Below are 121,896 nucleotides of genomic sequence, written 5' to 3'. Positions count from 1 at the left end.
GCTAAACAGTGTTTTGGTTTAAGGGGAGTCACAAAACAGAAGGGATTACTGCCACATACACACAAATGACACACGTTTCTCTTTTATGTGTGCACACCCTTTCGTATGCACATACACGCATATACTATACAAACACACACATGCAATACTTGGGCACCACAGAGGTAATCAGTGGGGATTTAAAAGTCAGAACACTCAGGGTGGAAGGGGCTTGGGTTGCTTAGCGACGGGCCTGTTGATGTCCAAACAATGTTAGCGTCATCAGAGCGGTGTTCTGCTGAGTGCAACAATGTCACTTGTGTTATCTGTCCCCCGTCTGCAGCTAGTCAGTGGAATGCTCCAACCCAACAGCCGTCGGGCAGACAGACATGACTTAGCCTACATCTCTGAGACACATTAACATTGACACACTCTCTCTAAAACACACACTATAGGCTAGGAATGCACTCAAACAAACACATGCAAACTCATGCACATCCAGTTGCAGTACACAAGCAATCTCACAGATGATTGTAAAGTATTCAACTAGTATACAATGTTGTACACACACACAGACAGACAGACACCCACCAAACACACACCAATTAATTATGTTTGAATTAGTTTGAGGATGATCTCTCATTGCTGTCTCTCACCTCACACATTTGTGCAAAACGTCATGAAGAGAAAAAACATTTCCATGAAGGAAAATTAGGAATAGGGTCATGTCCACAAAGCGCTGTGCTACTCCATAGGAGCAGGATGCATTCTCCAGGGGAAGGGGATAGGGATGCTGGAGGATTATGAAAACTCTTGAAGGAATAATTGCTTTTCAGATGAATGAAAAACAAGGTGAAATGTCTATTTTGTTTTCTAATGGTAGCTTCTTTGAATATCAATTCCATTAGTGAGACTTTTAAAACTAATTATTCTAATTGCAACACAATGATATTTTAAGTGGATTTCTGCCAGTTTTAGACCTTAATAAACAAGGACATAAAATGGATCAAATCTCACGAGTATCCATATTTCTGTGGTGCACAATTTCAGTGAAGGATCAAATACTTTGCGCTCTGGGACATTGTTGATTCGGGTTAGATAAGATTTTACATAGCAGAACTTTGACAACCTATTGCCAATACAGTCTTTATGTTTGGCTATTAGAAACCGTTCCATCCGCACGGTTGGTTTTTGGCGCGCTAGGACCCAGACGCGTGAAAGCGCAGCGCTTGGCCGCGAGCAGCAGCACTGGCGGCAGCGGGGCTCGGATCGCTTCCCCTGATTCCAAGCTTAACTTCCCGAGCTGCTGACGTCACTTGGCAGCCTGGGCTGTACTCGCCGCTCCATACATAGCGCGGAGAAAAATGCTGCTCTCCGTACCGCCAAGGACAGGAATCAATCCATACAACGGCTATAACAGCAGAAACGGCAAAAAGGTAAACCCTTTTCTGTTTTTTGTGCGCTCCCGGTCGACCAGTGGGACAACACGCCCGTGTCAGTGGCGACAGAAATCTGTGTAGTGCGCGACAGCAATCTGCAGTGTCCTTGAAAAGCGAATCGTACCAAACCAACTTCGTTCTCCGTGGAGAAAATTTCTGCTCACTATTCTGCACCCCCACTGTGGTATGTGTAAAAACTGCTATTCGGTGGTCCGGGCATCGATGCAGCCTATATATTTAGTTTTTATTCACGATTTGGGAATTCAACCGTAGAGAGCAATACACGAACCATATACTTCTGTTCAGTCATTAGAAAAAGTCAGTAATGGATACAAACTTTTATGGGCAACTGTACAGTATTGGGTCAGTGTACGTCTGTGCGTAAATGTGAATCCGAAAAGGTGGGGGTGGGGTGCAGATGAGGGAGACAGGGAATGTGTTATTCAATGTAGCCTTAATTGATTTCAGTCTCCTTTTCGGGATGGTGAACAATGAACAGTGATATCAAGTGTCAAATCAAGTATCCATTGTCTACGCAGCCGCGTAAGTTTGGCAAAGTTTTTTTTTTTTAAGGCAAAGATGCCCCACCCCTTGAAAGAACCCACCATTGTGACGATACCTACTTTCCCCAAATTATGAATAACAAAATAACAGTTACATTCAAAATACTGTAATGTTGTAGCCAGCAACAATCAATCTGCAACTGAAACGTTACAATTAACGTCGGGGATTGGACATTATTAAACATTGTAATATAACACATCTACAATGTAGCCTACCGCTTATGTAACAGTAATAATATTTTTTTTTGGTTTAAATTGTTTTTATGGCCTTACTATTAACGAGATGTTACAATGTTATTACAACATATATTTTGTTATTATATTGATTAAGATTATTCGATTTTCTGTTGCATTAATGTTGAGTTCAAAATAAACACAATACAAGATCAAAGCCAAAGCTATTGGTATCTACTAATGCAACACCTGACATATTTGATCAGTTATGCTGTAGCCATAATAGTTTTGCCACAAAGAGAAATGCAATCGTGTTTTCATAGTTGTTCTGATGAAGTGAGGTTGCCATAATTAACAGCATTTCAGTCTCTCTCTGGAATATGAACATAGGCTAGAACTTTACATTTTAATTAAGGTGTTTTACTTAACTGTCATCAACTAAATGACTATATACCAAATGAAGATATATCTCATCAGCCTTTCAAATTCGGCACATTTCAGGGTTGGTTAGGTGGCTCTTGGATGCATTTACACAACAGGAAAAACTCACATTGTTGAAACAATGCTTTTATATGAATATATTTGCATGTAAAATGTGGCCTGTCTTTTATTATGTTGCTTGCCTGCCAAAGAGGCCTTTGAATAGTGTTTGGTATCCCTTCAAAGCCTCGGTCCTGTTGTGTAGGCCTGCCTGTGGCTGCTTGTGTTTACCTTTCCTCTACAAGAGCCTGATGTCATTTGTATTGCTTGAAGGAGGAGGAGGGTGTGGTCCTTTTCTCTGTTGCATCAGAGAGGGAGAGATAGACAGAGAGTGAGAAAGAGAGAGCGAGACAGAGAGCGAGAGATACAGGACAAAATTAATACCACAGACCTACACCAATCTGTGACGATGCTCATTTTAGAAGTACATTGTCTTGTTGTGACATATTACTATCATGTCTAGACAATCATGCCTGCTACATCACTGAATTGAAACTGAAACAACAGACATCTTCAGTTATCATACAATTGGCCTAATTTTATTACTGTATTACTGGGGTAAGATTATTGTGATTTAGGGATTGGGGGAAACTAGGGGAATCAGGTTCCAGGAGTAAAATCATTAGCCGGTTAGAGTTCTAGGATTTTGTTTCTATAGGTGATTTCCCAAAGTGATTTTTCTTTCTGAAATGCCACTTCTTCCAATGGGTGATCTCAGTGTACTCTATTTCCTCTGTTTTCCTTGATGAGATATGTTACAAAATGTATAATGTGACTGGTTGAATCAAAGGAAGAGGATGTGTTCCTATTTCACAAGCTTTGGCCTGATTTCCCCTGTATTCTTGACTTTACTGCCATCATTCTGGCATGATGTCACTCCATGAAACTCAACTGACTCCTTAGGGATAAACATTAAGAATGCTCCATAGAAATGTGCACTCCTAAGAAGACGTTCAACCTACACCGAGTGTACAAAAAATTAAGAACACCTTCATAATGTACACCTTCCTAATACTATCATACCCTGTTCAAAGGCATGTCAATATTTTGTCTTGCCCATTCACCCTCTGAATGGCACACGCATTCCATGTCTCAATTGTGTCAATGCTTGAAATTCATTCTTTAAACGGTCTCCTCCCCTTCATCTGCACTGATTTGAAGTGGATTTAACAAGTGACATCAATAAGGGATCATAGCTTTCACCTTTATCCACCTGATCAGTCTATGTCATGGAAAGACCAGGTGTTCTTAATGTTTTGTACACTCAGTGTATATACTATAGTATTCTAAGTAGCCTGTGTTACACTGTAGGGCTTAGGAGTAAGGACATAACAGTCACAGTCCATATGAAACAGTGTATATCAAATATATTATGATTCATTTATTGAGAGCTGAAATGTAATGACGACAACAAGCATAATATTTCTTCAGTGACAGTTTGAGTTCTGGTTCATAAGGTTAAGGTTTGATGATTGAGTAGCTTAAGCTACCGCTGTGAACTAATGTTTATTGATATCGAGAGAGAGAGAAAGAATTAAAAGGTTTCTTTCCTAAGGATAGACTTTTTGAGTTATAATTTTACACACACACATATTCTCAGCACAGACAGATTTAAACAAGTTGCTGTTCCCTCTGTATTTCAGTAATACAAATATTTCTACATTAAAGGGAAGGGAGATAGCCAGCATGTTGGTGCATTGCAGGCAATGGTCAAATATCTACGCTAATCCTGTTTTTGTTTATGTTTAGAAATTGGTCTGTGTGGTGGAGTCCACTAAGATGTCATATGCACTAAGATGTGTGGAGAGATTCCTCAAATATCTCTCTCCCCCTCTCTGTTTCTCTGTCTTTCCCCATCAACTTGTCTCTCTCCCAAACTCCCTCTCCCACCCTCTCTGTCTCTCTCGCTCTCCCTCACTCTCGCTCTCTCTTTCTCTCTCCCTCTCTCTTTCTCTCTCCCTCTGTCTTTCTCTCTCCCTCCCTCTCTCTCTCCCTCCCTCCCTCTCCCTCTCTCTTTCTCCGTCTCCTTCTGTCAAGCGTTCCCGTATACCTGAGCGGCTGGCAGGAGTAAATAAGAGACAGAACACAAAATATACAGCGTGCTGAGCTGAGGGCTGAAAAAAGAGCCCTTTGTGTGTGGGAGGTGATTAGCAACCAGATGGCACCAGGGGTTTGGTTACTGTGGTGCCTCCAGAGTCACCTGCTCATCCTCCTCTGCCTGCCCCACTATCTCAGTTTCTCTCCTTTCCTGATTTTCCTGGTAGAAAATATAAAACGAGGAGGCAGGTTAATCCAAACCAAAGACTGAATGTTTCTATACAGTATTGTGCTCTTTTGTATGTGCACATTTGTTTTTTTTTGCAATCAAATTTAGTACTCAATTAATGTGAATGAATGATGATTGAATGGCAGATGTCATTTGCAAGGTTTATCATTGTTTTATTGAGTGTTAATATATTCTGATGTTTAGTGCTAAAACCCATGATAAAATAAATTATACAAAAGGCATGGTGCCTTGTCTTTGTAAGAGGATACCCTTCAATTTATAAAGATGGAAAATGTTTATTGAATGGCAATAACATACAGCGGTCTCTCTCTTTAATACTTATGACTAAGTATTAAAATGCAACATGAAAAAAACTTAAGCGACCACAACAAGTACCTGTTTATGAGGGAAAGATCTGTGAGTGCTCCACAAAAAGGCTATTCACTGTAAGATCCCCTGAGGAGGCCTGGTGGAAGTGAGGCCCTACATGCCTTTCCTTTGAGTTAAACCATTTCATACTTTCACTTTCAACCCCCAAAAACCTTTGAAATATCACCAACATTGTAGGATGCTAGCCCTAATGTAAACCAGGGAGCTTACTTTCAGTCCTCTTTTGGCTTTCATGTTCCTTTCTTTGGTGCTGAGAGATCTGAGTAGGGTAGATGACAGCTCTGGAATTTTTTGAATCTAAAAAAATATGCGCCACACAACAATGGGTGTTTGTTTGTATGTCTGAAATGCTCAGAAGATGTCTGACATGCTCACCAAGTTGTGTATCTTGTCATGACCAGGCTTGCCTTCATCCATAAATGTATTTTATTTTACTGCATGCACATAGAATTTTATCGAATGTAGCCGCCTAACCAACTTAAGAAAATATATTTAAGCTTAGTAAATTCAATCTTCTCATGAATAGACCATTTCAGTATGTCCTTTTTTAGAAAAGGTATGAAATTCAAATCGAGAAATAACATGTCTATTCCATGAAATCGGTCGTCACTAGTTAACACAGCCACAAAGTCATAATTATGGTTCAACATCGCCATTTCTAAAATGTATCTTAAAATCCGATTTTAAACCTAACCCTAACATTTAACCTAACCTTAACCACAAATCTAACCGAATGCCTAATTCTAACCTTAAATGAATGCCAAAAATAAATGTATTTTAGTCGACTATAGTCGATTGACGCGCCGGTACGTCTATCTAAGTAACAAAATAACATAATCTACATCAAAATCCGTCAGTCTAAACTAGAGATACCTGTGTTTTTGCTTTGGATGCATCTCAATCCACCATATCTGCCTATTGTCGCACTTCCGCATCTGCGGTGAAAGGTGACAGAGCTAGAGCGGTATATGTCAGACCATGAGACATCCTGAAAATTGGTCTTCTAACGAAATGTCTGTAGTGTCCGAATGGTTCAACCTATTATTACCATGCTATGGAAAGGGGGTATTCTCAAAAACACGATGCTGTTCTTCGTTTTGCTCTATGACGCCCAGAAGTGTCACGGGACTCTTCTGAAGATAATCAGTACCGGTTAAAAAAAACATTATGAAAGTAGTTTTATGCCTACCCCCAAAATGGGTTAAATATGTGTAAAAATAAAAGTTTCCTGAGCTTTCATATCCTACATATAGGACAGACACTTCAAAACCTTGTTTCTTATTATGTACCTTTTTAAAATATATTTTCCATTTATGGATGTGTTATTCAATGCGTTTCTCTGGGCTATAGTAGTAAAGGCCAAATTCAATATTTTACAAATATATATATATATTTTTTATACCTAAAGGGGTCCTAAAATTCAAAATCAAATAGCTAAAAGATCCATAGTATGACCATCCTTTAACAATTCCATATTTCAGAGTAGAACCCCCCCCACTCAGTTTTTCACAATTCCAGACATTTAATCCTAGTAAACATTCCCTGTCTTAGGTCAGTTAGGATCCCCCTTTATTTTAAGAATGTGAAATGTCAGAATAATAGTAGAGAGAATGATTTATTTCAGCTTTTATTTCTTTCATCACATTCCCAGTGGGTTAGAAGTTTACATACACTCAATTAGTATTTGTTAGCATTGCCTTTAAATTGTTTAACTTGGGTCAAACGTTTCGGGTAGCCTTTCACAAGCTTCCCACAGTAAGTTGGGTGAATTTTGGCCCATTCTTCCTGACAGAGCTGGTGTAACTGAGTCAGGTTTGTAGGCCTCATTGATCGCACACGCTTTTTCAGTTCTGCCCACAAATTTTCTATAGGATTGAGGTCAGGGCTTTGTGATGGCCACTCCCATACCTTGATTTTGCTCTCCTTAGGCCATTTTGCCACAACTTTGGAAGTATGCTTGTGGTCATTCTCCATTTGGAAGTCCCATTTGCGACCAAGCTTTAACTTGATGTCTGATGTCTGAAATGTTGCTTCAATATATCCACATAATTTCCCCTGCCTCATGATGCCATCTATTTTGTGAAGTGCACCAGTCCCTCCTGCAGCAAAGCACCCCCACTTCATGATGCTGCCACCCCCGTGCTTCACGGTTGGGATGGTTTTCTTCTAAACATAACGATGGTCATTATGGCCAAACAGTTCTACTATTGTTTCATCAGACCAGAGGACATTTCTCCAAAAAGTATGATCTTTGTCCCCATGTGCAGTTGCAAACCTTAGTCTGGCTTTTTTATGGCGGTTTTGGAGCAGTGGATTCTTCCTTGCTGAGCGGCCTTTCAGGTTATGTCGATATAGGACTTGTTTTACTGTGGATATAGATACTTTTGTACCTGTTACCTCCAGCATCTTCACAAGGTCCTTTGCTGTTCTTCTGGGATTGATTTGCACTTTTCTCACCAAAGTACGTTAATCTCTAGGAGGCAGAATGCTCAATCCTTCTTGAGCGGTATGACGACTGAGTGGTCCCATGGTGTTTAAACTTGCATACTATTGTTTGTACAGATGAAAATGGTACCTTCTGGCGTTTGGACTTGTGGAGATCTACAAATTTTTTTCTGAGATCTTGGTTAATGTCTTTTGATTTTCCCATGATGTCAAGCAATGAGGCACTGAGTTTGTTGGCAGGCCTTGAAATACATCCACAGGTACACCTCCAATTGACTCAAATGAAATCAGTTAGCCTATCAGAAGCTGCTAAAGCCATGACATCATTTTTTGGAGTTTTCCAATCATTTTAAAGGCACAGCCAACTTAGTGTATGTAAACATCTGACTAACTGGAATTGTGATACAGTGAATTATAAGTGAAATAATCTGTCTGTAAACAATTGTTGGAAAAATGACTTGTGTCATGCACAAAATAGATGTCCTAACCGACTTGCCAAAACTATAGTTTGTTAACAAGAAATTTGTGGAGTGGTTGAAAAACGAGTTTCAATGACTCCAACCTAAGTGTATGTAAACTTCCGACTTCAACTGTATATTTAGTATCTCTACCAGTAAGTCTTCTGTTGGGTGTCTGTGCTTTGTTACAGACTTGGTATATCTGGCCGTTGTTATATTGTCTCCTTTGTATTGTCTCCTTTGTAGACTATGTCATGGATAATACTCTGTGTAAGAGCCAGTTAAAATAAGTCTGGGCTTTTAAGTCCCGTATAGAAACATGCACAAACCTTTTGTCCCCCGGGGGAATATCAAAGAGGCCTTCTCAAACATGAACACATTGTTCTTTTCAGCAACATCAACTACCAGGGGGATGTATTATCAGACACTACACATTTATGCATTTTAAGCTGGGCTGGTGTAGTGGATAGGTGGAATAGTTGCAGTCGGTGGCTTCATTCCAGGCTGACTGCATTGCAGACGCCTGCCAGATCTGACAACGCCTGGATAGGTGTTTACCATATCAGCTAAGCATATCATATGACATACCAATCTGATGCCCAACCTTGCAGTCGATGGGAAGGTACATGTGTTAGTTGATGCAAAGCAACAACTGCAATGTAGTTGGCCTGGAATGCGACCACTGGTGTAGTGGATGGGTGGGGTAGGTTCAGTATGTTATACTGGTGTAGTGGAGGGTTGGGATTGGTGCAGTCCGTGAGTAAGGTTTACTGATGTAGTGGCTTGACACTGGATCAACTTTGCCGGGGTAAGTCGCCTTTGTCCCGCTGGCCCCGCTCCAGCTGTATGTTTATCTAAGTCTCTGTCATTGTTTAATGCATCAGACGTTTGAAAGTGGTCTCTCCTTCCATTGCCAACCACGTGAGTAGTACAAGGTGAGCAGGTATAGAGAGCGAGAAACAGGGGGAGAGAGAGAGAAACAGAGGGCGGGAGAGTCCTTGGAGAAAGCACAGCTGTCTGAAATATGATGCCAAGCACTGCAGTGATGCCAGGTACTGACACGAACATTACGCCTGAATGTGAGCAAGAAAGACAAAGAAAAGGATGAAAGAGTTAGAGAGAGAAAAGGGCATGGAAGAGGGATGCAAGAGAGGGAGAAAGAGGAAGGCAAGAACAGTAGGAGAGAGTGAGAGAGCAAGAGAGGGTACTAGGGGGAGAAGCAGGGGGGGTCAGAAGAGAGAACGACTGGAGCCTGTTGTCCTTTGTCACCTGGTAGGAATGCAGAGTGGCTGTCTGGCTGGCTGATGAAAATGACTGATCAGGAGCAAAAATAAAGGGATGTCCTGTCTGCCTCTGTGTGCTCTATCAGCCTGCCAACTATAACCCACAGCACCGGAACGTTCAGCCTATGTTCAGAGTAACGTTTGCCAGTCACCTGAGGCCAAGGCCGAGAATAATGACTTTCTTTTACTGTAAGCAACCAAGCCCATTGCTTTGTGGTTGTACCGTGTTGGCTGGAGAACAGGATAAGGAAAAGTAACTATTTGGTGGATCTGAGAGCACAGTTGTGGAATAGATGGATTTCGTTATCAGATACGTTATACATAGATTCAAATGTTGAATGATCTACTGTAGTTTTAATATCAAATTGACTCATTGGGTTTAATGTTGCAAAAACGTTAAGCATTTTACGACAAGTCTTTAGTCTAAATGTACTCAAATGTGGGCTATTTTTTTTGCTCTGAAAGAGTATTTCTAGTTTATCAAATATTTTCTCAACTAACCGAATTACGTATCATAAAGATGATGTAATTTGGACCAACTGGAGGCTGCTTCTCAGACAGTTCACAAATTTGTATGTCACCGTCCTCTCCTTTTGGTGGTGGGAACAAATGTTCCAGCTATAGGATACAGGAAACCAGCTATAAACAGACAAGCCCAACAGGAAGAAAAAGATAGAAACAGAGAGCAAAACCGACAGAGTTATATCTAAGGGAGAATGGGTTTGTGCGCTCAGATTTCCTGAAACTATTAAACAACAGTGTGGCCTATAAAATGGTCAGTGAACAGCAGTGTCTTCTATCCCAGGCCATTCTTCTGCCCATCATGGAGGAAGTGGGGAATATATTAAAGTTTGTCTGATATATGGACAGGGAAACTGGAAGCATTTCAGTGTAATGCAGATTGGGTAGCCTAGTCTGAGTGGAAATTGTCAGGTTGGTAGCAGAGGGACTGCTGAAGGAAAACGAGTTGAGGTTTTAGTGTTATCCTGTGTGTGTGTGTGTGTGTGTGTGTGTGTGTGTGTGTGTGTGTGTGTGTGTGTGTGTGTGTGCGTACGTGCGTGCGTGTGTGCGTGTGCCCTGGAAACGAGAGTGGTCACAGGAGAAGGTAACTATTATGTGTTAGTCTGAGGTGGCTGCATGGTCAGAGAGACAGGTTGGAAACCCAGACCCACTTCCCTACAGACAAAGATAGCCAAGCTAGACTGTGTGAATGTAACAAGTACCTTTGTGAATGAGTTCATTACAAGCAGAAAGCTACAGGCTATTTAGCCACTAGGTTTGGTATGATGGAATTACAGGCTCTGTAGCCACTAAGTTTGGTATGATGGAATTACAGGCTCTGTAGCCACTAGGTTTGGTGTGACGGAAGCAGCTCCAGTCTACTCAACATCACACATACTTGCTGTGGTCATAATCCCTCATTTTGTGAAATGGAGAGCAATTAGATTGCTTTGATCGTCCACAGTAACTGTGTGTGTAGCCCTAGTTAAAGGTTACTGTAGAAATCATGTTCCTATAAAGATGTGGGCACACCATTTCTGCAGGTTTTCTATTCTACATAGGACACACACAAACGCACCGACATTCATTTCTAGAGTTACGAATATATAATGATCAGTATTCATGTGTTCATTACAAAAAAAGAGTGAGAAAGGTATTTGCTGGAAAATGACTGCACACCGTTAACACCAAGTGGGTGCACTGGTGTGTGTGGTGTAGTGTGCAATGTTCCCTCTAAACTGCATGCGTGCTGGGGCGCGCAGCTCCCCGGGACTGCTGCACAGAAGAAATATCAGCTTGCGTAGAGAAGCACGAGATTGAACTTCACTCAACTTTCTAGTTCCCCGTTCGTTTTCCCCTTTAGTTTCCCTCTACAGTGAGAATTGTGATCGAATCAACGCAATATACTGATTGCAACATATCGAAACAAAACAAACTATGCAAGAGATTTTCTTGTAGGCAGCGTGCATTGGAGTAGGATTCTATTACATTGACAGGCACGACCCATACTCTACCAAACTGGTGCGCCATAACCAATCAGAGCTGCAGTCTCCCTATATGCAAATAGACCATTGCCATATATGGATCTGTGCCATTCACTTTGAACAGGACTGTGTTCACAGTATGAGTGGTCGTGAGCTGTGCCTGTTTTGAGATCAAAGCGAGAGCTGCATGTAGCCAGTGTGCACATTTGTTCATATTCTTTGCTATTAAGTGAGTTATTAGCCCAGTTATAGCTAATTTCTAGTCAGCAATGGGGGGAGTGGTTTCTTCCTCCGAGAGCACAAAACATATGCATTTCTAGCCATCCTTGAAAAACGAGTCAGGTTAACAGCTTTTTTATGTCTTAAAGGTAAGCTAAGTAGCCATTAGGCAGAGGTTAGCACAATTTGTCTGATTCTCGGTAATAATGTTATGGGATATAAATGAATTTTATTTTGTAAAGTGGTTTCTTGCATCAAGCAACACAATATTTTCGGTCACCTCCTTATCTGAAGGACAAGTTGATAAACAGGTTAATGTCAAGCCATGCATGTTTTTTTTCCCAAAAGTCTCATGAAATGTAGGCCTATGTTGAACACCGCACATTGGCTGCTACTGTTGGCTGAATGATAGAACAGCTATTTCCATGTTAATATATTATGGGATGCATTTTCTCCCATTGTTTTTGATGTTAGTTCACTCTGATAGGTCTACATCATGAACAAATAGCCACAGTAGCCTACTTGGCCACTGTTATAACTAAAGTGGGTACAGCCTCAATAATCACAGTAAACGCACACCAAAGGTTGCACAGAATTTTCAAATCTGCTCTGTGGTTGTATAGTGTGTGTGTGTGTGTGTGTGTGTGTGTGTGTGTGTGTGTGTGTGTGTGTGTGTGTGTGTGTGTGTGTGTGTGTGTGTGTGTGTGTGTGTGTGTGTGTGTGTGTGTGTGTGTGTGAGGGAAAGAGAGAGAGAGAGGGGGGGGGGGGGGGGGGGGGGGGGGAGTGAAGGGGAGATTAAAACTCCCCCATCTTTTTGTGTTTTAATTTGACCAGGCATGCCCACATGTCATCTAACATGAGCAAATACAGAGAATCTTTTCAGGTTGAATCAGCATTGGAGGACCTGGAGAAATGAGCCTGCGCCTGGGCTTCAGGGGGTTCAGTGGCGGCTCATATGGGGGGGATATCTTCTTTTTTTTGTTCAGGGGACACAAAGGGGGACATTGTGTCCCTGTGGATGAGGTGTAATTAGCGAGATTCGGCCCCTGCTCTTGACTCGCCCCTCTGTGTCTCGACCCCCCCCCACTGAGGTATTCCTAAACATGGGGAGTTTGATCTGTAGACAAATTGACCCATTGTCCCCCTGGTGCAGTTCGTCCACTGAGCCTGGCCTAATTAGAACCCCTTCAGGAGACAAGCAGGGAACAGGAGAGGGCCTCTATAGGAGAGCAATACTATAGGCAGTATTCTACAAAACACCTTGGAATAGGCTATTGCAGAGGCGCTGGCACGGATGAAGAATATTTGTTATTTTTCATTAGTCAAACGACACGTGGCGGTTCGATTGGGAAGGTGAATGGAATGCTTCAGTTGTCTTCAGAAATGGCATTAAACACCGCAACAGATCTCAAGGAACTACACTGGACTTTGTGCAAACTGGAAACCGCATATCCTGACTCTGCATTTATTGTAGCTGGGGACTTTAATAAAGCAAATCTATGGAAAACGCTATTGAAGTTCTATCAACACATCGCCTGCACTACTCGCTCATCAAGAATTTTTGACCATTGCTACTCCCCCTTCCGGGATGGCTACAATGCCCTCCCCCACCCGCCCTTCAGCAAATCAGATCACTCCTCCATTCTGCTCCTCCCTTCCTATAGACAGAAACTTAAACAGGAAGTACCCGTGGTAAATACTGTTCAACTTTGGTCTGACCAATCAGAATCTATGCTTCAAGATTGTTTTGATCACACATCTTGGGATATGTTCCAGGTTGCCCCTGAGAATAATATTGACATATACACTGGCTCTGTGATTGAGTTAATCGGGAAGTGTATAATGGACGTTGTTCCCACTGTGACGATTAGAACTTATCCAAACCAAAAACAGTGGATATATGGCAGCATTTACGCAAAACTGAAAGCGGGAACTATCGCATTTAACCACAGCAAGGTGACTGGGAACATGGATGAGTACAAACAGTCCAGCTATGCCCTCTGTAAGGCAATTATACAAGCAAAAAGTCAGTAAAGAGACAAAGTGGAGTCACAATTCAACGGCTCAGACACAAGACATACGTTTTAGGGACTCCAGACAATCATGGATTATAAAGGGAAAACCAGCCATGTTGTAGACATCGATGCCTTGCTCCCGGAGAAGCTAAACACCTTCTTCGCACACTTTGAGGAAAACACAATGACCACCGCTGCTCACGAGGACTGTGAGCTCCTGTTCTCCGTGGCTGTGGCCAATGTGAGTAAGACATTTGAGGGTGTTAACCCTTGCAAGGCTGCCAGCCCAGACGGAATCCCTAGCCGCGTCCTCAGAGTATGTGCCAACCAGCTGGCTGGAGTGTTTATGCACATATTTAATCTCTCTCTATCCAGTCTATTGTCCCCACTTGCTTCAAGATGTCCACCATTGTTCCTGTACCCAAGAAAGCAAAGTTAACTAAACTAAATGACTATCGCCCTGTAGCACTCACTTCTGTCATCAGGAAGTGCTTTGAGAGGCTAGTTAAGGATCATATCACCTCCATCTTACCCGACACCCTAGACCCACTATAGTTTCCATATCTCCACAACAGATCCACGGATGACGCAATCACATTCGCCTTTGCACTGCACACTGCCCTATCCCATCTGGACAAGAGGAATACCTATGTAAGAATGCTGTTCATCGACTACAGCTCAGCCTTCAACACCATAGTGCCCTCCAAGTTCATCACTAAGCCTGGGGTCCTGGGTCTGAACTAGAGGCCGACCGATTAATCAGCATGGCCGATTAATTAGGGCCGATTTCAAGTTTTCATAACAATCGGTATTCTGCATTTTTGGACGCCGATTATGACCGATTACATTGCATTCCACGAGGAAACTGCGTGGCAGGCAGACCACCTGTTACGTGAGTGCAGCAAGAAGCCAAGGTAAGTTGCTAGCTAGCATTAAACTTATCTTATAAAAAACAATCAATCTTCACAAAGTCACTAGTTAACTACACATGGTTGATGATATTACTAGGTTAACTAGCTTGTCCTGCGTTGGATATAATCAATGCGGTGCCTGTTAATTTATCATCGAATCAGCCTCATTTGCCAAAAGGGGGATGATTTAACAAATGCGCATTCGCAAACAAATCACAATCGTTGCACAAATGTACCTAACCATAAACACCAATGCCTTTCTTAAAATCAATACACAGAAGTATATTTTTTTAAACCTGCATATTTAGTTAAACTAAATTCATGTTAGCAGGCAATATTAACTAGGGAAATTGTGTCACTTCTCTTGCGTTCATTGCACGCAGAGTCAGGGTATATGCAACAGTTTGGGCCACCTGGCTCGTTGTGAACAAATTTGTCAGTATTTTACATAATTATGACATAACATTGAAGGTTGTGCAATGTAGCAGCAATATTTAGACTCAGGTTTGCCACCCATTCAATAAAATATGGAATGGTTCCGTATTTCACTGAAAGAATAAACGTTTTGTTTTCGAAATGATCGTTTCCTGATTTGACCATATTAATGACCAAAGGCTCGTATTTCTGTGTTCATTAAATTATAATTAAGTCTATGATTTGATATTTTATAGAGCAGTCTGACTGAGCGGTGGTAGGCTGCAGCAGGCTTGTAAGCATTCATTCAAACTTTACTACGTTTGCCAGCAGCGCTTAGCAATGCTTGATTCACAGCTCTGTTTATGACTTCAAGACTATCAACTCCTGAGATTAGTATGGCAATAATAAAGTGCCTATTAGAACATCCAATAGTCAAAGGTATATGAAATACAAATAGTATAGAGAGAAATAGTCAACGCGTTAATAATTCCGATAGTAACTACAACCTAAAACTTCTTAACTGGGAATATTGAAGAACTTGGAATATTGAACCACCAGCTTTCATATGTTCTCATGTTCTGAGCAAGGAATTTAAACGTTAGCTTTTTTACATGGCACATATTGCACTTTTACTTTCTTCTCCAACACTGTGTTTTTGCATTATTTAAACCAAATTGAGCATGTTTCATTACTTATTTGAGACTAAATAGATGTTATTTATGTATTATATTAAGTTAAAATAAAAGTGTTAATTCAGTATTGTTGTAATTGTCATTATTACAAAAATATATACAAATCGGCCAATTAATCGGTATCTGCTTTTTTGGTCCTCCAATAATCAGTATCGGTATCGGCGTTGAAAAATCATAATCCGTCGACCTCTAGTCTGAACCCTGCCCTGTGCAACTGGGTCCTGGACATCCTGATGGGCCGACCCCAGGTGTTGAAGGTAGGCAAAAACACCTCCACTGTTCACCCATGACTACATGGCCACACACATCTCCAACTCAATCATCAAGTTTGCAGACGACACAACAGTGGTAGGCTTGATTACCAACAACGACGAGACAGCCTACAGGGTGGAGGTGAGGACCCTGGCAGAGTGGTGCCAGGAAAATAACCTTTCCCTCAATGTCAACAAAATGAAGGAGCTGATCGTGGACTTCAGGAAATAGCAGAGGGAGCAATCCTCCATCCACATCAATAGGGCCGCTGTGGAGAGTGTAAAAAGCTTCAAGTTCCTCAGCGTGCACATCACTAACAACCAGAAATGGTCCATCCACACAGGCAGTCTGGTGACGTAGGCGCAACAGCGCCTCTTCAACCTCAGGAGGCTGAAGGAATTTGGCTTGGCCCCTAAGACCCTCATGAACTTCTACAAATGCACCATTGAGAGCATCCTGTCAGACTGTATCACCACCTGGTATGGCAACTGTACAGTCCGCAACTGCAGGGCTCTCTAGAGGAAGGTGCGGTCAGCCCAACGCATCCCTGGGGACACACTGCCTGCCCCACAGGACATCTACTGCAACCGGTGTCACAGGAACGCCAAGAAGATCATTAAGGACCTTGGGCACCGGAACCACATCCTGTTCAAAGTGATACCATGAAGAAGGCAGAGACAGTACAAGTGCACCAAAGCTGGGACCGAGAGACTGAAAAACAGCTTCTATCTCCAGGCCATCAGACTTAAATTGTCACCACTAGCCAGCCTCCGCCCAGTACTCTGCCTTGAACTTTAGTCACTGGTAGTCCATCCTGCACCTTAGAGACTGCTTCCCTATGTACATAGTCATTGAACACTGGTCACTTTAATAATGTTTACATACTGTTTTTCCCACTTCATACAGATCCTTCAGGAACTATTCATACCTCTTGACTTATTCAACATTGTGTTGTGTTACAGCCTGAAATTAAAATGGATGACATATATATTTTTCTCATCCATCTACAGACAATACCCCATAATTACAAAGTAAAAACGTTTTTAGACATTTTTGCAAATGTATTGAACATGAAATACAGAAATATCTAATTTACATACTGCAAGTATTCACACCCCTGAGTCAATACTTTGTAGAAGCACCTTTGTCAGTGATTACAGCTGTGAGTCTTTCTGGGTAAGTCTCTAGGAGATTTCCACACCTGTGCAACATTTGTCAATTAGTCTTTTTTTAAATTCTTTAACTTCTCTAGAGTAGGGGGCAACATTTGGAATTTTGGATGAAAAGCGTGCCCAAATTAAACTGCCTTCCACTCAGGCCCAGAAGATAGGATATGCATGTAATTGGTAGATTTGGATAGGAAACACTCTACACTTTCCAAAACTGTTCAAATAGTGTCTGTGAGTATAACAGAACTGATTTGGCAGGTGAAAACCTGAGAAAAATCCATTCAGGAAGTATAATTTTTTGTTGTTGTAGTTTTCTATTCAATGCCTTTACAGTATCCATTGACTTAGGATTCAAATTGCAGTTCCTATGCATTCCACTAGATGTCAACAGTCTTTAGAAATTGCTTTAGGCTGAGGGAGTAAGAGCAGTCTGAATGAGTGGACCCTGCCGTGTCACAGAGATTTTTCATGCGCACGACCGATAGAGTGTCTTTCTTGTTTACCTTTTATATTGACGACGTTATTGTCCGGTTGAACTATTATCGATTATTTAGGCTAAAAACAACCTGAGGATTGAATATAAACATCGTTTGACATGTTTCTATGAACTTTACGGATACAATTTGGATTTTTTTGTCTGCCTGTTGTGACTGCGTTTGAGCCTGTGGATTACTGAAGAAAAAACGCAAAGAAATTGAGGTTTTCGGATATAATGAGAGACTTTATCGAACAAAAGGAGCATTTATTGAATAAATGAATGTCTTCTGAGTGCAACCATATGAAGATCATCAAAGGTAAGTGATTAATTGTATCTCTATTTCTGACTTGTGTAACTCTTCTACTTGGCTGGTTACTGTTTGTAATGATTTGTCTGCTGGGCTATGTTCTCAAATAATTGTAAGGTATGCTTTTGCCGTAAATCATTTTTTAAATTGGACACCGTGGTTGGATTCACAAGAAGTTCATCTTTAAACCTATGTAAAATAGTTGTATATTTTCTGAATTTTTATAATGAGTATTTCTGTATTTGAATTTGGCGCTCTGCAATCTCACTGAATGTTGGCCAGGTGGGACGCTAGCGTCCCACATACCCTAGAGATGTTTTAAGCTCTGTCAAATTGGTTGTTGATCATTGCTAAACAACGATTTTCAGGTCTTGCCATTAATTTTCTATTAGATTTAAGTCAAAACTGTAACTCAGCCTCTCAGGAACATTCACTATCTTCTTGGTAAGCAACTCCCATGTAGATTTGGCCTTGTATTTGAGGTTATTTACCTGCTGAAAGGTGAATTAATATCCCAGTGTCTGGTAAAAAGCATAGTGAACCAGGTTTTCCTCTAGGATTTTGCCTGTGCATAGCTCCATTCCATAAAAAAAATTCCTGAAAAACTCCCCAGTCCTTGACGATTACAAGCATACCCATACCAAGATGCAGCCACCACTATGCTTGAAAATATGGAGAGTGGTACACTATGTGTTTTATTGGGTTTGCCTTAAACATAACACTTTGTATTCAGGACAAAAAGTGAATTGCTTTGCCACATTATTTGCATAATTACTTTAGTGCCTTGTTGCAAACAGGATACATGTTTTAGAATATTTGTATTCTGTACAAGCTTCCTTCTTTTCCCTCTGTCAGTTAAGTTAGTATTGTGGAGTAACTACAATGTTGTTGATCCATCCTTTGTTTTCTCCTATCACAGCCATTAAACTGTTTTAAAGTCACCATGATGAAATCCCTGAGTGGTTTCCTTCCTTTCCGGAAACTGGAAGGACACCTGTATCTTTGTATTGATACACCACCCAAAGTGTATCAATACAAAGATACAGGCGGGGGGGTACAGCGATGAAGAAGTTAATCCAAAATCATGTTAAACACTATTATTATTGAGTCCATGCAACTTATTTTGCGACTTGTTAATTAACATTTTACTCCTGAACTTATTTAGGCGTGCCATAAATAAAAGGATTGAATACTTATTGATTCAAAATATTTCATTTTTTCATTTTTTATGAATTAGCAAAAATGTCTTAAAACATAATTCCACTTTGACATTATGGGGTCTTTTGTGTAGGCCAGTGACAGGAAAACATCTACATTTGATCCATTTTAAATGCAGGCTGACAACTTTCTGAAAGCAATGTATGTACAGTATATACTGTTTTCTAGTCAAGTCTCATCCTATATAACTACTGCTGTACCCACATTTTGTATTCATATACTGTGAATATACACTACCGGTCAAAAGTTTTAGAACACCTACTCATTCAATGGTTTGTGTTTATTCTTACAATTTTCTACATTGTAGAATAATAGTGAAGACATCAAAACTAGGAAATAACACATATAGAATCATGTAGTAACTAAAAAAGTGTTAAACAAATGCACTTATATTTTATATTGCTGCAGAGAAACCACTACTAAAGGACACCAATAAGAAGAAGAGACTTGCTTAGGCCAAGAAACACAAGCAATGGACATTAGACCGGTGGAATTTTGTCCTTTGGTCTGGAGTCCAAATTGGAGATTCTTGGTTCCAACTGCATGGAGGAGGAGTTGTTATGGTATGGGGTGCTTTGCTGTGACACTGTCTGTGATTTATTTATAATTCTTGGCACACTTAACCAGCACGGCTACCACAGCATTCAGCTGCGATACGCCATCCCATCTTGTTTGGGCTTTGTTTTTCAACAGGACAATGACCCAACACACCTACAGGCTGTGTAAGGGCTATTTTACTAAGAAGGAGAGTGATGGAGTGCTGCATCAAATGACCTGGCCTCCACAATCCCCCGACCTCAACCAAATTTATATGGTTTGGGGTGAGTGAAGGAAAAGCAGCCAACAAGTGCTCAGCATATGTGGGAACTCCTTCAAGACTGTTGGAAAAGCATTCCAGGTGAAGCTGGTTGAGAGAATGCCAAGAGTTTGCAAAGCAGTCATCAAGGCAATAGGTGGCTTTTTGAAGCTTTTTGATTTGTTTAACACTTTTTTGGTTACTTCATTATTCCATATGTGTTATTTCATAGTTTTGATGTCTTCACTATTATTCTACAACATAGAAAATAGTAAAAATAAAGAAAAACCCTTGAATGAGTAGGTGTTCGAAGACTTTTGACCGGTAGTGTATAGGAGACTAATGTCTATAGACACACCATCATGTCCATACATATTTACTGTATATTCCGGACTCTGACATTGCTCGTTGTAATATTTCTTAATTATTTTATTTTTTGGGGCTTTGTGTGTATTGTTTTGTATTTTTAGGTAGTTGGAGCTAGGGACAAACTGTATGCATTTTGCTACACCCATGATAACATCTTCAAAATATGTGTATGTGACCAATAAAATTAGATTTTTAAAACACGAGTTGATACATACACATACACGAATGAGCACACACACACACACACACACACACACACACACACTCTCATTAAATCTTCCACAATAACAAACGGTCACAGCCTCTAGCCACTGGTGTTTATGTACTTTTGAAGGAATGTTTATTTGAGATTGTTAAAAGCATCGTGTAACGTTGTTGTGCTAAAATGGTATTATTGCGTCAATATACTTGTTTTGGAAACGGCTCTTTCCTGGGAAGCAACTTCAGTCAATCTCCAACTTAATGAAAGAACACAACGCTACTCAAACCATTATTACTGCCATATCAAAACGATTTCACTTAACAGTTGTGAAATAAAAAATAGTGGATTCAAGTGAAGCTAAAACATTTACTTTTGAATCCAACTATTCCAGACTCATTCATGGGAAACTGTGATGCTTTGCCTATTGGGCAAGAGCTCTTCAAATCAAATCAAATTGTATTTGTCACATACACATGTTTAGCAGATGTTAGCAGATGTTATTGTGGCTGTAGTTTGTGTGTAGTGACTCAGTGTGTTGAATAACTGATCCTCCCCATAGGCTATTTTAGCACCACTCAGAATGCTGCTAAAGTGCTATAGGGAGAGTTGTTTATAGGCTGCATTAAGCAGCTTGTTATAAACAGTTATAGCGGGTCAGAGAAGGCTGCTCTTCTGTGCTAGGCTCAGCTGACAGGAAACTCTTCCCAAAAGAGTGTTTTGTTAATCATCGCTGGGAGCTCTCCTGTCTCCTCGTTTCCCCTTTGCTGTGACATATTTAAGTAACCACGGTGCTCTTGACTGTATGGACCTTGGACCTATTGTGGACTGAGCTGACCTCACAGTTCTAATTGTTTACTATTTTGGCACCTTTTTAGGGAGTCGAGCAAAGGTTAGCTATGCTGTATTGTTGAGGACACAATTGTCTTAGGGGGGCATGAGAGGGAAATGTCTAAACAACTGAGTTGAACCTGTGGGTGTTGTGGAATAGGTCCGACCGGATGTTTGTGTTGTGTTTTGAAGCACTCCCTTTATACAGAGAGTGTGGTATGGGAGAAAAGACAGCCCATGACTTCTCACGAAGAGCGAAAGATAGAAAGTGTTTACACACGTCACAGAATTCAGCGCCATCAAACTAAGCAAATATTGGTGTATGTTGTTCTTTGACTCATTGGGTTTCGCTGTGCAAAGCCAAGGAATTTTCCGCGGTTTGGAAATTGATAGAGAAAAAAGGAGCAGTTGCCCAATATGGAGTAAGCAGAAAGAGGCCCGTTTTCCCAATATGCCCTAGGCAGAAAGAGGCCCCACGTTCACTTCAGAATGCAGTATTGGTGAATTTTGACATGAAGGCTGTGTGCTATCGTTTTACACTGCTCTCACACAATTGCCTGTCTCTTGACCCACCATTTGTATTTGTTAAAAACCGTCCTTTTGAACGGTAACAGCTATAACAATTAAAAGCATGCTATGAATAATTTATGAAAATATAAAGTTCCTGAACTGGTCTCCCGAGTGGCACGATGGTCTGTCACTGCATCTCAGTACTAGCTGTGCCACTAGAGATTCTGGGTTCGAAATTCTGACTATGCTGCATTCTGGTTGGCGATACAACCTTACAGCCTACACGTGTTGCGACAAGGATCTGTTCGGTGTACAATTGGCCCAGCTTCGACCGGTTTAGGGGAGGGTTTCGCCAGCAGGGATGTCCTTGTCCCATCGCGCACTAGTGTCTCCTGTGGTGAGCCGGGCGCAGTGCACGCTGACAATGTCTCCAGGTGCACGGTGTTTCCTCCAACGCATTTGTGCTGCTGGCTTTCGGGTTAAGTGGGTGTTGTGACAGGAAGCAGTGCGGCATGGTTGGGTTGTGTTTCAGAGAACGCACGGCTCTCGACCTTTGATTCTCCCGAGTCCGTACGGGAGTTGCAGCGGTGAGGCAAGACTGTAACTACCCATTGTAACCACGAAATTGGGGAGAAAAAGGGGTAAAAGTAACAAAAGGTTAAATAAAAAGTACCTGAACTGAATACACACCCCCACATATTCTTAACCACCTAGAAAGAGAGGAATCTACCAACTCCCACTCCCACCCTTTTATTAGATTCTCCAATTCCACAATCACGACTTTAAATTGTTTATTATCTTTGTGGTCCAGCAGAAGACCTGAGGAGCGTTAGTGCCTGGGCCTCAAAGCCAGTTCCATTGCTGATTCTCATTCTTCCCCACTAATTAAGGATCGATTTAGACCTGGGACACCAGGTGGGTGCAATTATCAGGTAGAACAGTAGTTCCTCTAACCTCCAGGCTCGGATTTGAATAGCCCTGACTTATAACCGTCTCTCTCTCCCTCTCACGCTCTCTTGTTTTCAGCATACGTTGTCCTATATAACCGTCTCTCTCTCCCTCTCTGTGTTCTCAGCATGCGTATGTGTCCTATATCATTGTCTCTCTCTGTTTCCAGCAGGCCTATGTGTCCTCCGGCCACCAGATGGCACCCCCCAGTCCCAACACCAACAGCAACAACAGTGGCGGGGGAGGGGAACAACTGAGTAAAACTAACCTGTACATCCGTGGTCTTCACCCCGGGACCACAGACCAGGACCTGGTCAAGCTATGCCAGCCGTAAGTCTTCTTCTCCTCCTCATTGTCTGCCTTCGTTTACACGGGTAGGGTGAAGTTTCCCCTAGACCACATTTGTCAGACCCATTCCACAGAGGGCTGAGTGTATGTGGGGTTTCACTCCTCCCTTGCACTTGATCGATGAATTAAAGTCACTTATTAGTAAGGAACTCCTCTCACCTCGTTGTCTAGGTCTTAATTGAAAGGAAAAACCAAAAACCAGCAGACATCAGGCCCTCCATATAATTAGTTTGACACCCCTGCCCTAGGCGCTGATGTAGAAGAAGAGTACTTTATTAATCCTTACAAAATGGGAAAGTGTCTTCTTCTGTACCTAACCCCCTGATAGACCCACACACAAACACACATTTAGGTTAGGAGTATGGTGAAATAGCCCCTTAGACACATCTAAGATCATTTTTGTATTTTCATCATGGTAGTTAGGGTTAGGATGGGAGCAGGAAGCTGATCCTAGATCTGTGTCCACGGGTGACTTCTACCTGGAGCTTTTCAACAAGTGCTGCTTTGCCACAAAGTGGCGACAGTTATTACTATCAGGCTACCACCATATTCAGTAAGCCTACCCTCAGATCAGAACTTGTTGACTTTGCTGCATTATGGTTGGCGATACAACCTACACGTGTTGCAACAAGGATTGTGGCTGGATATTGCTTACTCTCAGGGCTGCCATGTCACATTTGGCGAAGGTTGCCCCTGACGCATGCACTGACCAAGGCCGTCAATTGTTTCAGGTACAATGCACATTACAGACTCACAATATAAGTGCTGAAAGTAAAAGGCTTGTGTCAGCAGCAGTGCTACAGTTTGGGTGGTGCTGCTCAGCCTTTGGCAGAGTTGGAAGGGCATGGATGTTAACTTCATAACAAGCTATTCTTTAGAATCACATCATTTACATAATGACACTATGAACATCAAATGTAATCAAGTGGGTGTTTCATAGAATTGATACCTAGGTTACTTTCTGAATGTAATCCGTTACTAGTTACCTATGAAATTGTAATCAGTAACGTAACTTTTGGATTACCCAAACTCAGTAACGTAATCTGATTACAGTTACTTTTGGATTACTTTCCCCTTTAGAGGCATTAAAATAAGACTAAAAGGATCCATCAAATGCATTTTTGTGTAATCATAGTAGTCTCTGACTTGTGGTCAGACTCGCTCAGGTGGAACAAACTTAAACTTGAATTGAATGTCATTGAGAAAACAGAAAGATGTCAATGTACATCCTTTCTGAATTTAAAAGTAATTATATCGTTTTTTCAAAAATATCAAATCTGATTACAATATATTTGCTGGTAACGTAACTGATTAGTTCGTTTTTTTAACTGATTACATGTAATCAGTTTCTCCCCAACCCTGCCCCCAGAAAACAACTGTATTCACCCCAGTCCAAATGAAGAATTTGAATCAGTTTTTAGCAAGTGTGTATCTGTCCATTTGAAATGTGTGTGAAGAAAAAAACAGGGGATTAAACACAGATAGAAACAGAGAAGAAAATAAATAGAGGTCAACGGGAAGGAGAGAAGGAGGGAAGAGGAAAACTAGATCACACACCCAACAAGTCACCGCCTACAAACAACACACACACTTATACTGCTCTCTCTCTCTCTCTCTCTCTCTCTCTCTCTAATCCTAGAAGCGTTTCCCTATAGTTCCTCACTCCAGCAGTAGTGTAACAGTCACACTCTCCTGTAGAAGAAACCAGTGGAGTATTGCAGATAGATAACGAACTGGTTTGGCTCATGCAAGTCAGGGCTGATCATTGTGTTCCAGGAATGATTTATTTCTGTAAACATATACTTAAGCTTCTGTGGAGTGGGAGAGAGGTTAGAGGACATCATATTTGCTATATCAGGCCTTTAATTTCCCAGCGGCATGTACTACCTTGACCGTCACTGCCCCCTGGCCGTAATGCCCCCTAAAAAAATCCATGCCTTGCGGCCAAAGTGTCCGTTGTGCCCTTCGGCTGAATATAATAATTAAAATTCCCTCTCTCACTCACATGGCTCTCTCAGATACCTCAATTCTTATTAGCCAATGCCCGTTACGTGATTGGGTCCTTCTCACGGGCATCGCAGCCCTGAAGTAGGCTACTTACTAGTGAAAACAAACCCATCGGGGATGCAATGGCGTGCGTCCTTCTTATCGAATTCCAAGGCGCATTTTGAAGATGTTAGAATAACTGTCCACGTTTACTTTTCCTCAGCCAACAAGATGAGTAACAAACAGCAAAGGGAGCTAGCTTTAGTCAATCTACTATCCCCCATAGTACAAACGGTGACCTATTCTATTGGTCAAGCTGGTCATTCTGTCCGAGGAATAAGTATTCCAAACAGACTCTGGGACAGTTGTAGGACAATAGATCCCAAATTAATACATCCACTGTACATTAAAAAAACAAAATTTAAAGGCAATGAGACTGATATAACAGAACAGAACGTTTAGCTTAAAATGTTGATAAAGTATTAGGCTTTCTTCACATTATACGTGCAGCAATACGCACACGGCAGTAAGCTTTAAGCTTGAATGTTCCAAAATGAAAGGAACGCAGAAAAACACCGTTCCACAAAGCACAACGCAAATGCGAGTGGTTTCATATGACAGAGATTAAAATATCCTTTATAAAGAGGGAAGATCTAACGAAGCAACAACTTGCATGGGTTGTAAATATGACTAGGATTGTGTATTTTGGCTGCTGAACAATGAAAGGAAGTTGAGAACATGAGAGAAATAACCCTACTTGTTTCAATGGTATATGAGGAAATGTTCAGAAAAGAATCCCCTTAACATTCCTATGGTCGGCATGCCTCAAATTGGCCAAAATAAAATGTCCAGGTTTTAAACAATTTTGTTTCTGGTTAAATAGTAAACTGACTGCCACCGTTCAGAGGCAAGGTGGCTGATTGTTGTGGTGCGCTACAGACACTGGCCTTTCTCTCTTATCTGAATGACAGAATCAAGCCTTTAGACATTAATATGAATTATCCTACATTATATTTGTCATACATGACTGGAGTTTATCAGATACAGTACCAGTCAACAGTTTGGACACACCTACTCATTCAAAGGGTTTCTTTATTTTTGCTATTTTCTACATTGTAGAATAATAGTGAAGACATTAAAACTATGAAATAACACAAATGAAATCATGTAGTTACCAAAAAAGGGTTAAACAAATCAAAATATATTTTAGATTCTTCAAAGTAGCCACCCTTTGCCTTGATGACAGCTTTGCACACTCTTGGCATTCTCTCAACCAGCTTCACCTGGAATTATTTTACAACAGTCTTGAAGGAGTTCCCACATACACTACCGGTCAAAAGTTTTAAAACACATACTCATTCAAGGGTTTTTCTTTATTTTACAATTTTCTACATTGTCGAATAATAGTGTAGACATCAAAACTATGAAATAACACATATGGAATAATGTAGTAACCAAAAAAGTGTTAAACAAATCTAAATATATTTTAGATTCTTCAAAGTAGCTACCCTTTGCTTTGATGAAAGCTTCTCATAAAGATAAGTTAGTCTAGCTGTGTCCAGTCCAGGTGGTGCTTGTACAGGCAGACCATCTATGGGAGGAAGGATGTCAGCCTTGCGCAGGAGCTGAAACCTGGTCCCAACTGAGTCCGAACGCTCCTTGGCGACAACAATACCAGGCTCCGGAGAATCGAAGCTGTAAAACAGGAAATACTTGCATAACGTCAATTATCCTCCCAAGTTTAGATAAGAAGAATAACCTCATCCAATGCAATGAAAATGATGTTCGCCTGAAGTGCTGATACTGCTTGATCTGTGGCAGTGGCCTAAAGTACGTAGTCAGGTGTTGTTGCCAGCCATAGCTTTCCACCAGCACCGTACCATCCTCCAGTCCAACCAGCTGTGGGATGTTGATCCCTATCACAGTGCTGTCCTTCACAACACCAGAAATCTCAGACAAAGTGTTCACACTGGTCTTTGTGAAGCGGGGGCAAACTTGATGTGGCCTGTGATCAGGAAGTGAAGGTCCAGACTGTGGTGGAGCAACACAATCTTGTTCTGGTCACTGCAGTTATCACAATTCAGGCCCCCACATGTTTCCCAAGAAGGATAGTGCATCTGCAAACAACAACAAAAGAACATTAAGATAAATAAACATTTGTGCTTGAGATGTGGGGCAGCAATTTTCTCCACAGATTCCTGAAGGAAGACAGCACGACTACACGTAAAAGTAGTGCCAATCATGTTGGAGGTAAATTAAATAATCAAAACATGTTGTTTATGCTTCACATACCAAGTGGTGTCATCGATTCCACATTGCTGCTTTTGTCACATGACAGCAGCTTTCCACCAAAGTTTGTGTGTCCTCCGTGGCATCCTGGTAATACTATTAATACAATATCCTCTGTGTAGTTTTGATGAAGTTCACAACTCGCTGTAAGTCCTCATGATTCAGGTGCAACCTGTGCTTGCTTGGGGCAGCTCTCTTTTTGATGGGAGGCATTCGACCATTCTCCTTGTATGACTGGTGGAGGACAGTCAGCCATGTTCTACTGATGCTGAAAGACAAATTCCAGATAAAAATATTTTTGCATTATTATGGCTGTAATCTCCGTCAGACACACCTGGCTAACTTGATGTGTCATGTGTGTGTCGAAGTGGAGTCTTTGTTTAGCTATATAACTAAAGATTAACCATAATCCTAATCCATAGAGTTCTAGCAATACAAACTGATTGTCATAGCTAGCTAAAGTTAACCAAAATTGGTTCAATGTTAGCTAGTTAGCTAGCTTTAGCTTGCAATGAAAACAACTTTCTGCTAAAATTAGTCAAGAATAACATATGAAACTGTAGCTAGACTCTTATCCGTATACATGGATGAACGCTTCACGGCGGACTACAACCCCTTTCATTAAATAAGACATCCTGTGTCGTTTCCATTTTGTTTGTACAGCTTGCTTGGCCTGTTGTGTCAAGTCACTCTGGTTCATACTGACAATGCCATAAGAATCAGATCTTTCTCCCTCTCGTCACGGATGCCACCGTCGGCCGAAAAAAACTGCAGTAGAAAGGATTATCTACACATAACGAGCAGCTCATTTTAGTCAGAAGATGCTACACGGCAGACCAATCCGAAACTCATCTCTCGGCATGTCCAATCTATTCATTATCTCAGCCAATCATGGCTAGCTGTCTTTTTTTTGTGGCTAAACCAACTAGGTTTGTAATTTAACAACTTTATTGGTATTTACAGTTTGCGTACAAGTTTGTTATTAAGGCACATGAAAGTTCAAATGTTCCAAAAGGCATTTCTGCCAAATAAACACTTTTTTATTTTATTATAAAATGCCTCTCCTGTGAAGTTGTGACTTGCGACATACGACTAGTTTCCTGAAACTAGTCACATATATGTATTTGTGTGTAATTAAAAGTCGCATTAAAGTTTGGCTACATTTTCTGGTGCCTTCCTTCCGTCAGCATTGGTCTGGATAAGACAGACTGTAGCCAATCCTAGACTTTGACATGTAGGCTAATTATTTATCTAAATTTACATACACTTGTGTTTTTCTTAACAGAATAGCTAGTGTTTTTAATTTGTTCAAATAAATTTAATTGGCTATTTTGGTTAATGGCCTCCCCTAGCAGGTGGCCTTGGCAGATTGGGCACCTCTTGAAGGCCAAATGGCCTTGCCCCTAAAATCACGTAATGCCAGGCCTGCCCTATATAGTGCTATAAGGGCACAAGGCGAGACCCAAATGCAGACACAGGAGGCAGATGGTTGAGCTATGATATTTATTACACCAAAAGGGGTAGGAAAAAAGCAGGTCGGGGACTGGCGAGAGTTCATAAACCAGGTCAGAGTCCAAACAGTACCAGGGGATAGGCTGGCTCGAGGTCAGGACAGGCAGGGGTTCAGTGATCTGGTCCGAGTCCAAACGGTACAAGGGGATAGGCAGGATCGAGGTCAGATCAGGCAGAGTGGTCAGGCAGGCGGATTCGGCGTCAGGACAGGCAAGGGTCAAAACCAGGAGGGCTAGGAAAAAACAGAAACTGGGAAAAAATAGCACACTAGCGACTCCTTTGGCAACCCAGGCGCAGTGCACGCTGACACGGTCGCCAGGTGCATGGTGTTTCCTCCGACGCATTGGTGCTGCTGGCTTCCGGGTTAAGTGGGTATTGTGACAAGAAGCAGTGCGGCTTGGTTGGGTTGTGTTTTGGATCTTCTTCTCTCCCGAGTCTGTACGGGAGTTGCAGTGATGAGACAAGACTAACTACCAATTGGGGAGAAAAAGGGGTAAAATAAATTATCATTGTTTTTTTGAAAGACTGTTACATTCAGAAAGCCTGGAGATGAATGTGTTGAATGAACAATCAGGAAAGATGGATACATTAGGAACCACGGCCAGAAGCATCAAGGGCATGCATAATGGACGCACACACCATAACATCCAGCCCAAGCACCAGCAAACCACTCCATTCTACTATTATCCCATACCTTCTGAGGAAGTAGTGGGGGCTAATGGACTGGGGTTTACAGGAGGTAGGGGGTCAGGCACGGGAGACTGGGACACCGAAACAACAATGTGGACACACACTGGGTGCATGCCAATTATTTATATTTTATCATAAAAGCGTTGTATTGGTGGAGGCATGGGCTAGTGAGAGTTTCCACCATATTTCCTTTCAAATTATTGAATGGAAGTAGACAAGTGCACACTTTGGAAGAAGAGGTCATTTGGACATAGACACATCCTCTGTTAGTAGGGACCAGTTTGGATGCATCCTGATCTCATTGTTTGGATAAGTGCACAGTGAGTGACCTAGAAATGATTAAGACTTTTTTTACTGCTATTTAAAACAGAATCAGGGACTTAACAGGGAAAGACTGGAGATTGACATCAAGTTGGAGAGGGATGGGTGGATTTGTGTAATATGGGTTGGAGAATGGGATGTTTGTGGGGGTGGGCGGGTGGGTGCAGGGGGGGGGGGGGGGGGGTTGACTGAGGAGAAGGCCATCCAGTGAGGGGAAACATAATTGACTTGGAAAAGAATACCATGGCATGCTGGGAAAAGAATGCCACAGGCCTGTAAGTGGGTCAGAGTTGACGTCTAAGACTTTCTTCCCCCCTATCGTCCCCTCCCTACCAACTACTCACACCCTTTACAACAACTGTTGATGAAGTGGAGGTAGGAGGAAGGTCAGAGAGTTACCACCTCACAACCTTTGAACTGTTCGATAGAATGTCTGACTTTGTCAACAACAACACAAGCCATTTCTCTCTCTCTCACACACACAAACTGTCTCTTTATATAACACTCTTGTAATTCTCTAATTCAAATGTCAGTTATGTTTGTTTTACAGTTTGATACGTGCTTATTGCAGCAGTGTATGGGATGAGGCACTCCAAGTACATTCATGTAATATGAGGATATCAAAGGAGGAATGGAATTAATGTATCCCCAAAAAATCAGAGCCTTTAACCATGCAATATAATTAATAGTAATAGGATTTTCTTTACTTGCAGTAATGGCTATGTGTTTGATCAACATATAGTTTTCCTATCAACAGTTGAGCCATGCTGCCTGTCACGTACAGTATACAGTAGGGTGTAAAAAGATAAATATATATACAATATTTATTTAACCCTTATTTAACTAGACAAATCTTATTTTACAATGACGGCCTACCCCGGTCAAATTCTCCCCTAACCCAGAAGACGCTGGGCAAATTGAGCGCTGCCCTATGGGAATAGGATCTGGAAATAATAGCATATTGCACACCTTGAACTGTCCTCCACTGGCTTATCCACACTCATATGGTGGAGAGCCTACAGATAGAGATGTAGGATCTTAATTTGATCACCCTGTTGCAGGTTAACTTTCCTGCAATGCAGGACATTTAAAACTTGTAGTCTACTTGATTTTTCCTTACCAAAAATATATCAACCCCTACAAAAATGTCCATTGCTGCTGCAAGATTGCTGTAACAAACTGGCTCAAATTAAGATCCTACAGCTGTCTGTTCACCAAGAAATCGGTATTGGGTGTTTTTGTATGGTTGTGGACATATGGCTGAAGGTAAAAATTGCTCCCTATTCACAGATCTAGGATCAGATTACTTCAACTCCCAATCCTTACCTTAACCAACAGAGGAATGAAAGAAAATCTGCCTCTGTGTCAGTGCTTAGGGGCAACAATCTTACTCCATGTGTGGATGTTAATGCTAACAGCCAGGCTTTAGTGGAGCAGGAGAGAGTGAGAAGAGAGAAGAGAGAGAGAGATAGATCAGGTTACAGTGTACACTCAGCCCTGGTACTCTGTCAGGGTCAGCCAATAGAACACCAGCCCCCCTTGCTGACTGCATTACACAGAGACAGTGGAGGGCAGGGCCTCTCTCTCTCCCTAGCAGAAGTCAGGATGGCCAAGCAGTCTAAGGCGCTGCGTTCAGGTCGAAGTCTCCCCTGGAGGCATGGGTTCCAATCCCACTTCTGACATTAATTTGATTTCTTATACCATGTATACCGTTGTGCTTTAAAGTTACTCCGCATACTACAACTCTACTAGATCTCCCAGATCAAGGGAGATCATCAGTGGTCTTGTATGTCTTCCATTTCCTAATAATTGCTCCCACAGTTGATTTCTTCAAACCAAGCTGTTTACCTATTGCAGATTCAGTCTTCCCAGCCTGGTGCAGGTCTACAATTTTGTTTCTGGTGTCCTTTGACAGCTCTTTGGTCTTGGCCATAGTGGAGTTTGGAGTGTGACTGTTTGAGGTTGTGGACAGGTATCTTTTATACTGATAACAAGTTCAAACAGGTGCCATTAATACAGGTAACGAGTGGAGGACAGAGGAGCCTCTTAAAGAAGAAGTTACAGGTCTGTGAGAGCCAGAAATTTTGCTTGTTTGTAGGTGACAAAATACTTATTTTCCACCATAATTTGCAAATAAATTCATTAAAAATCCTACAATGTGATTTTCTGAATTTTTTTTCTCATTTTGTCTGTTATAGTTGAAGTGTACCTATGATGAAACTTACAGGCCTCTCTCATCTTTTTAAGTGGGAGAACTTGCACAATTGATGGCTGACTAAATACTTTTCTGCCCCACTGTATATATATATAAAGACCAACCGTCCTGCCCAGCTCCACAGTACGTTGAAATGAAATTGTACTTAACTTCTGGTTTCCCACTGACTGTTTTTGTGCAACCCAATACACTTGAAAGCAACTGCATTTCTAAAAGCACCCGTGTGTGTGTATTTTGAGAAATCAGAGCGAACAGGCAGGGATAAAGACAAGCCCAGAACAAATTGTTTTTGGCCCTGGGGCTCTTTCTCCTGCCAGCTGAAAACAACACCAGGGAACACAGTTACTGTACACCCCCTCCATCAACACTCCACCTCTCAACCCCACAGACAAAGAGGAGGAGAGGTGAGATAACAGACGAGTGTGTTTCTGCACCAGTAGTGATCACACTAAAGAAGCACAATTGAGTCGAAGAGCGTGTATGGTTCAGGTTTACACCTAAACCACAGCCTTGGGAATGGGTGTGTGCGTGCATGTATGTGTGTGCGTGATTACTCAGCCGAAGGAAGTCTTTGTGTCTAAATGTTTGAGAGCTTCCACGAAATGTCCGATAGTCACCTCCTCCGCACATGGTCTGATGTCATGTTTTTGTGTTTTGAAGATATGGGAAGATTGTGTCCACGAAGGCAATCTTGGACAAAACCACCAACAAGTGCAAAGGTGAGAGTTCAGAGTTCAACAAGTTCTTTGGTTCATGACACAGATGCAACTGACATTTAACCTGGAAAGATCATAGTGTTGTGTTGTCTCCTTAAACAAGATCATGGACTTATGGACTTCAAAAGTTGATCACAGCGGCATTGTACAATATTAGACTGTATTAGGCTATATTAAATATTTTTTTAGTATTAGTCTGGTGACAGGTCTATTGCTACACTGTATAAGTTCATGAAGCCGCATCCACAGAGTGGCGTTGGTTAGACATGTTGTGGAAGCACACGGTCAGTAGGACAAATAACAACAGCCGTAGAAGGCCATAAATATGTCATACTGGGACTGGTGGGCTTTAGTGGCCTGCACCAAGCTCTTGTAATTTCACGGAATGCCTTTAGACTTCAAGCACCTGTAGTTCATCTAACAACCGTTTTGAATGCCAACTTCACTCATCAATCATGAAAACGATGTACACCTTCGTGACCGTAAGGAAATGTGTTGTGTAGGCTATGGCTTCGTGGACTTCGACAGTCCGGCAGCGGCCCAGAAAGCGGTGAGCGCCCTGAAGTCCAGTGGGGTCCAGGCTCAGATGGCCAAGGTAAGACTCTCATTTAAGTCAACTCCACACACTCTTCATATTCACAGTAACACCCAATCTATTATTATATTATTTTGTATTGTGAGTTCAATCACATCTACTTGAATGTGACTCTTTACAATTCTGCGAGACTCCTTCCTGCCTCACTTTCTTTATTTTATTGCCAAATGTTCCCAGAAACTCGACTTTCAAAGAATTAATCTCAGACTGGATGATGGATCTCCTTTGATTTGATGGTGAATTGACAGCCAGTCCAGCCAAGTTGGTGTCTATATTGAACAACAAAAAGCATCGACATTCCTATAACGCAGTGTACATGCAAACACACTCCCTCCCACATTCTCAGTTTTATCAAATATGAGCTCTTTTACTGTATGTTGTTATGGCCTGATTGGCAGTAAGTGCCCTCTTGGCACTGTCTCAAGACAAACTGCCATAGGTTATGGAGAGATGTGTTTACCTTCGTTAGCTGGCAGTTGACTGGCAGGCAGAGAGGGAGGGTGAAGAGGTCACAGGATTAGACAGGCAGTCTATCAGATGACATGGAACTGGTCGTCTCTCCTCCTCTTCACCTCTATTCTCCCATCTCCCTCTGCCCCTTTTCATCTCCCATACCCTTCCTCTCCCTCTCTCTCACCTATCCTTCTCCCTCCTTCTCTCTCCCCTTCCTTCTTTTAGTATCTCAACCTCCTTTTCCTCAACCTCTTCACTACCCCGCCCATCTATCCCTCTCTCCTTACTCCTCTCTCTTCCTCCTTTACCTGCCCCACCCACCCATCCCTTTCTCTCCCTCCTCCTTTGTCTGTCTGGCTGCATGCTTGTCCTGCTAAGCGGCCCCTGCTGTGGGCCTTGTTATGAGCTCTTTGTGTGGGTGTCTGTAGTCAAAGGGGCTGTTGTGGGCCCATTAAGCTGATCCCTCTATGCCTCTCAGGCCCCCCATTGAGAGGGCCCTGGGGAGTGTGCCACCGCACCCGCCGTCAATGGGCCAGGGACAATGAGCTGCCCTGTGCCTGCATGGGTTAGTGTCTGGGCACGGGGCATTCGCTATATGGCTTCATTCACTCCACTCCAACCCTGCTCTCAGTCCACACCCAAACAACGGGGCCCAAGTCACTTCACTACTACAGCTGGAATGAATTCACTCACTTCAGAATTAAGACAGACTGATTGCAACTGAACATCAGGGTCCACCAAATCACTCCTGCTACCCAGATATTGTATCCAAATACGCACTGTATTAGAACACAAGGGCCTAATTTACCCAAACAGTATAACTGAGGAGTTGGTAGTGGACAAAACAGAGGAGAGTGCCCTATTAAAAGACAATTTGGACCAGTGAGCTATGGTGAGCTTTTCTGCATCATGGCCTGGCCTTCTGATCTGGGCTTAGGTCATCAGGTTATCCAGGTATAACTCTAGGGCACTGGCGACAACAGGATTTGTGCATTCCTGATTTAAAACTGTGTTTTTTTTTAATCAGAAACTGAAATCAAATACTATGGCATTAGGTTAGGTTCTTTCAAGTTTTTATTTTTACATTTTACATTTTGGTCATTTAGCTGGCAGTCTTGTCCTTAGCAACTTACAGTCAGTGCATTCAACCAAGGTTGATTAGAAAAACACATCGCAGTCATAGCAGGTTAAATGCTTCTGTAACCGTTGCTGAAAATGTCGTTGTAGTTATGGTCATACATAAAAAAAATTAAAAAAGGGAACAAAATATCTTATGATATATCTCTGACTATCTCTGGGTAGTGCCAATACATTACTGAGATATTCAAGGGTTGTGTGTTACCAGGGGAAAGAGAGAGCATGAGAGGAAGCAATGAAGAGATTCAATTTAATTTGGGGTTGGGTGTGGTCCCAACATCATTTGAGTATCTGCGTCAGAGGAGCCTTTTAAGAAATGTTGGCCCCGCATGCAGAACAGGATTAGATGGACAAATTGAGTTCAAAACAAAGGGTCAAACAAAGCCTTGTTCTGTTCTGATCCTTTATCACAGAAGGTTGCCTCAGTCAGTCATATCTATACGACTGCTCACAGTGCCACTAAGTTGCATAACAAGGAAGTGTCTCCTTAACCACCCATGTGGTTTAAATCCCAGAAGTTTCCCTCTTGACACGTTGAATCCTGGTTAAGGAGCTAAATCACGTGGGAGGCCAGGCTAATCAGAGTGGCAATGAGACATGTTTCAGGCTGCTGTGTGTTCCCAGACGAAGGGAAAAAAACTACATTCCAATATGTTTAATGTCACGTAAAAAGTTTTTAAAATACATGTAGATACATTTGCATATTAAGCATGTAAGCATGTAATGCCTTAAAATGTGTACGAACTGTCAAAATGCTGAATTTTTGCACTTTAGCAAGCCTCTGTGTAAAAACAGATTTATTGAAAATTAGATTTTTTGAATTATCCATGTGTTCTATATTAAAGGATACATCATTTTAAAAATTTGATTTAACCTTTATTTAACTAGGCAAGTCAGTTAAGAACAAATTCTTATTTACAATGACGGTCTACCAAAAGAAAAAAGGCAAAAGAAATCTGCCTACCAAAAGGCAAGAGAAATCCAGACCCAAAGGACAGATTTTGACCGGTCTAATGTCCATTGCTTGTGTTTCTTGCCCAAGCAAGTCTCTTATTATTGGTGTCCTTTAGTAGTGTTTTTTTCTCCCAGCAATTCGACCATGAAAGCTTGATTTATGCAGTCTCCTCTGAACAGTTGATGTTGAGATGTGTCAGTTACTTTATTTATTTGGGCTGCAATTTCTAAGGTTGGAAACTCTAATGAACTTATCCACTGCAGCAGAGGTAACTCTGGGTCTTCCTTTCCTGTGGCGGTCCTCATGAGAGACAGTTTCATCATAGCACTTGATGGTTTTTGCAACTGCACTTGAAGAAACTTTCAAAGTTCTTGAAATGTTCAATACTGACTGGCCTTCATGTCTTAAAGTAATGATGGACTGTCGTTTCTCTTTGCTTATTTGAGCTGTTCTTGCCATAATATGGAATTGGTCTTTTACCAAATAGGGCTTTCTTCTGTATACCACCCTTACCTTGTCACAACACAACTGATTGGCTCAGACGCATTAAGGAAAGAAAACAAGGAACACCTGTTAATTGAAATACATTCCAGGTGAAGCTGGTTGAGCGAATGCCAAGCGAGTGCAAAGCTGTCATCAAGGCAAAGGTTGGCTACTTTGAAGAAACTCAAGAGCAGCTAACCGATCGCTGCAGCTGTACATAGTCCATCTGTAAATTGCCCACCCAATCTACCTACCTCATCCCCATATTGTTTTTATATACTTTTCTGCTCTTTTGCACACCAGTATCTCTACTTGCACATCATCATCTGCTCATTTATCACTCCATTGTTAATCTGCTGAAATATAATTACTTCGCTACTATGGCCTATTTATTGCCTTACCTCCTCATGCCATTTGCACACACTGTATATAGACTTTCTTTTTTTCTATTGTGTTATTGACTGTACGCTTGTTTATTCCATGTAACTCTGTGTTGTTGTTTGTGTCGCACTGCTTTGCTTTATCTTGGCCAGGTCGCAGTTGTAAATGAGACCTTGTTCTCAACTAGCTTACCAGGTTAAATAAAGGTGAAATAATACAATTAAAATAATTAATAATAAAAAAAATATTTTGATTTGTTTAACACTTTTGGCTACTACATATGTGTTATTTCATTGTTTTGATGTCTTCACTACTATTCTACAATGTAGAAAATAGTCAAAATAAGGAAAATCCCTTGAATGAGTAGGTGTGTCCAAACATTTGACTGGTACTGTATTTAAAATGTATTTTTTCCCCGTATGGCTTGACACGCTTCAGTGCCATGAATCCACCCAGGAATTCCTTATTGTCAGATCAACAGAGTGACATCGTCACCTAGCTCAACTCCTGCTCAATCCCCTGTGAAAACTGAGTGTTCATCCCAAATAGCACCCTAATTCCCTATATAGTGCCAGGGCCCTGGTCAAAAGTAGTGCACTATATAGGGAATAGGGTGCCATTTGGGATGCATATTGAAGCTCCAGTAGGCAGCTCCCTGTGTCCTACCACTCTCCTGTCTGACTTGGTATCAAGCTGACTCTTTGCTTATGGTTCAACAGAGATAAGTGTGGAATTACAGGTCTGTTGCTTGAACCTGTATATTTGGAGGGAGATGGAGTGAACAGTGGTATGTAGTGTAGTCATACAGTTTGGTGTCACTGGTGTGGGTGGTGTTTTTGACTGGTGATGACGATGGTGCGTGAAAGTAGAATTTAGACTTGACTTGACTGAAACACTAGCTTTAAACACTATATCTAAAAAATAAGCCTTAATCCTCTCTATTACTCCCTACCTGGGGCATGGACCTGGTAACTTGGTATTCACTATCACATTTCATAACAAGTTGTTCTTCCCTTGTGGTCTCTCAAACGTTGCATAAAAACGATTTGTGATAGTGAAAGAGACTGTGGGATAGACTGTATCAGGAGAGAGAGAGACTAATGAATGAGATGGAGAAAAAAGGGAGGACTCCCATGGGAGGGAGTTCAACCCGTGATGGAAGCACAACTCCTATGAACAAACACACTTCTCTTCCCCATCATCCACTCCTCCCCCTTTGTCTTTCCTTCCTCCTGAGTGCTCCTTCCCTTTCCCCTCTCCCCTATGTTTGTTGAAGCTCCCTCTTCCGCCCCCCTCCTCCCTCTCTTTGGCCCAGCCCCTACTTGCCTGGTTGCCAAGCTCCTGTTGCTGTGCGAACTCTTAACTTCACGCCTGGTTTCCTGCCTGTTTCTACACAGTCACACAAGGTTTCACTTTTGAGCCCTGGAATCAGAATCGTCTCGCATTCCTCTTCCTTTTATTCATTCTTCTGCTTTGGGCTGTTTCTCAGTCATTCCACATTTCTACATACTTTTCCTCCATTATAACGCATACATTTTCCAGCAGTTGTATGTGTTTTTAAGAGGTGAAAAGCACTCACATACAACCCACATTCAGTCAAAAAAACATTGTCAATGCATACTGTATGAACTTGTTATATCTTATATCTTTCATAACCATTACATCACAAAAATGTCAACTACATTTTTAACAGTGAATGTAAACCCTCTTTGTTTGTGATTACGCGAGTCTGATTTATGTGTGTTTCTCTTATGCAGCAACAGGAGCAGGACCCCACCAACCTGTACATCTCCAACCTGCCTGTGTCCATGGATGAGCAGGAACTGGAGAGCATGCTCAAGTCCTTCGGCCAAGTCATCTCCACACGCATCCTCCGCGACGCCATCGGGACCAGCCGTGGCGTGGGTTTCGCCAGGTACTTTATAGCAATAGCATGCTACACACTACTGGCCCTATTCCCATTTAGGAAATTATGCTTTTTTTTTTTCCTATGCACTTCTCAGTAGTTGGTATTCAGACTTACCTGATGAAGGTGCGTAACGGGCTTTGCAGGCGTGGTTCCCTTGCGCAGGCTGAATAAATGTCATTCAACTGCTGAAAACCCTCCCACTTGCTGGCCAACAAATTTTCTTGTGAAATTTTCATTCAGTAGGGTTTTCAGAACATTGATCTTAAGACATCCCTTTAAATACGGTGTACCTTTTAGTTCGATTCTTTCGACAGACTCAATAGAATATATCAAGAGAAAAGGTTCAGAATATTAGGGATTAATGATAGAAAGCCATGTAAATATATGCATATTCGACTCCGTTTCATCTCCCTTTGGTAGATAAAAAAATATTGTAGATTATGTAGGGTTAGGAAAGTATTTATGAATCATGAAAAAAAAACGGTTGGAGAGCCTTTACGCACGAAAGAAAACAGCGGTTTGAATCATTCTGAAAACGACCACATTCAGTTCTTTAACCCATGGTAATGTTGGAAGATTAGTGTATTTAGAATTATAACAGGGAGAATAGTGTACAATAAATAGTACAATAGTAGGCTATACCATAATACACTAACCATTGAACTGTGTGACGCAGCCAAGTATTGCTCCATGCGTCGGGTTCAAACTGTTATGGCTTGGTCTGCGCTCTGCTCCATTACAATTGAATAAGCCTACATATCTTTTTTTATATTATCAACTGTTACTAATGATCATCCGCAACTAGGGCTTTGGTGGTCACGAAATATCGTCAGCTGGTGATTGTCAAGCAAATAACTGTCGGTCTCACTGTAATTCACCGTTAAATAACATAAACACATTTAGCATCTCCTTGCTTCCACACATGCAGACCTTTGGAACATCTACATTTTAAAAGTCTAATAAATCCATGTAATATAGCCTACACCTTCACAATAAATCCATGATTTATTTTAGACAGGTCTAAAGAAACATGATATGAAGAAAATGTAGTCTATTTCAGAAGAACAGAATAGCATACTCTGAGTTGTCCTTATGTTAGGTCCTAATCTGGCTATGCCAAATGGCTATGGGCTACAATAGTTCAGTTAGCAGACAAGATTGCTTCGAATTCCGTGGTAATATTTTATATTATTTTATAGTATGAAGAATACGATTAAACTAACTTGCTGACCAGACCGCATGCGTCCGTGTGCGCCATCGTGCACATGTTGATTTTGTCCCTACACACCAGACAGATCAGGACACACAGGTTGAAATATCAAAACAAACTCTTAACCAACTATATTAATTTGGGACAGGTTGAAAAGCATTAAACATTTATGTTGCTAGCTAATTTGTCCTGGGATATAAACTAGAGGTCGACCGATTAATTGGAATGGCCGATTAATTAGGACCGATTTCAAGTTTTCATAACAATCGGAAATCTGTATTTTTGGACACAGATTTGGCCGATTTTTTATTATTATTATTATGATTATTTTTTTACACCTTTATTTATCCTTTATTTAACTAGGCAAGTCAGTTAACCTCTCTGGGATATGTGGGACGCTAGCAACCCACCTGGCCAAAAGCCAGGGAAAATGCAGAGCGCCAAATTCAAAGAAATTACTATAAAATCAAACTTTTATTAAATCACACATGTAAGATAGCTAATTAAAACTACACGTATTGTGAATCCAGCCAACATGTTAGATTTCAAAAAAGCTTTTCGGCAAAAGGAAACGATGCTATTATCTGAGGATAGTACCTCCGTAAACAAAGAGAGAAAAGCATATTTCAACCCTGCAGGCGTGAAACAAAACGCAGAAATAAAAATATAATTCATGCCTTACCTTTGACAAGCTTCTTTTGTTGGCACTCCAATATGTCCCATAAACATCACAAATGGTCCTTTTGTTCAATTAATTCCGTCGATATATATCCAAAATGTCCATTTATTTGGCGTCTTTCATCCAGAAAAACACCGGTTCCAACTTGCGCAACGTGACTACAGAATATCTCAAAAGTTACCTGTAAACTTTGCCAAAACATTTCAAACTACTTTTGTAATATAACTTTAGGGATTTTTTTAATGTAAATTATCGATAAAATTGGAGACGGGATGATCTGTGTTCAATACAGGAGGAAAACAAACTGTAGCTAGCTTTCTGATCACGCACCTCTACCTAACAGTACACTTCAAGTGACCCTCGTTCAAGATGGCCGTACTTCTTCATTACACAAAGGAAAAACCTCAACCAATTTCTAAAGACTGGTGACATCCAGTGGAAGCGGTAGGAACTGCAAGAAGGTCCCTTAGAATTCTTGATTCCCAATGAAAGCTCATTGAAAAGAGAGTGACCTCAAAAAATAAATCTGAATGGTTTGTCCTCGGGGTTTCGTCTGCTAAATAGTTGTTATACTCACCGACATGATTCAAACAGTTTTAGAAACTTTAAAGTGTTTTCTATCCAAATCTACTAATAATATGCATATCTTTGGGCATGCATTTCATCCGGACGTGAAAATACTGCCCCCTGTTACCAAGAAGTTAAGAACGCATTCTTATTTTCAATGACGGCCTAGGAACGGTGGGTTAACTGTCTTATTCAGGGGCAGAATGACAGATTTTTACCTTGTCAGCTCGGGGATTCAATCTTGCAACCTTACAGTTAACTAGTCCAACGCTCTAACCACTTGACTACATTGCACTCCATGAGGAGACTGCCTGTTACGCGAATGCAGTAAGAAGCCAAGGTCAGTTGCTAGCTAGCATTAAAATGATCTTATAAAAAACAATAAATCAATCATAATCACTAGTTAACTACACACGGTTGATGATATTATTAGTTTATCTAGCGTGTCCTGCATTGCATATAATCGATGCGGTGCACATTTGCGAAAAAGGACTGTCTTGCTCCAATGTGTACCTAACCATAAACATCAATGCCTTTCTTAAAATCAATACACAAGTATATATTTTTAAACCTGCACATTTAGTTAATATTGCCTGCTAACCTGGCTCGTTGCAAACTCTGTGAAGACCATTTCTTCCTAACCAAGACAGCCAACAGGGGATGATTTAACAAAAGCGCATTTGCGAAAAAAGCACAATCGTTGCACGACTGTACCTAACCATGAACATCAATGCTTTTCTTAAAATCAATAAACAGAAGTATATATTTTTAAACCTGCATATTTAGCTAAAAGAAATCCAGGTTAGCAGGCAATATTAACCAGGTAAAACTGTGTCACTTCTCTTGCGTTCATTGCACGCAGAGTCAGTGTATATGCAACAGTTTAATAAAAGGGTAAAAGTTTGTTTTCTAGTAATCTCTCCTCCTTCAGGCTTCTTCTTCTTCTTTGGATTTTATATGGCGGTTGGCAACCAACCACGTTTAAGGTGCATTACCACTACCGACTAAACTGGAGTGTGGACCTCAGTTCATCTTTCAATCACCCACGTGGGAAAATGTTCCTAATAACCAATGAGGAGATGAACCAAGTTCTATTTTAGCGCCTGACTACGCAGATGCTCGTTGTTGTGCGCGATTTTTCAACACTCGCGCACGCGACCTGAGCGGTATAGTCAGCATGTAAGCTGAATAAAATAGAAAGGATATTTTCTCCAAAAGGATTTGAGAGAGTACGCACCTGCGGTTGATCCTCCTCTTTTCAGTAGAGGCCATCACTCTGTTTTCTCCGCAATTGCATAGCCTATTGAAATGTTGTGCAACATGAGCGCATGGGCTCTCATAAAGTGTTTGATTAGATTTTCAAAAACATTTGCATTGATGTCAGAGTGATTAGAGGGACAATAGAGTGCTGAGTACCAGGCAGTTAGCAAGTTTGGTAGGCTACTAATGACAGCAGCATCAGCAGCATCAGAGCTTGGAGAAGCCTAATTACCGTGACTAAACGGTAATGTGGAATTTGACTGCCTCCATGACGCATGACCGCCAGGACTGCAACAGCCCTATCCGCAACAACCACATGGCCGTGACTACGTTTACAGAGCAAGCAAATGAAGGTAATCGAAACAATAGCTTTAAATTTAATGCTATTTTAGGCTATACCAACTGAAGGGAACCAGCAGTAAATTGGCAGTTGAATATGTGTGGTTATTAGGCCTACTGACGGTCGATACTGATAGTGGCTAATATTTAACATGATAGAAATAGGAAACAGAGGGAGTCGGGGAGCCTTTAATAATAAGACCTTTGAGACTGCCCATCCCTGCAATTAAAACGCAATACAATTTAAATTCTGCATAATCCCAAAGCATTTCATATAGTTTACCTTGCGAAGGTTGATCCGTTGATATGCCTCAGTGTAGAGGGCTGCGGGTCATGGCAGATCATTGCGAAGCGGTCTTCATTGTTCATGCTGCAGATGGGAGCGGATGGTCAGACAGAGGACTTTGGGATGCTTTGCTGTCCCCCAGATGATCTGAAAACGGTCGTCTTTCTGCTTTGCGTGCGTTAGCCTGGGCCTACCTATTGTATTAAAAGAACAACTTTGTCGCATTATTCACATTCCGAATTCGCTGCTTCAACTTCAGTAGCTTTCCTCTCCTGGTTGGGGTGTGTGAGATCAAGTGCACCTAGTATACAGTATTTGTGGTCTCATTAGAAATAGAGTAAGTTGCCTATGCATGGGTGGAGAATCACTGGCAGTTATCTTTACAAGGAAATGTACTTCCTAAATATGATTAGGCTGTAGTTTACTACATTGCCTAGAAATAAATATTGATCATCGTTATTTGTCTCCGTCTGAAAATCATCCCACTCCTTAAAGGTAGGTTAGAAAAATATCTCAAGAGAAAGTTCAAGTTTCCAACTCTGCTCTCTTCAAACTACACCTAGCATATTGGTTGATATAGCCCAGTAATACCGATAGCTTAATATAATGAGCCATGTGAGAATCTCTGGTGATTTACCCTAAGCTATTTGGGCGGATGTGGTATGAAAAGCTGCGGGAGTGGGGTGAAGAAATCTGTCCCGTGCAGACATATTCATGGTTTCCTGGCACGTAAAGGTGATGGAATAATTAGGGAATTAAGAATTAAGGTCAGAATACGACGTATTTATAGACACACCTCCGTCACACCTTCATTTATTCAATCTCCACCCAAAACGAATAGCAAGTGAATGGCACGCAACCACATTTGTTATTTTAATTTGTTATTTGACCTTTATTTATTCAGGGTTTTTCTCATTGAGATAACATCTATTTTCCAAGAGAGACCTGGTCCAATGGCAGCAGAGGGAACAACGTTTCAGACAGAACAACTTACATACACTAACACAACATTAAACAAAACTATAAACACACATGCAGTACAACAAAAACATTTGACATTAAAAACACACGTCTTGACAAAAAGCAGCTGGCCTAAAAACAATTACACTCTTCTATGATACAGTGCCTTGCGAAAGTATTCGGCCCCCTTGAACTTTGCGACCTTTTGCCACATTTCAGGCTTCAAACATAAAGATATAAAACTGTATTTTTTTGTGAAGAATCAAGAACAAGTGGGACACAATCATGAAGTGGAACGACATTTATTGGATATTTCAAACTTTTTTAACAAATCAAAAACTGAAAAATTGGGCGTGCAAAATTATTCAGCCCCTTTACTTTCAGTGCAGCAAACTCTCTCCAGAAGTTCAGTGAGGATCTCTGAATGATCCAATGTTGACCTAAATGACTAATGATGATAAATACAATCCACCTGTGTGTAATCAAGTCTCCGTATAAATGCACCTGCACTGTGATAGTCTCAGAGGTCCGTTAAAAGCGCAGAGAGCATCATGAAGAACAAGGAACACACCAGGCAGGTCCGAGATACTGTTGTGAAGAAGTTTAAAGCCGGATTTGGATACAAAAAGATTTCCCAAGCTTTAAACATCCCAAGGAGCACTGTGCAAGCGATAATATTGAAATGGAAGGAGTATCAGACCACTGCAAATCTACCAAGACCTGGCCGTCCCTCTAAACTTTCAGCTCATACAAGGAGAAGACTGATCAGAGATGCAGCCAAGAGGCCCATGATCACTCTGGATGAACTGCAGAGATCTACAGCTGAGGTGGGAGACTCTGTCCATAGGACAACAATCAGTCGTATATTGCACAAATCTGGCCTTTATGGAAGAGTGGCAAGAAGAAAGCCATTTCTTAAAGATATCCATAAAAAGTGTTGTTTAAAGTTTGCCACAAGCCACCTGGGAGACACACCAAACATGTGGAAGAAGGTGCTCTGGTCAGATGAAACCAAAATTGAACTTTTTGGCAACAATGCAAGACGTTATGTTTGGCGTAAAAGCAACACAGCTCATCACCCTGAACACACCATCCCCACTGTCTTACATGGTGGTGGCAGTATCATGGTTTGGGCCTGCTTTTCTTCAGCAGGGACAGGGAAGATGGTTAAAATTGATGGGAAGATGGATGGAGCCAAATACAGGACCATTCTGGAAGAAAACCTGATGGAGTCTGCAAAAGACCTGAGACTGGGACGGAGATTTGTCTTCCAACAAGACAATGATCCAAAACATAAAGCAAAATCTACAATGGAATGGTTCAAAAATAAACATATCCAGGTGTTAGAATGGCCAAGTCAAAGTCCAGACCTGAATCCAATCGAGAATCTGTGAAAAGAACTGAAAACTGCTGTTCACAAATGCTCTCCATCCAACCTCACTGAGCTCGAGCTGTTTTGCAAGGAGGAATGGGAAAAAATGTCAGTCTCTCGATGTGCAAAACTGATAGAGACATACCGACTTACAGCTGTAATCGCAGCAAAAGGTGGCGCTACAAAGTATTAACTTAAGGGGGCTGAATCATTTTGCACGCCCAATTTTTCAGTTTTTGATTTGTTAAAAAAGTTTGAAATATCCAATAAATGTCGTTCCACTTCATGATTGTGATGATGATTGATTGTGTCCCACTTGTTGTTGATTCTTCACAAAAAAATACAGTTTTATATCTTTATGTTTGAAGCCTGAAATGTGGCAAAAGGTCGCAAAGTTCAAGGGGGCCGAATACTTTCGCAAGGCACTGTATATACATGGATCAAGTGTTTAAACTCCACCAACGAAACTAGATCATCACATTTTAAAATGTTCATGACAGAATTCCAGGACCACGGAGCTAAGTAACCAAAACTATTTCTACAATGTCCTGTTTTAATTTTTGGTACTGTTAGAAGCAAATCAGAATGGGACCGTAATTGATATTTATTTACTGACCGGACTAAAAAAGAACAGAGATAAAATGTCATTTTACCCAATATGGCCTTATAAATCAGTGTATACCAGTGTTTAAGCGTACGCAAGGTCAATGACGACCAGCCAACAGCTCTGTCGAGATCACAATGATGTGTTAGACGTTTCTGATTTGAAATGAACCTGAGGGCTGCATGATACACTGAATCAAGTGCACTCAGGGTAGTGGCTGAGGCCAGCATATATATATAAAACATCACTAAAATCTAAAACCGACAGTAATGTACATCGTACCAGCTCCTTCCTGGCATCAAAAGAAAAACAAGCCTTATGCCGGTAATAAAATCCTATTTTCAGCTTGAGCTTCCTTATCAAGTTCTCTACATGCACAGTGAAGCTCAGCTTATCATCAACCCACACACACAAATATTTGTACACTTGAACTTGCTCTATAGTATGTCCAGCCAATGTAGCAATGACATGATTTGTAACATGCCTGGCATTTGAAAATAACAAGCCTAAATCAGTTCAGTAGTAATAATTTGATTAACAAGTCCCATACTACGTTGCATGGATTTACTCTGTGTGCGATAATAGTGTTTACATTTTTTTTATTTTAATGACTACCTCATCTCTGTACTCCACACATACAATTATCTGTAAAGACCCTCAGTCGGGCAGATTCAACCACAAAGACCAAACACAGATTCAACCACAAAGACCAGGGAGGTTTTCCAATGCCTCGCAAAGAAGGGCACATATTGGTAGATCGGTAAAAAAAACAAAAGACATTGAATATTCCTTTGAGCATGGTGAAGTCATTAATTACACTTTGGATGTTATAGCAATACACCATGTCACTACAAAGATACAGGTTTCATTCCTAACTCAGTTGCCGGAGAGGAAGGACACCGCTTGGGGAATTCAACATGAAGCCAATGGTGACTTTAAACAGCTACAGACAGTGGCAGGAGAAAACTGAGGATGGATCAACAACATTGTAGTTACTCCACAATACCAACCTAAATAACAGAGAGAAAAGAAGGAAGCCTGAACAGAATAAAAAATATTCCAAAACATGCATCCTGTTTGCAATAAGGCACTAAAGTAAAACTGCAAAAAAAACATTTGCAAGAAATTAACTTTATGTACTAAATCCAAAGCGCTATGTTTGAGGCAAATCCAACACAACACATCACTGAGTACCGCTCTTCATATTTTTAAGCATGTTGGTAGCTGCATCACATTATGGTTATGCTTGTCATTGGCAAGGACTAGTGAGTTTTTTTAAGATAAAAAGAAAGGGAATGGAGCAAAGCGCAGGCAAAATCCTTGAAGAAAACCTGGTTCAGTCACTGGGAGACAAATTCACCTTTCTGCAGGACAATAATCTAAATCCCAAGGTCAAATATACACTGGATTTTATTGTTCCTGAGTGGCCTAATTACAGGTTTGACTTAAATCGTCTTGAAAATCTATGGCAATACTTTAAAATGGATGTCTGGCAATGATCAACAACCAACTTGACAGAGATAAAAAAACATTTTTTTGAGAATAATGTGCAAATATTGTACAATCCAGGTGTGCAAAGCTCTTAAAGACTTAGCCAGAAAGACTTACAACTGTAATCGCTGCCAAAGGTGATTCTAACATGTATTGACTCAGGGGGTTGAAAACTCTAATCAAGAGATATTAGTGCTTTTTTGTAGTTCGTTGACAATGAAATCCCTTTGAATCCCTCTTTGTAACACAACAAAATGCGGGAAAAGTTGAGTGCGCATACTTTCTGAAGACACTGTACGCATGGAGAGAAAAGTGCATAAAAAGGAAATTACGTTTGATTTATGCATGCTTAACTCGTGTCGGAATTGGGCCCTACATGCTACACCAGCAGCAGATTTAGCAACATGCTACATGCTACACCAATAGCTACATGCTACACCAGCAGCTAAACTAAAGCTACATGCTACATTAGGGTCATTCAATGAAATGAGTAAACAAATATAGCGTTTTAAAAACCTGTTATCTTAAATGAAGTGCCCTTTAGTATAGACCACATGGAAAATTCTATACATTTTTCTTATATGAAAAAAGACTCGCTAGTGCTAATGACCCTCGGTGACTTCTAGGAAGACTTAAGCCTATTTAACCCCAACAGTCCTCCAAGTTTTCAGCATAATTGTAAAGCCCTAGTTATGTTGTTGCTTTGACAAAGTCATTTCTGAAGATAATTATTTATTTAATGTGATAAGTGATTCATTTTAAGGTAAAAACAAAAAAAACAGTCCCTCATTTTAACATCAACCCTGTTTTGTGAACTTAACTCTCGTTTTAATATGGTGAAACTGTTCCTTTTTAAATAATTTCTTCAAAAGAAACATTGAACATATAATAGTCAAATCATAGTGTAAAAGCATGGTACCATTTTCTGGTGGAAAACTACCCTGTTACTTTATTTGGCACTTAATTTGCCACATGGAGAGCACTAGAGCATTTTTTCCTTCATTTAACCTCTTGATATGGCAGAATGTTAAAATTATCCAAGTTACACTACTCAAAAGGCACCTAATTGGTATAATGATCCATTAGCAGCCATAGGTACATGCTATATCAGCAGCAACAGGGGTCACACCAGGGTCTCTCTGATTAATGGGCTTGAATGTTTGACTGTGTTTCAGGATGGAGTCCACAGAAAAGTGCGAAGCCATTATTCAACATTTCAATGGGAAATTTATTAAGACTCCACCGGGAGTTCCAGGTGAGCAGATCTCTCTACCTGTCTCATCTATGTGTTCTCCACCATGCCCAGATGTTATGATACCACATGATCCTGTTATTTACTTCAGATAGCAGATCTCTCTACCTGTCTCATCTATGTGTTCTCCACCATGCCCAGATGTTATGATACCACATGATCCTGTTATTTATTTCAGATGGCAGATCTCTCTACCTGTCTCATCTATGTGTTCTCCACCATGCCCAGATGTTATGATACCACATGATCCTCAGTTATTTACTTCAGATGGCAGATCGAGAGCTGTATCCAGAAACAATTGCTATCCCCTACCCCCTAAAAACTTTCAGAGATCTGAGAGGATTGGACAGGTATAAGCAATATGGCAAAAACTTCCATCTCTCAGAGGGCCATGTGGAGATAACACCATATTGCTTAAACCTATTGAATCCCCTCAGATCTCCACAAGTATCTAGAGGTTAGGGGCTAGGGGTTTTGTCTGAACAGGGCCTTGGTCTCTGATCCCAGGCTCCTGGTTTCCCCCCTCAACTCTCCCAGTGGATTGGTATTTGTTGCCTCCTACAGAATTCACCCTCTAATTCCATCAGTTTCTCTCTCCCACAGTGCCCCCGGAACCATTATTGTGCAAGTTTGCAGACGGGGGACAGAAAAAGAGGCAGAATCAGGGGAAGTACCTTCAGAATGGCAGGCCCTGGGCAAGGGATGGAGAGACGGTGAGAGGCTTGATTTCACGGGTGGAGGCTTTCATGAATTGCCATTTTGGAATTAGAGACTGCATGTTCTAAATAAGGTCATTGTCAAAGCAAGAGAGAGCTGGAATCTGATCTCACAGAGATAGGATTGTGTGTCTTAACCCTAAACATTCTTAACCTAACTAAACATTCTATTTGTGCATATCTGTGATTATGTCACCTTCATGGTTTTTTATTCTGAGTTCTTTGTGTTGTTGTCCCAGGGAGGGATGACGTTAGCATATGACCCCACAGCCTTACAGAATGGGTGAGTACAGAGAGACAAAAACGGAGTCAGCCCACCCAAAAACAAACATCAGTCAGGCGTTCTGTCCCTGTTAAACAGAGACACCTGGTGGATGCAGGAGGCATTACATCACTAGTTTATTTTGTTGCGCTGTAGTTTTATCTGAAAGTTCAATCATTTTATAATAACTTTCATCCACAATACATTCATATTATTTATGCTTATTCATTTTAGAGTAAATCCTTTGTAAGGATTTTTCTGACATGCATGGCTTGATGTGTGTATGTTGTGCAGGTTCTATTCGTCACCCTACAGTCTGGCCCCAAACCGGATGATCGCCCAAACGTCCCTCTCTCCCTACATGCATTCACCAGTCTCATCTTACCAGGTCAGACACAGAACACACACACACACCACCATCACCAAACCGCCATTCACAAACACATGAAGGAGGAAATCTCTGTAGCCATTGGAGCTATGTCATTGTTATTTGTATTTCCTGTCCAGATTCAGATTTCATCTCTACTCATTCCCCTGTGTGTTTCTGTGTAAAGATGCTGTGTTTTCCTCTTCTCTCTCTCCAGCTACATAGTCCCTCCTGGATGCACCACCAGTCATACCTCATGCAGCCTGCAGTGAGTAGTAAATAGTATTCTCTATCTCTGCTGCTAAAGTTTACTCCTTACTATTCCCTCCACATCTGGTTAGCTTGAAGTTCTGCTCATCTATCTCTCTCGCTCTTATTCTCTTTGTCATTCTGTCTCTATTTATATTCCTCTCTATCTTCTCTTCCCCTCTCTCCCTCTATCTCTCTGTCACTCTCTGTAATCATGTCTCTGATTTATTGGCTTACTGTCCTTCTCTCTTCCTCTCTCCACTTATCTCTGTCTCCACCCTCTTTCTCTCCCTCCCTTTCACTCTCTCCCAGGGCACAGTCCTGACTCCAACCATGGACCATGCCATGTCCATCCAGCCCACCTCCATGATGGGCCCCATGACCCAGCAGCTCAGCCACCTATCCCTGGGCAGCACAGGCACGGTTAGTACCCTACAGATACCCACTCCATCTCCCCTCCACTCCCTTCAACACCCCACAGATACCCACTCCATCTCCCCCTCCACTCCCTTCAACACCCTACAGATACCCACTCCACCGCCCCCTCCACTCCCTTCAACACCCCACAGATACCCACTCCACCGTCCCCTCCACTCCCTTCAACACCCCACAGATACCCACTCTACCCCCTCTCCTTTGGTCCATTAGTCTCATCTCAAGACTAAAACACATTGAACAAACCTGAGTGGAGCTAAGGTGAATCGAGTTGTACTGAATTGCAGTTGAAAATAAAAGCAGTTGCCTATGCATGATGAAAGTGTTGCCTAGGCATGATGTTGTGAGGCCTGTTGATGTTGGATCTCTACACAGTAATAATGACTGATGGTTTCTTCTCTTCTCGTCCTGTCACAGTATTTGCCTGCCAACACTATGCAGGGGACATACATCCCCCAGTACCAACCAGTGCCTCCCTCCAGTGTCCCTGTAGAGGTAAGACCCCAACCAACACCATATGCATTAACTATGCAGAACTAATTAAAGGGATACTTCAGAATTTTGGCAATCTACTTTATCTACTTCCCCAGAGTCAGATGAACTTGTGGATACCATTTTTATGTCTCTGCGTGCAGTTAGCGTTAGAGAAATTGCCAACTAGAGTTAGCACAATGACTGGGCGTCTATGGTAACTGATAGCATACTAGTTGATAACATAGACTTCCATTCATTGCGCCAAAGCTAGTTAGCATTGGCTCGCGAAACTAAACTACCTCTAACTTCCTTCATACAGGAATCCTGAAGTATTCCTTTAAAGGGATGACAATAGGGTGTTTCTCTTACAAGAAGTTCTCACCTCAGGGACCTATTAATACTGTTCCACTCCATTTCCTTCCTTTTCTTGAAGGAGAACGGAGGACAACAGCAACAGGTTGCTATGGAGACACCTGCAGAACACACAAACTACTCCTACCAGCACACCAAGTGAAGCTAAGGTAGGATTATGTCAAACATCAAATCTATAAATAAAGTAGTCAAAAGTTTAGTATTTGGTCCCATTTTTTTGGCATACAATATAGCTCAGTATGTGAATGATTTACTTTATTCAGTCATTATTGATCATCTTTATCAAGGGTGTTAATATTTTCGTACCACACTGTATTTGCTAACCTAGTTTCGGGGTACATTACTACTTATTTCTTGTTCCTCCCTACTAGCTCCATGTCAGAACATTGCATGTAGGAGCCAATTTGTTAGTTCACAAAAAAAACTAAAGCGTGTCAGATATTGACCACCTTAAAGAATGAATTTATTGATCAGCATTCTGGAAATATACTGATTTACACAGATAGATAATGATATGGAAAGTATGTAGACTTATGAAATATTGTATGTTACATCTATTATGTAAAAGATGTAGTGTGACAGAGGTAAGTGTGTGTGTTGCAGCTCGGGGTCAGGAGGCCATCTTGCTGACTGAACCACAGAGGGTTGGTTCTCTACAAGAAGATAACAGAGCTCTGTTAGCACCAGACTTGAACACCGTTGACAAAAGGAATACGTGTGTGCTTTGAAAAAGAAGTTAACATGCTTATTTTGTCTGGACTTTTCCTCTCTCTTCTTCAAGAGTCAATCAGCCAAAGGTGGAAGCCTTCTGCAATGGAAGCTTTGATCTCTTTTGATAACTGAAAAAATAAACTAAGTTGAACAAAGAAACCAATTTGGAAAGGGGGAAATGACACAGAACGTTATTTTTGTGCACGTAAAATAACAAATTCTTATTTTTTAAAAGCATTCTGGAGTTTCAGAGTGGTAAAAGGAAAGTAATTACAACACAATGTGTCTTTTATTTTTTGGTAAAATATGCAAACTTTAATTTTAAATTTTTTATGTCTGTTTTTTGACATTCTATTCACAGCAGTTTGACAATATTTTGTACATAAAAAAATATACTCATACACATTTAGTTGGTTTAATGTTTTAGTGTAGGATACTTTTAAGTACGGAAAATGCAAAACAAACCGTTTAAAGCTACTTCTCTCTAAAAACGAATCCAGTAAGGCAAAGTTCAGTTAACTCACTGGCAGATGGTAACATTCATTATTTATAGATTTAAAATGAAGTCAAACTTAAACCTTATAAAGCATTCACTCATAAACACTCAGAATTTGTTATGAGCAGAGGACAGTCATGATCATTCTTATTTATATGTACATCATAGTTCTATTTTTAGATATTTAGTCATATTCAAACTTCAAATGTCACTTGCTTTTGTGTACATTTTATTTAATAACATTCTTTATTTAACAAATCTGGTAAATGCCAAACACTGGCAATAAACATGATACCACTTAGAAAATAATTAATATGTGTTAAATAAGAGCTAAATGATTTTAAAAAAATTAAGCACATTTGATATTGCTGTAAAACTTTCTTACGAGAAGAAAATTAACTATTTTTTTTTTTTTAGGGTATCATGTAATATGACGCATCCAAATGTCACCTTCTGTCTCCAAAAACTTGAGAGAAAATGAATTTATAATATTATTCAACATTTAATAAATTAATTACTATACTATACAATCTTTTTATTGGATTTTATTGGATTCATAGATCGTATAATAATAATTATACAAAATAATTATTATACAAAATACTTGACTTGGTTTGTGCTAGAGTCCATGTCACACCAGTGTCCATAAGAAGTGGTTTTAAGCGGTTTTGTTCTGGTAGTTCTTCAGATGTCTATAGGGAATTTCACCTTTTGTACAAAGTAGACAGACAAATAAGTGGACATGCCTTAGTTTTGAGCAGTTGGGTTACTATGAAATAGGTGTGCAAAATAGCTCAAACAAATAAATGAAAAAGCAAAGCAATGAGGGGAGAAGTAGGACTAAGAAGAGTCCTTAAGAGTCCTTTGTTGTTGAGAAAGGGAGCTGCCAGTCTTTCTCAATGCTGCTGTTGTCTCCTGAGTTTTAATTCCTGACTGTCAATTCATTTGATAAAACAATTTGTAGAAAGAAGTAAAGTATGTTTTCTCTTTTGGGGCGTTCACTTGAACCCTTCTGAGCTGTCCTGCCTTTTGTTATCTTTGTTGTTGATTTAGTTGTTATAAAACGTGTTTTTGATGTATTTTATTTTCAAAAGATTTGAGATTTTAGCAGTAGGGAAAAAGTTTAGATTTGAGATTTTATTTTATAAGAGATTCATAGGATTTTTTTTATTGTTGAGTTTGTGCGTTTGCACATTGTCCATGCAAACTTAAGAGATGATTTGATGTTTTTTTTATGTTTCTTCACGTTCATTTCCGTTCCAGAGCACTGTGTTATTCAATATGATATTGTTTTTCAGGCCTGTGTGAAATAGGCTTTAACTGAGACACGTCCACGTTTATCTTGGAGACACTCAATGACACTCAATGGCAACCTTGCCCTCCAGCTCAGACCAGTCCAGTGGATATGTACATCTAGTCTAGTGTAAAAGCATTCTATTGTATCTGTCAGAGAAAATGAGGCTGCTATCCAGAAAACACCAAACAGAATATGAAAGTGTTGGTAAAAAAGTGTCCCATAACAAATTGTTCTACAGCAGTTAACTAAACCTTGGATGAATTGTTTCTTATTTCAACAAAGACAAAAATGCGTAAACTTGGCGGATTTCGTTAGAAATGACGGCCAAAGTATGTCTAAGCCTTAAGTGTAACCAGGCAGATTAGCCCTATTTAAGAAGGGGAAGCCTCTTTCTCCTCATTGAAGGCTATTCAGTTTCAGTTACGGTTGAGGGTTTGGCAAAGAAGTTCATACAGATGCAATCAATATCAGATGTTATATTGACGTAATATTATACAGGGCTGAGTTGAACCATGCCTTGTTAAAACCGAGTGTTACCCTAGTAAACATCCCCCCATCACACTGGATCTTGGGTTTTTGCCATTTTTCAGTATTAATGACATCACATATACTGTTTCTTCTTCCTTCCCTATCTCTATACCTCGGTCCTCGCTCTACAAAACGTTGTTAATTATTATTTATGTCTGCAACACCAAAGATGATGAAGCCATCCACCTGTCAGCAAAGTGATCTGTCTTGGAGAACATGCCTCTCTCATCCATATTGGCATACAAAGCTACAGTAATGCTATAGTAACATCTTCGCAAAGTGGCAGTTCCCTGGTCAGTGGTGAACAAGCAATATGTTTTCTTTAGGTTCTGAATGAATGTATTGTTGAATAGAGATCCATACATGTGTGCTTCATTTATCAACATTTGCTTGTTTCGGTTTGGTACATCCAGCTGAAGACCAGTATATGCTACTGTATCTTTAATACAGAGAACAGGGCAATGGGTCTACTTAGCTTTTTTTAGTGTTGATGAGGAGAGCTCAGCATTTATCTATCTTTCTGTAAATATTAGGACTATTTTCTGCTCTTGTTTTTGGTTGAACTCATGTCAAGACCATTGTTTGTTCCTGTTTCCACCTTTGTTGATGTGAGTGTTTTGTTGATGTCTTGTGATCTGTCCAGATAATACACGTTTTCAGATCCAGTGCTCCTCATGAAGGAAAAGGTCATGGTTTTATTTTCTATTGTAATAAACTGATAGTCCATGTATCAGCCATCACTTTAAATACAAAAAAACGTGGTTTTGAAACTATGAAATGACCAGTTGTTACACTGCAGTCTTGCTCATTGAATCAGATTTTCAGATTTGACAACTTGCTTATTGCTGTTTTTTGGGGAGAGCAAATCATTATATGACACTCAATTCCTTGTGAGAATGTAGTATTAGTCAGGTAATCCATTGTGTTATGGTGAATGGTGTTAAAGGGATCCAAAATCTATTGTTTGTCAGTCGTCTTCAGACCTCAAAAGCGGTATAATGTCCATCTGTTCTGTAGATCTAAATTTCAATTTTGGAGTGGACTTTCACTTTAAGTTACAACTAGCTACAATTACCTGTAAATCATTGTCTGAGGAAGCACATTTGAGGCTATTGTATGTTTCCCTGGTGCGTACCTTTGACAGGTATCTTATAATACCAAGGAAAATGAGCAAAAACAAGATGTGAAACAGAGGTTTCACTTGCACTTATTTTCAAACCATGCTTATGTAAAGTAAAACCCTAATACCTAGCATTATCCTGTCCTTGCTTGTTGTCCAGATCATGTAGCTTCAATGGCTTATTTCATAGTTTCAAAATGTTTTGCTGCTAAAACGGGATGTCCCAGCAGTGGAAAGATGGGAGCCACACTGGTTGTTTAAACATGTCTTACTTTAACCTAGAATATCAAAAGTAGATCAGATTAAAGTATAGTTAACATTCACAAATTATAAAATTACATTTGAGACACATTTTGTGAAAGTTGTACTCTTTGAGTCATTTTGTAATCTCTTGGGTAATTTGGCAGAAATCTGACATTTTGAACAGTCTCATCTCTCTCACTGCTTGTAAAACATTTCCTTATTTATACAAGAACTCATTTTGTACAGTGTATTAGAGGAGAGAGGTGTTGATATTTGGTTCGTTTGTTAGTTAGCTGGCTAGCCACTCGGTTACTTTCGTCTTCCTGTGCCAGAGTTGCTCAAGTCTCTGTAACTCTTGTTTTTTATTCCTAAAAAAATAAGTATTTTCTTTCTTTGTTTTACTCTTAGAATTTTAACATGTCAATGTTCTTTTTTAATTAAAAAATATGTTTTTTAATGGCTGTATCTGTGTTCCAAAAAGTTATTACCTAAATTATTAGAATACATTTGAAAGAAAGACAAGTCAATTACATAAAAATGCCAAGTTTATTTTAGTGTTGAGCGAATCGTATTATGTTTGTTCAATATCCATTTTTTCAATGTGGTAACCAAGGTGATTGATATCCATCGAAAAGGTGTAAGCTCCTTTCCCTTTGGCTGATCATAGTAACATCCAAACACAACTTTATTGACCAAGCCTTGACACTGTAATAATGATACTGCATTCAAAAGGCTATACATGAACCTTTACAGAGGAGTCACAATAGAACTGGCAACTGATAAACCAATTGTAGGATCTAATAGGATTGTTCACGAAACTTCTTCCCCTTGGATTTGAAGTCATTCTGTATGTGTCTGGGTATGTATCTGTGTAGCTAAACGTGCATAAAAACAATCCGTACAAGATACAGAGCCTTCATGACCATATAGAAACTACTCTAATCACATTGTACTTTGGAAAATATTATCTTTCCATACCTGGAAGTTCCAGTATGTAGTTCCAAGCTGGAACCTTAGCAATGTATTTGATCCAGATCAGAATCTGTAAAATAAGTACAAAATAACTGACAATAAAATGTAATCTAGGAAAGCCATTGAAGATACTCTGTCATATCAAAACTACAGTTAAGACAATTAAACTCAACCCTGCTGAGTTCCAAAGATTTCCTGAATCAATATGATAGTTTAGGAAAACAGGAAACAGGTATATTTACAGAAAGATAGCATGCTTGAAAGATACAGTATCAATGGTTACTTGTTTTTGTCTTCTTTGTGCTGAGTTGATGACAGACAAGAACCAGAAATCGGACTAGAAAGAACTAGAAAGAACAATAAGTTAAAGTATTATACTGTTTTAGTATTAGATCAGTGTCGCCAACATTCTGTGACTCAAAATGTTAATGCTATTTATCGTTATGTGCTTCTGTAACCCTCGTTTCCTAACACAGAGCAGACGACAAACACACGACTTACTTACTGTAAGTGCCCTTCTAAGTAATGGCCAGGTTTGTTGTTTCCCAAAGCTGACCTGCTCTCCAACTGTTCGCCATAAACAAGGTGAGGTATGCAATCTCGGCACCCAGAACCAAATATTGTGTGTTCACTGGCCAGCTGCTCAACTTAAAGGTAAACAGCCTGTCAGGACGAGAGACTATGAGACGTGAGAAATATCCTATTTTTTTTTTATCACAGAAGAACCAGGGTTGTTTGAGAAGAAGACAGAAATGAAAGAAGCTCTTAAAGACGTCCTACAGTTATTTATTTTTTGACTTTTACTGTTGAAAAGCGATATCCCAAGTATAAATACAGTAAAGTACACACAATAAAGGGTAAAAAAAAAAACGTTTTGAGAAAAATAGTGTTTTTTAGACATAACTACAAATATCAAGGAGTAGGACATAACTGGACAACCTATTGAGATGTGCCTTTTGTTCAGATAATTGGGTGTTAAATGAGGTGAAAAGGAGACTGGAGTGCCACTTTAAGTTATAAGGTTGAGGGAGATTGGGCTGAGGTAGTGCAGGGAGCCAAAACACCCATGTGGTCCAAATGAGAAATAGACAGACATCTAGTTTGATAGATGTTTTTATGTTTCCCAACAGACAGATTTATCAGTCACGGCCCCCTCCAAAACATGACAGTAGGAAGCTGAACAGGTTTACTATGTCCAGGTAGAGGTTCAGGGTGGCAAAGACGTACTCCTCTGGACTCATAGTGTAGCGCTTGTTGCCTATCAGCAGCTGGGTGTCAAACGCCAGAAACTAAGAGAGAAAGAGAGAGAGTGGGGGGGGGGGTCAAACCATTTCGCTACAGACTGTAACCCAATGATTAGGGACAGAAATTTGTCTTGACCATGTGACCTTGACCAGGAAAAACTCTGGGCCTTCCCAATGATGAATGCGTGTTGAATATCTGCCACTCACCAGAGTGAAGAGGATAGCTCCTATCACAGCGTAGATGGCTTGTAACCAGGACACCTGTGTCAGACAGTAAGAATTTTATCAACCAATCCTAATGAGGATAGGCCACCAATCTAGGAAAGACACAGTCTTATAATCATCTCACAAGATTAAAGTGATACTTTGGGATTTTGGTAATGAAGCCCTTTATCTACTTCCCCAGAGTCAGACGAACTCATGAATACCATTTTTATGTCTCTGTGACCAGTATGCAGGAAGCTCACAAAATGGCCTCTAACTTCCTGCATAATGGACGCAGAGACATAAAAATTATATCCACGAGTTTGCCTGACTCTGGGAAATAACATAAAGGGATTCATTGTCAAAATCCCGAACTATCCCTTTAAAGGAATACCCAGGACTAATCAATCTTGTACATGCTAGTCTCTACCCACCCAAATGGGGAGAGTGAGGGCCAAAAGCCTTACCGTCACTCTATATATAAACTCACTATCAGTCCCTCACAACTATTCTTATCGCCTTCTGGAAAGGTACACATGCTCATTACGCCATCATGTGACCTAATTGTCCTTATTTACAGTGTCAGCTGTCAATGGAAGCTAAGCAGGCAGACGGGCTACTTACATATCCGAAGGGGATGACGATGGAGAGTATGATGCAACAGAACAGCATGACCATGGTCAGGACAAACAGGACTCCCTGGTAGGAGGTGAAGTCAATCTACAGTAGGAAACAAGGGAGAGAGAATAGGGGTGTGTTGTTAAAATGCACACATGATCTATCCGATTGCAGCATATTCATTTTGTCAGAAGAAAACAATTTAACAAAAGATTGCACTGATACATAGGGTTAGAAGTTTTTCCTGGTCAGGTAATGTGGTAAAGTAAAACTCCTGGCCCTAGTGATACATACTAATTTCATTCATGACTATTTACGTTATCTGTATGTTTTTGTTTCAATGAGTAGGAATGTCACGCCCTGGTATTAGTATTTTGTGTTTTCTTTATTATTTTGGTCAGGCCAGGGTGTGACATGGGTTTTTGTATGTGGTGTGTTTTGTCCTGGGGTTTTGTTAGGTATTGGGTTTGTGGCTTAGTAGGGTTATCTAGCATAGTCTATGGCTGTCTAGAGTGGTTCTCAATCAGAGGCAGGTGTTTATCGTTGTCTCTGATTGGGAACCATATTTAAGCAGCCATATTCTTTGAGTGTTTTGTGGGTGATTGTTCCTGTCTCTGTGTTTGTTTGCACAAGATAGGCTGTATAGGTTTTCACATTGTGTTTGTTGTTTTGGTATTGTTTGTTTTTTCTTCATCATTAAACATGTTTCAAGAATACCATGCTGCATTTTGGTCCGACTCTCCTTCAGCGCAAGAAAACCGTAACAAGGAAGCCTGTGTGGGAATGGGGGTCATTTTTATCACCTTGGTCTGGAAGCTGAAGATGGTGACAGACATACACACCAGAGCAGTGATGCCTAGACACAGGACCACTGACTTGGTGTTGTAGAAGCTGGAGAAACAGAGTTGGTTAATCCATCAACCAGTCATCCTACACATACTTTGTAGATGTTGATAGATGTGTTAATTCATTCTTATCTTCATAAATAATTGATGTCAACATTTGAGCCCCCAACTAACTCGGTTGAATGCATTCAGTTGTGCAACTGACTGGGTATCCCCTTCCCCCCCACATACAATAAACACAAGTCATTTACCTGGACACAAAGCCCATCATGCAGGCCAGGCTGAGAGTCTGAGAGCAGAAAGGAACAGAGACAAACACAGAGCAGAGTGAATCAGGTGCACAGACAGGTAGGGAGAGTATTGAGTACATGCTATTCTCTCTATTTCTTTCATATTTGTTACTCATCATCATACTCACAAAGAGAGCCAGCAGAACAAGGTTCCAGGGAAACTGTCTCCTATTATAGAGATACAGACAATTCAGGTTGGTGAGTTCACTCTATAATATTGCAAGTTATCATTTACAACGGACGATCACAACCATTATCTAGGAATAATGTTGTAGATACATTACTGTGTTATACACCTGCTTAATGTGTAATAAGTGTTGGTGTTCATGTGTATTAAAACTACATTCACTATTTGATTTAGTGAATATTACATCTGTTTTTTGATATGACTGTCAAGATTTGATGTAAGTGCGGTGTACTATCCAGATTGTAATTTTCATAGGAGGGAAACTCTTACCTGATTTGTTCACCACAGCAGTTCAATGCGATGTAGGTGGCCAAGAACATCATGCTGTTGAAAAGCAAAAAAAAACCAGTTCATTATTAACACAATTACATAGCTAATCACCCCCTTTCTGTTACCCATCGGCCCACCATTTGCGCATACGTCACATGCACAAGTCTCCCAAATGATGGAGGGTGTAGGGGCTAATTAGTAGTCTGGCTAACACCTAATTCAAAGTCCTCCCGACTTCAGAGGCTGGAAAGGCTGTTTTGATGTTGTTGGCGTGATGCGTCGATAATGAAGGGTGCTGTGCTTTTACTGGTTGGTGCTCCTCTGTGTCTGTCTCACTAAAACACCCACGGGCACTAGTGATGCTCAGGTTGCCTCATAACAGGCAAGAAGCAGAGATGAAAGAGGAAAGACAAAGCGAACTTTACCCGTGTTAACTAGACTGAATTCTCCAATCTATCGATTCATTACATTATTCTGGTGAGCAAGGGTTTCTTTAGTCTTCTAGGGCAACAAGTAATGCCAGAAGATAAGCTGCATCTATCTAATTATAGACACGTTGACTGACAAATAGCCTACCATATGTCAGAAATGATAAGCAGAAACATAGGCCTATCTAAAAAAAAAAAAGGCCTTTCAAAAAATTGTTCCGCCATCTGACTGTACAGCGCATTTTTCTATATTTGCAGGTTAGGGTCAGGCCTCAGATTTTCACTTTATACATATAGTCGGGCGGTTGCGGATGGGTTATTAGCAATTGCCGGCAGGTGTGGGTGAACAAACAGCTGACCTGCACATCACTAACATGCACAGCCACCTAGCCCCAGCGCACTGCCCCCTTCCATTACAATGGCTGGATTTTCAAATCCAAACAACCAGAGGTCTCAACACCCGAGGAAAAATGTATATATATTATATATTCGAGAGAACAAATCAATGTGTCGGCTCAATTTCTGAGCGAATACTGCATTTACGTAGGCCTCCTGTCCAGACCAGTGTGTGAGCTCTCCGGATGCTATGAGTCACTTCAGCCAGGCTAATAGACCCTCAGATAGCACTTCAACTGACTTAGCTACACTAAAGATGGTCTATTATATTGACAAGATATTTGAGTGACCGCTCTAACAATGGAAATGCATGTCCTCAAAGAGGGAATGCAGGCGGGACTCCGATATAAAGTCATTTTTTGGTAAGATGCGGAAATGCCACGTGCGTCCACTTATATCAGTGCATTCTTAATAACCTAACCCTTATGACACTTATACAAGATCAAATAAGCCTCACGTAGCAAATTAGCAATTACATTTTTTGTTGACCAAATTCGGTACTCTCATTGACCTCCATAGAAAAACTCCTCACTTCGTGGGCTTATTTTCGTGAACGGATTTTGGGTCGAGTAAAATGTCTTACTTTGCCTCTTCCTATCTGGCTACGCTGAGCGAAGTGGTATCTCATAACGCAGCAATTTGTTTTTGAGTTTACACAATTTCACACAAAATAATGGAGGCTTGTAATTTCTTTGTGTCTGATTTAGAATAATATGAAATACATCCTTAATTAAATACTGTTACTGAGGTTTATATCTTGTAACAGGGTGAATTTTCTCAGTTGAAAGTCCTGCTAATTTTATTATTGAAATGTCAAACATGAATTCCATCATTCAAGTCACGAGTGTGTCCCAAAGATGATGGGTTTATTTGATCCCCTCACCAATCTTGAAGTCGCCCTCAGAGTTTCGTCAGCAACACGTGCCAACGGAGGGCCCTGCAAGCAAGTTGGTAGGGGTGAGGGGCTGGTTTGGGATTCACTGTCTAGGTGAAGAAAAGTCAGGACATGTCAATCAAGATGTTGTCACTTACTAGGAGCACATGTACAGGAGGGGGTGTGTCTGAATGTAGAACCTCACTGGTGCACTGTGGAGAAATGAGAGAGTGTTACATAATGTAGAGTGCACACACACTCATGTTCATCAAATGTATTGGATATTTATGTTTTGGATATACAGTGCCTTGCGAAAGTATTCGGCCCCCTTGAACTTTGCGACCTTTTGCCACATTTCAGGCTTCAAACATAAAGATATAAAACTGTATTTTTTTGTGAAGAATCAACAACAAGTGGGACACAATCATGAAGTGGAACGACATTTATTGGATATTTCAAACTTTTTAGCAAATCAAAAACTGAAAAATTGGGCGTGCAAAATTATTCAGCCCCTTTACTTTCAGTGCAGCAAACTCTCTCCAGAAGTTCAGTGAGGATCTCTGAATGATCCAATGTTGACCTAAATGACTAATGATGATAAATACAATCCACCTGTGTGTAATCAAGTCTCCGTATAAATGCACCTGCACTGTGATAGTCTCAGAGGTCCGTTAAAAGCGCAGAGAGCATCATGAAGAACAAGGAACACACCAGGCAGGTCCGAGATACTGTTGTTAAGAAGTTTAAAGCTGGATTTGGATACAAAAAGATTTCCCATGCTTTAAACATCCCAAGGACCACTGTGCAAGCGATAATATTGAAATGGAAGGAGTATCAGACCACTGCAAATCTACCAAGACCTGGCCGTCCCTCTAAACTTTCAGCTCATACAAGGAGAAGACTGATCAGAGATGCAGCCAAGAGGCCCATGATCACTCTGGATGAACTGCAGAGATCTACAGCTGAGGTGGGAGACTCTGTCCATAGGACAACAATCAGTCGTATATTGCACAAATCTGACCTTTATGGAAGAGTGGCAAGAAGAAAGCCATTTCTTAAAGATATCCATAAAAAGTGTCGTTTAAAGTTTGCCACAAGCCACCTAGGAGACACACCAAACATGTGGAAGAAGGTGCTCTGGTCAGATGAAACCAAAATTGAACTTTTTGGCAACAATGCAAAACGTTATGTTTGGCGTAAAAGCAACACAGCTGAACACACCATCCCCACTGTCAAACATGGTGGTGGCAGCATCATGGTTTGGGCCTGCTTTTCTTCTGCAGGGACAGGGAAGATGGTTAAAATTGATGGGAAGATGGATGGAGCCAAATACAGGACCATTCTGGAAGAAAACCTGATGGAGTCTGCAAAAGACCTGAGACTGGGACGGAGATTTGTCTTCCAACAAGACAATGATGCAAAACTTAAAGCAAAATCTACAATGGAATGGTTCAAAAATAAACATATCCAGGTGTTAGAATGGCCAAGTCAAAGTCCAGACCTGAATCCAATCGAGAATCTGTGGAAAGAACTGAAAACTGCTGTTCACATCCAACCTCACTGAGCTCGAGCTGTTTTGCAAGGAATGGGAAAAACATTTCAGTCTCTCGATGTGCAAAACTGATAGAGACATACCCCAAGCGACTTACAGCTGTAATCGCAGCAAAAGGTGGCGCTACAAAGTATTAACTTAAGGGGGCTGAATAATTTTGCACGGCCAATTTTTCAGTTTTTGATTTGTTAAAAAAGTTTGAAATATCCAATAAATGTCGTTCCACTTCATGATTGTGTCCCACTTGTTGTTGATTCTTCACAAAAAAATACAGTTTTATATCTTTATGTTTGAAGCCTGAAATGTGGCAAAAGGTCGCAAAGTTCAAGGGGGCCGAATACTTTCGCAAGGCACTGTATTTGCAATGTATTGGATATGATACATACCAGAATGTGAAGAGCGCAACAATGGCCACAGTCACACAGAGTTGGATCATCAGGATGGCATAGACCTATAAGGATACAGAGAGGTGGAATAAGAGGGGACGGCCCAGATACACCCTCAAAATACTATACTACATGCTAGATCATGCATGCTTAGAAAAGTCTGTGTAGCTCAGTTACAGTAATATCATTATCTGGAAGGATAACGGAAGACGAAAACAAGTGTTTCTTATTGGACGGGTGGTTCTTATGAGTTCAGGTTGTCCCTCGCTGTTTTAGTACCTTTCTGATGAAGATCCTCCTGATGGCCTGGTCGTCCCAAGAGAACTGGGTTTGCATCTCCTCATAATCTGACAGGGAGGGAAGACAGGGAGTTAAACATCTTGTTAAAACAGCAGATGTGTAAAGATTCAACACTGACATTTACATGTTACGTCATTTAGCAGAAGCTCTTATTCAGAGCGACTTACGGTTAAGTGCCTTGCTCAAGGGCACATTGACAGATTTTTCAACTAGTCAGCTCGAGGGTTCAAATTAGCAATCTTTCAGTTACTGTCCCAATGCTCTTAACCGCTTGGCTACCTGCCACCCTGGTTACATCACACGCTAAAATGTTGGCGGCAGGTAGCCTGGCGGGTAGGAGCGTTTGGCCAGTAACCGAAAGGTTGCTGGATCGAATCCCCAAGCTGACAAGTAAAAAATCTGTTGTTTTTCCCCAGAGCAAGGCACTTAACGCACTGTTCCCCAGGCGCCAATGACGTGGATGTTGATTAAGGCAGCCCCCCGAACCTCTCTGTTTCAGAGGGGTTGGGTTAAATGCGGAAGACACATTTCAGTTGAATGCATTGTTGTACAACTGACTAGGTATCCCCCTTTCCTGCCCATTTGTCTTTGTTCTATAGTAAGGTGGTTGGTGTGCGTCCAGCAGTAGAAGACCACTGCATACTGTAGCCAGAAAGGTGTCCATTGATAGAAGGGGATGAGATATCCTGTGTAACTGACTAGTTGAGATACAAAGATGTTTTGTTATTACCTGCAGTAGCCTCTTCATAGCTGGGTGGGTGTTCTTTGCCTGTCCTTGGAGACAGCTGAGTATATGGTGAGATACACAAATGATCAGAGATACCAGTCTTTATACATTGAGCCCAAAACTATTGTGACAGGGACAATTCTGCAGTGGTTTTGGCTCTGTACTCCAGCATTTGGATTTGAAATGAAATGCACAAATATAATACCCCACAAAAAAATGCTAACCTCCCCTTTTACTGCAAGGGTGAGAGGTCAGCATGTCTTGGGGGTATGATATTTGTGCATCTGTAACTTTGTCACTCATCATTATTCACGATTTATTCGGGATTATCTGTAATCATGTTGGCATCCACATTCATGTAGAAGTGTTTAGAAAATATTATATTATTATTTACAATAAAAGTGACTCCACAAGCTTGTTGTAGTCATTGCGTACTATGAATATGGGACCAAATACTTAACTTTTTACTACTCTAACACACATATAAGTGAATTTGTCCCAATACTTGTGGTCCCCTAAAATGGGGGGACTATGTGCAAGAAGTGCTGTCACTCGATATGGATGAAAATACCCTCAAATTAAAGCTCATAGTCATTGTATCATTTAAAGCACAGAGCCAAAAGAACAACAACATTTTCCCCATCCCAATACTTTTGGAGCTCACTGTATGTAGTATCAAACTGAAATACACTTTTAATAAACACTTCACTCGTACAGGGCCGGCTCGCCCTGTTCATGGATCACGCGTCACGTGTAGGACCACTGACTTAATAAGATAATATATAATCATTATGGAAGACACTCTTAGGCTATGGATGGATTAAAGTCTGAATAGTAGAATACACACATTGAAAATTGTATAATTGGTAGTGCGGTTTCCCTCTTGTTATGTCAGTCACTGTGTGACAACAGTCAGGTTTTCATTGACCCAGGTTTACTTGACAAAAGCAATGTTGCAAAAGAAAATGTAATATAAGAGACATTTTCTAAAGATCAACCACATTTTTATCTTTTTCTCAGGGGTGGATTTTTATTTTGTCTGACTTTCTTATTGCAACAAATGATGATGGAAACAGTTTTTTGAATAAATTATGTTTGCTGAATAATTTTGAAGGTACTGTGATGTCATCGCGCCACAATAAAGCTCCGCTCCATATTCATTCTAATTGCCTACTGCTCGCATTATTATTTTTTCAACAACAATAATTATGTTCCTTTGCAGGATAAGAATTGTCCAGACTTTCAAGAACACCTGAATTGCTTTGCCTTGCTTTTCTGATTGCTTTCTCAACTTACCTGAGACATGAAATAGATAGGTGGGAGGGCATACAAGCGGTCACCAATTTATTAATGCACAACTTACTTAAATGGGTAATGGAAACACTGTAGGTTTTTGCAAAAAAAATTTTTTTTATGTGTGACATCATTACAGCCGTGGCCAAAAGTTTTGAGAATGACACACTTCAATGTCTTTAGATATTTTTGTCAGATGTTACTATTGTAACGACGTTCGTCTGTAGGAGGAGAAGCGGACCAAAAAGCAGCGTGGTGGTTATTCATGTTCTTTAATGGAAAACTGAACGATACATGAAATAACTCAAATCTACAAAACAACAAACGGAACGTGAAAACCTATACAGCCTATCCTGTGACAACAAACACAGTGACAGGAACAATCACCCACAAACACACAGTGAAACCCAGGCTACCTAAGTATGATTCTCAATCAGAGACAACTAATGACACCTGCCTCTGATTGAGAACCATACTAGGCCGAAAACATAGAAATGCCCCAAAACATAGAAAAACAAAATAGACTGCCCACCCAACTCACGCCCTGACCATACTAAATAAATACAAAACAAAGGAAATAGAGGTCAGAACGTGACAACTATGGAATACTGAAGTATAATTACAAGCGTTTCATAAGTTTCAAAGGCATTTATTGACAATTACATAAAGTTGATGCAAAGAGTCAATATTTGCAGTGTTGACCCTTCTTTTTCAAGACCTCTGCAATCCGCCCTGGCATGCTGTCAATTAACTTCTGGGCCACATCCTGACTGATGGCAGCCCATTCTTGCATAATCAATGCTTGGAGTTTGTCAGAATTTCTGGGTATTTGTTTGTCCACCCACCTCTTGAGAATTGACTACAAGTTCTCAATGGGATTAAGGTCTGGGGAGTTTCCTGGCCATGGCCCCAAAATATCAATGTTTTGTTCCCCGAGCCACTTAGTTATCACTTTTGCCTTATGGCAATGTGCTCCATCATGCTGGAAAAGGCATTGTTCATCACCAAACTGTTCCTGGATCTCGGATGATGTGATGGTACCATTCTTTATTCATGGCTGTGTTCTTAGGCAAAATTGTGAGTGAGCCCACTCCCTTGGCTGAGAAGCAACCCCACATGAATGGTCTCAGGATGCTTTACATGTTGGCATGTTGGCATGACACAGGACTGATGGTAGCGCTCACCTTGTCTTCTCCGGAAAAGCTTTTTTCCGAATGCCCCAAACAATCGGAAAGGGGATTCATCGGAGAAAATGACTTTACCCCAGTCCTCAGCAGTCCAATCCCTTCTTTGCTGCCCTTCTTGACACCAGGCCATCCTCCAAAAGTCTTCACCTCACTGTGCGTGCAGATGCACTCACACCTGCCTGCTGCCATTCCTGAGCAAGCTCTGTATTGGTGGTGCCCCGATCCCACAGCTGAATCAACTTTAGGAGACGGTCCTGGCTCTTGCTGGACTTTCTTGGGAACCCTGAAGCCTTCGTCACAACAATTGAACCACTCTCATTCCAAACACTCACTTCCGTCATCATGTAGTGTTTTGAGAGACTAGTCAAAGACCATATCACCTCCACCCTACCTGACACCCTAGACCCACTTCAATTTGCTTACCGCCCTGGGTCTCGACCCCGCCCTGTGCAACTGGGTACTGGACTTCCTGACAGGCCGCCCCCAGGTGGTGAAGGTAGGTAACAACATCTCCACCCCGCTGATCCTCAACACTGGGGCCCCACAAGGGTGCGTTCTGAGCCCTCTCCTGTACTTCTTGTTCACCCATGACTGCGTGGCCATGCACGCCTCCAACTCAATCATCAAGTTTGCGGACGACACTACAGTGGTGGTGTCAGGAAAATAACCTCACACTCAACGTCAACAAAACAAAGGAGATGATTTTGGACTTCAGGAAACAGCAGAGGGAGCACCCCTCTATCCACATCGATGGGACAGTAGTGGAGAGGACAGTAAGTTTTAAGTTCCTCGGCGTACACATCACGGACAAACTGAATTGGTCCACCCACACAGACAGCGTCGTGAAGAAGGCGCAACAGCGCCTCTTCAACCTCAGGAGGCTGAAGAAATTTGGCTTGTCACCAAAATCACTCACAAACTTCTACAGATGCACAATCGAGAGCATCCCGTCGGGCTGTATCACCGCCTAGTATGGCAACTGCTCCGACAACAACCGTAAGGCTCTCCAGAGGGTAGTGAGGTCTGCACAACGCATCACCGGGGGCAAACTACCTGCCCTCCAGGACACCTACACCACCCAATGTCACAGGAAGGCCATAAAGATCATCAAGGACAACAAGGACAACAACCACCCGAGCCACTGCCTGTTCACCCCACTATCATCCAGAAGGCGAGGTCAGTACAGGTGCATCAAAGCAGGGACCGAAAGACTGAAAAACAGCTTCTATCTCAAGGCCATCAGACCACCACTAACATTGAGTGGCTGCTGCCAACACACTGACTCAACTCCAGCCACTTTAATAATGGGAATTGATGGAAATTGATGTAAAATATATCACTAGCCACTTTAAACAATGCTACTTAATATAATGTTTACATACCCTACATTACTCATCTCATATGTATATATGTATATACTGTACCCTATATCATCTACTGCATCTTTATGTAATACATGTATCACTAGCCACTTTAAACTATGCCACTTTGTTTACATACTCATCTCATATGTATATACTGTACTCGATACCATCTACTGCATCTTGCCTATGTCGTTCTGTACCATCACTCATTCATATATCTTTATGTACATATTCTTTATCCCTTTACACTTGTGTGTATAAGGTAGTAGTTTTGGAATTGTTAGGTTAGATTACTCGTTGGTTATTACTGCATTGTCGGAACTAGAAGCACAAGCATTTCGCTACACTCGCATTAACATCTGCTAACCATGTGTATGTGACAAATCAATTTGATTTGATTTGATTTGAAGTTCTTGATGATCCAATAAATGGTTGATTTAGGTGCAATCTTACTGGCAGCAATATCCTTGTCTGTGAAGCCCTTTTTGTGCAAAGCAATGATGACGGCACGTGTTTCCTTGCAGGTAACCATGTTTGACAGAGAAAGAATAACGATTCCAAGCACCACCCTCCTTTTGAAGCTTCCAGTCTGTTATTCAAACTCAATCAGCATGACAGAGTGATCTCCAACCTTGTCCTCGTCAACACTCACACCTGTGTTAACGAGAGGATCACTGACATGATGTCAGTTGGTCCTTTTGTGGCAGGGCTGAAATGCAGTGGAAATGTTTTTGGGGGATTCAGTTCATTTGCCTGTCAAAGAGGGACTTTGCAATTTATTGCAATTCATCTGATCCCTCTTCATAACATTCTGGAGTATATGCAAATTTGCATCATACAAACTGAGGCAGCAGACTGTGAAAATGAATATTTGTGTAATTCTCAAAACTTTTGGCCACGACTGTACATCCTGCAGTTTTTATTGACACGGGATAGTTAAATGGAAACGCACAGTAGCTGGCAATTGTTACATCAATTTTCTATGCAAACTTTCTAAACATTGAAAAAAAATCTTGGGACAAATTCATGGAAACATACGTAGCTATAGCCATGAAGCATGGCTTGAAACTAACTAATGTTCTATCGAGTCATGTTTTAGGTTGTGAGGTGGGAGGGGCCCCCAACCAAATCTCGCTTGGGGCCCACAAAAGGCTAGAGCCGGCTCTGCTCTCTTATAAAATAAAACTTACTTCATCCAACTCAACTTCTTTCAACTCAACTTCCTTTTGCTGCTATAAGACAAAATGGGCAAGTGAAGGATAACATGTGAAGGATAAACAATTTATAAACTTGCTATATTCTATTCTATACATCATTCTATTCATGCATTCAACTCCTTGTGATCCACTGATAATCCAGATAGGCTACACATAGAGGCCTGTATCAGTGTAAACAAACCTCCATGTTTCATCAGTGTTTAGGATAGGATAAGGATTAGGATACTCTCAGTAGGCAACCATCTTAGTTTGGCCTACATATAGGGCGCATTCCTCTGCCCAGGCGTTGTTGACGCATGCCAGATATTTCAATGCCTGGATAGGTATTTTACATATCAGCTAACCACATCATGTGTTATAGCAATCTTGTGCCCGACGGCACAGTCAATGACGTGGCACGCAACTATTGGTTGATGCATGCAACGTCTGAGCAGGGGAACACGACCAGAGACTTGTTTACAGTGAATGAGCATAACATTTAAGAAATAGAGAAATATTTGTCTGTCTCTCTTTCTCTCTTTTTTAGACTATAGCCTATGATGATATTCTATAGTATATCAGAGAGAAAACCACATATAATGTCTGGAATTGGCAATTCAGAACAACAACCAATTTCTGTTCACATCAGCTTTGAAATAGTAATTTGACAAGAGAGAAAAATCTTTACCTTTCCCTTAGTCATATTTGTGTCTTTTTGGCACCTTGTAGTGTTGAATTGCTGTTGTTTATGGTGTTGATATCCTTGTTCTTATGATGTTAATGGCTTGTCAACCTCCGTAGTAGATTTCCTTCTATTATAATAAAGCGTATTTTCTCTTCTTTTTATTTTTGTATCCCTTATGTATTTTTCCTGTCCTTTTCTTTCAGCCGTGGTACAGTAGAAGAGAGAGATTGAACTTGTTCTTACAGTGGCTGTGCTGAATCTGTGGTAATTGTGCGGATTACACCATCAAAGCTCTATATAGAGCACCATTAGGAGGTTAATCCCTCTCCAACTCTGATCCCATTTACCCCCCTATCTCTGCTGTAAATGAGGCCGTTCTCACAACATCCAGGTAAGGCTTCAGCATTTTGACATGCAGGAATGTACCACTGCCTCAACCAAAGAAGGGGTGGTTGATCTGTTTGTAGTAACACTGACAAACACGTTTCCCAAAAGGCTTCAGAGCAATTAGGAGGCCCAAACCAATATACTGAATGATCAGCTGATGATCCAGGCAGGGGGAACTGGGTTGCATATCTGAATTACATGTCCTTTACAGTATATAACATACTGACCCCATGGTAAAATTACAGTAGTAGGAAAGGGAGCTCTGCCAGTCAAAACACATCATCCAAATCTATTTTCATAATACATTTTATAAACCTTTTATAATATCATCAATAATATCCACCTCTCTATGTCTCTCTCTGTCTGACTCTCCCTCTCCCCATACCTCCCTCCCCATACCTCCCTCCCTCTATCGAGACCAGCAGTCCACCACCAATTTCACGATTCCGTGAATAGAGCTGAACATTCTAAACATAATTTCTTAGAACTTCTTTTACAATCAACCATGTATTTTTTTTATATACTGTGCCGTCAGTAAGTATTTAGACCCCTTGACTTTTTCCACATTTTGTTACGTTACAGCCTTATTCTACAATGGATTAATTTAAAAAAAAATAATCCTCAGAAATCTATAAGTATTCAGACCCTTAGCTCAGGCGCATCCTGTTTCCATTGATCATCCTTGATATGTTTCTACAACTTGATTGGAGCCCACCTGTGGTAAATTCAATTTATTGGGCATGATCCCACAGACAGTGCATGTCAGAGCAAAAACCAAGCCCTGATGTTGAAGGAATTGTCTGTAGCGCGCAGAGACAGGATTGTGTTGAGGCATTGTGTTTGACCTCTGTCATTGCCAACAAAGGGTATATAACAAAGTATTGAGATAAACTTTTGTTATTGACCAAATACTTATTTTCCACCATAATTTGCAAATAAATTCATTAAAAATCCTACAATGTGATTTTCTAGATTTTTTTCCCCATTTGTCTGTCATAGTTGAAGTGTACCTATGATGAAAATTACAGGCCTCTCTCATCTTTTTAAATGGGAGAACTTGCACAATTGGTGGCTGACTAAATACTTTTTTGTCCCACTGTATAACCCGTTAAATGGATAAGAAGAACACAGCTCGTGAAACAGTGACATCATGCCTTTGTGTAAGACTAGTTTAGTAACAGCCAGGTGGATTAATAAGATAAAGGTTAGCTACATTATGGACCTGAGATGACCCACGCATAAAATCATAATGGGATCCACCCACAACAACCTTTGATCTGGTGCTGGAACATTCATTTCTACAGAATTTAAAAACCACTTATCTAACCTCTGGTGTCTCTATTCCACTTCCATCGTACAGTGTCGAGATGGAAAACATCAGCCAACCATAATATGGTTATTGTGAAAAATCCCACTCTGCTCTCCTGGTTTCTCTGAATGCTCATTACTCTGGTATGACATAGCTTGACTGAAACTAGGAAAGCAGACAAGGTTTTCCTTTCTCACAGTTATGTCTGTGTCTGGTTGTCTTTCCTAGTCTTTGGTTGCCATCACTGTGCTTTATTACTTTGGCAATCATAAGATCTATTTAATTAGCCTCTAGAAAACTCCTTAAACTCCCCTCCTACTTAGTGTGTTGGGCACCGCCTAGAGTTTTAGACAGTACACTTCCAATGCCTAGAGGGCAGCAGAAGCTAGGTTGTGTTCTGAGAGTGATTTGATATGACTTGATATGATCCCTGATTGGTCACAGTTGTGCGTGTCGGCAGGTGATTGTGGAGTGAGAGGTGGCTTGAGTAGCCTCTGAGCCTTCCCACGTGTTTGATATCTTGTAATGGCATGTCTGTTTTAAAAAAAATTATATGATTGTTTTGGTCACCAACAATTGAACATCTATGATCTGCTTGGGCTGATTGACTACAGAGTCAGGACACCAGATTTGTGGTATTCTTTACTGGACATTACAGGTTTGCCAATACAAAACGTTGCCCTAGATTTATCAACTAACCTGGTATTGGTGATACTATCTTCGTTCTGTATTCGGCCAAACATTTATCTTCAAAAATGTCCATGTCCAGTTGCAGGTGTTTTATTTGATGACTTTTATAATGCTTCCTTTTGCTCCATGAAGTAGTCAAACAACATGTACGCCACCAATCTTGTCTATTTCAAATGTTCTCTTCTTCGCTCATAATGGCGTTCACACTCATTTAATGTACATGCCTCCACCTACTGTACAGGTAATGAACTTGAGAAAAATACTAAATCCATTGTGGAAAGGGGAAATAAAACGACATCATACAAAAATAGATAATAAATAAATACATTCCGCTCCTTTAGTCATAGTCAATCCAAATCACGTCCCTACACAGGATCAGGGGCATGGTAGGGGGGGGGGGGATCATCTTCAGTCAGGATTCCCTGCTATGTTATAGCTGTTTATTCCTGAATACTCAAAAACGTTGCATCCACCTTCACTATCAATGTATGTGTATCCTTCAACTGGAGAACGACATTCTGAATCTCAACTGGCTGCTGGGCGTCCACTGTCATAGCTTCCTCAGGTCCATTCGCTCCAACTATTTCCGTGCAGGAGACCTTCAAGGGTAATGTTTAAAGTGCATGCCGCCACCTATTGTTCTGGAGTGTGCAATCAATAATGGTTACCTAATTCTGTACTACTAAGAAAAATAAATAAACAAATAAATCCCTACTAATTTCTAACAAACCCTCCCCCATCTGTGATTGGGAGTCCCATAGGACATCACAGATTTGGCCGGGGTAGGCCGTCATTGTAAATAAGAGTTTGTTCTTAACTGACTTGCCTAGTTAAATAAAGGCTAAATAAAATTTTAAAAAATTAAAATCCTTCCATCATGCTGAGACACTCCATCCTTAGGCCTTAGGATTATTCAGCATTTCAAAAATCATGTCGACAACCACAATAATCCTGCACCCGGCAAGTCATGTTGATAACCATTTTAGTGAAAGCTGTGAAGTCAATTTGATTTACTATCAAAGTGTCCCTTCACACAGCATATTTATGGAAGCAAGATTTCTGAACAGATGTCAAAACCATGTCAGGACTTGTAGAACCCCCCCCCCCCCACAATTACAACATGTAGCCTTCACATTGTTCCCACAGTCACCATAATCATGTTCCCCTCCACACTTGGCACATATTTTCTTTCCTTTACACTGAGCAGCTGCATGTCCCATTCTTCGGGATTTAAAACACCGCAATGGGGATGGGACAAATTCTCTGACATTGAAAATAATTAATCCGATCTGTACTTTTTCAGGCAAAACCTTCTCAAACCTAAGAACCACTGATAAGCTTTCATTTCTTCATCCCTCTTTCCTGCAGATCAACCTTTCACCTCAATCACTATACCTCCCTTCACATGTTCTTTAATATCATCTATGGACATAGACAGTGGGACCGCAGACATGACTCCCTTTAACTTTAGCACAAGCTCCAGGAACATGATCTACTTCCCTTGCTGAGCACAGCTAGCACAGAATATTAACAGTCTACCATTTCCAATGAACCGGGCTAGTTTAACTTCACCTATCTCTTTCTTTACGGCATTGGTTAATCAAACATCATCACAACTTTCCACTCTGACACATCATTACTCTTGTTCCCTACCTTCACCCTCTTCACACTCTCTTCGCTAAAAGCTAAACTGCTTTCAGTAGCATGGTCTCTGTTTTTCCTATTACTTTCCACCACAGACCATTCAGGTCCTTGACACTCATCCTCCCGACCCATATCATGTCATGAGAACTATCATCCATATTCCACGCATTCCAGCACAGCCGTTGCTTCTCCAACCCTCTCTCCATATCCTCCATCAACGCATCCTCACTACTCGCCGCCAACACCAGGTGCTTCCTTGGCACACTCCCCATCCCAGGTCAGTGTCATTATGTCGTACACATTGTTGGATTACCTCATGTAGAAAAAAATGTGATTTCTATTAATAACGGAGCATTTTCTAAATTCAAACAAACCACCTGCAACTGGACGAGGAGATTTTAGAAGATACGTTTGGCCGAGAAATCGAGAGCGAAGATAGTATCGCCAAATACCAGATTCGTTTGGCAAATCTGTCCATAACTCTATCCTCCTGATTCCTGCTTACAAGCAAAAACTCAAACAGGAATTGCCAGTGACAAGCTCAATATGGAAGTGGTCAGATGAAGCTGATGACAAGCTGCGGGACTCTTTCGCTAGCACAGACTGGAATATGTTCCGGGACTCATCCGATGACATTAAGGAGTTTACCACATCAGTCACCGGCTTCATTGATAAGTACATCGACGACGTCATCCCCGCAGTGAACGTAAATACATATCCCAACCAGAAGCCATGGATTACAGGCAACATCCGCACTGAGCTAAAGGCTAGAGCTGCTGATTTCATTGAGCGGGACACTAACCCGGACACTTATAAGAAATCCCGCTACACTCTCTGACGAACCATCAAACAGGCCAAGCATCAATACAGGACTAAGATCGAATCCTACTACGCCAGCTCTGATGCTCGTCGGATGTGGCAGGACTTGCAAATTATCATGGATTAGAAAGGGACTGTCATTAAGTTTGCCGACGACTCGACGGTGATAGGGCTGATCACTGACAACAATGAGACAGCCTATAGGGAGGAGGTCAGAGACCTGGCAGTGTGGTGCCAGGACAACAACCTCTTCCTCAACGTCAGCAAGGAGCTGATCGTGGACTACAGGAAACAGAGGGCTGAGCACACCCCCATTCACATTGATGAGGCTGTAGTGAAACGGGTCAAGAGCTTCAAGTTTCTTGATGTCCACATCACTAAGTATCTATCATGGTCCAAACACACCAACACACTCGTGAAAAACGCACGACAACACCTCTTCTCCCTCAGGAGGCTGAACAGAATTGTAAAAACACCAGCAACTCAGCTCTAAGTTTGTTACATTTTGGAAATATGTTCCAAAGTAAACCCACACATAATATAGATATATATGTGATCATATACAAATGTAAGCAAGGTTTGAAATGACTGTTTTAGTCAAATATTAGAGCTGTTTCTTGCTGTCAATTTGCAGTCTACAAATAATTAGTAATTATGTTCTGGCCCCCTGATCATCCGGCTCAAGTAAAAATCCTCCTGCAGCTGAATCTAACTGATGATCCCTGATCTATGGCGAAGTTTTGCATAGGCAACCTGCAACGTCCAGTAATGGATACCAAAATGTTTTGGGTATATTACATTATGTGGTGTACAGTCTGTAGCTGCTGGTAAGTAAGCTATCATTTAGACAGGTTATAGCACAGTTAGTCAAGCCTAAAACACCTAGACATAGCGAGAACAGGCTTATCCCTGTGCTAGATGGCTAGTTGGTTTTGTAGCAATCCTGCTTAAATAAATAAAGACTGATAAACTAATTTCAACAGTGTAAAGCTTGTCAACTGTAAAACTACATGTATTGTCTTGACAGCTTAGTTTCAGCCTATGGAATCAAGAGTCCAGAACCATTAGATAGAGATGTTGCTTAAATTGTACTTAGGCACCGATCTAGGACCAGTTTACCTTCCTTAAGGTCTACCCTTAATCATTAGGGGGGAAAACACAAAACTGACCATATATCAGCACCCAGTGGCAATCTTACGCCATACGAGTCAGCAACACTGTCATTATGAACACTAGATGGTGATAGTGTACTATCTGTAAAGTTATGGTGTCCTACTCTGCTGTATGGTTCTTTATCCACACGTAAGAATAGCACTGTAAATCCCTGTTCAAGTACTAGTCGGAAGAAGGGAACTGAAATGTCCGATTTACTAATTCGTTGAAGGCGGGCACGCGTATAACAACAACCAGTTAACTGTTAACAATTCGGACATTTGGTTAATTTGGTTCACCGACGATATACTCCACAAGTTTAGCGAGTCTTATTTTTCTGACTTTATAAACGTATGTTCTTAATGACATTATTTTTTTTCTTCATTCTTCTCATGTTATATATAGTCTGTGACGCACTAGTTAACGCTTTAGCTGTAACTGTCCTGTAGGTGGCGCATGAAGATCTGTTTTAGCCGGCCTACTGTGTGTTCCAGACAGAGCAGTGTTCTACACAAATGTACCCTTCATTATGTTCCCAATGTTCCCAAAGGTTGGTTCTATTTATACCTTCCAAATCTGCTCTCATAGCTGAAAAACACTTGGGAGGTTTTGGCTCCCTTGACAAACTACAGTATTTGAGTGTAAAATAATTTAAAGATGCCGTCAATCTGGGGGCAAAGTGAATATTTAGCTTCACTCGCAGCTGGCCAGTAAACATTTTCAAACATAAAACTGCTATTAAAGAACTTTAATTCACATCTGTCTGATGTGAATGCCCTAATTTAGGGGACAGGGCACGGATATAAAACTCATAGACACGTGACTGGTTACCTTGATTATTTCCTACCTAGGCAGAGAGGAAGAGTTGAAGCGAGAGGATTTGATCTGCCCAAAATCTGTCCACGAAAATAAGACCACGAAATGAGGAATTTTTGTATGGAGTTCAATGAGAGAGAACTTATAATGGAATTGCTCATTTGCTACATGAGGCTTATTTGATCAAATAGAAGTTTCGCAATGGTTTGGTTGTTATGAATGCACTGATATAAGTGGACACAGGTAGCACTTTAGCAACTTTATATCTTGAACCAATGACAAATGTATTTAAATGGCAGTGGCCATGCTTGACAGCGTTACCCAACCCCTCACAGTTTTTCAACTGTTCGGTACAGCACCGTTTCCCTTCAATTGAATGTTCCAGAACGTAAAAATGTACTGAACGAGGCCCTGTTGTTCACACGTGTATCTGCCCTCTCATTGGCTGGAATGCTCCTATCTGATCTCGCCTTTTTCCGCATGCATTCCATATTTGATGATATGTACTGTATTTCCATTGTTAGAGTCGACTATCTTGTCAATATAATAGATAATCTTTCCCCAGGGTCATGGCTACAAGGGTGCTGGGGGTGTGTGTGTGGGCCCTCCAGATGTTAGATGCCCTCTGAATGCCCTCTGTATCTTGCTCTGGTCGTTATATTTTTACCTTCACAAGGACACACACACATGCATGGACACTTTCTATCATTATCATTATTTTCTTAATCTCCAGAAAAGTACAGATTTCAGATGCACTGTGGACACATCTCAACTCTCATCTGTACCTACCTCTGCGTGGACACGTCCCAACTCTCATCTGTATCTAGCTCTGCGTGGACACGTCCCAACTCTCATCTGTATCTAGCTCTGCGTGGACACGTCCCAACTCTCATCTGTATCTAGCTCTGCGTGGACACGTCCCAACTCTCATCTGTACCTACCTCTGCGTGGACACGTCCCAACTCTTATCTGTATCTAGCTCTGCGTGGACACGTCCCAACTCTCATCTGTATCTAGCTCTGCGACAAGTGGTGTTCAGACAATCAATCAATCAAATGTATTTATGAAGCCCTTTTTACATCAGCAGATGTCACAAAGTGCTGTACAGAAACAGCCTAAAACTACAAAAAGTAAGCAACGTAAGATGTAGAAACACACACTTGACACATTTACCCACATTATTTTCTATCAAATATATTTGACACAGTTCGCATCCTAATCATTCTGTCCCTGCATGGTTCTTTGTTATATCTGCTCTGCGAGGATGAGTTCATGTTAACCTGTGAACTGTGTGCCTATACTTTGCTAGGTTACTGCTTTGCCTCTGTTGTGCAGCGTGGTATGTTGGGTATGGTTAATAGTGTTAGTGGCTTTTATGTAAGTCAATAACACACAGAAACGAGTGAAGAGTCATACACAAGAAGTACAGTATACCATCTCATTTAATATTGGTTCTCTATGGAAGAAGTTTAACCATGAAACATTTACAAAATATACACAAGGTAATGCATCAATCAATCAACAATAGTTATATTTCAATAATGTAGGTTCAAATCAAACAGTTTTTTATTTTACACGGTTGGTGCACCGGTTCCATCAGTAAGGATGAGTGTTGGGGGTTGTAAGGATCAGTTCATGACAGGAAGACCACTGGCCCCATACAGTAGATGCATACCTTGCACCCCCCCCCCACACACACACAATCGTGCACCTCTCAAACATAGCACCCCCGCTTTGTGTCTTCAATAGTGCTAACATCATACAGCAATCAACTCAAATGAAGTAGGAACCAGTCACAAATATTATGTACAATATGTTCAACAATAGAATACCTTAATACATATAACCCGACAAATTAGGTCTAAAATGACCAAATGTCTCCCTGATTACAGTATTCAAATATAATGCTTCATACTCTCAATTCTTACAAATGTAAATAATACATTTTCTCATCAAATCCCAAATATTGGATTTCCAAAAAGATTCATGACGTGATTTTGAAAATATCTTAGGCTGTTTTAACAGTGCATACACAGTCAGTTAGGGATCTAATAGTGTGTTATACATTGCTATTGCTCTGTCATATGGGCTTGTTGATGTATGGAAAGTGCTGTGTTTGAATGTGTAGAAAGAAAATGTCCCTTTCTCTTGTGAAAAGGGTGTGCTTCCTTCTTGCTGGTTTTCTGTCTGTCTGTGGCAGGACAGGAGGACATAGTGATGCGCGAAATGAGAGAGGAGGAATGGAACCGTCTTTTGGTCTTCAGTCACTGTCACTATCATTGGGAAATATGGGTAATGGAGGATTTGTAGACTCTCGTCCTTCAACTATGGGAGTTAAGTTGGACTAAGATGAGGATTTGCTGTCTAACTCCCAGCACACCAACTTGTTAGGCAGATTATACGTCTATGAGAGATTCTACCAGCTGTGAGTATTGTTCATGAGGTCATAGTTCAAGAGACTCCCTCCTATTATCCATTTTTCTCTGAGATGCCTCTCAGTCCACTCATTCACCCTGTCCAACCCTGCTTCTGCCCCAGTCCTAGCTCCAGCACACACAGCCCATTGAAGAGAGCCTGAGGATGACCGGCTGCTGGCTTATGGCTGGAGTGAAGGAGTCATGAGGGTGTTCACCAAGAGGACTGCCCCTTTCGGGGGTCCGGTAGTCAGTGGGTGCCCCTGCGGGCTGTGGTTCCTTCAGGCCCTTAGGGGTCGATGCTAAAGGCCAGCAGCTTGTCGGAGTGCATGTTGTTGAGGGTGCGCAGGTCGGGCAGGCGCAGCAGCAGCTTGGGGAAGAGGGTGCTGTCGTCGGGGCAGCGGCGGGTGATGAGCGAGCGCAGGGCTTTGATCAGACTCTCCTGAAGCTGCTCCACTGCAACTACATCAGCCACACCTGAACAATCTGAGAGAGGAGACAATGTTATATACATGGTGAAAAATCTAAACATCTGTGATTTTTTAAAAAGATTTAGAGAAGCGTGTGTTTCTTATGAGTCTCTTACCGGCAGACACTAGCACCACAGCCATGAAGAGGGCCATCTCGTCGGGCTCCAGGCCCAGAGATCCCAGCTTCTCACTAAACTCAAACATGGCGTCCAGCAGAGAGCCCATACCCAGCGCCCGCAGGGATGTCAGGGGGTATGTCTGGCCGTTCAGGAAGGTCACCGTCTTCTCCTTGGGGTCGAACAGTGAGCAGAACCTGACCATCAGCACCTGGAAGGTGCCGGCCTTAAGCAGCATGACCTGGTCATGCTGGCTGAGACTCTGGAACCCGGGGATGCTCTTGGCAAACTCCACCACCTCCTTGACGGCCGGCGTGAAGCACTGGGAAAAGGCGTCCCAGATCTGCTGGCTGGATCGGTCACGGGGGGCCACGGGACATGCGTTCAGGGGACATGCCTGAGAAAGAGGGAGAGGGTTAGAATGGCTCTATGACCCATGCATTGTACATATAGTACATATACTGAGATTGAATGAGACTCACCAGAACTTTGGCCCCTCCACTCAACTTCCAGGGGCATGTAGTCTGGTTTAGAGACTCGCCGGCTGAAAAGTTGTTGTGATTGGCTTGGAAGGTCTGAGCGGACTGGCTGCCATTGGACATTGGGCATTGACTCTGATTGGATGATGGTTGGTAGGTATATTGGGCGTTGTCAACATTGTTGTTGCGTGGGTAGCGAGGGGGGGTCTGGTAGCTTTGTGTGGGATGTGACTGGTACCCCTGAGAGGGGTTGGAATGGGAGTGGGTTTGGGGTGCGGGGTGAGCGTAGCCAGAATCATGTGCTGGATTGTTGCGGATGTTGTTGCTGTTGACGACCATCTTGATTACTGGCTTCACATCCTCTTGGGCAAAGATGTTGCGGTAGGCAGTGGAAATGGACTCGCCAGGTTCTGGGCTGGCCGGGGCCTCAGAGGAAGAAGGGGAGGAATCAATCTCCATGGATGCTGATTCGTTGAGGCTATTCATGTAGCTCTGCATCTCGTCCAATAGCCTCTGCTTCTCACGCTTTGGGATACGCCCAAAACGCACAGCTGAGGAGGAGGACATGGGGAAAATACGTTAGCCAATGAATGGATAATACAGATGGCAGTGACTGGAGCTGGTATAGCAGTAGCCTATTACTTATCAGTCTAATTCAACCTTTACTCCCTGACACTGATTGGGAATGCAATCTCTGTGTTGTATTATTACTGACTACTCCTACAGGGTAAAGAAAGCTGGGGGAGCTTTTCTCCTCTCTCTATAACCAGTCTGTTTCAATCGACCATGAAAATACATGGTTTACCACCCCCCCCCCCCCCCCCCCTCTCCTCTTCATCTCTCCAGTCCTTCCATCCCCCTCTCCATAGCGCACGTCCTCTAGCAAACCTATTTATAGTCTGCTACTGTATGCTACACCCCTTCCCCCTGATCTCTCTCTTCCTCTTTCTACCTCGCCCCTCGCTGACTCTTGCTCTCTAGCTCCTTCCTCTGTGTCCCTGTTAAGAAACACAAAGTAGGTTCTTGGGTCAGCTAGAGTAAACGTTGTCATTGTGAGTGACAGTGAGGGAGGAGTGGTCAAAGTGGAGGAGTGGAAAAAGTGAGAGGGTAATAGGGTATGAGTAAAGGGGTGACGTGGTAATGAAAGGGCGAAAGAGAGTCTCATGGGCGAGAGGGAATGTGAAAGGGTGAGGGAATTAGAGGATGATTGAATGAGAGTGAAGGGTAAAAAGATGGAAAAGGGAAAAAGGGGGTAGGTACGTGACATCAAATGCCATTTTAAATATAAATGCCTTGCATTCCTAAAATAAATCTTCAAATAACACAAGTATTAAAATAACATATAGAGCGAAAAGGCCAAACCTATGCTTTGAGCTTTGTTGGGTAATTGGTGCAATGGTGGATCGTTTTCCTCCTCTATAGCATTTTCCTTTTATAGGTCACCTCGAAGGTTTGCTCCAGAAAAGAAGATGATTTATTATCACCTAGTTTATAGATACCTCTGGAGGGTATGGTGGCCTGTAGGGAAATGATGTCATACAGGAGAGGGATGGAGCTGAGCCTCTAACTGTACCAACTGTACTATCCTCCAATAAAATTTGAATAGTTTACGATTAGAACATGACCTATTAAAAGCCTGTATGTTATAGACTTTGTGGTCATACTTCTAATAGATGTGCAAACACATTCAACCTAACATGGAGGGTAATGAAGCGGCCTGTGGCCTAATTTCCAGAAATAAACCGTATTTGCCACAGTTTTCCTCATGACTGATGACTACTGGGACTCCCCAACTGCTTCTGTCATCAATCAGAAACTATGGGCCAGAGGAGAGAAAAAGAGGGAGAGGAAGATAGAATGTTCTCTTACCATCTCTGGACATGCCCACGTAGAGACACTTCTTGAAGCGGCAGTGCTGGCAGCGGTTGCGGTTCATGCGCATGATCAGGCAGCTCTCGTTCTTCACACACATCTTGTAGTGGATGTTCTGCTGGATGCTGCGCCGGAAGAAACCCTTGCAGCCTTCACAGGCGTGAACGCCGTAATGGAAGCCAGAAGCGATGTCCCCACACACCTTACACAGGAGCACCATGCCTCCTGCCTCTGTGAGGTAGACAGAAATAGGAATGATTGGTTAGACATTACAATAGAAAAATATAAGAAGAAAGAAAGCCAGTAGAAGCGGTACTTACTGGTGAAGGTGCCAGTGAAACTGCAGGGCCTCTTGGCCACCATAGGGTGGGCGTAGGTGTTTCCAGAGGATGTAGCGGCTGTAGTGGCATTGGCTTCAGGGAACTGGAAGACTAGTTTGGGCGAGGGCCCACCCCTGTTCTCCCCTCTTTCTCTCTTCAGAGGGCCGATCTCGGGGAACGAGACAGGCTCAGGAGATGAGGGTTGGGAGTGGGAGGACCGGGGGGACTGGGTCTGGTACCCGCTGGAGGGGCTGCCAGGGCTGGGGCTGGCACTACCAGATGATCCAGCATACAGTATCACACCACCTGGAGTGCAAAGATGAGAGGAGAGAGAGGGAGGGCAGTTAGTGTTTCCATGTCACAAGGAAGCAGACATTAGGCTATGCTGTCAGCAAACTAGCTGTGCAAAGATATCTAGATTCATATCTGTGTCGAAGGTAGGTAGGTCAACTAACAGATAAGTGTTGAGCAATAGGCACTTGGCTGGGTTACCTAACATGAACACACCTCCTGCCCGAGGTCGATATTTAAACCACAATCAGTCTCAGAGAAGCTGGTAAAAGGTAATAGAAGGTCAGAATGTGTCGGGAAAATGAGGTCAAGTCTAGCCTCGGGGCCAACCAGATCTTTGTCAATAGTCTTTTTCCAAAATGTGGATTTATAAGATTTCAAAAAAGCATTATCATTTTAGCTTTGACTAATTCTATGTTTGATGTGAGACCTTGAATATATACAAAAACAAAATAATGTAAAAAGTATTTAAAACATTTCCCGATTTTGTAAGAAAAAAATCTAGGCTATATAAATTGTACCGTACCGCGCCCACTCAAAAGTTCTAGAACGTTCCAAAGCAAGTTCGGTACGTAAACTCGGAAATGGCTCATAACTCCCTCACTCCCTCTCCCCATCTCTCTACCCCTCCCTCCCTGTAAAGATTGTGTTCTGTGTACGAGAAGAGCGACAGCCCCTCACGTGTACGTTCAGCCAGCCAGCCAGCTGCCTCCTCGCGCTAACAGCAAGCCTCGCTTTTCCCTGTTCATGCGCCCGGAGCTTGCTCAAACTGCCTGCCACACGACCGCCGACTCACATGGACTCCTGACACACAAGGCGCTTTCCGCAGTCCCGTGTAGACAACAGTCGCAGTACAATAACAGGCTGCTGAGAGCTCACGGTTGAAAGAGAGAGGGTTTCCGTTTGAAAGAGAGAGGACAGGCTACTGTGCATGTATTGCATTCCACTGAGTCACCGAACCCCCCCCCCCCCCCCCTCAAGCGGTTTTAATATAATTTCAGTCAGCATTACATGTTTTCAATACAGGTCAAACTCATCATTGTGCTATCTGAAACAATAGCCGTGTTTCTCTCTCGGCTGGAGGAGACAAGTGCTGCTGGCTGGGATATTCTGTTTAGGTTAAAGTGAGTGTGCCTGACTATAATTCCTCTGCCAGCATGTGCCAACACCGACTGTGATAACTGCTGGGGCTTCACTGTTTGCGTGAGGCAGAGCTTCCCCTCTACCTGAAATGTCGGACTTTAAATCCACCCCCACCCCCTCTATTGACACACACTCATATAGTCCTGAGCTGTTGGTTTGGTTTACATTGTCAAGTGGCAGCCCAGTGAGGGGGACCTGACCCCTGACCTTCTCTATGGCAGAGACAGCATAATTCACCAGAAACCTGAGCCTGGCCAGGTGGCTCGAGGAAAGGCCCCTCCCTGGAGCACTATGCTATGACACAGGTGGGGAAGGGCTGTATGACTCAGAGCTAGGATAAACATAGACAGTAACTAACCCCTCCTTATTCCCTCCCCCTTTAATGGAGGTCCCACCCACACTTAGGGCATAGAAAAGAAGGGAGACAGCCAGGTGACGTGTGTGCATACTTGGCCGTGAGTCTTGAGACAGGTGGAAAAAAACTCAGCTTGGACTGAAATGCATATCAATGAAGACCAAATAGCTCATTAATAATATTGTAATCCTGTAATTTCTAACATGTTAATATAGTGACTATCGGTTTAGTTTATTGAAAGGCAAGCCCATATCACATCTGACAATCAGGCTTCTGAGTTCTCACCTTCACCCCTGTACTATAGTCACACAGCTATAATGGTAATATAACCACTGCTGTTGTGAAACCGCTGTACTCTGTCACTAAGGTTGAGGTCAGCTTTAACTCCACTGCTTCGTTGGAAGTCAGATAAACGTCCATGGCTCATGTCGGGTGAGGAGACTCGTGGTGAGCTAATCTGATAGTCGGTTGGCTGGAGGGAGTGCTCAGGAACGTGTCCTCCTTTCCCCTCTCTCTCTTGGTGACCCTTACTCACTCCCTCCCTTCTTCTTTCCCTCCAGACATCCCAGACACTGCCTCCTTGTCTAACCTATCATCTCATTGGCCTAATCTATCATCTCAACCTCGCCATTTGTAAGTGTTTGGTGTGTTACATTGACATGGTAAATCTATAAATAAATTACAGTGAATAAGACTGGGGTGAACCACTGGTTATACACACAATTACATTGAATACCAGTAGATTAATAATGATACATCCAGGCAATCACAACTGGCCGTGATTGGGAGTCCCATAAGGCGGAGCACAATTGGCCCAGGTTCGTCTGGGTTTGGCCGGTGTAGGCCGTCATTGTAAATAAGAATTCGTTTTTAACTGACTTGCCTAGTTAAATAATGGTTAAATATAAAAATATATATATATATTGTCCAGTTACTCATATTAACTTCCCATCCGGCTCTGATGATTGACAGAATAGCAGTCTTTGCATTTATTGGCAGAAGAAGTGGGGCAATATAACAATTAGTGTATCTTGGAGTAGAAGCCTATAGAAACGTTATGACATAGAAAACAGTGTATTTTGATCCACCATATAAACTATATTATAAATATAGGCCAGCCTACCCTCCAACCTGAATTTAGACAATTTGAATTTGCTACTTGTCAGGGTAATTTGTGATATCGGTGAGTGAACCATCACTACAATGTATTCTCAACATGTGACATTTTGTGTATTGCTACCATGTATTACAAAAGTATCACAATATCCACTATATTGAATATACTGTATATCAAACTATTCAGTTGTCTTTCCAAATTAAAATATATCGGCGTAAAGAAATTTAACATTAAACTAGTGGATAGGGTACTAAAACGTTCTGACCCACTGACCAAATTCTGGCAGCAGCAAAACAGAGTTCCCGGAAAGGCTGTGAGTAGGAGTTCCCGGAAAGGCTGTGAGTGAGCGAGGGGAGAGCGCAAGGGAGATTAAAAATATGTAGGCGAGGGTGGGAATCACGCGCTGCACGTGGATGCTGAGGTTTATGCACGTGAAGTCGGCTCTAGACAGGCAAGGTGGGAACTCGGGTAAATCAGGCGCATGATGCCGACCATTATCAGACTGTTGCCATGCAAATAATAGCTAAGATATTTATTAGACTTGAGAACATGGCTGTAAATAGGGGACTAGGTCATTCAATATCAATGCCACTGTCACATTCCCTGCTGTCTTCGTGGAAATATATTTGGCAATTGAGTTATTCCAGCCTCAAATGTGTCATAACATGACCGTTATGGTAATTACCTATATTATTAATGGAAACTGACTCAAAAGGCAATTATCTATTGAATTAACGCAATTTGAATATCTTTAACTTTAGAATATTGAGTGGTAAATTGTGTCACCTCGTAGGCTTACAGGGTTTCCCTTTATAAGGGAACCACTCCCATATTGTGACCTGCCATGGAGATTCATTCACTGCTATGAATTCATGGACTATGGAGGCCAACTTGGTCAACATATCAGTTGAAATAAAGGTTGAACACTCCCCATTACTGAGAGTTGGCTAGTGGTCATCATTCCACTGATGCTAATGACCCACTAACTGATAGGATATGTTTGGCACCCAAACATATGCATATATTGAAATACATTTTGGGTAATTCATATCTAAATTACTACTTTTTGTATTCCATATCTTGTATTTTGTGTATTTTGTTATATTGTACATTTTATATTGGTAAAAATGTTTTGACTGTAGCTCTGCTGGTGCCTGCAGTAGATCAGGGAAGACAATATTTCATAATAAAACAGTTTTTATGACCAATTCACCACCTACTCAATTTAGACCTGGCTTGAATAGCTGTTAACTGTTCAAATGTGGCCTTCATGTCAGGACCAGCTCTTTTAAAAATGGTTTTGTCTCTCATGTCTATGGAATTGGCGTGATAGGTCCTTGACACACCATTGAGAGAGAAAAAAGTTATGATGCCCAGCAGCACTGAACAAGCTTGGGGAGACACCAGTCAGGTAGCTTGAGAAGTTCTGAAAATGCCTTTCTGGAGTAGTGCTGCTGATGAAAGGATTTGGAACGGTTTCGTTTTCCCCTTGTAATCACGTTTGATTCAATTACGCCAACAATTCTCAACTCTCCAAGCAAAGGCAATCCATAAAATTGCTATTATGTAAAAGGAGCTAACACTAAATCAATAATGGAATAGTCACATGAAGTGCCGACCAGCACGTGCAGGCACCAGGGACTGACCGAGCGTGTAAAGTGGGACCGGTACTGAACGTCAATTTGTTATTTACATGTAGGGAATCGGGAAGTAGCAGTCAGCTCAGTCGCCGCAAAATAGCAAAGATTGTGGCATGCCATACGACAACCCACTCCCTCCAAACCATAAGCATCACTCACATTAGCCTTCACCCAAAAACACACTTGGCATTAAAATGTAGATTTAGCCCATCTATCTTTGACAAAATAGCAGCAAAATTATACAAAAGCCAGTTTTGAGATATAGTTAACAAAACCGCGTTAATTGCAGGCACCGAGCATTATCAGTGTTCATGTAAAGTTGTGCCATATGGGATAGGAATCGCAATTCCAGATAGTTTCTATCTTCTTATCTCCAATGTATACTACAATATAAACATTTTAAAAATAGGTAACCTAAAACATTACTTATTACATGATAGAAAGTAAATACGCGAAATAGTATATGTCCAATACCTCACCGAAGTAGCATTTCACTTAAAATGGAGGGATGTATTGCAAAAGGACATAGCAAAAATGGTATTATAAAAAGATGGGTTAATCTGTGGACATCGGATGGTTGGAGTTAAAAACAGAATGAATGGTGGATTGGCCGCTGTGGGTAAAAATCCATCCCTTGCAGAAAAAGGAAATTACGAATGTATGTATAATTAGTTAACTACATATACTGTTTATGTGAGCGAAAATAGCTATTAGTAGCAATAGAAGACATATTATCTGCCGAAGTGGTGGTAGGGTTGGGGGGAATACAAAAAAGCCTCGGGCAATACATGATCATGACATTATCAATGAACTCATTACCACTACGCACGGTACGTGTACCAAACACAGTGAAGGAATATACCTAAACAGTACACATTACATTTACTCAGTAGTGTTAATTTACAAGTAGTGTATTCGCAAATACATTTATGTTTTAGCCTACAACTGACAATAGCATTGATTGGTTATAACTTGGAAATGGAACTCACCAGGGCTGTTGTCCATTTTTTCCGGTATTTGGTTGATTCTAAACAGTATTGGAATTATTCAATGTTGGTTTGTCTCTTTGCGTCAATGGGGAGTTTCGTTGATATAGGTGAAATAGTCATGAACCGCCAAGAAAGCATAGAGCGGGAATCCCAATAAGAGCAATGAGACTGTACGCAGGTCATTGGGGGTCAATCAAACCCGTCAAGTGTGGAAAAAAAATCGAAACTGATTTAAAGATCAGCAAAACCTAAACTGGTATCGTTTGACGAAATGTTTGCAAATCGTCTCCAAGGTGTGTAATTCAGTGCCTTGCTGCCTCTAGCCTGCTTCGCTTGGTGTTCGTATGTCGTGTGGTGTACAGTAAACTATCACTGTAACATAACAAGCATTATTTGAAAAGAAATCCCAAGCATTCGGCTTTAGTGCCAGTCAGTCACCATGAACATCTCCAAAGTCAAAAGTGTGAAAGTAGTTTAGGCACACCCACTCATTAATAGGCAATACACCGCGCCCACACTACACCAGCACGTTTTCAGGTGTCTGAGAAATGTGACCATTTTTTTTTGTCCCTTCAACCTCTGTTTTGTATGCCAAGGATTACACTCACACTCTCTCTTTCTCTGACTGCATCTGTCACGCTCTAATAGAGTATCTCATCCACCTCTTTTACACCCCCCATCCTCCTCTAGCCCTTTATTCGTTCGCACGTTTTCATTGGTGGAGAGCTAGAGTGGAGGCGAAACCGTTGGACTCTCAACATTTGGGAGGCTAGTAAAGCTCGGTTGCATGTGCGCGCGGCATGTGAGCCGCCGAGCCTTGTGTCCTACTGACATACATTATATGCAAATATATGAGGCCTTGCGATAAGAAAGGGGGGCGGAGAGGGGGCTAGCACATGGGAAGGAGGCGGAGCTCACCGTGCTACCGCTCCCTCCATCTCGCTATCAAGTTCTGCCTTCAGAAGCGATTTGTTTTTTCCTAGAATCACAGCATCGGAAATTGGCATGAATCGTGGTGGGAATGTGGGTCAACATCAATTACTTGAGAGAACACATATCAAGCAGCAAAGCTTTCTCAAATACAATGTGGTGGGTGTCCTAAGTAAAGGCACCACATAGGAATCCCGAGTGCCCATGTTTTCGGTGGTTAGACACGAATTTGAATGTAGGTCATTGGGCTCTGCTGGAGGGGCTCTTAGTACGTGCGCCTCGTGTTTTATTATCATATATGCTAACGAATTTTGAATAAAGAAGTAATGAAGAGTGACGCAGATGCTCTGCCTACACCTAGGTTATAACACATTATTATACAATTGGGTCAAATGGGTCTGTGTGTGTTATATGTTCTCTGTGGCAGCTGGTTAGATATGGTCAATGCTGATAGGCTACTAGACGCCGTCACTTTTAAACCTCGTGAACCCAGCATGGGTAGCCAATGACACGACAGCCAGAGCGTCAGAGCATGTCCTCACGTGTTTTTCGTAATGAAGCATCGCCACTCCGTCGTGGAGTTCACTGCGCCGTAGATCACTCTTGCTGGCCAAACTTTATGATATACCAGGGCAGTAGGTGAATTATATATGCGTCATATTGCACAAGTTTAAGACCACGTTGTTTCCGATTCAAGAAACGTGTATAGCCATACGTCATTGTCATGTTTCAGACATTGGTCATATATGCCGCGTTCAAGTACTAGTCGGAACTAGGAAACTAGGACATTTCCGACTTGCTAACTGGTTGAGGATATACGCGTGCCGCTTTCAACCAGTTAGAAAGTCGGACATTTCCGAGTTTCTTAGTTCCGACTAGTACTTGAACGCGGCATTAACCACACATGGAACTGCGCCCTTTGGGCATTAACGTGCAATTATGCACAGAATGACACGACAGTTCTGGAGTTTACAGTCATTTAATAACTATTTATATTAACTGATTCAGAGTCGGTAAATTACACATTCATAAGCACAGCATAAGGGTATAACATTCATTTTAATGGAACATCATAGAAGTTTGAGGGATTTTTAATAAAAGCGTCATGATGTGACAAAGTTACTTGGTTATGACACACTTGACCAAAACGGAATGGTATCCATATTGTTATATATGACCTGTCTTTATGATATTGAATATAATCAATACAGATATAGGCTACATTGTCTGTTAATCAAACACCACCATTAAAAACTGTAATTCATTAATATTTTATAATTCGGAATGTAGCAGTTATGTACTGTGCCTATAGATGTGTAATTCATTATGAATATGAGATTTCATTTGAATCAAGACATATTTCAGTAGTTAAATAAATTGCAGTTAGGCAAATCACATTTAATCAGTTAATCATTGCAGTTAACCACAACGACTTACAAGAATGGCACAATATAAATTATTCATTTAATGTTAGTCATTGTTTTCATAGCTCAGTGTGTAGGACTACTAAATATACACTGAACAAAAATATAAATGCAACATGCTACAATTTCAAAGATTTTACTGAGTTACAGTTCAGACCAGTTGCCTCGTGTGTTTACGGACATATTCAATCTGCTGTCCCCACATGCTTCAAGATGGCCACCATTGTTCCTGTAGCCAAGAAGGCAAAGGTAACTGAACTAAATGACTGTCGCCCCGTAGCACTCACTTATGTCATCATGAAGTGCTTTGAGAGGCTAGTCAAAGATTATATCACCTCCACCTTACCTGTCACCCTAGACCCACTTCAATTTGCTTACCGCCCAATATGTCCACAGATGATGCAATCGCCATCACACTGCACACTGCCCTATCCCATCTGGACAAGAGGAATACCTATGTAAGAATGCTGTTCATTGACTACAGCTCAGCATTCAACACCATAGTACCCTCCAAGCTCATCATTAATCTTGAGTCCCTGGGTTTCAGCCCCGCCCTGTGCAATTGGGTCCTGGACTTCCAAACAGGCCGCCCCCAGGTGGTGAAAGTAGGAAACATCTCCACTTCCCTGATCCTCAACACTGGGGCCCCACAAGGGTGCGTGCTCAGCCTCCTCCTGTACTCTCTGTTCACCAATGACTGAGTAGCCATGCTTCCTCCAACTCAATCATCAATTTTGCAGACGACACAACAGTAGCAGGCTTGATGACCAACAATGACGAGACAGCCTACAGAGAGGAGGTGAGGGCACTCGGAGTGTGGTGTCAGGAAAACAACCTCTCACTCAAAGTCAACAAACAAAGGAGGATGGTGGACTTCAGGAAACAGCAGAGGGAGCACCCCCCTATCCACATCGACGGGACAGCAGTGGAGAAAGTGGAAAGTTTTAAGTTCCTCGGCGTACACATCACGAACAAACTGAAATGGTCCACCCACACAGACAGTGTGGTGAAGAAGGCACAACAGCGTCTCTTCAAACTCAGGAGGCTGAATACATTTGTCTTGTCACCTAAAACCCTCACAAACTCTTACAGATGCACAATTGAGAGAATCCTGTCGGGCTGTATCCCCGCCTGGCACGGCATCTGCCTGCCCACAACCGCAAGGCTCTCCAGAGAGTGGTGCGGTCTGCACAACGCATCACTGGGGGCAAACTACCTGCCCTCCAAGACCCCTACACCACCCGATGTCACAGGAAGGCCATAAAGATCATCAAGGACAACAACCACCCAAGCCACTGCCTGTTCACCCCGCTACCATCCAGAAGGCGAGGTCAGTACAGGTGCATCAATGCTGGGATCGAGAGACTGAAAAACAGCTTCTATTTCAAGGCCATCAGACTGTTAAACAGCCATCACTAGCACAGAGAGGCTGCTGCCTATATACAGACTTGAAATCATTGGCCACTTTAATAAATGGATCACTAGTCACTTTAATAATGCCACTTTAATAATGTTTGCATATCTTGCATTACTCATCTCATATGTATATACTGTGTTTTATACCATCTATTGCATCTTGCCTATGCTGCTCTGTCATTGCTCATCCATATATTTATGTGTATATATTCTTATTCCATTCCTTTACTTAGACGTGCGTGTATTAGATAGTTGTTGTGGAAATGTTAGATTACTTGTTAGATATTGCCGCACTGTCGGAACTAGAAGCACAAGCCGTTTGCTACACTCGCAATAACATCTGCTAACCATGTGTATGTGACCAATAAAATTGTATTTGATTATAAGGAAATCAGTCAATTGAAATTAATTCATTAGGCCCTAATCTATGGATTGCACATGACTGGGAATACAGATATGCATCTGTTGGTCACAGATATCTTTAAAAAAAATTGGGGGCGTGGTTCAGAAAATCACTCAGTATCTGATGTGACCACCATTTGCCTCATGCAGCACATATCTCCTTAACATAGAGTTGATCAGGCTGTTGATTGTGGCCTGTGGAATATTGTCCAACTCTTCAATCGCTGTGCGAAGTTGCTGGATATTGGCGGGAACTGGAACACGCTGTCATACACGTAGATCCAGAGCATCCCAAACATGCTCAACGGGTGACTTCTGGTGAGTAAGCAGGCCATGGAGGAACTGGGACGTTTTCAGCTCCCATGAATTGTGTACAGCTCCTTGCATGATCATGCTGAAACATGAGTTGATGGTGGCGTATGAGTGGCACTACAATGGGACTCAGGATCTCATCATGGTATCTCTGTGCATTCAAATTGTGTTCGTTGTCCGCAGTTTATGTCTGCCCATACCATAACCCCAACGTCACCATGGGGCGCTCTGTTTACAACGTGACAGGTGAAGAAGCCGGATGTGGAGGTCCTGGGCTGGCGTGGTTACACGTGGTCTGCAGTTGTGAGGCCAGTTGGACATACTTCCAAATTCTCTAAAACGGCTTATGGTAAATAAATTAGCATTCAATAACTCTGGTCGACATTTCTGCAGTCTGCATGCCAATTGCACTCTCCCTTAAAAGTTGAGACATCTTTGGCATTGTGTTGTGTGACAAAACTGCACATTTTAGAGTGGCCTTTTATTGTCCCCTGCACAAGGTGCACCTGTGTAATGATCATGCTATTTAATCAGCTTCTTGATATGCCACACCTGTCAGGTGGATGGATTATCCTGACAAAGGAGAAATGCTCACTATCGTAAACAAATTTGTGCACAAAATTTGAGAGAAATAAGATTTTTGTGCATATGGAAAATTTCGGGAATCTTTTATTTCAGCTCATGAAACATGGGACTAACACTTTACATGTTGCGCTTATATTTTTGTTCAGTATACATACTGTTTCACAAAATGTAGCCTATAGTTGTGAGGGATTACTTATTGGGCTGTATTTGTAGGGTCATCATATGTTTTCCTGACCCTGCCCAGGGACTACTTTGGTCTAGTTATAGGCTGGGCTATGAGATATACATGGACACATACATGTTGCTCTCTCATTCTCTCTGGTGGACTGACTCTCTAACCCTTCTCCCTGAAGTGTGCAATACTTGTCCCCTTCATAGATTTAAAGCATTGGATTGGTGTAGGGATTATCTGTAGTTGTCTTGTTCAATGGAAACAATTACACGTGTTATAAATATATTTCTTACTAAGGTTCCTTCCTTTTCAATCCACGAGGGGGAATGAATCAGTGCACATTTCAGGGAAGGGTATAAACGGACCCTAGCCATTCTCTACATTGGGAACCAAGTTGGAATTCCTACAGCATTGGGCAGTTTATCTTTTTGATTCTAGGCAGCTGTTGACAAATTAAAACAAAAAACATGGTACGTCGAGGCTGCAAGTAGCCTAGTGGTTAGAGTGTTGGGCCAGCAACCAAAAGGTTGCCAGATCAGATCAAATTTAGGATAAAATATGTGAAAAGTCCGGACTGCACATAATGGGTACTAAATTAGCCTACCTCTTAAAAATATTTATTTGTATTCCATTTTCAAATGTTAAAAACTTACAAATTGACATTTCTTCTGTAAAATTGGAACAACAGTGATTTATGGTGAAAAAGACATAATAGCATAGTCAAGGAACTCAAAGCCAAACTCTCCAAAGAAGAAACCGTTTTCCAAATGTTTCTATGCATTGACTGGTGTATTTGTTCTTTTGAAGATGTGCGTTTTGTGTGTGTGAGTTATCAGTATGTGGATTGATTAGTAGCCTCAGTGTTGTGTCTGAGGGTGTTTTTTATACGTTCGGATTTTGAATAAAGATGTCATAAGTGACGCAGATGCTTTATACCTAGGTTATAACACATTATGATACAATTGATCTTATTGGGTTGATTTGTGCTAAGTGTTCTCTGTGGCAGCTGGTTAGAGCCCAGCACGTGTAGACAATGTCATGACAACCAGAGCACCAGAGCATGTCCTCACGTGTTATTCGTAATGAAGCAGCGCCACTCCGTGGTGGAACTTTATGGTTTAGCAGGGCATTAGGTGAATTATATGCGCGTCATATAGCACAAGTTTGAGAGCACGTTGTTTTCTATTCAAACGTATATCGAGTCATTCGTTATTATCATGTTTCAGACATTGGTCGTATAACCATACATGAAACTGCGTTCTCTGGGTAATTACCCACATAATGTCACGAAATTCCTACAGTATACAGTAATTTAGAAACTATATCTACTCATATTCAGAATTGGCAAATTACACATTCTTAAACACAACATACATGTGACAAAACATTCATTTTAATGGAACGTCATAGAAGTTTGACGGATTATGAATAAAGAGGTCATGATGTGATGCAGATGCTTTAAACTTAGTTAATGACACACTTGACCAATGGAAGGGTATCCATAATGTTATATAAGACCTCTCTTTGTGACAATATTGAATATAGCACAAACAATAAAGTTATAGGCTACACAAACGCAGCCATTAAACAATTTAATTCATAAAAGTTTTAATTTATAATTGTCTATGTAGCAGTTATGTACTGTGCCTATAGTTGTGTATATCATTAAGAATATGAGAGTTCATTTGAATCAAGTCATTTTTCAGAAGTTAAATAAATTGCAGTTTACTACATTTAATCACTTAACCATTGCAGTTAATCACCGTTAATCACAACAATTTACAAGAACGGCACAAAAATAATTGTTAAATCAATTTGAGCAATTGATTTCATAGCTCCATGTGTAGACTATATTGTAAACACATACATACACATAGTCACATAGTTGCGAATGATTACTTATTGGGCTGTATTTGTAGGGTCATCATAAGTTTTCCTGACCATGCCCAGAGACTACTTTGGTCTAGATATAGGCTGGGCTATGAGATATGCTTGACCTAGTTACCTGACCAGGAATAACTAGGCTATTTGCCCTAGTTGGCATGATGCACTCTAGTGGACATTCTTCCGATGCATTTTCACAACATTTTGTAATTTACTTGATACTTTCTGATTAAGTGGATGATAATTAGTGGAACGTGTAAATGTCAATTCAGTATGTAGAAATGCTTATAAAGCTGTGTACATTGTCTTTACATGGACAGATGATCTCTCTCTCTCTCTTGTGGACTGACTCTACCCTTCTCCCTGATGTGTGTAATTCTAGTTTACTCCCCTTCATGGTTTTAAAGCATTGGATTGGTGTAGGGCTAGATGGAATTTGATTTGTCACATGCTTCGTGAGCAATAGGTGTAGACTAAGAGGGAATGCTTACTTGTGTGCCCTTCCCAACAATGTAGAGAGAAAGAAAATATAGAAATAATAGAAAAGTAAAACAGTAATAATGGCCTCCCGAGTGTCACAGCGGTCTAAGGCACTACAAAACAAAGGAGCTGATTGTGGACTTCAGGTGGAACCAGGTTGGGCATGCACCCATCCTCATCAATGGGGGCGCGTGGAGATGGTAAAAAAATGCCAAGTTCCTCGGCATAAACATCTCAGAGGAACTGAAATGGTCAAACCACAGAGACACCATGGTGAAGAAAGCACAACAGTGTCTCTTCCAACCTCAGGAGGGTGAAGAAATTTGGTTTGTCCCAGAGGGCCCTCAGTGTTCTACAAGAGCACCATTTAGAGCATACTGTTAGGCCTGGATCGGCAACTCCACCACCGCTGACTGCAAGGCACTACAGAGGGTGGTACACTCAGCCGAACGCAGCATTGGGTGCATACTGCCTGCCATCCAGGACATGTAAAACCCCAGGTGTCTCCCCGCTTCCATCACTCAAACGCGGGCGTACTGGAGCGTCATGGCTAAAACTAGCAGACTGGCCAATAGTTTCTACAACTAGATCATCAGGCTGCTGAATAGCCACAACTAGTCAATAGACAGCTACCTGTTTCAGCTCCCCCACATTATATTTTTCCCTCCCCCTCAATGGACAATTACCCTGCCCACACTCCAATGGACATTTTATTTATGTTTATCATTGTCATAGTAATAAACATGTATATATTTTTATTCGTATATTTGTTGTTGTTTTATTCACACCTGCACTGTTTGAACTCGGTGCTTAATAATTTTCTCGCTACACTGCAACTACATCTGCGACCCTGTGCATGTGACAAAATTAAAATCGAGTAATTTTTTTTTCTATGGAAAAAATTATATGTGTTATATGTATATTTATTAAACCAGTCCATTCCTTTTTAATCCACAAGGGGGAGTGAATGATTGCACACTTCAGGGAGAATGGTAGAAATAGACCCTAGCCATTCTCTAAATTGGGAAGCCAGTTGGGCAGTTCATCTTTCTCCTACTAGAGGGCGCTGTTGGCAAATAAAAAGAAGAACTGTACTACAATTTATTTATTTAACCAGGCAAGTCAGTTAAGAACAAATTCTTATTTACAATGACGGCCTATCCCGGCCAAACCCTAACAATGCTGGGCCAATTGTGCACCGCCCTCTGGGACTCCCAATCACAGCGATAGAGCCTGGAATTGAGCCAGGGTCTGTAGTGACACCTCTAGCACTGAGATACAGTGCCTTAGACCACTGCACCACTCAGGAGCCCCACAAGCAATACGCCCTTCTGGAGTATGCACAAACAAAATGTTGTAGTGGCATTTTTATGTGTTTTTGTCAGCGAGTCCGGATTGTGTTTTGGGTGATGGTATGTGTTGTGTCTATGGTGTCCTTTACTTAGATGTTCTTCTTATTTTATAGTGAAGCGTAATCTATTGCCTTAGTATCTTCTTTGGAGAGTCTGGGTGTATCAAGGCACAAGGTGAGACCCAGATGTAGACACAGGAGGCAGATGGTTGGAGTCTTACAATGTTTAATAATCCAAAGGGGTAGGCAAGAGAAGGGTCGTGGACAGGCAAAAATGTCAAAACCAGATCAGAGTCCAGGAGGTACAGAGTGTCTGGCAGGCTCGTGGTCAAGGCATTCAGAATGGTCAGGCGGGCGGGTACAGAGTCCAGAAACAGGCAAGGGTCAAAACCGGGAGGACTATAAAAAGGAGAACGGGGAAAAGATGCTGGTTGACTTGACTAAACATACAAGACAAACTGGCACAGAGAGACAGGAAACACAGGGATAAATGCACTGGGGAAAATAAGTGACACCTGGAGGGGTGAAGAAAATCACAGGAACAGGTGAAACAGATCCAGGCGTGAAAGTGCACCCCCCCCCCCCCCCTCCCCATAGAAATAGGCTATGAGGGCTGGGTCCAAGATGTCTTAGCAGGGACCCAGCACCTCTCCTCCGGGCCATAACCCTCTCAGTCTACCAGGTACTGGAAACCCCTGCCCAGTGGTCAAACCTTCAGGAGGGGTCTCATCGTATACACTGGCTGGCCACCGATAACCCAGGGGAGGGATGGGCCTGGAGACAGAAAACAAAGGACAGTGAGACAGGCTTAATCCTAGACACATGGAAGGTAGGGTGAATACGGAGGGTACAGGGTAACACAAGACGGACAGCAGTGGGACTCAGGACTCTGGAGATGGGAAAAATAACAATGAACCGGGGAGACAGCTTGCGGGACTCTACCTGAAGTGTCAGATCCCGAGTGGAAATCCATACCCTCTGCCCAATGCGGTAGCGGGGAGCTGGGGTCCAGCGACGGTCCGCTTGTCGACGATACCTAGAGTTGGTCTTGAGAATAGCCGCCCTGGCTCTTCTCCAGGTACGTCGACCCCGGGAGACAAACATCTGGGCCGAGAGTACGCTGACCTCCTGGTCTTGTTCCAGGAAGAGTGGAGGCTGATACCCCATGGAGCACTCAAAAAGGGAGAGTCCCGTGGCAGCATTGGGAAGGGTGTAAGGGTGTTCCAGGCATACTCCACCCAGATCAGTTGACAGCTCCAAGTAGTGGGGTTGATTGAGACCAGGCACCTTAAGGTGGTCTCCAGGTCTTGGTTGGCTCTCTCTGACTGACCGTTAGTTTGGGGATGGAATCCAGATGACAGGCTGGCCGACGACCCAATAAGGGTGCAGAATGCTTTCCAGAACTGAGACGAGAACTGAGGACCCCGATCAGAGACCATGTCTACCGGGAGTCCATGGATCCGGAAGACATGCTGCAACATAAGCTTGGCTGTCTCCTTGGCAGAAGGTAGTTTGGGGAGAGGGATGAAATGGGCGGCCTTGGAGAACCAATCGACTACCGTCAGAATGACAGTATTTCCATCAGACAGAGGGAGCCCATTGTCAAATTCCAGAGATATATGAGACCAGGGACGATGAGGGACTGGTAGTGACTGAAAGAGCCCAGAAGGAGCTTACTGTGGAGTCTTGTTCTGAGCACACACTGTGCATTTGGCGACGAAGGCAGAAACGTCAAGAACCATTGTGGGCCACCAGAAATATTGTCAGATGAAGGCTAGTGTACGACGGGACCCTGGATGACAGGTTAGCCTGGAGGAATGAGCCCATTCCAGGACACGGGACCGGACTGGATTAGGGACAAACAGCCGGTTAGCCGGGCCCCCTTCAGGTCCAGGCTGGGAGCGTTGTGCTTCGCGGACCAGGTTCTCAATACTCCAATCCACAGTGGCAGCAAAGCATGAGGTAGGGAGAATGGTTTCAGAGGTCGAGGGTGTGGCAGAGGAACTGTATAGGTGGGAGAGGGCGTTGGGCTTCACATTCTTTGGCCTGGGTGGTAGGAGATGGTGCAGTTAAATCTGGTGAACAGGAGGGCCCACCGGGCCTGCCTGGAGTTGAGGTGCTTGGCTGTACAGAGATATTCCAGGTTTTTATGGTCAGTCCAGACCAGGAATGGCTGTTCTGCTCCTTCCAGCCAGTGCCTCCACTCTTCCAACGCCATCTTCACCGCCAGGAGTTCTCGGTTGCCAAAATCGTAGTTCATTTCAGCAGGATTGAGACGATGGGACAGGAAGGCACAGGGAAGAAGCTTCTGGTCCTGGGCAGATCGCTGGGACAGGATGGCCCCCACTCCAACATTCGAAGCAGCCACTTCCACCACAAATTTACGCGAGGGGTCAGGATGGATGAGGATGGGTGCTGTTGTGAACCAATGCTTCAGGTCCACAAAGGCTTTGTCGAAAGCTGGAGACCATTTGAACGGTACCTTGGGAGAGGTGAGTGCCGAGAGGGGGACCGCCAGGGTGCTGTAGTCCCGAATGAAACAGCCGTAGAAGTTTGCAAACCCAAGAAACCATTGCAACTGCACCCTGGACGTTGGTTGAGGCCAATCCACCACTGTTTTCACCTTTCCAGGATCCATCTGAACATTGCCTTCAGCAATGACATATCCCAGAAAGGTGATTGTAGAGCAGTGAAACTCACACTTCTCGGCTTTCATGAACAGTTGGTTCTCCAGGAAGCGCTGAAGGACATGTCTGACATGAAGAACATGTTCTTGTGCAGATCGGGAAAAAAACAGGATGTCGTCAAGGTACACAAACTCAAACCGGTTTAGCATGTACCGAAGCACATCATTGACCAAAGCCTGGAAAACAGCAGGGGTGTTGGTGAGTTCAAATGGCATGACCTGGTACTCATAAGGTCCACTGGCTGTGTTGAAGGCTGTCTTCACTCATCCCCCTCGCGTATCCAAACCAGGTGGTAGGCATTTCGAAGGTCCAAATTGGAAAATATGGTGGCGCCCTGGAGTGGTTCAAACACTGAGGAGAGGTAGGGAGCAATGGTTCTTGACAGTAATGTCGTTAAGTCCCCGGAAGTCAATGCATGGACGCAGGGTCATGTCCTTCTTCCCCACAAAGAAAAACCTTGCGCTGGCAGGAGATGCAGACGGACCGACGGCCCCAGTGGCCAGAGACTCCTTTATGTACTCCTCCATAGCTCTGGTCTCTGGTCCAGACAGTGAATACAATCAACCCCAAGGTGGTGTAATACCTGGAAGAAGATCAATGGCACAATCATAAGGACGGTGCGGGGGAAGGGAAGTAGCACGTGCCTTACTGAACACTTCCAGGAGGTCATGGTATTCTGTGGGGATAGCAGAGACATCCACAGTCTTGCTAACATCCAGAGGAAGACTACATGAGGAAGGCTGTGCTGCTTTAAAGCAGTGGGAATGGCAAAATGGGCTCCAACCCAGGATGGAGCGTGTGGTCCAATCAATCATCGGATTGTGCTTTGAAAGCCAGGAAAATCCCAAAACAAACGGAACATGGGGAGATGCAATGAGGAGCAACTGTATTGTCTCACTGTGGTTACCCATAATTGAACGGGCACAGTACTATGGGTGACTTCCCCTATAGAGCGGCCGTCCAGTGCACTAGCATCCATGGGCACAGAGAGAGGCTGAGTGGTAATTATTATTATTTTTTTCACCTTTATTTAACCAGGTAGGCAAGTTGAGAACAAGTTCTCATTTACAATTGCGACCTGGCCAAGATAAAGCAAAGCAGTTAGACACATAGAACGACACAGAGTTACACATGGAGTAAAACAAACATACAGTCAATAATACAGTATAAACAAGTCTATATACGATGTGAGCAAATGAGGTGAGATAAGGGAGGTAAAGGCAAAAAAAGGCCATGGTGGCAAAGTAAATACAATATAGCAAGTAAAACACTGGAATGGTAGATTTGCAGTGGAAGAATGTGCAAAGTAAAAATACAAATAATGGGGTGCAAAGGAGCAAAATAAATAAATAAATAATAAAATACATTAGGGAAAAAGGTTGTTGTTTGGGCTAAATTATAGGTGGGCTATGTACAGGTGCAGTAATCTGTGAGCTGCTCTGACAGTTGGTGCTAAAAGCTAGTGAGGGAGATAAATGTTTCCAGTTTCAGAGATTTTTGTAGTTCGTTCCAGTCATTGGCAGCAGAGAACTGGAAGGAGAGGCGGCCAAAGAAAGAATTGGTTTTGGGGGTGACCAGAGAGATATACCTGCTGGAGCGCGTGCTACAGGTGGGTGATGCTATGGTGACCAGCGAGCAGAGATAAGGGGGGACTTTACCTAGCAGGGTCTTGTAGATGACATGGAGCCAGTGGGTTTGGCGACGAGTATGAGTGATGTAATAACAAGCTCCGAAGCTATCGTGGCGTCCCTAAAACTTTCATCAGCCCCAGAGTCAATGAGCACTCGGAGAGACTTAGATTGTTCTCCCCACAGCACAAGAGCAAAAAGGGGTGTGCGGGTGATGGGAATTAGGGAACTCCCAGTCTGACTCACCATAGTACTGATACCCACTAGAGGCGAGAGTTTCCTAATAGGGCAGGTAGCTATAAAATGTCCTGCTCCTCCACAGTACAGACATTATTCATCATTCATGAGCATTCCCCAACTGATAACCTAGCTCTTCCCAATTGAATAGGCCCAGGAGTGTCCAACTCACCCGTCGTAGATTCCCAAGAGGGCTCGGGTGGCTTCGAATCCTCCCGGAAGAGCTGCCTTCCAGATTCCCTTGGAGGTGAATGCGCCATAGCGGGTGGACGAGTGTGCCCGAGACCTGACCTTTCACTCTTGCGTTCCCTTAGGCGTCCATCAATTTGAATGGTAAGGGCGATAAGGGAGTCGAGATCCATCGGCAATTCCTGAGCAGCTAGCTCATCCTTTACCTCCTCAGATAATCCGTGCAAAAAAGTATCGAAAAGAGACTCCGGATTCCAGGCACTCTCGGTAGCCAATGTGCGAAAATCACCAGCATAGTCTGCCACACTACGGGTTTTGACATAAGTCAAGCAGTTTACTGGCCGCCTTTCTCCCGGAAACCGGAGACTCAAATACCTTTCTCACTTCTGCCATCAATTCCTCCAGATGACCACAAATGGCAGATTGTTGCTCCCAAACTGCCGTAGCCCAGGAGAGCGCCCTTCCCGACATTCGAGTAATAATATACGCTCTCTTCCATCTGTCTGAACTAGACGAAAATGGCTGTAGCTCAAAAATAAGTGACCACTGAGAAAGAAAACCCCGGCAGGTACCAGGATTCCCCAAATATCGCTCAGGAAGAGGTAAGCGGAGTTCTCGGGGAGCCGGGATAGGCTGTACAAACTCACCACTGATAGGGGGAAAATGACTGAGTGATTGGGGTTTTTCAGAGGTGGTGGGCAGCCTCTGAGCTAACTCCCTGATTTTCTCCATTAATAGCCTTTAACCTATGGTTGTAGCGTTCCGTCAAGGACTTGAGCCCTTCCAAAAGGCCCTGTACCAACTCCTCATGTCTCCTAATGGTGGCTCCCTGCAGGGAGACAGCGTGGCGGAGCTGGTCTAAGTCAAGTCTGCTGGGTCTGTCATGGCCAGTTCGTACTATCAAGGCACAAGGCGAGACCCAGATGCAGACACAGGAGGCAGATGGTTGTACTTCTTCATGTTTAATAATCCAAAGGGGTAGGCAAGAGAAGGGTCGTGGACAGGCAAAAAGGTCAAAACCAAATCAGAGTCCAGGAGGTACAGAGTGTCGGGCAGGCTCGTGGTCAAGGCATTCAGAATGGTCAGGCAGGCAGGTACAAAGTCCAGAAACAGGCAAGGGTCAAAACCGGGAGGACTATAAAAAGGAGAATAGCAGAAGGAGTATGAGAAAAGCACGCTGGTTGACTTGACTAAACATATGAGACGAACTGGCACAGAGAGACAGGAAACACAGGGATAAATACACTGGGGAAAATAAGCAACACTTTGAGGGGTAAAGAAAATCACAAGAACAGGTGAAACAGATCAGGGCGTGAAAGGGTGTGAGTTCCTTGACTGTGTGTTTGTGTGGATTAGTGTTTTACGGTTTTCCATATGTTTCTATGCATTGACTGATGTGTTTTTGCTTTTAAACATGTGTGACTGTGCCTGTGTGTGCACCTTTTCTGTGTGTGCATATATGCGTGAATAAGTGTGTTTGTGATATGGAGACACTCTGGGTATAAGTTTTGTCAAAACATGCTGTGACAGGGCATGCTGATAATTACAGAGGGTTTTGTAACTCAACAGAAACTGCTGCCAACACACACCTGTCATCGCAGCCTCCATCATCGCTCTCACACACGCACCGACACACACATGATGTACCCACCCATACATTATATAGACACACACTCAGGCATGCACTTCACATATGCAGACATGGAAAAGACAGCCATACAAACACAAAATATAAACAGAGAGGAAATGTAGAAACAAACATTTAAAGAGACTCACGCAAATGCAGGTATGCTCAAAAACTATTTTAATCAGCACTCTCACTATTTCTCTTGCTCTCTCACTATTTATCTTGCTCTCTCTCTCACTCTCGCTCTTTTGCTCTTTCGCTCTTTCGCTCTCTCTCACACAGAAAAACATTTAAAGTAAGTTGTTCTAGTATCAATGGGTGTTTAAAATCTTTTACGTCTAGGGGTTCCGCTAGCGGAACGTTTCAACAACATCTGGTGAAATGGCAGAGTACGAAATTCCAAAATAATTATGAGAAATATTTCACTTTCATACATTCACAAGTGCAATACACCAAATTAAAGCTTAACTTCTTGTTAATCTAGCCACCGTGTCAGATTTCAAAAAAGGCTTTACGGCGAAAGCAAACCATGCTATTATCTGAGTACAGCACCCCATCAAACAAACACGACAATCATAATTCAACCTGCCAGGCTCGACACAAAACTCAAAAATAATTATATAATTCATGCCTTACCTTTGAAGATCTTCTTCTGTTTGCACTCCAATATGTCCCATAAACATCATAAATGGTCCTTTCGTTCGATAAATTCCGTCGTTATATCTCCAAAATGTCCATTTATTTGGCTAGTTTGACTCAGAAAAACACAGGTTCCAACTCGCGCAACATGACTAGAAAATATGTAATAAGTTACCTGTAATCTTGATCCAAACATTTCAAACAACTTTCCTAATACAACTTTAGGTATTTTTTATGTAAATAATTGATCAAATTTAAGACGGGATAAACTGCGTTCAATAGCGGATAAAAACAAAGTGTAGCGAGCTTTCAGGTCACGCGCCCCAACCACAACAGTACACTAGAACCTACCCTCGTTCTGAACAGCCCTACTTCTTCATTACTCAAAAGAAAAACATCAACCAATTTCTAAAGACTGTTGACATCCAGTGGAAGCGATTGGAACTGCAAGAAAGTGCCTTAGAAATCTAGATCCACATAGAAAACTATTGAAAACACTGTCATGTCAAAAAAATAATTTCTGGATGGTTTGCCCTCGGGGTTTCGCCTGCCAAATAAGTTATGTTATACTCACAGACATAATTCAATCAGTTTAAGAAACTTTAGAGTGTTTTCTATCCAAATCTTCCAATTATATGCATATCCTACACTTTTCATCCGGATCTGAAAATACCACCCCCTAGCCCTTAATGGTGTTGCCTTCGCCTCAATAGAGACAGACAGACACAGAGAGACATACAATGCATTCAGAAAGACTTTTTCCACATTTTGTTATGTTACAGCCTTATTCTAAAAATGATTAAATTAAAAAAAAATCCTCAACAATCTGCACACAATACCCTGTAAAAATGTTTTTAGAATTTTAGCAAATGTATAACAAATCAAAAACAGATAGAACTTGTTTACATAAGTATTCAGACCCTTTGCTATGAGACTCAGGTGCATCCTATTTCCATTGATCATCCTTGGGATGTTTCTACAACTTGATTCGATTCCACTTGTGGTAAATTCAATTGATTGGACATGATTTGGAAAGGCACATACCTGTCTATATAAGGTCCCACAGTTGACAGTGCATGTCAGAGCAAAAACAAAGCCATGAGGTCAAAGGAATTGTTCGTAGACCTCTGAGATAGGATTGTGTTGAGGCACAGATCTGGGGAAGGGTATCAAAACATGTCTGTAGCATTGAAGGTCCCCAAGAACACAGTGGCCTCCATCGTTCTTAAATGGAAGAAGTTTGGAACCACCAAGACTCTTCCTAGAGCTGGTCGCTCGGCCAAACTCACACAGATCTACTTTAATTAAACAATCGTTTCCACATGTGGATCAAACTGCTTATCAACCGTTCAACCTCTTACTCCCCCTCTCTTCCTCCCTCCCACCTCTTTCTCATTTTTCCTCCCCGTTTTTCTCAATCCCTTATTTTCCCTTTCTTACACTCACTACCCTCCTCATGCCCCCTTTCTACCAACCCTCTCTCTCTCTCTCTCTCTCACTCATGTCTGATTGAATTACCATAAGTGTAACTCACTGCCAAAATATGCCAGGTTCTTGTGATTAAGAGTGACTTTTTTGTAAGACCAGAACATTCCACATGATCGCAAGAAGTTACAGAGAGAGAGAGAGAGAGAGAGAGAGAAAGAAAGAAAGAAAGAAAGAAAGAAAGAAAGAAAGAAAGAAAGAAAGAAAGAAAGAAAGAAAGAAAGAGATCAGGTGGGTGAATGTTGTAAAAAATTGTTTGAGGAATTAAAAAAACCAAATAGCTAGGGACATGTAGAGGAACCAGAAAGTGAGAGTGAAAGAAAAAGGGAGAGTAAGGAAAGGAGACCAAGTAAAGTGAGAGATGTAACGAGAGAGGAAGTGAGGAAGAAGTCAATTGCTTTACATGTACTTTTGGGATTTTTTTGAAAGTTGTACCATTATGTGGACCTGGCCCCACCCACATCCGTTCTACACATCGAAGGGGGTTGGAGGCAAAGGAAAAATAAATAAATGCTACCAAATATAACAATATGCATTTCATAAATATTACAAAAGTGTATAACTAAGGCGTATTAAACACGTCTGTAAAATCTCAATGAGGACATAGCAAGTTTTCATTAGTCATAGGGTACATTATACGAAAAACGTCAGAATAATCTACAAGAGACACATATTTCATGTTCAAATTCACAACATAACATACATAGGCATTTCATCATCAACTTTTAAAAAATCCCAAAAGCTCTGACGAAGGCCGTGTGGCTGATACGTAAGCTTATTAAAGATCGGTGATACTATCAAGAGCAGTGTGCGGTTTCCTTTTTCCTTCATCTTGTTCGATGGTTGCCATGCACCTGCAAATTAGATTGCTCAGATGTGCGAGTGCCTTTTGAATTTCTTTACATGTTAAATAGCTGTTTTCACATGTTTAGCTTAAATCTCAACAGTGAAACCATATTTACACATGTATTAAATTTAGAGAAACATGAATTGCAGTTATCAAGTGAACGTTACGATTTCACATGTTAAAAACTTTCAAGAGAAAATTTGATATGCAAAACATTCACATGAAAATCTCACTTTCACATGTTAAACTCAATCATATGTGAAAATAACATTTGCAGGTTCACATGTAAGAAAACACCACATCTCACTTTCACTTGTGGAATTGCAGATTCACACGTGGGGTTGAAATAATGTTATTCTCCTCACAAGTGAAAAGATGTTGTTAACATGTTGAAGTAGCAATGTTTCCACCAGTGGAAGTAGGGTGACCACATCTAAGAGGCCCAAATTTAAGACAAGGTAGCGATTTTGTTGGACATCCATGGAACAGTAGACAGAATAATTTTTTGGTGGGCACATTAATGGATCACATTCAAATGTCGACATAATTCTGCTGTATGAAGGTCACTGCATGTTAAAGAAGCAATCCTTAGTTGCTACATCAATTTTTGGACTTATAAATGAATGACAGGTACTCATTGATTCTTGAAAAATAAAACGTACCCCATCAGATGTCGTACCCCATCAGAACCCCAAATATAAGCTTGTTTTACTCCAATGTTTGTAAACAAAGTAAACAACCAGCCTAAAAACATGGTTCCAACTATAATTTTGATATCATGGATGGTCAGCCCTTGCATTCATGGCATGGTCTATGGATTTGAGAGTGGTTGCATTTCTCCAGGCCCATCCCTCAGCTTTTTACGGAAACTGTGGCTGGGAAAACATTTGGTTGATGTTTCAATTAAGGATTGCCGCTTTAAACACCTTTAATTGAATAATAGTGTTATTATATGATGTAACCCTCTAGTGAGTGACATACTTTGTGCCATTCATATCAAGCAAAACTTCTGAAGTTGAGAACAAAATTCTTAGTATTGCAAACAAAAATAATGATAAAAACAGAAACCCAAAAGTATTGATAGCAAAACAAAATATTGCAAGGAAATAATTTAAAAAATGTGAGAACAAATTAATTGTATATTGATGCAAAAAAAAATAGTTTCAGTGATTTAAAAAAAATGATAATGCAATTATATAAATCAAATCAAATAAATAAAACACCTCCCTCTTTACTTAAATTTTCCCTCTCTTTGATTATGTTACCCTGGCCTTTGCTTTTGCTAGCTTTTTTCCAGCTGTAGGTTTTGGCACATTCATTCCAGCAACATATCACCCTGCATCCCACTGCTGGTTTGCCTCTGAAGCAAAGCAGATTGGGTACTGGTCGGTCCCTGGATGGGACCCCAGATGTATCTATGTATCTATGTTGTGAAAAATAAGTATGTGAAATAAAAATGTGTAAAAAAAAAAGTCAACATTTGGCTGTGTAGGCTGTTTGGCGCGCATATACAGTTAAATCCTAAAGTTTAGATTATTATCTTTTATTTTTTTATAGCGGGAGAGAAGGAAATGCAGAGAAGGAAAATGAGGAATAAGACAGTCATGTTTGTTGACAGAGGTGGGGGTTCAGCGCAGGTTCACTGTGATAGCATGGCTGATTTCTGAGGAGCATTTATATAGGAAAGCTATTCACCGCTCATTGGACACACTTATAGAGTATGGAATATGCACTCCCTCCTCACCAACACATGTACTACACACACATACACAAACATTTTAAACACACTGACAGCCCATTGCCTCATACCGGATGTAAAACCACAAAGTAATGTACAGTGCTGCTTGAAAATATGTGAACCCCTTGTGCAATTACAATTTATTTTTACCATGAAATCTTCTTTTAATCAAAACCAGTCTTTTTGATCTGACATAACAGGTTTATAATTACCAATACCATATGTTGGTGTAGAGGAAATCATGTGTGTAGAAGAAAGAAAGAAAAAAGGAATTAGTGCAAGTGCAAAAATAAGTGAACCCTTTGTTGCATTGGTTAAATCAAGTAGGTAAGTAGATTCAGGTGGGTAAATAATTGGGTACCAAATGAACCAATCAAAGGAGAGATCATTAGGAAAGAGTTTGGGCGGGACAGAAACCTAGAGATAAGAAACCTGGTCAGTTTGGTGTAACCATCCAGGTGAATGCAAAGCACACCAAGCCGAGAGGAAAGGAGCTCTCAGAGGACATCAGGACAAGGGTAGTGACAGCACATCAGTCTATACGATCATCTCAAAAAGATTTGAGCTCCATCAGTCCACTGTGAGGCAAATCATTTACAAATGGATAGCATTTAACATGACAGCAACTCTGCCTAGAAGTGGACACCCTTCCGAAATATCCCCAAGAGCCTCAAGAACAATTTAAATCAGATAAAAGCCAACCCAACCATAACATCTAGAGATTTGCAGACCTCCCTCACTGCATACAATAAGAAGAACACTGAATCGACATGCCATTCATGGGAGGGTTGCTAGGAAGAAGCCTTTGCTGTCAAAAAATAACCAAACTGCCCGTCTTATCTTTGCCAGAGACCACCTGGACAAACCTGAAGGTTTCTGGAAGTCCATTCTCTGGACTGATGAGTCCAAAATTGACCATTTTGGTCACAATCAACACCGCTATGTTTGGTGAAAACCCAACACTGTCTACCACAATAAGAACCTTATCCCAACAGCCAAGCATGGTGGTGGGAATGTCAAGATCTGGGGCTGCTTTTCCTCCTCTGGACCACTCCACATCCTTCCATGAATTCTGGGGTATACCAGGATATTCTTGATCAGAACCTCAGGCCATCAGTCAAGGAACTAAAGCTGGGCCCAAAATGGGTCATCCAACAAGACAACAACCCAAAGCATTCAAGTAAATCTACCAAAGAATGGCTCAGGGGAAAGAAGATTTGTGTTATGGATTGGCCAAGTCAAAGTCCTGACCGAAATCCAATTGTTAAATGAACCACGTTTGTTAAATAAACAATAAAAATATATAATATTTGTTTCTGCATTTTACTTGGAATGTATTTTTTACGAATTGGGGTTTAGATAAGAATTGTATATGTTTATTTTAATATTTTATAGCAACATCATGACCAGCCCTGTAGGGTTCACATACTTTCAAGCAGCTCTGTATGACAATCCATCAGTAAACTCATTCTCTCTGTCACCCCTTTCTCTGCTGTTTATATTGCACTGCATCTTGGCTGCAGCTAAATTAGTGTGTGTGTGTGTGCGCGCATGTGTGTGCATGTTTTACTATACTTGTGAGTACCAGAAGTCCTCACAAGAGTAGTAAACCAACTAAAATTCAGAGAAGTGAGGACATTTTGCCAGTCCTCACACGTAAAATGGCTATTTTAGGCTTAGGGGTTAGGTTTCTGGTTAGGCCTAGAATTAAGGTTAAGGTTAGAATTAGGGTTAGTGGCTAGGGTTAGGAGTTAAGGTTAGGGTTAGGTTTAGGGGTTTGGGAAAATAAGATTTTGAATGGGAATCAATTGTTGGTTCCCAAAAAGTCCTCTCAAGTGTAGGAAGACATAGCTGTGTGTGTATGTGTGTGTGTGTGTTAGTGGTGCACGGGTCAGCTGTTTGTTCACCTGCACCCTCTCCCAATTGCTAATAACCCATCCACAACCGCCTGACTTTATGTGATTAAGTGAAAATATGAGACCCGCACCCAACCCTAACACACAAATATAGAACATGCACCATAGGCTACAGTCAAAGATGGCAGAACGATTTTTTTGACAGAATTAGATGTGTTTCTGCTTATAATTTTCGCTATTTGTTAGTCAACTTGTCTATAATTAGATACATGTAGCGTCTCTTTTGTCATTATACTGTATGTTGCCTTAGAAGACTAAATAAACCCTTGCTCAACAGAATAATGTCATAGATCAATAGAATCAATAGAACTAGTTGACATCGGTAAAGTTGTTTCTGTCATCTTACGCGGAGCAAATACATTTAGAGACTGGGGAGAAAATACGAAAAACGGGAACGATTTTCTGTGAAAAAATAACGGAATACCCCAGCCAAACTCTCCCCTAACCCGGACGAAGCTGGGCCAATTGTGTGCCGCCCAATGGGACTCCCGATCACGACCGGTGATGATACAGCCCGGGATCAAACCAGGGTCTGTAGTGACGCCTCTAGAACTGAGATGCAGTGCCTTAGACCACTGCACCACTCAGGAGTTGAACTAAGCTCATGAGGCATTTATAAGTTATATTGTTGAAGAATCAGTAACAGTCAAAAGTTTGAACACACCTACTCATTCAAGCATTATTCTTTATTTTGTTTACAATTTTCTACATTGTAGAATAATAAAGACATCAAAACTATGAAATAACACACCGGAAATCATGTAGTAACCAAAAAAGTGTTAAAATAAAATGTATTTTATATTTGAGATTCTTGAAAGTAGCCACCCTTTGCCTTGATGACAGCTTTGCACACTTTTGGCATGCTCTCAACCAGTTTCCTGAGGTAGTAACCTGAAATGCATTTCAATTAACAGATGTGCCTTGTTAAAAGTTAATTTGTGGAATTTCTTTCCTTCTTAAAATTAAAAAACTCCTTTGGGATCGGTGTCCCGCCCATGGGACGGTTGAGCTAATGTAGGCTATTGCGATTAGCATGAGGTTCTAAGTAACAAGAAAATTTCCCAGGACATAGAAAGCTTAAATTCTTGTTAATCTAATTGGACTCTCCAATTTACAGTAGCTATTACAGTGAAATAATACCATGCTATTGTTTGAGGAGAGTGCACAGTTCTGAACATAAAAAGTTATTAATAAACAAATTAGGCACATTTGGGCAATCTTGATACAACAATTTGAACAGAAATGCAATGGTTCATTGGATCAGTCTAAAACATACACTGCTGCCATCTAGATGCCAAAATCTAAATTGCAGCTGGGCTGGAATAATACATTATGGCCTTTCTCTCGCATTTCAAAGATGGTACAAAAAAAAAAAAATGACGTTTGTTTTTCTCTTTGTATTATATTTTACCAGATCTATTGTGTTATATTATCTTAGATTCCTTTCACATTTCCATAATCTTCAAAGTGTTACCGTTCAAATGGTACCAAGAATATGCATATCCTTGTTTCAGGGCCTGAGTTGCAGGCAGTTAGATTTGGGTATGTCATTTTAGGTGAAAATTGAAAAAAGGGACAGATCCTTAAGAGGTTGTGCGAGTTTGAGCATGTATCCATTAGGCCTGTGGATTTTTTTTTATCAGCATCAAATAGATTGAGCCATAAAAGCCCCACTGTTATTTCATAGGCTGCAAGAGCGTATTTTTCACTGTCTTTCCACTGGTTTCAAAAACAATGATTGATAGGCAGCTTAAACTTCTTGAATGCAAGCCTTATTGGGTTCAAATACACATTTAGATTTGTGAACAGTTGTCCACAACAACCACAATCTGTAAGACGCAAATAGATACATGAGAGAGCATCAGTGTGATTCACATCAATGAGCTATGTAGATATCAATAATAAATGATGTCCGTATAGACGTGGACTACACCACTGCTGTCATCCTTACCTCCAAGCGTTTATTCAAGTTGAATAATCTTTGTATGCTAACAGCAGTCACACCATTGGAAGACATAGTTTGGACTGTAGCCTACAAAAGCCTATTCTTGCTCTTTTTAAGCGATCCATCAAACCAATTTGGTGTGTCATCGTAGTGGTATCTGACTTGTGGTCAGATTCACTCAAGTGGAACAAACTTAAACTTGCAACTTTTTTCAATGCTGATTTCAATGTCATTGCGAAAACATTTAAACATTTAAAATGTAAAAGTAATCCTCGAAATAATCATCTAGTTGTTCAAAAGTATCTGTAATCTGATTACAATATTTTTGCTGGTAAAGTAATACAGTATTACAGTTGCATGTAATCCGTTACTCTCCAACCCTGTGTATCATTTTACTGCAAGAAATTATTCATTCTGCAGGAGTTATTATTAAGGCTATGTGAGAGGTTATAGACGTACAGTCAGTGTCCAGATTTCATTTTCCATTTAACCCATCTAAACAGTAGGCTACAGTTCCCTTGACATGCCATAGGCCTATTTGAAGACCCATCTTGTGACTGTCGAATTTGTATAGCGCCTCACAAAACATAACCGGCATTGCCATCATCCTCTTTAACCACTTATGAGTCAACCTGCACATCACTAGTGTGTGTGTGTGTGTGTGTGTGTAATGTGTGTGTGTGTGTGTGCTCGTGTGCGCGCTCGTGTGCGCGTGTGCGTGCAAATAAACACCAACCCATGGCACAACTGCATTAACAGAATTACACCATGGCTTGATGTTTTAATTACGCCACGTGGTGCTGTAGTTTAGCTGTCAAATCTGAACCTTAAACATAGGTTTAGGCATTCATTCCGAATGGTTAAGGTTTGGGAAAGGCTTAAAACAAAACATAAGTGTCGACCGCTGGGATTGAACACGTGACCTTCGAAGCTATTCATTCTGAATGGTTAATCTTCTGCCTGCCATTATGGTGTTGTATGCATTTCTTGATGTATTGTATTACACCTTGTTGACCGCATTTATTCTATGGTACTTCTTCTGTGGTGCTGTGCCTGTAAACAGGACATAGGAAGCATTGGGATCAGTTGACCAAATGTCTGCACAGTAATATGTCCTCTCTTGCCATCCTTGTTGTTTCTGCCTTCAAAAAGCACTGCCTTTTTACATCGGTACATCAATCATGAAGGTTTTGAGAAAGCCTAATCCTGACTCTTGACATGTTTTGAGTGGAGTTTGGCTGGCTGTCTAATTTCGGTTACACACACTCAAAGCAGAACAGTACAGTAAAAAGGCAGGTGACCAGCTGGCACAGCAACTTCTACGTCAGTGGAGCCCGCGCCAGGGCAGAGGAAGCATGCGCCCATGCATCATTCGTCGACAGAGAGGCATGGATTGAAGTAGAAAAAGCTACATTTGAAGCTGAGTTAGACACGTTAATTCTTCATAGAGAAGCAGCCGCAACACTGGCTCAGGTTGAGATCTGGGAGGCAGCAGTAAAACTACAGGATGAGGTTTTCCACAATAAAATGAGCCATCCTCTAACACAAAATGACACACATACAGCAGGAAGCAAGCTAAGCAGCATCCTAGTCATCCTTCCATGTTTGAACTTGAACCAGCATACAACAACATTAGGTCACCTTCGCCACCCCATCACAACGACACCCTAGTCACAGGGTGTGTCAGACACATGTCAGCAACCTATTCACTCTAACCAAAGAGCAGTACAACTTTAAGTCAACTGGGAAACATGCAGCATACTCCAAGCCTCAAATCTCACTTCCCAACCAAACAGGAGCCACTGCTACAAGAGCCCCATAGACTAAAAGAGAACCAGGCCAGTCATGGAACCACCTAACACAGCCCTACACCAGGCAACACTACACATCTTTGGGAAACCAGTCCGAAGCCAAAATGATAGACTTTACTAAGTATCAAGCAAGTCAAGAGCGTGAACACAGGGCTCGCACAGTTTGACGACCAGCCTGAGAGCTTCATGGCATGGCAGCTATTATTCAAAAACACTACCAAGTGCCTGGACCTCACTGCTAGTGAGGTATTGGATCTGGGTAAAGAGTCCTCAGAACACGTAAAGAGGATACGCTCGGTACACATCAAAGACCCAAGCACAGCACTAAGAAAGGCATGTATCAGACTAAAGCAGCATTACAAACCGGAAATCATTGAAAGCTTACTCCTCAATAGGTCAGACAGCTTCGCCAGAATCTCCAGCGTAGACTTTCACGCTAAGCGAGCTCAGCGAGCTCATGAAGGAAGTTCAATCAGTAAAAGTAAATGGATACCTGCCTGGTCAATGTAGGAAAGCAAAGGCTAGCTTTTTCAAACAGAAATTTGCATCCTGTAGCACAAACTCCAAAAAGTTCTGGGACACTGTAAAGTCCATGGAGAATAAGAGCACCTCCTCCCACCTGCCCACTGCGCTGAGGCTAGGAAACTCTGTCACAACCGAAAAATCTACGATAATCGAGAATTTCAATAAGCAATTTTCTACGGCTGGCAATGCTTTCCACCTGGCTACCCCTACCCCCGGTCAACAGCTCTGCACCCCCCACAGCAACTTGCCCAAGCCTCCCCATTTCTTCTTCACACAAAGGAAGCACCAGTGACTCGGTCAATAAAAAAGTGGTCAGATGCTAAGCTACAAGACTGTTTTGCTAGCACAGACTGGAATATGATCCGGGATTCTGCCGATGGCATTGAGGAGTACCCCACATCAGTCACTGACTTCATCAATAAGTGCATTGGTGTTGAAGTTGTCTCCACAGAGACAGTACGTACATACCACTAACCAGAAGCCATGGATTACAGGCAACATCCGCACTGAGCTAAAGGGTGGAGCTGCCGCTTTCAAGGAGCGTGACTCTAACCCAGAAGCTTATAAGAAATCTCGCTATGCCCTCCGACAAACCATCAAACAGGCAAGGCATCAATACAGGACTAAGATTGAATCATACTATGCCGGCTCCTATGCTCGTCGGATGTGGCAGGGCTTTTTAATTATTACAGACTACAAAGGGAAGCACAGCCACGAGCTGCCCAGTGACACAAGCCTACCAGATGAGCTAAATTACTTCTATGCTCGCTTTGAGGCAAGTAGCACTGAAGCATGCATGAGAGCATCAGCTGTTCCGGACGACTGTGTGATCACGCTCTCCGTAGCCAATGTGAGAAAGACCTTTAAACAGGTCAACATTCACAAGGCTGCTGGGCCAAGAACACTAAGGTAACCTGCTTAAATGACTACCGACCCGTAGCACTAACGTCTGTAGCCATGAAGTGCTTTGAAAGGATGGCCATGGTTCACATCAACACCAGTATCCCAGAAACCCTAGACCCACTCCAATTTGCATACCACCCCAACAGGTCCACATGTGATGCAATCTCTATTGCACTCAACACTGCCCTTTCCCACCTGTAGAAAAAGAACACCTATGTGAGAATGCTATTCATTGGCTACAGCTCAGCGTTCAACACAAAGTGCCCTCAAAGCTCATCACTAAGCTAAGGACCCTGGGACTAAGCACCTCCTCTGCAACTGGATCCTGGACTTCCTGATGGGCTGCCCTCAAGTGGTAAAGGTTGGTAACAATACATCCACCACCCTGATCCTCAACACTGCCTGTTATGGCAATTGCTCAGCCTCCGACCACAAGGCACTACAGAGGGTAGTGTGTACGTCCCAGCACATCACTGGGCCCAAGCTTCCTGCAATCCAGGACCTCTATACCAAGTGGTTTCAGAAGAAGGCCCTAAAAATTGTCAAAGACTCCAGCCACCCTAGTCATAGAATGTTCTCTTTGCTACCGCACGGCAAGCAGTACTGGAGCACCAAGTCTAGGTCCAAAAGGCTTCTTAGCAGCTTCTACCCCCAAGCCATAAGACTCCTGAACAACTAATCAAAGGGCGACCCAGACTATCCCCTCCCCCTTTTACGCTGTCGCTACTCTCTGTTTATTATCTATAAATAGTCACTTTAACTCTACCTACATGTACATATTACCTCAATTACCTCGATTAAACTGTGCCCCCGCACATTGACTCTATACCGGTACCCCCTGTATATAGCTTTGCTTGTTATTTTACTGCTGCTGTTTAATTATTTGTTACTTTTATTTGAAATTTTTTACTTAACACTTATTTTTCTTAACTGCATTGTTGGTTAAGGGCTTGTAAGTAATTATTTCACTGTTGTATTCGGCGCATGTGACAAATACAATTTGATTTGATTTGATATCTGGCTGTGCTCCATGCCATAGGCTGTAGGCTTGTTAATTTAGCTGAAAAGATATGCCAATAAGTCCCTTGCCATTATTTTATTTTGTGTGATTTGATAGTAAGAACATAATTGAACTTAGCTGAATAAAATAAAAATGATATTTTTTACATTACGAAGTGAGTACGTACATGAAGTGGCTATGTTAAGCGTAAAAGTGATCATTTGAAACACGTCCAATATGCTAAATTTAGAGTTATTTGGAAACTTTAGTTTTGAATGATGCAAACCTTATAATGTCTTAGAAATCAAAACATAACTAAACAAAAATATAAACCCAACATGTGAAGTGTTGGTCCCATGTTTCATGAGCTGAAATAAAAAATTCTAGAGTTTTTCCATACGCTCAAAAAGCTTATTTCTCTCAAATTTTGTGCACAAATTTGTAAACATCCCTGTTAGTGTGCATTTCATTTCAAGAAAATCCACCCACCTGACAGGTCTGGCATATCAAGAAGCTGATTAAATAGCATGATCATTACACAGGTGCACCTTCTGCTGGGGACAATAAAAATCCACTTTAAAATGTGCAGTTTTGTCACACAACACAATGCCACAGATGTCTCAAGTTTGGAGGGAGTGTGCAACTGCAGGAATGTCCACCAGAGCTGTTGCCAGATAATTTAATGTTCATTTCTCTACCATAAGCTGCCTCCAATGTCGTTTTAGAGATTTTGGCAGTACTTCCAACAGGCTTCAAAGTCACAGACAATGTGTATCCACACCAGCACAGGCACCAGCACAGCACCTACCAAAGAAAACTTCACAAAAATGTCTTACATTCATAGCCAATGCTCTTGTTGTCAAACTTCAATACATATATTTTTAACATAGGGACCATTATTTTCAGCAAAATCCCACTCATCCCACTGTAAGCAAGCTTCTGGAGCACCAAGTCTGAAAGCAGTGAGGGGTTTAGTATATTTTTGTTCAGTATATATGGGCTCCATATCGGCTATTGATGATTTGAGAAAGTTGCAAAAAAAAGCTTGCACTCTGTTCCTTGCCCCAGGCTACACAGCTGTTCTCTCATCAAGTGATCATCACATTTTCACCCATCAGACTATTCTCAATTGAATCTTGTCTTTCGATTTAGAATGGCCCATTATCAAATGGGCAGGAACAGGGTCAGGGGAAAAAAGACATGTCATCTGTATGCACATGAATAGCGAATGAATGGAGGCCGTGTGCTTTCAGGCCGGTCCATTTTGTAGGCTACTTGGGTTTTACAGCGGAGCATGTGCTCGTTATGAGTAGCTGAGAAATAAATACAAGAACAGTTATTTCACTCCACATATCAACCCCTGTTTGAGTAGCTGCCCAACAGGTGATATTCTACCCAAACTCTGTATGCAATGGGCTCTCTAACCGTCTTCCTGCAGCTAACCAGTGGCGTATATTCATGGATGCCAAGGGAAGCCAGGCTTACACAAAAACATTTTCAAACATTATTTTTCTTCAAATCAAATGTATTCATATGGCCCTTCGTATATTAGCTGATATCTCAAAGTGAAACCCAGCCTAAAATCCCAAACAGCAAGCAATGCAGGTGTAGAAGCACGGTGGCTAGGAAAAACTCCCTAGAAAGGCCAAAACCTAGGAAGAAATCTAGAGAGGAACCAGGCTATGAGGGGTGGCCAGTCCTCTTCTGGCTGTGCCGGGTGGAGATTATAACAGAACATGGCCAAGATGTTCAAATGTTCATAAATGACCAGCATGGTCAAATAATAATAATCAAAGTAGTTGTCGAGGGTGCAACAAGTCAGCACCTCAGGAGTAAATGTCAGTTGGCTTTTCATAGCCGATCATTAAGAGTATCTCTACCACTCCAGCTGTCTCTAGAGAGTTGAAAACAGCAGGTCTGGGACAGGTAGCACGTCCAGAACAGTTGAAACTGGAGCAGCAGCACGGCCAGGTGGACTGGGGACAGCAAGGAGTCATCCTGCCAGGTAGTCCTGAGGCATGGTCCTAGGTCTCAGGTCCTCCGAGAGAGAGAAAGAAAGAGAGAAAGAGAGAATTAGAGAGAGCATACTTAAATTCACACAGTACATCGGATAAGACAGGAGAAGTACTCCAGATATAACAAGCTGACTCTAGCCCCCGACACATAAACTACTGCAGCATAAATACTGGAGGCTGAGACAGGAGGGGTCAGGAGACACTGTGGCCCCATCCGATGATACCCCCGGACAGGGCCAAACAGGAAGGATATAACCCCATCCACTTTGCCAAAGCACAGCCCCCACACCACTAGAGGGATATCTTCAACCATCAACTTACCATCTTGAGACAAGGCCGAGTATAGCCCACAAAGATCTCCGCCACGGCACAACCCAAGGGGGGGCGCCAACCCAGACAGGAAGATCACGTCAGTGATTCAACCCACTCAAGTGATGCACCCCTCCTAGGGATGGCATGAAAGAGCACCACTAAGCCAGTGACTCTGCCCCTGTAATAGGTTTAGAGGCAGATTATCCCAGTGGAGAGAGGGTGGTTCGTTGCTCCAGAGCCTTTCCGTTCACCTTCACACTCCTGGGCCAGACTACAGTCAATCATATGACCCACTGAAGTGATGAGTCTTCAGTAAAGACTTAAAGGTTGAGACCGAGTCTGCATCTCTCACATGGGTAGGCAGACCATTCCATAAAAATGGAGCTCTATAGGAGAAAGCCCTGCCTCCAGCTGTTCACTTAGAAATTCTAGGGACAATTAGGAGGCCTGCGTCTTGTGACCGTAGCGTATGTGTAGGTATGTACGGCAGGACCAAATCAGAAAGATAGGTTGGAGCAAGCCCATGTAATGCTTTGTAGGTTAGCAGTAAAACCTTGAAATCAGCCCTTGCCTTAACAGGAAGCCAGTGTAGGGAGGCTAGCACTGGAGTAATATGATCAAATGTTTTGGTTCTAGTCAGGATTCTAGCAGCCGTATTTAGCACTAACTGAAGTTTAATTAGTGCTTTATCCGGGTAGCCGGAAAGTAGAGCATTGTAGTAGTCTAACCTAGAAGTAACAACATTTTATTTGAGATGACTGTACAACCATCAAGATTAATTGTCAGATTCAACAGAAGATCTATTTGTTTCATGGGACCTAGAACAAGTATCTCTGTTTTGCCCGAGTTTAAAAGTAGAAAGTTTGCAGCCATCCACTTCCTTATGTCTGAAATACAGGCTTCTAGCGAGGGCAATTTTGGGGCATCACCATGTTTCATTGAAATATACAGCTGTGTGTCATCCGCATAGCAGTGAAAGTTAACATTATGTTCTCGAATGACATCCCCAAGAGGTAAAATATATAGTGAAAACAATAGTGGTCCTAAAACAGAACCTTGAGGAACACAAAAATTTACAGTTGATTTGTCAGAGGACAAACCATTCACAGAGACAAACTGATATCTTTCTGACAGATAAGATCTAAACCAGGCCAGAACTTGTCCGTGTAGACCAATTTGGGTTTCCATTCTCTCCAGAAGAATGTGGTGATCGATGGTATCAAAAGCAGCACTTAAGGTCTAGGAGCACGAGGACAGATGCAGAGCCTCGGTCTGATGCCATTAAAAGGTGGCAGTCAAGTGCAGTGCAGTCTCAGTGCTATGATGGGGTCTAAAGCCAGACTGAAGCATTTCGTATACATTGTTTGTCTTCAGGAAGGCAGTGAGTTGCTGCGCAACAGCTTTTTGATATAGGCCGATAGTTTTTGATATTTTCTGGATCAAGGTTTGTCTTTTTCAAGAGAGGCTTTATTACTGCCACTTTTAGTGAGTTTGGTACTCATCCGGGGGATAGAGAGCCATTTATTATGTTCAGCATAGGAGGGCCAAGCACAGGAAGCAGCTCTTTCAGTAGTTTAGTTGGAATAGGGTCCAGTATGCAGCTTGAAGGTTTAGAGGCCATGATTATGAAATTTAAATCTTAAATTTGCAAGAGGCTGAATGTATCTCACAGGAGAAAGCATCCGAGTGAACGAAACAGCGCTCCTCTATCTCTCTATGTGTAGGCCATCTATCTGATGCTGTCTGGTCCAAACGAGTATGACATTGCTGCCGCCCGTAGCATTGAAGGCAAGGGAAGCCAGCGAACATCTGGTTTTCCTTGACAAAAAAAGTATAACAAATTAGCCAATCAGCGTTGAGCTAAACTAAGCGGGCTCAGCTGTGAATGGTTCTGGCGCACCAAAAAAAAGTGTAAACGGAAGCCAGCTTGGATTTGGTTTCACTCCTATCAAATCCCATTGAGAGCATACGCAATTGACAGAAAAACTTGAATTGTTGCATCTCGTTGTGTTGTTGTCCACCGGTGGCTAGCTAGCCAGCTAGCTAAAATTGGCCCTTTCCTAAATTAACCATTGATTTTGGACTTGTGGTTTAACTTCTCCGTATTGGCCAATGATTTTAACGTCGATTCTGATCCAACCATTAATTTATACATTGTTGTGCCCCTGGCCTGAGAGGATGGAAGTTCAATATGCAGCTAGATGTAAAAGGCTAATGTTAACTGGCTAACATTGCCAGTGAATGGAAGTTAAGCTAGCGAGCAAGCATTTTAGCCAGGTAGCCTAAGACAAAAAAAAGTGTGTACTGTATGACAGAGTGATA

At 41.7% G+C, this 121,896-nt stretch overlaps 3 protein-coding genes across 3 annotated transcripts; 1 reads left to right on the top strand and 2 right to left on the bottom strand.

Annotated features, from left to right (window-relative positions):
* Positions 1-1,207: 1,207 nt before the first annotated feature.
* Positions 1,208-56,530, top strand: LOC139371026 (RNA-binding motif, single-stranded-interacting protein 2-like). The gene is made up of 14 exons (XM_071111053.1): positions 1,208-1,415; positions 22,963-23,123; positions 32,815-32,873; positions 33,374-33,465; positions 38,632-38,789; positions 48,727-48,806; positions 49,407-49,516; positions 49,759-49,802; positions 50,076-50,169; positions 50,366-50,416; positions 50,710-50,820; positions 51,250-51,327; positions 51,740-51,827; positions 52,282-56,530. Exons 1-13 carry the CDS (start codon positions 1,344-1,346, stop codon positions 51,818-51,820), a joined length of 1,191 nt encoding a protein of 396 aa, XP_070967154.1. The 5' UTR covers positions 1,208-1,343; the 3' UTR covers positions 51,821-51,827; positions 52,282-56,530.
* A 70-nt stretch (positions 56,531-56,600) lies between these two features.
* On the bottom strand, positions 56,601-71,189 carry LOC139371027 (protein lifeguard 2-like). Its single transcript, XM_071111054.1, has 13 exons — positions 71,095-71,189; positions 70,401-70,442; positions 65,370-65,424; positions 64,619-64,686; positions 64,340-64,404; positions 62,560-62,613; positions 60,704-60,757; positions 60,375-60,414; positions 60,208-60,245; positions 59,915-60,002; positions 59,118-59,213; positions 58,497-58,550; positions 56,601-58,334 (listed from the first exon to the last, which is right to left on the bottom strand). The coding sequence occupies exons 1-13, from the start codon at positions 71,107-71,109 to the stop codon at positions 58,185-58,187; spliced, it is 819 nt and encodes a 272-aa protein (XP_070967155.1). The 5' UTR covers positions 71,110-71,189; the 3' UTR covers positions 56,601-58,184.
* An 8,143-nt stretch (positions 71,190-79,332) lies between these two features.
* LOC139371017 (nuclear receptor subfamily 1 group D member 1-like) lies at positions 79,333-89,940 on the bottom strand. The gene is made up of 6 exons (XM_071111035.1): positions 89,115-89,940; positions 83,580-83,885; positions 83,257-83,490; positions 81,391-81,938; positions 80,909-81,305; positions 79,333-80,808 (listed from the first exon to the last, which is right to left on the bottom strand). The coding sequence occupies exons 1-6, from the start codon at positions 89,128-89,130 to the stop codon at positions 80,612-80,614; spliced, it is 1,698 nt and encodes a 565-aa protein (XP_070967136.1). The 5' UTR covers positions 89,131-89,940; the 3' UTR covers positions 79,333-80,611.
* Between the last annotated feature and the right edge of the window lie 31,956 nt (positions 89,941-121,896).

The sequence above is a fragment of the Oncorhynchus clarkii genome, chromosome 17 (assembly GCF_045791955.1).
Source record: "Oncorhynchus clarkii lewisi isolate Uvic-CL-2024 chromosome 17, UVic_Ocla_1.0, whole genome shotgun sequence".
Taxonomy (NCBI): Eukaryota; Metazoa; Chordata; class Actinopteri; order Salmoniformes; family Salmonidae; genus Oncorhynchus; species Oncorhynchus clarkii.
Note: the sequence above shows the minus strand (reverse complement) of the source record. Positions and strands in the feature narration are given on the sequence as shown.

Coding starts and splice junctions, on each gene's coding strand:
- LOC139371026 (XM_071111053.1), top strand. CDS start 1,344: ATGCTGCTCTCCGTACCGCCAAGGACAGGAATCAATCCATACAACGGC. Junction 23,124..32,814: donor CTGGTCAAGCTATGCCAGCC/GTAAGTCTTCTT, acceptor TGTGTTTTGAAG/ATATGGGAAGATTGTGTCCA. Junction 49,803..50,075: donor CCCACAGCCTTACAGAATGG/GTGAGTACAGAG, acceptor TATGTTGTGCAG/GTTCTATTCGTCACCCTACA.
- LOC139371027 (XM_071111054.1), bottom strand. Junction 64,405..64,618: donor GGAGGATCTTCATCAGAAAG/GTACTAAAACAG, acceptor GTATCCTTATAG/GTCTATGCCATCCTGATGAT. Junction 59,214..59,914: donor TCTTCAGCTTCCAGACCAAG/GTGATAAAAATG, acceptor TTCCTACTGTAG/ATTGACTTCACCTCCTACCA.
- LOC139371017 (XM_071111035.1), bottom strand. Junction 81,306..81,390: donor GTGGAGGGGCCAAAGTTCTG/GTGAGTCTCATT, acceptor CCTCTTTCTCAG/GCATGTCCCCTGAACGCATG. Junction 80,809..80,908: donor TGTGGTGCTAGTGTCTGCCG/GTAAGAGACTCA, acceptor CTCCTCTCTCAG/ATTGTTCAGGTGTGGCTGAT.